The sequence below is a fragment of the Synchiropus splendidus genome, chromosome 4 (assembly GCF_027744825.2).
Source record: "Synchiropus splendidus isolate RoL2022-P1 chromosome 4, RoL_Sspl_1.0, whole genome shotgun sequence".
NCBI classification, from domain to species: Eukaryota; Metazoa; Chordata; class Actinopteri; order Syngnathiformes; family Callionymidae; genus Synchiropus; species Synchiropus splendidus.
The window spans coordinates 19,406,322-19,519,049 of NC_071337.1; the positions used below are offsets into that span (position 1 = coordinate 19,406,322).

Consider the following 112,728-nt stretch of genomic DNA (forward strand, 5'->3'; position numbering starts at 1 on the left):
CATCCTGACAGCCAGCTCTCAGCCACGCAGGTCGACGTCACTAGAAGGCTGCAGTGCGTCAGCCTGCTGAGTTGCACGTCAAATGTCATACAGTTAGCAGCATTGGCTTTCCTCACACCCCAGACCTCCACTGCAGCACAGAGACCTTTCAAACCCTGAAGTTCTCAAGTGACTCCTTTATCATCGGCGGCACCTCTGAAGGAAGAATATGGGAACTGGTTGACACCTGTCATCATCAAGACGGAGGCTGTGGAGATGGAGATGGTTATCATGTCCTTTCTATAAAATGGTCTGGGAAATCCTGGACGACAATAGTAATAATAATAATAATAATCATAATATATATATATTTTAATCCACGGACAGGAAATTCAGCTGCTGCTTCTGCAATACAACCTCTGACTAAATATATACACAATGTGTAAATAGTAATCACATTCCACTATTATTGGTGTATTTAACAAATGCATTAATAAAATGAAGAAACCTGTAGTGTCTGACAGAACAAACCAACGGACACTCTTCGTCCGTGTTTAAACTTCAAAATAATGCGCTACTACTCATTACTTTGACAGCTTATTTATGCAAAATAATAATAATAATTATTATTATAATAATATAATAATAATAATTAACTCAAGTTAGAGCCGAGCCGTGGCGTAAACACCGTCCGCGGGTGACGCAAAAGGAAAGCGCCGCTATGACTGCTCCGTGGCACTCGTTGGCAAAAAGTTCGCCTATAATTATTTCTGTCAGTGTACCATTTGGCGATCAAGTGCGTCATATTTTCCCTTTTTTTAATACCAAGTGATATTGTAGAGGCCAAAACGCATTTATATTGAGTCACTAGTGGTGGAGTGTAGGTATTCATAATTTTCAAAGGTTAAAGCTTCTCTGTCTGAATTAATTTTAGGCAAAGTTTCCGCCAGGGTTTGTTGACAGGCTAGCAAACATGGCGGCGAACGAAGCCTTGGATGTGACAGTGGACAAGCTGTCAGCCCTTGAATTGAGTTCTCCGGATTCACAGGACCTGTCGACGGGTTCGGAGGAGCTGAACGATGAGGTGGTGGACTTTTTGGTGACGGAGGTGGGGCAGGACCTCAAGTCCCTGAAGATGGTCGGGGACCTCCTGGAGAAATTGCGAGAGGAAAATAGCCTGCTGGAGAAGCAGGTACACGAATAACCTACAATACAGCTACATAGGAGGTTATAGGTCGTAATACTAGAGCAAGCTGCACGTTGGTTAAGGAATGCACGTTGGTGCTGGTCTTTTAAGATGCGAAAATTGTGTTTATACTGCCTGTCAGAAGGCTCTATATAATTTAGTTACTCTAAGTTAAAGGGTAACATTTCCATGCAGATTGAATAAAACCACTTAGTTTGATTTGTGTGTTCCAGGTGGTGACAGAGTCCAGTCAAAGTCCTCCAAAAGTGTCTGCTGCGCTGTCTGCTGCCGAAGACGCCAGATGTTCTGTGGAGGACCTGCTGGAGAGAGAAAAAGTGACGTCTGATACACTGACCAAGGTGAAGGTTAACGTAGATGTTTTGTGTCATCGTTCGCTTCACCTGCATTGATGCGTCTGGTTTTGCTCACCTTCCTCTTCTATGGGATGTTGTTAAGAGGAAGATGGTCATTCCCGTTGACCATATATTTTAGATGTACCTTTACGTGTTAATGATGCCTCTCAGTCCTTATTGTCCCACTCTATGTAGCTTTCCCCGTGAAAACAGTATTTTCCCTCAAAGCTAAACAGCACTATACTGTATGTCTCTCTTGTTTTTTTCAGCACCTACATGATGTTCAACCTTGGATGGACAATCTCAACCAGTCAATCGATCAAGTGGAAACCATTGAGAGACACATCAAATACCTCCGCTGCCTGCAGCACATCGAAGAGCTCAGGTAGTGAAAGTCATAATCCAGTCGCCGCTGTCGTAACTAACCCAACAGTATAATGTGGATCTCTGCAGCGCGGCTGTCCAGCAGTGTCTGATGACCAGCAGTGTTTGGGAGGCCATCAGGGCTGTAGACAGCATGGCTGCGCTGGATGCGGGACTGGAGCAGTCAAAGTGTTCCCACCTACGTGACTTCCTACGAGAAACTCTTAACTTCTGGCACAAGATTATCAAAGATAGACTAACTGGGTAAACTTTCATGTGGGTCTTTTATTTTGTATGTACTCATTTCGTACTCTGTCTTTTCTAGTGATCTAGAAAAAGTGCTGACTCAGCTTCAGTGGGCGGTCATCTCCCCTCCTGCGCAGCCACTGACCCCTGTTGCCAACGGTCAAGAGACCAGCAGCCAGTTGGAGCTGCTGGTGACACAGCTGCTGGCACTACAGACCTCGTATCCCTGATACTTTAGGGCTTAAATCAGTTATTGAATTATCTGTTTCCTTAACCTGCTCCATCAGTGATGACCTCATATCTCAAAAGACATCTGACTCCAGACAATCCCCACCCCCCACGCAGCGGACCTCTTCCTCCTCCCAAACCCCCCCCATCTGCCTTCCCATCAGAATCATGCTGGTGCCGCTCAGCAGGAGGTTCAGATATCACTTCTATGGAAACCGTCAGACCAACTCCATCAGTAAAGTCAGTCACACATAAAAGACACACTTTTTTTTTCAGTTCTTTAATGTTCCCTCCACACCATCCAGCCCGAGTGGTACCTGACCCAGGTTCTCAAGTGGATTGGAACCAGCTCCACCTTCTTACTGGAGAGGATCCAGCCCATTCTGGACCGGGCGGGAGCCAAAATCAATGCCAGAGTAGGTTATTGTGAACAGCTCATCTCATCTCTAAATTAAAAAAAAAATTAGATGTGGCTGAATGATGGCGGTGAAACCCGTATGTTTGCAGGTGGAGCTCTGTCGTGGCTTGCTGTCCTTAGTCCAGGAGAAGGTTGCCAGCGATGCTTCCAAGCTGCTCTACGATGACACCCTCTTCTGCCACCTGGTGGAGGAGGTGCTACAGTTCGAGAAGGAGCTGCGCAGCAATCATGCGTACCCGCAGTCACAGCCGGGGCTGCTTCACCTGCTGCTGGAAGAAGCGGTGTTGCAGAAGTGGCTCACGGTGGAGAAGAAGAGTATGTGCAGCTCTCACGCTGCGGATGGAGTCACGTGCAGGTGCATGATTCTTACTTTGTGTTGGTCAGTGGCAGTGGAGAAAGTGGACGCCATGTTGGCAGCAGAGGGAGCGTGGAACTGTCAGTACAAAGACATGAGAGACATGGACGAGTTGAAGGCTCCGGACTGTGCTGAGACCTTCATGACCCTGCTGCAGGTCATAACAGGTGAGAGAGGCTGGATTTATTGATTTGCTTGTGAAGATTTGCTGCATCCAGAGTTCCTGAGGAGTAATGTATTACTGTCTACAGGTTGTAGTTAATTACAGAAATGTAGCTGCAGTCAATACACATGCATACACTTTACATATGAGACATTACTGTTAAGTCAAACAATTTCACACACCTGTAAAGTAAGTAAATACTTGTCTTTCTCTTAGGATTAACTTTTCACTGAAAAATTCTGATACAATGAAGTGCACATTAGAACATACTGTATGTGTGTGACAACAAATGCTTCAGACTTGTTTTAATATATATAATATATATAAATATTTAAGAGTCCTTCCTCCCCTTTTCAGATCGATACCGACCTTTGCCCTGTCCGGCTGCACAGCTGAAGTTTCTGGAGCTGCAGAGAGAACTGGTGGATGATTTTCGTATCCGACTGACTCAGGTAGTGATGGTTTCCCTGTACAAGTAACATCCAACTTACGACCTGCTCGACTTACGTCCACCCGTACTTAAGACCACGGCCAGCAGATGCCAGCAATATTCAACATGTACAACAGTTACGGCAGCACAGTATCCCAGCATCTCACTCTCTCGATCTACCACTACAGTAGCACCTAGAACCCTTGCGTCGGCTATTTTGAATGGCATTCGACTTCCAATCTGACTTATGACCGATTGGACGGAACCAATCCCGGTCGTAAGTCAGATGTTACTTGTAGTGTCAAAGTTGTAGATTCAGTCATGTACTGTAGCAGTTGTTAGCGATATAATCAAACTCCTAAAAATGATCATAGTGTTGATGCTGTGTTTGTCTGTGTACACGTTACTGTGAGTTACACTGGTTTCAATGCAGTTTTTGCAATGCAATTTTAATGTTGCATCTCCACAAAACTTCATGATGCATGCGTGTCCTTCCCTCCAGGTGATGAAGGAGGAGTCTCGCTCTCCTCTTGGTCCTCGCTACTGTGCCATCCTGAATGCAGTCAACTACATTTCCACCATCCTGACTGACTGGGGAGACAATGTGGTGTGTAGCTTCACCTTTTCTTTCATTTTCCGTCAGGGGTTGTCTGTACATATCAAGCCTCCTCCACATGTTGATCATCCACCATAGTCACTCTTCCTCAGTGTAGACATATGTGGATCTCAGTCGTTTCCTCTTCCCCCATTTACTTCCACATCCAACATGTTCACTGTCTCTCTGTGTCTGGCCTCCTTGACTTTGTCTCCCAACTTCTCCAATAAAAAGAAAAAAAAAGATATACTCCTCCACCTCACACAAATGCCTGCTGTCCATGTAATATTATGATTTGTATTGACCCATGCTCGCATTTTGAGACTGAACTCTTCTCTGTTAACACTGTATGTCTATGTCAGTTCTTCCTCCAGCTCCAGCAGGCAGCTGTCTCTTTAGGGGACGAAGCAGTCCTGAGGGACCTCGGTGTGATGGAGCTGGGTCGCCTGGCTTCTCTGGAAGGGTCGCTGTTCGAGGGTCTGCTGGCACTACTGGACCGACTGAGGGGAGACATGATGGGGCGACTGCTGGATGGAATCATGAGGCAGATAACGGAAAAAGCAAAACCATACTGTCAAGACAGGTGAGGTTGTGTTTTCTTTTCACCTTGTCAAGGAGTTCTAAGAACCAGTAGCAAAATAAAAAGTACAATAAAACTAATAACATGCCACACCTACTTTAACACCCGCTCTTGTTTTTGGTTTGATTCTTTCAGGTGGTTTTCTCTTCCATCTCAGCAGGAGCTATCCACCATATCTCTGTCCAGCTCGGCGTGCCCCATGCTGCTCTCGATCAGGGACAGTTTGTCAAACCTTCATCAGACTTTGAGTCTCTCTCTGTTCCAAATGGCGTGGCAGGGTCTGGCCGAGAGACTGGACAGTTTCCTCTACCAGGAAGTAAGAGACAAGCACTTGACCTCTGAATAGTGAGACGTGTGCCGTTGTTTGTTAGCACTTTGTTAGTACATTTGGTTGTTCGATATAGTTCAAACTGTCAAATAAGGCTGAGACTTTGTAGTAACTAAGGTCTTTAAGGAATACGAGTACATGTCTCTCAAACGTTCCCTTTTTCATCTTCTAGGAAGATAGTAAACTTTGTGTAGGCTTATTTTTAAAACTAAGTTACTTGTAAATGGATGGACATATGCTGAAGTGAGGTGATGTTTCATCTTGCTACTGGTGATAACGTTTGATATGTGGAAACACATACGACCCTGTTACTTCCACCACTTGTTCCAGGAATAAAAGAAATCAAACTTCTGGTTTTATGTGATTTCATTTTGACAACTACTCTCCTCCTCTGTCAGGTGATCCTCTCCAACCATTTCAGCGAAGGCGGAGCTGCTCAGATTCAGTTCGACATGACCAGAAACCTCTTCTCTCTCTTCGGCCACTACTGCAAGAGACCAGAGAACTTCTTTAAACAGTGAGAACAGTCTTCTTTTCAAACCTGTCTAATCCCATTCAGCACAGGAAATGGGTGGAAAAAGAAGTGGTAGAATGATAAGATCATAATCGTCCATTAAAAGTAAATTTAATGTAAAGAAGAGAGCAGAGGAACTACCTTCGAAGAGATCAAGTCAATATCACATGAAGTAAAGATGCACAACTTCTTTATACCGTTCTCTTGTGTCTCTTTTGTCAGTGTGAAGGAGGCCTGCATCATCCTGTGCCTGAACGTCGGCTCTGCCATCCTGCTCCGAAATCTCATCAAAGAGGCGCAGGGCGACTCCAGAGACGGGACAGTGAGGGACGACCCTCCGCCCAAATCTGCACTCAACGAGCTGGGGGTTTACTACTTGGCACCGTCCGACGTCTTAATTCTACTCAACCTGAGGGCCTCCTGGCCTGGACAGTGAGGGATTGATTCTCAACTGATACGAAATATTGGTAAATAACTGGTGCATTCTGTCAATGTATGTAATACAGGCACTACGTTTGTACAAAATAATGTAGTACAAATAATGGAATTGTGGCTCTTTTCAGAGTCTTACTGGTGAGATCATGTGAAACTCCTGCGACTCTTTATCACATTTTTTCTCATCAGACCCCAGAATTAAAGTTCATTTTTTCCCTCTGACTTCATCTAGGCACATCTCTATGTCTTCTGCTAATGGCTATTGAACAGGGACCTGTGGTGTCTGTGGTCACTTGTTTGGGAACTGGCCATTTAAAGGCCAGTGTGCACCTAGATGTTCTGAGGTGTTCAGGTCGTGCTGTGAGGATGGCCTTCTGTCCATAATGGAGAATCTGTTCATGGTAACACTGAGAGCAGCAGAGTACCATGCAATGATTGAGAGGTTGAGGGTGGAATTGTGGTATTTTTATTACATCATAGCCAACCTGGATTGATGGATTGTTTGAGTCATGGCTGGTCTTCTCCACTGTTATGTTCTTTAGCATTCTCCCTCATCCATTTCCATTTTTCTCATGCCATTCTGAGACGTTTTAGGTGATGTTTGAACCTATTCCTGCCTGGATTCTATTTATATTTCTGCATCGCTTGGATCCTCTTCGTACATGAACTCCAATCTGTTCAATCCCGAAGGACAAACTGTCCGAGGGAGTTGTCCATTGGAATTGTGGGAAACCTTTCAAGTTCCAAACAGTTGCTGAATATCACTGGCAGCCTTTGACATAACTCTGACAGCAGTAATGTGAGAGCTTGTACAGCACGATGGCGTGATCCCAGGAAGGAACAGGTCGTCAGATTCTAGTGTCATCTCATGATAGTGAAAGAGATGTCCAGCTTTGCGTCAGATTGGAGGCTTCTGAGCTGCCAAAGACTGTCGTTTTCGGCATCCTGTTAGGAATCCCCTTTTTGCTCACCTATTGTTATTATGAATTCTTTGTACACTCACTTGACTGGAGACCTCTGGACACATGAAGCAATGGAGAAGACCTGCATTATGGCTGCGCACTGCCACACAATCCTTTTGACCAGGGGACTCTAACTCAGTCACAAGAGAGGCCAAAAATATGAAACAGTCCAAGTTGCGGACCAAACAAAGCAGTCCATAATGCGACAAACTGGCAGTTAACTATCTCTGCCTGCGAGATAACAATTTGTCCAAGACTGAACATGTACTGATAATGGGTCACATGTTACATGTGAGTTACATGAATTGGATCCGGTATTTTGTACTGAATAAATGCAACTTGATGCACACAAAAACATGACTTTCCAGGCCTTGAGTTTGACGTCTGTGCTTTTGGCTGAGCTCGCTGGAGAGGCTATTGATGCACTTGGAAGCACCATGACAACCTTATACTTATGAATATCTGGTTCAGATATTTTCAGCGGTGCAGAGGGTCCACATGTTGGTTCTAATGTGTGTATGTTTACACATAAACAGATCTCTCATGACGCATCAATAGCACACATCTCTTTACTTTGGTGACTGGTCCAGCCAGCCTATGATGAGACTCGGTGTCCGACTATGTTCAAAGCCTTAGAACATCTGGCAAAACTTTGTGATGCCAGTTGAAAGTCGGACCTTGCTGAGGTAGATAAGGCGCCATCAAACCAAGAGCATGTTCACATACTGGAAGAACGCTTGTATGACTTTAACCAGTCTCAGTTCAAGATGCCTGTCAGTAACAAACTGTTGAGAGTTCAAAGGTTTGACTCCAGAGATTTGGCACATTATGTCACTCTGGCAAAGATGAAATACTCCTCGATTTCTAATCTTGATGAAATCACAGAGGACAGCGACATTAGGTGCAGCACTTCCCCATCCCAGTGCTGCAGGTGCCCAGAAGACTTGGGGAAAAAGCGAACCTTTCTTACAGTGTTCCTGGCAAAGCTCTTGGACTGTGTGGCCCTTTCGAACAAGAGTTTCTCAGTCGCAGAGGTGAACTTTGATCTCATCCTGGCAAGGCTGGAGGACACCATTGATGGAGAAACTGGTTTCATCCCACCACATGCTGTTGGTAACCTCCATGTCTGTGTGTTCAAAAAGCTCTGTCGAAAGTTTGGAACCGCTGAGAGACTGTTGGACACAATAACTGCTGGAGATCCTTACTTTGAGGAGATGGTGGCAAAGGTGTTCATGCAGGAGATGGAACGTTCGAAACAAAGCCCTTGCCGTAGAACCAAGCCAGTGACATATACAAACAGAAGCAACCCGAAAATCTTTTTGGGTCCTGCAGGTGATGGAGAACTATTGACGGAGACTGACAATTCCAAACCAATTGGATTCTCCCCTGGAGAGATCAAGGTCTCACTGGCTCATAAAGGGGATGGAGATGGAGGAGACATAGAGTTCATTAAAGGGATACAGAATGGCAAAAGGAGCTCCAAAATGTTCAACAAACCGTTCAGAGTCATTGGGGAAAAAGAGAATTACATCTCTGCATACCAAGTAGGAGAACACAAGCGAGAGGCTGAGAATTCCAATGCAAGCCTGAGACTCCTCTCTAAACCAATGAGATCCATCAGTGAAGAGGAGGCGGTGTTCACGGCTCATAAAGGAAACGGCGATACCATGGAGGTCATGAGGTTCAAACAGAGCGTCTGTCCCAAGCCTATTAAATGCTCTAGTCGGAAGGAGATAAGGGTTTTGCCAGCTCCTGGTCGTGATGGAGACTTCAACCAAGACTTGGAAAATTCCAAGCAAAGCCCCGGGGTGCATCCCAAGCGCATGGCATATATTAGTAGGAAGAGAAACAAGGTCTTTCCAGCTCCCCACGAGGGATCCTCTTCGTCGCTGAGCAAAGGTTTCTTCATGAGAGACCTTTTTAAGCCAGGGCTGGAGAAAGAGCATGGCACCTTGAGGATGCTGTTCACTTGCTGTGCCTATACTGAGTGACCTGGGACTGTTTGTAGGAGGAGTCAAACTTTTACATCATGCTCTTTCAGGTGACCCCATGGTGGAGCGTCAGAGAAGCTTGTCATCCGAGTTGAAATACTGAAGTGTGACCATGTCTCAAACACGATCTAACAATAAAATCTGATTGTCAGCTGCTATTTGAAAACCTTCAATGCTACTTTTCGGTGTCTCATTTGCATCACCAACATGTGACATAGATTGAAGTGGGCCTGAATACTGTAAACCTGGGGTTTCATGTGAAACATTAAAATACTAGTAATGGATTGACCTTTTTGTCAACATGGTGAAGATAGAACTACATACAGTAGCTCAAAAATGTCAAGGTTCCTGAGTGGTGTTCAGGTGACCAAGATGTCAAAAAGAAAATGTACACAGATGCTGCAAGATCTCTCTTCAGACTTCACAGGTCAGTTGTGACTGGCCGTAACTCAAAAATGACTGACCTAAAGTAAAGGACCTCACACAATCAAGCTGCAAATGTTTAGTGAAAAAAGTACAAATTTCATCCTTTACTTGGATGGTTCTTGACTGAAGAGAAGTTGAGTCAGTGAGGATGCAGATTTTCAGAGTTGCTCAGGACAAAATGCTCCAACATGAATGTGACAGTATCATAAGCAGACTGCTGCTGTTCCTCATTTGCACACACCATCTATAACCCTGCAACTCAGAGCCGTTGGTTATCTCTATCCAACAGCTCAGAGTCGGTAGCTTTCACTGGGAAACATCCGGTGATAATCATGAGTCAGTTGCACTGTCACCCTTTCTAAAGCAAAATTATACATGAGAGAGGAACTTTCTGCCACTAGCCGAGACATGACCTCAGGTCATGGGTCAAGAGTCATATCATCATAATCCTATTGTTACCTTGTCCTGACTTAACATTATCAATCAAATCACGATTTTTGGTGCTCAATGACTAGATCTATTCACATTATGCAGGAGCATACCGGAGGAGATTTACAAGGCAGTGTTGACACACTTAGTGCCAAAAGCACTAGGCTGTAGATCAAAAACAAGAGCACTGGAGTCAGAATTGTTTGCAGCTGCCATTATTACCGGAGTAAATCGCCGGGATTGGATTTGAAGGTTCTCGTATGCAGGATACAGAGGGAGCTGGAACAGTGGCAGACGCTGGAGATGCGGAGGACAAGACTGTAGCAGGGTGAGTGGAAATCCACTGCTGCAGAAAGAGTCTGCAGCTGCTTCAGCATACGTTGCCTCGCCCTCTCCAGACTATCAACTCTGGTGCCTTGAGCACCTATAGCCTTCTGTAAGTCCAGTCACCACAGCTGGGTCACGAAAGCCGGAAGTACCAGACCCAAACTCGGACAAGTGAGATTACAATAATAAATATTTATTCACAATAATACAAGCCAAACCAAGACGGATAAGAAGGAGGAACCAAGGCCGACGAACAAACAACCGAGGAGAAAAACCTGAAACAAACACAAACCAGAAGTTAGCAACACCACAAATAAATGAGAACAGAAACCTCAATAAAACATGCTGGTAGAAATAAACAAAAGTAGACAGAGGATAATGTGGTGGTCACAGCTCACGCACGATAGACAAAGAACAGAAAATGCACAGAGTTGAAAAACTCAACAGAGAAAGAGAACTAAAGGTGCATGGAGTTTCAAAAACTCACTCATGGTAATATCTAAGAAAAAGTTCAAGCATCAGAGAAAAACAGACTTATTTTAAAAATACCACTCTCACCTGATATGTGACACAATGGGGGCTTTAAATACATGTTTTACTGTTTTACACGATAACAAGTCATCCCTACAAACCACAGTCACAGTGCCAGTTTAGATCATGTGCGTAACAGCCAATGTTTTTGTCTGGAGAAGTCCCAGCATGCAATGCAGGGCTGAAAGCCTGCACATCTAATTTTACTGTCAAAATCACATTTGGTAAGATTTCTAGTGTTTGGATGACATTCCAAGCATTTCAATAGGTCACCATTATCACCTGTCCAGAGTGCATGGCACAAAGACGGATTAGCTGATAGGCTAGTTTCGATGAGCATTTGTGGCCATTGGAGTCATGAGTAAAATGGCAAAAATGCCAAAAAAAAAAAAAAAAATCTGCAACTTCAGTTTAAGCACACGTTTTAAAGCTTGTTTGTTACCCATAGGAATGACCTAACATTGCAAAAGATGATAAAATTGGACGCCAGGAAAAAGAGAAAAGGAACGAATCAGGAATGTGGGTAAAGAGGGCATGAAGAGGATGACTAGTGATGAAGCTCAAGATAGGATGGTGGAGGAGTCTGACTTGTTTCGGCAACCCGACCAGACGTCTTTTGTGGGGAAATGAAGGAAGCACTTGAGCTGAGAGAGGGTGATTCCTTTGACTTCATTGAATAATCACCTCTATCGCTCCACAAAAAGATGGTGACGAAGAGTTTTGTGGTCGATCCTGCATCCTGCTGCTTTTAACCGACTGTAATTTCCAACCGCAAAATTCAATCTGTCAATCACCAGTAAGCGATAAGATTTCAACATCTAATTGCAATTTCAAAGGTAATACATTCATAACATGTCAGTGCTTTCGTCTTAAAAGGTCCATATTTCATCAGCATGCGTGGTTTTGCGACTGCTTTATGACATCAGGAGGAACATAGTTTATATGTGATCACCAAAGGTATCGGGAGGCAGCAATGCCAGGCCTGTTGCTAGGACCAAGCATATCACTAGTATGAGGAAGTGCAGCTTGCCATTGGCCAATGGGAGACATGTCAGTCAACATAGACTATAAAACAAGGGAGAAAGAGGAAGAAGGGGAGTTCAGGTGCAGCGATTTGGACGTCCCTCTTCTGACAAAGGAGACCTTCAAGGATGTTGTCAAAAAATACCTGTCCAAAATCACATTTGAGTAAGCTCTGGGCTCGAATCTTCACCACATACCATGCATGTACAGTTGTCTATGTGTTCTTGAAAACAGCCAAAGATCTGCCACATACATCCACCCATTTACCTTAACCCATTTCCTCAGTACTCTGTGACTGGTTTGTTGGTTGCATCACTGACTCCCAGTCCTTCACTGGGATGTGTAGAGATGTTCACAAGTCACTATGGAAAAAACCTACAAACTGAGGACTGTAGTAGGATACCTGTACCACGAACATGTACCTCTGTCTTATTAATGCTCATGCCACTACCAGCGCCTATATGTAACCAGACAAGTGTTTGTATTTCAATTCAGCAGCCAGAAAGATCAGAGCTCCACACCATTGAAAATACAAACTGGATTCTGGGTCCCTACTTCTTTTCCTGGCTAATCCTACCAATACTAGACCCCTAGAGAAATCCTTGCCAGTTTACCCTCCATATGTAAACCAGCCCTGGATCTGGATGAAGAGGTCCATATCATCAACATGTACTGAGATGTTATCATTGCACCCCATTTGGTTGCCAAGTCAAGTCAGCTAGTCACACCTATCTTCTGCACGTGCTCTTTTTCCACATCCATTAACCTTTTTTGTCGTCTCCCTTTCTTCCTTACTTGCAGCCAGTGGTCGCTGTTGTCAACAGGCAAGATGGACCAGGCCACGGAGGCAGTGTTGGATCAGCTTGATCGTAAAGTGGTGGAGATGGTGAGCACTGCCATCCTGGACGTCGTTGAGCCTCAGGTTTATGAATGGAGCCGCAACAAGAGAGCCATGGCCGGTGAAAAGGCCTGTGGCTACGACACATGGTAAGTCCTTGCATAGAACTGCATACAATAACCACCACTGACTCAGAATTGTGTTAGGAATCTATACAAGTGTGGTAGATCAGCTTGCACGCAACAAAGTCAGCCTTTAACCTGAGCCAACCTTGCCTTCTATGCACCCCCGGTGGAGCCTGTGCTCCTGAGCTGCCCTGGAAAAGACCGCAAGATTGGTGACCTACTTACTCAGAGAAGGGCAGACGATGCTTTTGACCTACTTTCGCATGGGATACATAATAGTTAGAGCCATATTCCCCATGGCTCTGTGTGGACATTTGATTGGTTGCAACACCAGAGGCTCCATGATCATATTCAACTTAAATGGCTACTACATTTGTATCCATAGACTTTTTAGACTTTAGATGTCTGAGTTCAGATGCTGACATTGCTTGTGGTTGGTTGCTTGTGTTGGCTGGTTTGTTGGGGGCAAAACTGGTGTTGACCTGGACAGTGGCAAACGATCATATGCATTAAAATAAGGTTGTTCCTTTACTATTTCACAGGAAGGAGCTAAAGGCGTTGCCCACAGAGAGCAACTACACCACGGTGACGGTAGAAGATGTGGAGGCTTGCATCGGCGATGCCCTGAACCACTCTCTCTCTGAGGCCGTCGGTGTTCAGGAGTGCTTGAACAACAGTGAGAGCACCAAACAGCTGCGCAAACTGATCGGTGTGGAAGTGACCAAGAGGGTGAACCTGTCTCTGGATTTGATGAAGATGGGTTCGTCTTTGGAGCAGTCCAAAATGGTGGTGAGGTGTAAAGTGGCGGGTCTTGACACCAAGAAGATGGTGGCCTGTACAGCCCAGACCTTGAGCAGTTACACTAAAAAGTCTTCCCACGCCACAGATGAGGAGGAGAAATCCTGCTCCTCAGACTTTTTTGAGACCATTTCAAAAGACAGCAGCACTGATCTGTCAGGGTCTCAGGAGGAAACCTCCAAGGAATTCCAGAAAAAACAACAAACCTTTCTAACCATGTTCCTCGGAAAGCTATTGGACCATGTCGCTCAATCCAGCGAGAGTTTTTCAGTGGCTGATGTAAACTTTGATGAAATTTTGGAGAACTTGAGCGAAATAATTGAGGGAGAGCAAAATTTTATCCCACCCCAGACTGTTGGAAACCTCCACGTGAACATATTCACGAACCTCTGCCAAACGTTTGGTTCTGCAAAGAAGCTGCAAGACACTATTACAGCCAGAGACATGACCTTTGAGGAGGAGGTTGCCCGTGAACTGATGCATGTTATGCTGCAGAACTCCAAAACTAATTCCAAAGTCAGTGGCAAAAGCAGGAACACAGCAGACAAGGAGTTGGACAGCAAAGTCCTTTCAATGGATATCGCCAGACGCCCTCTGACAAAAAAGAAATACAGCATGATGAGGAAGCTGTTGACGTGTTGCACTATCACTGGAAGCAAGGTCATTGATCCACATGTTAAGCAACAATTTCACAACACAGATGTTCTGTCATGACAGAGGCTGCCGGCATTATAATATTCACAACCATGTAAATGATGATTTTCCTGCCTTTTATTTTGACGATGAACATTGTGAATACATTTTGATGATCTCTATCACTGTTGCACTAAATAACAATGTGCATATGTGTTTTCAAGGAACCTGTAAAGCTTTTAATCCTTGTGTCTGAAGGTTTTTCAAAAACATGAGTGTGTGCATAAAGTTGTGGCGTCAGTCTTTGGTGAACCACACTTGTGTATTGTGCATTAGTCACTTTCAAATTGTAATAATCAAAAGTCAAGCATATATATATATATATATATATATATATATATATATATGCTTGATCATATATATGTATATATACGATTTTTTGCTTCTGATTTCGAACGAAAATCCAGAACTCGAATGCCCCCCAAAAAAGCCGAAAAAACATACGACCCGCTTTGTTATTGTGTATAACGGAGCCTCTGTATCCAGACGTGTCCCGTTAGCTACATTTACTGACTGTTTTTTCTTCATATTGAGGTGGAAAACCTTTCCTGTCTCCGCACTGGACCGTGGTAGAGTGTCACAGGGGAGGTGCTCGCTCTCCACACCTCCGAGGCTGGAGCGCACACTCCAGGGTTTCATGTCCTGTTGTGGGCTGGAGCTGGGACAGGGATGAGGCGAGTCTCGGACAGAGCGTTACTTGGTTTATGACTTTGTCACAGCCAAACTGCACAGAAGCGCACATTCAGAGCTGGACACGCACCGGGCACCTCTTCACTTCTGGAGAGACGTCACTCACTCTGCAACCCCTCCCACATGCAGCGGCCACACACATAGAGGAACAGCGCACCTGCAGCAGACACTCTACATTCACTCCTACAAAAGCCTAATTTGGCTTTGGAAGGCATTATTTCTTTTTCCATTCATTGTAATGGGCAAAATCGATTCAGATTTCAAACAAATCTCTTCTCGAACGGCCGTCTGGAACGGATTGTGGTCGAGAACCGAGGTTCCACTGTGTGTCTATATATATATATATTTACATATGGTGAACTGGAATTGGCATTAAAATCATGAAGAAAAGCTTCAGAGAATAGAATGAAAACAATTTTTTGTAGTGCTTTATTTTGAAGGCAGTCGAAGCGGAAGTGGTACTGTTGCGCGTCAGGGCGGATGTGCTCGGCTCACTGTTAGCTTGTTTGTATTGAAGCAGCTGCCAGAGCCGTTGTGTTGACCTCACGACTCTGGTCGACTCATTTACCTCCGGCTTGTGGACCGGTGGCTTCGGCGGTTCTGTCTGCGGCCTCTTTGGTCGGTTCTGACCTGCAGGATGGTGCTCACCACGTCCCAACAGGTCGCGCTGGCGTTCACCGTGGTTCTGTTCACGTTCGTCGTCCTGCCCAGAATGTTCGGGGTCGGTGTCGGCAGTGGGACGAAGGAGACCAGATACGACTCCCGATTCAGCAAAAAAGGTCGGTGTGAAAACCTCGCGTGTGTATTTACATGTTCCAGCTGAGCCCCATACGCTTCACCGGATCTGCAGACATGGCACATGCGGCTGCTAGCGAATCAAAACACCCCAACCCGCCCTTCCTGGGCTTCCTGGGAAACTTAACAGAATCGCTGTTGTTGAACTTATATTGACAATAGTCTACACAACTTCAATAGACCCCCCACTTTAAACTGATCCAACAGTCACCTCGCATAATGTTTGCGATATCACGTTGTGCACCTCCATTGTCAAGTGTTTAGGAATATTTGAAAGAACGCGATTATTTCATCATATTTTTCTTCAGGATACAAAAAAAAAAAACCACAGTCATTTTAAAAATGTTATTCAATTTCCCCTGTGTCAGTAAAATCTGCACACATGGGTAAAAATTAGTGGTATCAGTCAATAAAAAAATTGTAATTACAGGATTTTGTAATTAATTAAACGAATTAATCGCATTTTTATGTCATACCTGCTAAAGGTCTCCTGATAAAGAATTTGAGTACTAGGATATAAAAAAATTGTAGTGCATGACTTATCAATTGAATACAGTATGAAGAAAAGATTTCACATCCAATTTTTTTATTGGTGAACTGTGCTTCATCAATGAAATCCAAAAGTAAAGGTCAAGCACATCCGCAAACCAGTTAGGCCAGGTGCATTATTCAAAAATGTAAAAGAAATACAGCAATACAGTGAAATAAATAAAATAAAGCTGTCTTCAAAAATATAAAACAAACAGCAATACAGTTAAATAAATAAAATAAGACTGTTTTCAAAAATGTAATACAAATACAGTGATTCAGTTAAATAAATAAAATTCCGAAATAAAATAAGGCTGTCTCAAATAGGCACTTAAGCTCAATATAGCAGTTCAAAAATGAATTATAAAATTATAACATGCTTCTAAATGAGGCAAAATGAAGAACCGTTGATACTCATAATTAATCGCGTTATATTGCGGCGTAATTAATGAATCGAATTAACGCGCTAAAATGACAGCACTAGTCAAAATACAACTTACTAAACTAAACTTACAACCTACTAAACATCTTCAATATGAATGCTACTTTTTGTCCAATGTGATTTCCATAATTTGCTGTCTTTGGCAAATTTTTGTCAACTAATGCACCTGGGGTGTCCTTACACAACACAACACAACGACAACAACAAGTTGGAAAATTGGATTTTGGACAGTTAATAAAAGCATGCAGTATAATTGTCATTAATGTTGATAAACTGCAGCACCTGAAGAAATATATGAACCCAAACCTGGTCACTCTGTTGAGGGGCGCCGCCTCTCCTGAACCTCTTACCCATGGGCTTCTACTTCTTCCTGAATACCCATCATGTTGCCATTTCGACCATAACGCTGATTATCAACGTAAATACCTTTTGATTCTCTTCCATGTTTCGGACACACAACAGTCTCTCTTGATACTGTTTTATGATGAAACTTATAAGTGGAATTTGTCTCCAACATCATTTGTTTATGTTTGACAAATTCAGTGTTTCATGTCTCACTCATGTCTGTTCTACCAGTATTATTTAGGGGTTAAATAGAGCCGTCTGCCTGCGGTATCTTATGTCTCTGAACAGTTGACGTTAACTATGGACCAGTCTGGACGCATTTCCTAGATGCCATTGAAGACATATTAGAAATGATCTGAATAAATGATCATTTAGTCATATTCTATTCTAGAAATCTTTATACAAACTGCCCCTTGTCTAGTGTGATGAAAAACCTTTTCACAATTCTCTCTCCTAAAATGTTTGTTTTTCATCGCCTAATTGAAGATTTCACTAGTACTTCGACCGTTTTTGAATTTGTTGATGGTCCCCAACTGATGCCGGGTCGAAGAAATTGGCGCTGCTGAGTGTGTCCGCGATCAGCGAATCCTAATCGGGGAGGCGGAAGAGGACACTGCCGCCAATACCGGAGGGGATTTCCGTCCAATATCCAACTATTTTCACCACGGTGTTTCGCTGAGGCGCCAGCGCAGCGGGAGATCTGCATGTGTTGATATAAATCAAGGCAGACGACCGATCAGAGAATATATGAGGACCACTCCATCTAATAAAATAAACACGGATTCAGAGACTCAGAGTTGACCACTGTCATTATCAAAGGTTCCCTGTATTAAAAATAAGTTTAACACTATGTGAACCAAAGTCCACCACACTCAACTGTCACACGCCGGTGTCAGCTGTCAAACGCTGCAGAGCTGGAGAGCGCAGCGATGAGATGCAGAATTGACATCATGGAGATTGTGTTTGGCGGTATATCGTGTTATCGCCCATCCCTACTGATGAGTAAAACATTTGCTAGAACTCCATGTCTTATTGTGTGTGTAGGTCCTGGTCCAGGTGGGGTCAGAAGCCAGCCAGTCAAGATGAACGCCCCTGGCTCTCCACAGACCCCGGAGAACCTGCAGCAGATGAAGAAACTGATGGAGCAAGAGATGAAGAGTGACAAGTTCAAATCCAACAGCAACAAGGGCTACGTCTTCACACTCATGCCGCTCTACGCTATCGGAGTGGGAGTGTTCGCCGCGTACAAGTTCTTAAAGGTGAGGGAAGAAAGCAGACCTGGCGAGTTGTTACTGGTTAATGAATTGTTGTTCCAGATCAAGTCCGCTGACGACCAGGCGCAGAAGGATAAGTTTGCAAAAGGAGCCAAAAAGTCAGCCGAGGCAGGTGTGTTTTTGCATCCTGATAGTTGATCGGTTATTTGCTTACTGTGGTGAATAAGCTTTGTTTATTCTCTTGCTCTTTTGCTGCAGAGAACCAGCTAAATGAACTGGAACAAAGGCTGGCGCAGACCGAACGGATGCTCAACTCTATTCTCACGCAGCTGGACCCGCTCACCAACTGGTCAGCAATTGTTCTCACTCAGCATTTAAATAACGTGCCGGGCCCTTTTGTGTAAACAAATGCACAGCCTGCACAGGACTGGTTTTAATTTCAAGTCTGTGATGTCATTGCTGCGGCTGAGTCAATATGCCTTTGTGTGTAGATTCTAATCCCGATTCATGGGGGCCGATTCGATACATGTTTAGATTCTCATTTATTAATATGAAAAAAAAAAGCATGGTTTCCCGCGTACATTTGGGTGGTGACTGTGAGTATTTTTCATTCTTCATAAGTACGTGAAGCATTATGAAATGCATATAAATGCAATAACAAAGTGCAAGAACACCTTCTGTCAGTAAAACCTTGTTGGTACATCGAGCCTGCGTTACTTATCACAGACCTTGGAGCAGAATTACACACTAATATCCAACTATTTTCTCTGCAGTTCTACACCTCAGTACGACCATTGGTCACATAGATGGTGTTAATTCTGTGTCTGCAACCTGCCAGGAGCGGTACCGAGTTGCTTTCTGCTGAACCGGCTAATGTCTTAGCACAGGGCTGCAAACCTCGCATGTGATCAGCGTGAGACTCACATGAGTCAAGTGAGGCTTGTATCACGACACACTGCCCATTTGTCTCACATCAAACAAACCTAAATGAATATTGACCCAAGAACAAATATTAAATCGATATTTTTATTAATATATTTTTTATTAATATATTAATAATTTTCATTAAATACCATCTCTAGACACGGATAACATAGTAAGCATTCAACACAACAACAATTTATTCAACATATCAAGAAAAAACAAACGACTATGCACAACGGCAGTGACCTAAGAAGCACTCCAAACCATCGACAGATGAACTGACACAAACTCAATATTCACAACACTGCCCTTAACTTCATTAATTCAAATAATTTTAGCTGATAAATGTAACACATTTTAAACAAAAAAGTCTAGTCAAATTGCACAATTACAGTATTTATCTACTTTAACATGTATAGATGTAACTTGGCCCCTATAAATTACTTCAGACGCATGTTTCTAAACACCAAAATAAAGAGTAGTTTAGAAGCAGAACTGCAACTGCTTTTTTCTTGCTCAGGTTGTGAGACATGCGCCTCCTGCCGGAGAGGTTACTGTTTGGTAGACAGCTCACGTTATCAGGTGCCAGAGATGCCAAACGTGTGTGTGTTTGCTGTGTGTCTGCAGTGTGAAGTCGGTGGCTCAGGAGCAGAAGAACGAGATCATGAGTCAGCTCCAGACCATCCGCTACCTGATGAAGAAGAGAGGGATGGACTGTCCGCCGCTCAACATCAACGGTTGGAAACATGATGACACACTTATGACTGATGAAGATATGAAACCGATGATATTAACTATGACTACATTTTATTTCCTGGACATAGCTTTTAGTGTAGCATTGCTAATGGATACACAAACAAAATTGTCCTAAGTGTGTTCAAATATGCCTTTAGGAAGAGAAGTGCCAGACTTCTGAGTGTTTGTTCATTGTAAAAAAGAAAGTTTGAACTACCAGCTGCAGTGTAGCTGCTACACTGTGTTATGAGAGTTCTGCCACTCTGTGAGTTGCTTTCACATGTAGTGACATTTCTGTCCACCAGAGGACTCCCCTACTCTGAGAATAATCACGGAGTGTCCTCAGACCACTGATGTATTACAGTGTAGCTTCACATATTCAAGTGAATTTATCAGCTGTGGCTTTAGTGTGTGGCGCGGACTGAACTACTCACATCAGTGATTCCATGAGACTGAAGCACTGGGACTTGGTGTTTTGTGCGGCGTAATTACAAGATGTCTTCTCTGTTCCAGAAGCTTCGTGTGAACGTAATCTGGACGACTTGATCGAGTCCCTTGGGGCCAGCGACTCTGCAGCAGCCAGTGAAACTCCTCAGGTAGACTCTCAGGTCTCTGAAGGGAACTTGTCTGCTGGAGAACATATCCATCAGGAAACAGAGCAGCCGGAAACTACAGATGAAGACATGAAGGAACTCGTCCCGGAGCACTCCAAGGTTGAAGCGTTAGAAGAAGAAGAAGAAGAAGAGGAGGAGGAGGAGGGAGAGGACGGACCTGAGGATGTGATGCCATTATTGGAGGACACAAACGTGGAGGAGGTGGGAGCAGAGGAGCCAACCTCAGGCCTGAGGCGGCGCGTTAGGCCTGAATGAACTGGCTGCTTGCACTGTACAGATGTGATAAAAAATATTTATTATTTTTAATACCAATCCTGCTTCACCTCCACACGACCTTCTGAACCTGCTCACCTGGGTTCTGTTACAGAGCATATTTATGTGTTTTACCAAGTCATAACTTATAGTTTTCTTTATGAAATCTCACAGAATCACTACATTTGATCAGACTGTTCCTTAGAGACGAGGTGAGAACCCCGGTCGTCCGGGAGAGACTCGAAGCCGTGAAGCTAATCCTCCGCATCAGGAGCAGCCAGTTGAAGTGGCACAGCCATCTTGTCAACAAGTCTCCTAATTTACCAAATGTTAGGAGAGAAAAAGTGTCTTGAATTTATAGTCAAGAGCTTAGACCCTTCACAGGATTCTGAGATGTTTCAGTGGAGATCTAATGGAGATGTAACACGCCTCTAACTGAGCACAGAGAAGCCAGTGGTCATTCCCCCTGTATCTGTGATGGTAACTACAGTGAAACTGGAGACTTTGTATTCTGGCTCAGACCTCCACCTCTGATCAGTGGCAGAAAATGGATTGATTTTCTATTTATTACTTATTTTAGCTTTGAGCATGTTGCCCGGTCATGATCTTTGTGCTTTCCCTTTTTCTGAGGAATTCAGTTTATATTTGAACAATATAAACTGCGATGTATCCTCTGAATATGAAAAAAACAAAACGTTTTCAAATCGGCTTCCATCATCTTTAACTCGCAGATGAATGTCTTGGATGGATTCTTAAAGGTTTTATATGATGGGATTACAGCTACATTCACAACCAAAGTGCATGTTTTTGAAGATTTATTATTATTATTATTATTTTTTTAATATCTCTGTTGCATTGTGAAGTCGTTCATGGAAGTGTAAACCCATATCAAAGCACATGAAAACAGAAATAAAGTCACTAATATGCAATTCCATGACCTGGAAACAAATCTGTGCTCAACTGCGCCGTGTACTATGATTGACTTGAAAAAATTCCTCAAGTGACACGGAATTCAATTTCAATGTGCTTGCACTCATACCATGCTACGCTAATGACCGGTGCTGGAATAAAGACCTTACACATCATCTGTCATGCCACTTTTTGCCAGAGGACGCAGTAGCAGGCTGTAGGTCTGACATACAGTTTACACACTTGCATTCAACTAGACAATTCTTTCCAGCTTGAGGCAACAGTGGAGTGAACCTGGGTCGCCACTGGTAGTGCGTTGCCGTTATTCCTTGTCTCCTGCAGATGGCGCCAGAGACTCGCTGACGCAGACAGCAGCGGTCACATGAGGGTCAAACAAGCGATGACATGACTTCAGGTGCTAGAACCACAGTTTAGGATTCATCCTCTTTAACTCAGTGCGGTGAGTAAATCACAGAGTGTGATCAAACGCCAGACTTTATTAAGCACTTCTGCAGAGCTGGAAAAAAAAAATCAAGATCAGGGATTCATCGCAAATTAGCTCGGTTGCCTCAATTAGCAAGGCGGTATTTAATCGGCTCCCCGCTCTTCCAGTGGGATTTCCTGCTTAATTCCTTCCGAGGGTCCGCAGTTCGAAGTGTAATTTGCTTCTTGTTACACGGTGAAGTTGCGATTTCCGAGTGGCGGCACACAGAGCTGAAGGCCGCCATGCAATTCCAGGTTTATCCAGTCAGTCTCTCGGATTTAGATGGGTTTATAAAGAGCATGGATTAAGGGGTTTTTGTCAACCTCAGCTAATGCACTGGAGTATTTATGATCAGACATGTAAAACACCTGATGGTGAATCTTGAAGTTGAATAGTCAGAAAATGTTTCAGCCTTGTCATAGTGAGTTGAACAGAAAAGCAATACTAGGGGCTTTTCGAACATGGGTGGGAATTCAACTGTCACATCACATGGGGCGTCGCCACGGTGCGTGAGCACGAGCAACAAAACCTGTGATCACGACACGTCTCCCCTCCTCGCCCCAAAATGATTCCTGACATAAGCAGTGAAAAGATTAAGCCTGGGATGAAAGGAAACTCTCTCCTTCCTCCTGCCTCACTCTCTCTCATGCACATATTCTGTCATTCTTTAGCTGACTTTCATCCCCCTATCTCTCCAGCCTCTGCATCCACCTGTCCATCTCCTTACTCTCACAGCAAACTGCTTCAGGTAGCATTTTTTTCAGCGTTTACAGACCCATTACATGTTGAACAACACTTTGATGGCAGCACAAAAAGAAGGATTTGCCTTCTCTTCTTATTCTGTACATTTTATTCTGATCTTTTTGCTCCAGTACTTTTAACTTGGCCATTTATCCACCAAAAATGTGCCACCTGAGTTGCTGTAAGAGGTGGGTGTCACCTGACCAGCTGCTTCTTTCTTCTTCATTAGTGATGTCCCGTCCTCCGGCAGGTGTGTGTGTGTTTCAGACTCTCTCGGAGTGTGTTTCTCTGACGCTGCTGACATCCTTGTATGAATGGGCCAGCGAGCGCTGGGTGAAATAATCGTCTCTCAAATCGATATAATCCGGTCACCCAGTTGACTACGACGCGTGTCCAGACTTCAGCCCCTCCCGTCAAGAAAAAGAGGACAAAGTGAAGACCTTGACGTCTCACTCCATTCCTCCTCCTCCTCCTCTCTCCTCACCCCCTGATAGCGATCGACACTCTATTTTTAGTGAAGATATTACCGAGTGGGACAAACAGACTCCGGCGAAAGTTTCCTGCTACAGTCTCCTCCAGTTCCTCTCAGGTGATAAATAGCCTCATTAGCAAAACACTGGGACCCCAATTCTCCAACTTCCCCAAGTACTTCCTGTAAAAATGAGGAGGGCGTCAAGCTAGATGACTAATGTTAGCTCTAAATGTGTTTTTTTCAAATGAGGTAGGATATGTACTTGTGTGCCAGGTGGAGTGATGACGCCCCCACACTCTGGCTCAAGAACCCTGGATTGCCACAGGAGGAGGTTCCTGCATTGCTAAATGGAAGAGAATCTCAAAGCACTGCGCAACATTTTGCAACTTAAGGCAGGACTTTAAATTTGTATGATAAATACTGTTTCAGATTAAAACCCGACTTCTATTTGTCTTTTGGAAGTTTTTATGAATCCACTGGGTAGCACTTACACTGGAGAACCAGGATTATCAGAGAGAGGAGAGGAAGGGGGGGGAACATGTTTGTAATTTAAAGACATTCTTCTTCATATTTCTGGTAGCAATTATAAAAGAAGAATCACCCTGGGGAAAAAGACTGGAAAAAAGTTTAATTTCACTGAAAAAAAAACACTTAAAAGGAAAAATAGCCCTTTTTAGTCCTTTTTCACCACAGCTGTTTTATATTCAGCTTCATTAATGTCCATTTAATGCCCACCCTGGTGATTTTTCTGATACTTATACAAGCCGTTGGAGTAAAGCATTGCACTGTGCTAGCCTCACTTAGCCAGAGCAGCCACCTCCCTCTGCCACTGATGTGGCTGAATAATGAATATGCGTGAAAAGTGATAAAAAGTGACACCTTTTTCTGAACAATCTATAACTGGAACTTCAGCTAACGTTGAGTTCTATGCTGGAAACACTGCAGTAATTCTTAGTTTTTAGAAGAAATGTTTTTCAGTTAAATGGCAACTGCATCTCTTTCTTCTCCTCAAGTGACTCTGGTTTCCTCCCACAGTCCGAAGGCAGTAAGTACATGCAGAGAGGGACTTCTGCCAGGCATCACTCCAACTCAGTGGACTATTGGTCTACTGCAGTCTGTTTGTGTTACTTGTTCTTGCCCAGCACTTGTCTCTCTGCCTCAGCTAGAGCCAAAAGCTCCTCAGGCTCCTCTGCCAGCTCTTTGGTTGCCTACTTTGGGATCCATCCAGTTGCTCAGGAGGAGCACTGACAGCGTCACATATCCTCAATATTCCACTTACGATGGGTAGATGGTAGTTTTTCATCCAGCCATCCGGCACCCAGTCAGGGGACTGGACAGTTTCCATCCATTCTACGTGTGATAGACATCCGTCCTTTTCAGTGGCTGCAATCCAGTACTTTCCTGGAAGTTGTAGTTGAGCTTTGCCAGGTCTTCTGGGAGCCCTTCATCACGATCTGTCAGCTCTGCTGTGCAGCGCCTCCTCAGGCTGGTGGAATGACTCTAGAGCAGATGGTCGACAGGTGTGAATTCAATGTCCGTCAATACAGTATTTCCTGTGTTGGACTGGTGACGTGTCTAACAAGCCTTTCACCCAAAGTAGCCGCGATAGACTCCTGCTCCCACTTCCTCATTTAACATGGGATAAACTATTTCAGCGATCAGCATTCACACTTAGACCAAGACCTATGTGAGCAGTTTCGTCTTGTGTTTAACGCCCTTTACAAGCTCCATACCCAATATGTCAACAAACTCTTCAGGTTTGACCCACCTCCTGATCTCTCCGATCTTCTTCTGCTTCCCTTATTGCCGCTCCTTCTTCTGACCATGATGGAATTCAGATCCTTTAGCTGCTTGAAATAACTCGCTCAGTAACTGAACTTACAGAACTTCTCCACTTTTGCACAGAATCCAGAGCTGAGATCAGTTTTAATGCGATGCTTTGAAAAGAAGCAGATGCAGCTGAGAGGTCAGCAATTTGTCCTCGCCAGCGTCAAAACCAGTAACACTTCCTTCCTTCAGTGATTAAATCAGCGGCAGTAATGAGTAATTGGGTTACTCGCAGGCTGCGGCGTTACAAAGCAGCCTCACATCAGGGAATAATGATGCATGTAATTAAAGGCGAGCTGCCCGCCTCGTCCGCTCCGTGATAGAGCTGTGCTGAGATTCCCCGCAGATGTCACTCTTGCCTCCTCCTCGATGAGTCTGATAGCAGCGGCTTCTCTCTGCTTCCTTTCAGGAGTGTGGAGAGTTCAGAGCAAGTCACCAGCGGATGATAAATAAGTGATGCCATGATGCTGGGGCTGTAGTCGGGAGGAGTTTATGTAAGCACGCCCAGATTCTATCAGGAGACCTTCTTCAGGGTTGGGTTTTGTTGGCTCTAAAATTTCACCGAAGACACCATTTCAGTATTCCGTAATCGTACTTTGCAACCAAAACTTCGGTATGACCAAACAGGCAGAGAAGCTCCTGAGAGACGATGCACTCAGGCAATGTCAGAAAGTTGGTGCAAGATTTTAAAATGCATGAAGGTGAGTTCAGGAGCTCAAGAGCCTGGTCAACTCTTAATCCGTCAGGTTTTGGATTCTGGTTCCGATGAGTGATTCTTTAGTGTTATGTGTCAGTACTGATGTGTGATGAACGTAGTTCACCAGTCAACCCAGAGGAAGTCTCCCGGGATTTAAGAGGCAGACTGACACCACTCCCTGCTTTGACTGTTTTTCTGTGAATGAAGTGCCGGTGACTGACTGTTCAACACACCAACATGCCATTCGGCTGGAAAACGTCCAGTGTGACTCAGATGAAGAGCCCTGGTTTAGGCCAACACTGGTACTAGAATCGACCTCGTCACCGGGTCCCCCTGCAGCGCTGACCTTGGTCCTGAAAAGTCTGACCAGAGATAGGGCCAATTGTTTTTGCGGAGGACTGTGAGCTGGCTTTTATTTTATACATTTCTGTCTGTTCACCATGAGAACTGAGCATGGCCAATACACAGCACTCTATATCGCCGTAAAAGGGATTTTACAAGACCTCCAATTACCATGGTCTGCTCCTGCCTTATGTTTGAGTTAAGGTGGAATTTGGAATAAAAGTCAGGCGGATTTCTTTAAACTAGGTTTTGGTCCATTTTATACGGTTTTGTATAGACTTAGCTGATTTATCTCCATCTTTTCAATGGTACAATGTCATTTCTGAATAAATGGCTTTAGAAAAGGAATAATATTTAAACCTTTATTTTACTGTTAGGAATGTGAATATATAAGTTTAAATTCTCTTTTAACCACAGAGCTATCTCGCTTTTAATTGCAAATTAATCACACTTTTTTTTAATCTATTCTAAATATCACTTAAAGGAAGATTTGCTCTTAAACGCTGCCTATCCCTGCTTTAGCGCAAGTAAACCAGACATTTTTTTTAATCTATCGACAGCCCTACTTTCTGATCATGACCAGCATGTACTGCTTATAGATCGCAATTCGATCCAGTGAACTATTTGAACTACTTAAAACATATCATTTGTATCTTCTTGTGAGACGTCAAGACGTATTTTTACGCGTGAGGTCATTATGAAGTGGATTTTGCTCCATTGAGAGGTGCGCGCCTTCAACGAGCCTCGCACATTTCAGAGGAACAAGGCTGGCGCTGACGAGAGTCGTGCGTCTTGGAGAGGGCAGGGACGCGCAGCATCACTTCTCTCTCCGAGGATCCACCGCGCGCGCACACTCTGTGGATGTGGACCCGGAGTCCTCCACCTCTTCCACATCGCCCTCCGCTCACACGATGGACGACTCTCCCGGCCAAAACCGCGGACACGTCGGATGATAAGACGCGCTCGGAGACGCTCCGGCGCCGCTGATGGGCTCCGTCTGTGGACTCGCCGCTTCCTTCGGACCGCACTCGCCGAACTTCCACTCGCTTGCATCGAGTCATGTCTGATACAGAGCGATGGGCAAGTTTGACGACAACGAGAGGATAATCCTCAACGTCGGGGGCACCAGGCACGAGACCTACAAGACCACCCTGAAGACGCTGCCGGGGACGCGACTGGCGCTGCTCGCCTCCGACTCGGACATCGACTCGGTGCTGGACCAGCTGCAACAAGTCCCCGGCTTCATCGAGTACAACGCGCGGACCAACGAGTACTTCTTCGACCGCCACCCGGGCGTCTTCGCCTACGTGCTCAACTACTACCGCACCGGGAAGCTGCACTGCCCGGCGGATGTGTGCGGACCGCTGTTCGAGGAGGAGCTCTCCTTCTGGGGCATCGATGAGACCGACGTGGAGCCCTGCTGCTGGATGACCTACCGCCAGCACCGGGACGCCGAGGAGGCGCTGGACGTCTTCGAGCTCAACGTGGACAACGGGGACGAGGACGACGAGGTGGCCAAGAGGCTGGGCATCGAGGACGTGAGCGCGGACGGGAATGTCAGCCTGTGGAGGAAGTGGCAGCCGGTGATCTGGAATCTATTCGAGGACCCCTACTCTTCCCGGGCAGCGAGGGTAAGGACGCGCCACCGCGCTGCACCGCCTCAAAAACTTCCATTTCAAGTTAGACGAATTCACACTTGAAAAGCCAGGAGCGAGCAAAGTGTTAACTCTGCCAGCCTGGATATTCATAGCCGAGTGTTTCTCCAGTGTGTAGGCTGTTTATTTTAGCCAGCGTCCTACAGAACCCTGGCGGTTTTATTTGCTCGCTGCTCCACAAGTACAGCTTGAATCACATTCTGCATTCATTCTGCTGCTCCCTTATTAAGAAAAAACAAGACAAAACAAACCAAACACATTATTTTCACTGATCAACTTTCATTCAGACGCAGCTCCGCTGCACAACATTGGGATATCAGTATGTTTATTTAGGCAGCAGATATAGCTTGTAACGGCCTACAGTGGGGGATCACTTATTCATCACATCTCCACTGGTTTTCATGAACAGCTACTGCAAAGGTGGCGCTTCTTAAGATAAGAAAATATATAACATTCCCACTTTGCTTCTGAATTGTCACAACTTGAGTGGAAACTATTTAAATTTAGACACCGTGAGAATATAGTGAGGAAAAAATGCAAGGACTTTAGTCAACTTGGCTACAAAAATCTAACACAACCAAGGAACAAAACAAAGTTTACAGTTGACATTTGGTTGTTTGTATATTTTTTTCAACTAGTAAACCTGGAAACCATTGAACTTGAGGCGGTTGTTTTTAGGATGCAGGTACTAGTGACGTCAGTGACTTCATTATCCAAAGCATCTAAACATCAGAATGTGTCAAAATAAACTGGAACGTTTCAGTGGGTTTGGAGTGTTTAAAAAAATCTGAATTGGTTCCTGTGCCTGGCTGATATCGATTCATAAATACACAAGCCGATGATCTTTCTACTGTGTGTGGCACGGCCCATCGTTTGAGCCAGACACTGATATATTTGAATAATTTACTGCTCTGTGATAATCTCTTATGTGTTCAAGCACTGCGACTGAACTATCCATAACCAAATGGAAATCATATTGAATTGCGAGTCCAATTGACTCACTGGAATGAGGACATCTGAATCAGCTTATCTAGTTTTGAGCTGCATTTGATATGCAGTGACACTGTGAATGTGATCTGTGTGAGTTGTAGCAAACCATTCGGACTCAACCTCATAATGAAAATCCCCACAACTCAGCCGCAATGTGTGTGTTTTTAAAATAGTCCAACTTCACACCCTTTCTTTAACAAGGGTCGGATGACGTTAAGACATTAAAGCCGACTAAGCAAACCAAACTCTTTAAATGCCATTCATTTATTGTCATGGGTTGACGATAAGAAGTTGACTCAGCGTTGAAGTGAGATAATAAGCGTTGCTAGGTGATGATATCAGGGTGATCTAAACAAGCAGATGCTGTGAAGTCGCCTAATTCAGAATTAGTTGGATAAAGGCTTGTTGGCATAGCTGTGGTATATAGTGCTCTCACCTGTCGACCAAAAGGATACACTTTAAAACTGATGTCCTCTTGACCGTGGAGGTCTCCCCTCTAGCGCAGCCAGCAGGTTCATATGTCGTCAGTTCATCACAAGTTGTGCGTTTAATGGGCATCAGCGGATTGAAAACCGCAGCGTTTGCAACAGTTGTCTCCGAGGGGGGCCTCGGTAGCCTTTTGGTGCATGCTGGGTAATTGACAGCGAATCATTCCCGGGCGGCAGGTTGTGTGGCTCGGAGCGGCGGCTGGCTGTGAAGCCACACGAGTGGCCCGAGCAAGCAACGTAATGATGTCACAGTGTAGTCGTGTACTATCCTTCTGCCTATGTGTTTGAGCAAGAGAACAGCAAAAAAAATGTATTGTGCAAATTTCTTGACGTTGAGCTGTTGCCAGGGTGTGTGACGTCAAAGTAGAGTGAAGTGATAAACAGTAATAATGTAAGGTTAAACAGAACATGTGGAAAAGAACACAAGGCTGTGGCTATAACTGACATCAGGCGTAATGATGTGTGTTTAATGTGCGACAGTGGCGGCAGGAAGAGTGAATAGGTGAGCAGTTGGATGTGGAGGTCAGACAGATAAGAGTGCGAAAAGGAGGAGTTTGCCATCGATTATTTACCTCTGGTTGGAGTTACGTAATGGTAGGAGGTGGTTCTGGTTGTGATCTGGGCAGCAGATGTATGGAGATGTTTGTGGAGCAGTTTTCGAGTTTTAGGAGATGCAGTGCTCTATGGGGAGTGATGGTGATAGTGAGGGAGGGGCGGAGTGTGTCTTTCAGACCAGGTGATGTCACCAACTTGGATTTGAAAATGATGTGTGTTGCAGGATATAAGGAGATACTTTTGGAATGAGATTGGATGGATGAGATTGAGATGACGTTTTCTGTTCCAATGCTTCATGTGTCTGTGTCCACAGGGATCTTAGATCAAGTGTTTAGGACTGTTGTGACAACTGACGACATAGAAACTCACTAACAACATGAACAATGAACGACCACCAGAGAGACTGCCGCTGTCTTTTATTGGTTTGGACCGGCGTTTTCATTCTCACCTAAGATAACATGCGAACACATGGCAGCGCAACAGTAAATCACGCCGGGAGCCCAGGCACATTTGTTGTGTTGATTCCTTTCATCTTCTGTCACTGACACAGTCAGACAGGGTCATATCTTCTTTATTCTTGCAATACTTTCCGTACCGTGGTGCGGCTGTAACATGTGAGTTATAAAGGTGGAGGGTGCCTGTGTGTGTCTGTGAGAGAGAGAACATTAATAAAGAGTCTGAGGGAAAGTGTGTCTGAAGAAGACCCTTGGGGGCACTAATCCTCCTCCGACAAGAAGTGAGGAACGAGTAATGTGGAATTATCCACCGTGGAAACGAAAGGTGAGATTCCTGCCATGGAAGCTCGCTGTTGTAACGTCACCTTTCGCCCCAACAGCCCTGAGTGTTAATATAAAGTGTTTTTTCACAGCCAATTATGTTCCAGAAGGTGAAGAGGTGGACTGTAATACATATTGGCAGTGTCATTACCACCAGGACGACACACACACACTGCGACATGGTTTAATATTGAGTTTAATATATAATGGCTCCCCAAGATTATTAAACTCTGGTCGGATACCTGAAATGCAAAATTCTGCAAAGTGATAGTAAATCTGACGACTCAAGCCAACACAATGTTTCAGGTGAGATCACTCTTAAGAAGACAGGGGGCGCTATCTAAACCCCATTAGGGTTAAAAGTGCAACCCAACCAGTACATCGCTTTTGGCATGGATAACACATGTATGTGGTGCCCCTCTAAAAAGACTGACGTGTTGTTTTTCAAGCCCAGAATTTACTTTCCCGCCACCATTCAGAGATCATTGGCATTTTTCCCGCTCCAGCTGTAATCCCAAAAGTGCAGCTCAGCTCCTTTAATGAAGTTGCTTGTGCCCGTGCCAGCGGTCAGTGGTAGCAGGCGTGCTACTCTGGACTCCCCACGCTGTTTCTATTGTTGTATCATCCCATTTTCTCTTCACACCAGAGCCTTGTTTATCTGCACGCGCTGTGTCTAAACGTACTGTATGTGATAGGAGCTGTGACAAATTCCACCCGTCCTTTCTGTTCCATGTTTGCACCCCAAAGGTGGAGATGTGATGTATTTCCTTTGTGTTTCCTGTGTGTTAATCTGTTGTGTTTGTCCTTCTCATATCTCTGTAGTTGGCCCTTGCCGGATTGTGATGGTAACAAAAAAAAAAGATAACACCCACCACCTATTTCATCTCTCATGTCTGCTCTATGAGGCAGAGGTTTAGCTGCCTGCGGTCCCCTTAGCCAGCAGCACTTCACATACACACACACCTCACCCTTACCCACGCACACACGCCCCATCTTCCTCTGATCCCATCTGAGACTGCAGCTTGCTTTCTGCCACTTAAAAGGTTAAAAACCCAACCCGTCTGGGTGCCGCCTGCTGCACGCCTGAAGATACCAAAGCCAGGCTGCACGCTCAGCCTGCCTGTTGTCATGGCAACATCATTGCTCATCACCACGGCCTGTTTTCATTGAGATCCGTCCGGTCTGTGAGACTGACTTCAGAAACCTGCTCGACCGTGAACCCCTACTCCAAGTAACTCTTTGAGTGCTAGCTTGTTACTCTTGAGGCATCAATGAAAAAAGAAAGAAATGTGCTTGGGAAGTGACCCACATGTGCATGCCCCTTTAACTGCCTTGTTGATGTCAAACGCTCTGCTCTAGTTTGTTCCTCTTCAAGTGAATCCACAGGTGAATCGAGGCCCGCCTCCTGGAAAACGCTGTTGAATGTAAATGTAAGGTAAAGCGCAAAACTGGAGCAAGTTCCACTTCACAGAAGGTTGCGTCAGCTTTTCCCCTGCATGAACAAAGAGGAGATCTCGGTCAAGTATTCAAACCAAATGAATTAGTGGGGCACCTGGAACCATCTTATAAGGCAGAGGTGGGCAATTAAATTTCCCAAGGGGCCGGGTTATATATTGTGACCGTTGAGAAGGGCCGTCAAACACAAAGAGAGGAGGACAAGAGAAAATAGAAAATAAAAATCATGTGTGATTATGAATCTACACTGTAAAAATGCATAGAAACTGTTGGTTTGTTGTGTTTTATTTAATTTAAACCACATTCCATTTAAAGATTGTCAATGTGGCTCATACATTTCAAAATTTACTTAAGGGACAAGAAATGCTCCTAAAATAGCCACGAGAGAAGATTTAGAAAAAATAATTAAACAAGAAGGTTATGTTTCAGTTACATCATAATAAACAAAAAACAATCCATAAGACAAAATGTCAGAGACAACAACAATGTCAGTTTTATACTTTTGCTCTGACTCCAGGAGGGCCACATAAATACAGTCAAAGGGCCGCATTTGGCCCCCGGGCCGCACTTTGCCCAGGTCTGTTGTAAGGCCTTTCTTGTGAAGGATTGCTCGGCTGAATGGCAGCGAAAGTAACGTTTAACAGCTAACAGAGTTCTAACGTAGCCGTCGGAAGTATTAAGTTTACAGCGGTAGCTCAGTTCTCGACCACAATCCATTCCAGAAGGCCGTTCAGGAAGCGAATTGTTGGAAAACTGAATCGATTTTGCCCATTACAATGAATGGAAAAAGAAATAATGTGTTCCAAGCCTTAAAATAGGCTTTTGTAGGAGTGAATGTAGAGTGTCTGCTGCAGGTGCGCTGTTCCTCTATGTGTGTGGCCGCTGCATGTGGGAGGGGTTGCCGAGTGAGTGACGTCTCTCCAGAAGTGAAGAGGTGCCCGGTGCGTGTCCAGCTCTGAATGTGCGCTTCTGTGCAGTTTGGCTGTGACAAAGTCATAAACCAAGTAACGCTCTGTCCCAGACTCGCCTCATCCCTGTCCCAGCTCTAGCCCACAACAGGACATCAAACCCTGGAGTGTGCGCTCCAGCCTCGGAGGTGTGGAGAGCGAGCACCTCCCCTGTGACACTCTACCACGGTCCAGTGCGGAGACAGGAAAGGTTTTCCACCTCAATATGAAGAAAAAACAGTCAGTAAATGTAGCTAACGGGACACGTCTGCATACAGAGGCGGCATTATACACAATACCAAAGCGCGTCATGGGTCAGCTGATCGGTCCGTGCATGTTATGTTTTTTCCGGCTTTTGTCGGGGCGTTTGAGTTCTGGATTTTCCTTCGAAATCCGAGGAAAAAAATCTCTAAATTTTTGTTCGAACTCCGATTTGTTTGAATTCTGGGATGTTCGAAAACCAAGGTTCCACTGTATATTCACCCACTTCTATATAGTATAGAAGTGGGTGAATAGTTCATGAAGTTATACAGCTGTTTAACCAAAACCAAAACACTGTGTAGTAGGAATTTAAATCCGACTGTGAGGAGAACTGTGGCAGGCAGCAAACACTTCTACATCAACTCATACAGGCTGTGTGTACAGAAGAAAAGGATTCTTAAACATCAAGGCCTCATGGAGTCAGTAAGGGTGTAGTTGACGGCAGATGGCGGAGGCTGTGGCGTGTGGGTGCTGACAGCTCACTGCTGGGCATGTTTGTAGCGGCTGCTAGTCACCTTAATTTGCCCTGCCAATTATCATTAATGCTGCTTTGGTAGACTGTCAGTGCAGTGGGAAGGACCAGGGCCGCCCAAGCAATCGGCAGCAAGGCTGGTAAAGCCTCTCCCACGGTCATAATACTGGGCCACGACTTACAGAGGCTTTTGACTTGTGCATTTTTAGAGTGCACTGACTTAAAGGAAAAAAAGAAAATAAATATAAAATGCTGTTTTTGGCACTTTGTAATTGATGGCCGGCCTCCAAAGTCTGCCCAGTTTTGTCCAAATAAAATGTTTCACTGCCACATCAGTATCGCTAAATACAAGGATGGCACGTTTCCGCTATGTTCTGTCATTTTGTTTTGGACCTTTTATCTTGTACCTGTAAAGGCACAACTGTTAAGCTCAATTTGGCTTTGAAGAACAAGTGGCTCACTGTCCCTCAGTGAGAGCATAGGAGGAGGGTGCTGAAGAAAAGAAGGCGTGGTGCAGCCACTTCCTTGAATTTACGTAGACATGTTTAAATAAATCCACCTTCTTGCTCAGTGCTTTGATGGCCGGGAGGCCTTTTCTCTGTTGTAGAAAGTAATTGGAGGAAGACGAGAGCACATGAATCAGAATCAGAATCAGAATCAGAATCAAATTTATTGCCACTAACTAGGAAAGTGTTTTGGAATAATGTGCAGTAAAAAAATAAAAATAAAAATAAAAATAAAAATAAAAATAAAAATAAAAATAAAAATAAAAATAAAAATAAAAATAAAAATAAAATAACAACAAAGCTGTTCACGAATTCAACAGTCTGACGGCCGAGGGGAAGAAGCTGTTCCTGTGACGGGAGGTTCTGGTCTGGATGGACCGTAGCCTCCTGCCAGAGAGAAGAGGAACAAACAGTCAATGTCCAGGATGAGAAGGGTCGGCTCTGATCCGACCTGCACGTCTCTGGGTCCTAGAGGCATACAGGTCCTGAAGAGGTGGCAGGCTGTAACCGATCACCTTCTCAGAAGAACGTATGATGCGCTTCAGTCTGCTCTTGTCCCTGGAGGTGGCGCTGTTGTACCAGACACTGATAGAGGAGGTGAGGATGGACTTTCCGTAGCTGCCTCAGGAAGAACATTCTTTGCTGGGCCTTCCTGATGAGGGACCTGATGGTTAGCTCCCATGTCGTGAGAGCGCTTGTGTAGCTGCTGCCGGATTTCTGTTGGTGACCGTTCAGTTGGGCTGTGGTCCTTTCAGAGGCCCACTTGCCTAAAACTGCCTACCTGGTCAGTCTAATGGGTTTGAGCCAGGCGGATGTGAGCGGTGTTATCCTGATCCATATCGATTTGTTCTTCAAAATTAGACTAACCATGAAGCAATTGACAACCGACCTTTGGCACAACACCTCCACTGAAATACAATCTATCTCAAGGTGGTTGCTACACGGTCAGATACTACCAACTTATTTGCTTCATTCGTCAACCCTTCAAATTCCATCTTTTTGATAGCAGGTTTGAAAATGCTTGTTTCCTGTCTTCGTATGGATGAACCGCACTGTGCCTCAAAAAACTACCATTCACAGGAATTACCGCCCAAACTCCAGAGTAATGCTCATCTGTTGAACTAAATGTAAATGCAAAATTTTCATCCATTTCATTGTAAAAATTGTACACGATTAGCACATGCTCCCCATAGAATCCAGTCACAGAGTTTGACTGAAGATGAAACATATTCCTAACCAGAATCAAGAAATAATTCCTCTGTCTTTGTCAACTTGTTGTCAAGCATAACAGCTCGACTTCATTGTTGGTTTCCACCAACGTCTCCATGTTTGTGCTGTGCCGTTTACTGTTGCGCATTTCTATGCAACGTTGCAATGCCTCCCATGTGTACCACATGATTGTCTTCCAGTGTCCATGTGGTCACCTGAAACAGCTCCATTTTAAGCATTTTTATCATGAGGACAACCTTAAAAACAACACCAAATCAGAGCTACCTTCCTTCAAAAGAGACAAATTGGAATGTTTTTATTTCCGGACGCCAAAGAAAGGGGCAAAGCTGCTGTATAGTTAATGAAAGGCTCCTCAGTATGCATGACTGAGTCCTTTCCTTTCCTCAGTGAAACGCGCTACCAAAGTGAAGAGCCTGCTCCCATCCTGCAAAAAGACTCTTGAATTATTACTTAGCGAGTTTAACTGGCACATTTGGTTCTTACTCATAATTGTGCTCAAACCCTTGTTGTTGGAACTTGAATAATGCATCCATGTGTGAAGGAGCAGGGATGATGTCATGCCACTTTCAGAAGAGGGTGGTGGGTCGTGGGAAAACATCTCCATGGTGATAGCTTTCATCCTTGGCGGGGTTGCAAGTGTTTCCTTTTTGAAAGTTCTTCTACTGTGTCCTAGCGCTGTCTGGAAGCGCCGTTCTGCATGACATGCATATGACCGTGAATGAAGCATTTTGGTGCATGGAACAAGACGTGCATGTTTAATTTGCCTCGTCCCGGAGTTGCTCCGACAAACACAACAACGTATGACTGTGCTAGAAATGCATGAAATGCATCAAGTTGTTCATTTGCAAGTAAGTCTAAGAATATGTTTTGGTCTCTAATGCAGGGTTCAGCAATCCAGGCTTAATCACAAGTGAAAGTACGTCTTCATAAGTCACAATTTATGTGTTCTTACTTGTCTATACAAAATGATATGTTAGACTCCCAGATGAAATCAGCTGACAAATCGTTGCAGAGACTTCAGTCAGGAGGGCTGAGCCATGACTGGTCGACGTTCCTACCCTGACTTGTGATCACAAGTTCTGTGCAAAAAAACAAAAAATACTAGCAGTAACAACACACCAGTGAAGTGTTCCAGGCAAGCGAATTATGCCCCCGAGTTGATCAGGGAACACCTCCATATCCCCCCAGAAGAGCAGGAGGAGGCTAGAGCTGGGCCCCTATTGAAATGGTCAAACGTCTAACTTGTCGTTCTCCTCTGGTCAAAATAGTCTCCCAAAATATTTAAGGTCTATGTCCAGTCCTTGACTTTATTTTCTGTGTGAGAGAGTGTTTTCTAATATTTGAGGACATTTTGTTTTCACTTCATTCGACTGTCCTCACCGCCGGTACTTCATGCTGGATAATGGCTCTCTGGTCTGAGATGTTCCACAGGAACTCCCAGAAGAACGCCGGATTATACAGTTTCCCGATATAGTGGAGAGTCAGAGGAGCACTTAGGACAGCTTCAAATGCTATCACTCATTTATGGATCTGATGGTGGCATGCAAAAGGTGCCTCTCTCCTCTGACGGCGAGAAGTGGCTCTGACTGTCCTCTTGCTGCCTAAATCCTTTCGCTTTGACCGATTGGCTGTTCGTTTTGGGCCGAATACTGAATAATTAATGCACATCCATTCACTGTAAAAGATTGAGTGCCTTACAAGGACAATAGATTCGCTCAAAGATCTTTTTGGCTGCACAATTTGCTCAACCCCAAAGCTTAAAAATTTAAAGCGCAGATTAATAAGTCAGACTCTGAAGCTCCTTACTAATGGGTGAGACGACTGCTGCCAAAATGGTTCCTGCACTTCCGTCGTCTCTAGATGTTTGCTTCCTGTACAGCAGTTTGGGAGAATGCAGGACAATCACAGATGTTAATGTTCTTGTGTTGTTTGCTTAAAATGATTTGTTCACAACACGGGATCTAGTCTTCCAGCCATTGACTATGAGATTGACAAAGGTGTGACTTCCAGTTCCACCAGTTATTGTCGCAAAAGCCCTGACCTTTTCTCAGAACACAGAGCGGTCTCATTCAATGAATCTATTGCCCCTGAAATGCCAGTGGCACCCACCTGCCTTGATGCTTTACTATCGCAGAGAGGCCAACAAGTAATCTAAAAAGTGCCAATTGAGGGTGTTGAAGTAGCTGAGCACCTCCTGCATCCTACTTGTCTAGCGGGCGTACTTTCTTATGACAGAACCAGAGGTGGTGTTGTGGTCAAACAGTCCATTCTTTGACTTAATGTTGTCCCCATGGATCAGTTGGCTGCCCACTCCAGCTGTACCCTCAAGTCCAAACGTCACTAAACCTTCCATTCATGAAACTGTCCAAATGGTGATGGTGGAAGAGATGCTTCTAGTAAGTTCATCTGCCTCGAGAGTGTTAGGACCAGGGTTTGGTCTGCTTTGCTGGAAGGAGCTGCTGTACTATGATGCCAGTGGTGGTGGTTGAGAAGGACTAATTCTTCTGCTCCCAAACCCACTGGTCAAATGCCCATGTTCTTCTTTTAAATGCTGGACACAAGTTTATGTAGCTATGTAGCTACATAAACTTGTGGAAGTACAGAGGGCTCCACCACCGTTTTACGCTGAGACCCAAACTTTTGCAGTGCTCAAGGCTGACAAGAAAGCAGAGAACCCCATCACCCGAAACACTCATTTACAGCAGTTTTTTTCCCCTCTGTAATTTAAAGTAAGTCCATTCCAACCATTCAGTTAATTTTGTGGCAATGATTCAACAAACAAACACATGACATAATTAAAAGTGAGTACCTTGAGTCATTCAGCCATTATGTTGTTTCAGTTTGTGCACACAATAATAGTAGTAGTCACTATCTTGAATGAATTGTCTGAGAGCTCCAGATACCCTCAACCACCGGGCTCCATTTATTGGAAAGCCAGGTGGCAGATTAAATACATATTCCTTTTTTTTCCAAGCGGAAACAAGCCGGTTGTTCATCAGGCCAGGTCCACTGTTCAGGTCATGGTCTGTGATTGGTTTAATTCCTTTGTGGATTACATGCTGTGTCCGGAATGAGTAGCTTTCCGAAGCCCCCTGCAGGCAGTGACAGTGAGGACTCTTCTGTAATTGTTAAAATCTGGGCAACAGTTCCATCAAATATTCATCCAGACACTTAAAAGAGTGAATTGGTCGACTCTTGCCCTTGTTTGGAATTAAACTCACAGCAACAAGTTTTGCTCGGAGTCCAACTGTTCCTCTGCACATTTGACTTCCTCATCACAAATGATTCTGTTTGTTTTTCTACATGTTTAAAGTCAACTTTAAGCTTTGGTTTGTTCTAGAGAAGTGAACTCTGTATATAGATAATCTTTAGTTTACTACTAAAATTACACCTGCATTGATTCAAAATACATATGTTGGCCACGAAGGAATGGACAACATCCAAGACTTGTGGGTCTTTTTCTTATGGATCCAAAAGGATCTTTTTATTATTGAAAAATACAAAATGATTTTCCACAAAACAGAACACCACATTACCATTACATACACGTTGCTAACTCATCCAGACTGACACCTACTGGAACTCCTCAGAACGGCTCACCACACCTGTTCCCAAGCACACACATAGTTCTATAGTAAAGCAATGCACTTGTAGACACAGCGTTTGACAGAACTAATGACTACAGATGTACACACAAAACACTTGAATGTATACAGGGGAAACATAGAAGTCAACATTTATAATTCATTCACGTGTGTCTGACGACCAACGAACACCGAGAGCTAAACCCCTGCGTGACACCAGTATCTACAATGCACAACATAAAACAAGAGCATCACATACAGATTGCACTTACATGGATATTTCAGGTTTTGCGAAACTTTAATGTGGATTCCCATCGACATGACATTCCCTCGGGCACCAAACCAAAAAGAGACAGTCACATTGACATTAGACTGACAAGAAAATTATATTCTTTTCCCACATGACACTGGTTTCCTTGTTTCTTTGTTGATGTTCAAACCACACATTTTGGGAATTGGATGCACCAGTTGACTGGACTCACTGAGTGTCGTGGGTCCTCGAGTAATTCGTTTTCCTGCTCAAATCTCTGCTTTGTTCAACGCATCAGTGATGGAGAGACAAATGTTTTTTTCTTTCTGAATTAAATAATCTCATCCCTTTTCATTGGAAGCAAGATTCTGCCATATTTGTTGTCACCCACAGCTGTCACCCTGTCACAGACTTGGTGACTGTAGCATGACAACAAGTCAGCCAGACATAGCTGAGCTTCCTTCACCCACGCTTCTTTTTCATCGGGTGAAAAATACCAGGTTGTCGGTGATGGTGTTGCTAACTGTGAGAGCTCTTGGGTTAATAAGAACTAACTAGTGTCAACACCGCTTTGCTCAGACTCCAACATTGTTGTTTCTTCTTCAGGTCTGCTCGTGTTTCTGCTTGTCATGAATGATTCACAACATTAACCCAAATCTGTGCTGTAGTTAGACTTGAGCTGCCTGCTATACTGCAGAAAATGTGTAGTGAGCGGGGCCCTTTAAGGATATTGCGCTTTAAACATTCTCGCTGAACCGAACAGTAAACTGCTCAACTGATCTACCATCAGAACGTCCAGCAGCCACACAGCCACAGGTCAGGTCTCATATTTGAGGAGGAGCTGATGCTCTGACCAAATATATGAATCTGTCACATGTATAGCCCGTACGCCTCTCTCTCTCTCTCTCGGGGCAGCCTGTCGTCGCTCAGCTTCACAGCTATGAATTTAATAAACTGCCATAAACCAGGTGGGGAAACTTGTGGTGGCAGAATCACTCTGACCCTGTTAACGCTTCATCACCATCAAATCTGTTACAACGTTCTGTTCCTCAGAGGTGCTAATTAACTGGGTGTCCCCATGTTTTTCTTCCGCTGGTTACTTTGTCCAAAGCTCATTGGTCGGAAAATCACGCTGGAGGATCATGGAAACCCACTGATCAGTCACGAAGTTTCAAAAGCCCAACGTTTGAAGAGGCCTCCTTTGTTAACCAGTCCCAGGGTTTCTGGGGAGTTTTTCATTTTCAAAGTTGTGATGTCTATTATTATTGTGACTTTGCTTTTTTCAATTATTGCCAATTCATTAAAAAATAGCTACAAAGGAGGCTCCAGCTTTGAAAGGAGGGGGGGGTATTACGAAAAGATTAGTTGGTACTCTTGCAAGGAAATTCAGTTGTCAATGAGCAATACTGCACAGAAAGTGCCGGTGATACAAGAGGCATTTTCATTGTCGACTCCTCTATTCATTATTTCTTCGATTAGTCGACAATCACGATGACCTTTGTTTGGACCTATTTTGCATTTCTCTTTAACTTAAAGTTGCTTAAATCACCTCACTGTGATACTCAGACATCATCCATTATTAAAATATTGACACATAATCCAGGAACATGTATTAACCCTGTGAAGCATGAAGCATAAAACAGTTGACAGAGAGCTCCAGTTCTTTAAAACGGAGGTCTTTATTGGTCCTTGAGAAGAGTTTAAAATCATCACTATAAACATATATATCCCATATATCAAAAGGTCTCATTTGAATAATAATCTAAAACGATGGTTATTAGGAGGAGAGACACTGAGGACACTTCACTACATCACTGTAAAATAAAAAAGAAAGTCACTCCAGTATGGCAGATGTGACGTGTGTGATATCATAACAAGTTAGCTCTGTGCTAACCGACATGCTAGCTGTTAGCTCGAGAGTGCATGGTGTCACAGACCAAACATGGAACACTCTGTTATCATTCTACCATGGTGTCGAAGGGGTCTGCTCATCCTTGAGATGCGTTCTCTTCGCAAACAAAACGAAGCCACACTTAGAACATGACGACCTGTCGCCGCTCGAACTCCTCCGTAACTGAGGCGGTCAGTCGGAGGTGGTGACGCGAAGCCTGCGGCGCGCAGCGATGGTGGCCAGTTGGAGTCGGACCTCAGTTAGGAACCTATTACAGGAACAGAAATGAACATATCTTAATGATTCCAGAGAATGTGATATTTTCTCACTGCTACTGAATAAAAACCAGGTCTCGATGCCCAGTCGTTTACACCAACAGCAACACGACACATCGACGCACAGATTTTGACATCAAGGGATTTTCGTTGTCTACGTTGATGGGTCGATGACGTCAACTAAGCGTTGCAGCCTTACATATAATGTTTTAATAGTACACTTCAGATGTGATACTGTGGTTGCGCTGTAAGTGTTGTTCCAAACAACCCGACCCATCAAGACTTCATGTTCACACTGGTGTTTACACTGAGCTACAAACTGGTTAGTAGTCACTATTGATACAGTTGAAAATCAAACATGTTCAGTGCTGTTCTGGAGGGTGATAAGTGTCTGACTGATTGTTGGCCCTGGTCCTCGCCTCCTGTTCCCTTCAATGATCAGCTTGTGCAGGCCACATGACCCTACCGCACCACGCCACTGTGAGGCAGTATGAGGAGTATGTTGACCAAGTGGTAGCACCTGGATACTTTCTCACTCTTATACATGCACACGTTACGTTCAGCAACAGTGAGAGTGAGGTCATAAGATAAGCATAGGAAGCTAAGATACCCATGGATTCATCGGGGAGGAAGGTCGGTTTCCACATTGTCAGGGTGCAAACCCTTGAATTTCTTCAGGAGTTGGACTGACCCCTTACTCCAAATGGCACGAGACCCAGAATCAAACCAATTGCCAGGCCTTTTTCTTGATATATTCTGCCATATTTTCCATCTTTATCTTGTCGCTAATCGCCAAACTTCCTAATCTGCTACTGTCTGTTCGCTGAAGGACACAGCAAAACACCGAGGGGCTTAGATCTAAAGTCTCTTCGAAAATCCCGTGGAGACTTCTTGATGTACAGTTAGTACGTCTTCAAATAGCTACTTGCTTTTCCCATATTCATGAACTGTTGCCCGGACCCAACAGACAATTAGACAACACAACTCTGTGGTATTTTCAGTTGCGATGTTGTATGAGATCTCCCTGTGGCTGTTTTCAGATAGAATAAAGGCACAGCTTTACCTTCCAGTAAAGCGTATCACCACTGCCCCCTCTACAATCCATTTCTATTCATGACGTCTATCGACTGCACATCAAACTTTGAGTGGCTCACTGAAAACATTAGGACTGGAAAGCTCTCCATAGTGACACACACAACGGTTCAGCAGGAGCGACCGTAAATAATGTCAGCCCCACTTCTTCCATGACTGTTGGGGGGGCTCTCTGGAAGACAATGAGGATGACGTATGGTAATGCATGCTCCGCCGGCGTGTTTCGACTTCACTCAGTAACACAAGCCTCCCGGGGGGCCTTGACTCCTGGGAAAAGGACTGTAGTGTTAACTGGACATGTTTCTCAGCTGACTGTGAACACGCTGATTCTAAAGGATCAAATGTGTCACATGTTCAGTTTATGACGTTCCATTTTTTCTGGGTCTTTAAAAAAGCGTAGGTGAGGGACAGTGTTTTGTTGGTATAAATAATGGAGTATGCATTTTGTGTTAATTTAGTCCTGAACAGTCCAGTTGTCTCTTTGGCTTTGTAAGTATTGCGTCATTGAAGCACACACCACTTTACCCAGCCTCTTTCCACAAGAAAGGAAGGTGTGTGATGGTCCTGGTGGCACGTTAGGCCGGTCACGAAGCTAGTCTTCACTGGAGTTTAATCTGGGCTGAAGGATTTTCTACTGTAACGCTTCTGAATGTGCATCTGAGGAGAGATGAATTCTTAATGTCACATCAGTGCTTATGGACTGAGACAGTCTGTGCAGTACATGTCAAATAAAGAATATATCAGTGATTTATTTTTAACTTCACTGAGGCCCCTGGCACTTGAAAGTGGAACTTTTCCAAATCCCAAACCAATGCGAGACACAAACACTCTGTGAAAGCTAGCAAATGAGTTCTGTGGTTTTAATTCAATCTGAGAGTTGCAGTTTGTACCCGTCGATGCGGTCTTCAAAGTTGCTATTGACTGTGTCCTAGAGAGAAAATAGCTGGAGCCAAACACAAAGTTCCAACTCTCTAGCGACAAGCTTTGGGTCATGAGTGTAGGAACCAGATTTCTGAGGGAAATTAGTTTTCCCTTTGGGCTGCATGGACAGTCCATTGAAGGGGAGATCCTGTCATCCAGGAGAGACTCAGTGTACAACAGCTTCTCCACATGGAGAGAAGCCAGATAAAGTATCTTATCCTTATCGTTCCAGGATGATGCCTTAGTTTGGTGGTGAGGGTATTTGGGAGGAGGTGACTTTAGTATTCCTCCAGAAGAGCCGTAAGAGGTTTCAGGGCAGTGGGAAATGTGATCACCTATGTGGGAAAAATGGATGAAAAACACACAAAAGCCCTATTATTAATCAAAAACCACACTTGTGTGACCATAATTTCCTGTTCAATGGAGTCAGTTTGACAGGCTACAGGGGCCGCCGACGACCCGACAGTGTGGCACAAGACTCTTTGTCTGTCTCGGCTTTCTTTTGTGGTTCACTGACACCGGCCGGGCAGAACCAATCCTATTAGTAATTCTCCATTGGATCCGGACTCCCTGGGACCCGCACCGCTCTCCTCACTCCTCCTCATCAGGCTTACAGACGGAGGAGGTTCACGCCTGAGTGCATCCGCTCTTCAGCGGGAACTGCAAGGGCTTTACAGGAACAGAGATGGAGTCCCATCGCTGCAAGACGAGGTGAAGGTGCACACACGTGAGATGACTCCTGTGCTTCTGATGTGCGTTTCAGACTTCTTGTTCCGTTATGTTTAAGGTGGCTGAACAGTGACCTTTATGAAGCAAGAAGAACTAGAGATTCTGCCTAGTCATTTTTTTTTGCAAGTCCAAGTCAAGTCTCAGCCACTGTGTCGTAATATCTGAGGAAATCCAAGCATGAACTGTGACATTATCATCAGTGGCAGCACTGATATGATGACTTTTAGGGAGACAGCCGTGACTGAAAATGCTGCATTCATCCGGATCAAAGGCTGATCCTTGCAGAACCTGTGCAGATATGACTGACTCTGTATCTGTGCGAACGGTCCACTTGAGCTAATGTTGACGAATTGTTAACGTGACTGAATTATCAGGATGCATTTTGAGATGTCTAATGAAATGTGTTGGGGTCGATCCACCATCTTTGACCAGTCAAATTTACAGTTGGCCCTGAAACACAACAGCAGCCAGTGACGCAGCCATTGATGTTATTGTCGGGTGGCCACTGGCCGCAGGGTGATAACGTCACATCAAGCAGTTCAGATTTTTGTAAACTTTTTAATGATAAGTGAATATTGAATATGAAGGATTCGATGGCACTTTAATTTATATTGGCACTACATGATCTTGGTCAAGCAGGTCGTTCGTCATGTGTGTTCTACTTCCTGGTCTGACAACAAACGTATCACGATTGGCTGACATGTACAGGTGAATACTTTTGTTTATCGTGGCACAAAGGTCATTATCAACTTTTCTTCAAGGTGAAAAGGTTGTTCATTGATGCACATTTTTAAAATAAATGAATAAGTGTATTTTCCGTGGTGTGTAATTGTCCACAAAGAAGTTGATTTTGATTTTTATGCGATGGCAAGTAGAAGCCCATAATAAACCCATATGTCAGCCAATCACGATGTGTTCAGACCAGGAACACTAGGAAGTAGGACAAACATGCAGGTCAATACCTGCTTGACATATACAAGTAACATCCGACTTACGAACTGCTCGACTTACGTCCACCTGTTCTTATGACTACGGCCAGCAGATGCTTTTTTTTTTAATTCAATGTCTGGCACGTAGCAGCCCGGCAACGCGTACGACAATTATGGCAGCCAGCCAGCATTGCGTACGACAGTTACAGCTTGGTAGTATTTAATACAAAAAGTTGCTTAAAAACGCAACAGATTGGCATTGTGTATCCTATATCGTAGTACCTATAACCCTCGCGTCTGCCATATTGAATGGCATTCAACTTACATCCAAACTGACTTTCGATCGGTTGGTCGGAACCCATCCCGGTCATTACTTGTATTGTCTTTTGCGAACACGCATGTTTCGCGTGTGGTAGTTGGAAGTTTCATTTAGTCAAGAGTTAAGAAAAACTCAACACTGCTGGATGTAATGTAAAAAGTAGCAGACACATTTCGCATTTTAATAACGTTCCTGTTCTTTCAAGAATTCATTTTGACCTGAATAACACTAAGAAAGTAAGTAATGTTGTTCACGCATTGTTACCCCTCATGATGGAGATTTAGGAAGTCTTGTGAGGAAAGTACATCCTGGACATCCGCCCGTCACAAATGATTCCTTCGCTTTGACCAACATTGTTTCAGGAATATAGATGTATTGTACTTTCCGGTAGTTGTGACAAACCAATATTGACATCCTTCTGTTTCAAATTCTGGCTTTTCGTTACTCACTTACCAGACTGCTTCTTATGGCAAGTGAGCCAGGTGTAAAATTAATGCTTCAAGGCAGTGAACTTCGCAAATGTTCCCTGTCGTGGCAAATGTTTTACCCAAGGAGGCTTTCACCTACTCCCCTGAAAGTACACTCACACTAGAGATTTAAGTTAAGTAATATAAAGTGGTGTTGAATAGATCCATGACGTGGGGAAGATGTCGAGAAAAGGTGGTAATAGAAAGGCTCTAACTCTATGAGCATCTCCAATCAAACCCACAGCTTGTGCAACAGACTTTTAACTGCTGAGCACAGCCGAGAAGTGAACTTCAAACAAACCCCAGAGGTCCTCCAGAAACATAAACCTTTACCTGTAGCTGACTCTAAGCTGTTCCACGGGAACATTATTTCAGATCCTACAGGATTATTTCTTGATGTCCATCATCTTCAGCTCATTTTCTTGACAGTATTGTGGGACTCGCTACTGTCCCAGCTACTTGGAGTCAAAGGCAGAGAGACCCTATAGCACACTAGTCCCTCACAGGACACGTATAAACACCAACACACACCTGTATTCAATTCAAACCCACCAACGAAGTGCTGTATTTATTTTTCTTGGTCTGCAGGTGAAAACCAAGAATTAGTCCCAGTAGGAACCTCCCTGAAACGCCCCAAATAATTAAAACCTGTGATATTAATGTTGGTTTGTGTCGACAGTGGAAGGGAAGACAGCCTCGGTATGTTTTTTTTCCCCAACTCTCCTGGTGTAATTTTGAGTGCCAGCTTGTCAGGCGTACTTTCTGCTTGAAATTATTCACTGCTGTGGAATATTAGGGTCAGCAAAGGTTCAACAAAGGGAAGTGCATGCAAATGTTTCCACAAGTCACATTCATTTACTCTGATATGCTTTAACCAATTCCCAAATCTCGTGGCATATTTGTTGGGGACAAATCCTGCCCTGATTTCAGCGTTTGACAGGTGGGTAATGGGATTTGAGGAATGCCTTCGGAATATCTCACAATTTTGACTCGTGACACTGTTAAACTCAACTGTTAGGACAGTAAAAAACTAGAACCACTGGAAGTATTCTGGAAAAAAATATTCTTGGTGTACAAGTTCAGGCTTTAAGGGTCAACTTGCTTGGGGAACAGAGCAGATGGCTCCCTGCTTCACTGGTAGACGCAACATGGTTTCAGTGTTTTTAAAGCATGTGGAAGGGCCTTCAGGCGGTCAATTGTAAAACATAACAGTCACACTTCTGAATCCTCTTGCTATCTTTATTACCAGGGCTGTCGAATGCAAGGACTGATTCGGAAAAGTTCCCATTCTTTCATAATGAATATTAGCTTGAGTTCTGAGTATTTCATGGAGAGAGCAGAACTATTAAGAACCATTTATGCGTGCCAACTAAGTGCCACTGTACTTGCTGAGATTTTGGCTCCTGTGGCGCCAGCAGCTATTTTTGAGTGAACATTTGCGTCCCCGGAGTCACACCAAACTCGCGTGCTTCTACTTTTTTCGGTGGTGACACCGTGCTCTTAGCAAACACCTACAGTAATTTACCAAGAACTACGAATCCCACGTGGCTGAAAGTTTGTAAAAACCTTTACAGCTAAATGCTAGCGTTGCTCCCATGGAATTCAGTCGGCACCGTTAAAAGTACCAAATTCAGTACCCATCCTGACTAGTAGTCAGTGTGTGGTGCCTTATGATTAAGCAGAATGCAAGGTGAGTCATCGCTAAGTGAGACTTCCAAGAAAATAATGCGAGCTGAAAGTCACACTGAAACTGAACTTTACAAACTTCCTCTCCATTGGGCGAGAAAACTAAGCAGTTTATTTTGATGCTGCATGCAAAACAGTTCTCTGGCGGGTGTGTTTGTATCGTGAGCGCCAACATTTTCTCGCTGGACAACTCGCACAGTTCAGGCTGACCGTCCAAAATAACAAAAAGATGCCAGGGGTTGGTAAAAGTGAACAGCAAGGTCGCTGGTGTGACATTAAGCAACCTCCGTGACCTGCATGAAGACAGAACATTAAGAAAAGCCCAGTCCGTCTCCGCTGATCCAAGCCACCCACTCTAGCAACATTCTGTGCCGCTTCCCTCTGGCTCCAGATATGTGCGGCCGTAATGCAGGATGAGCAGGTTCAACTATTCATTCGCTCCTACGGCTATTGTCCCGTAGAACAAGTCAGTGTAATTTGGGCTGTTTATGCATGGAATACATATTTGTTTGATACAACACATACCTGTATATACAGTATACCACAGCCTGTAAAACCAGTTGTGTCTCAGTTACATTAAAGCTCATGGTCTGTGGAGGAACCATCAAGTTGATCAGTGTGTAGGTTATGATGAAGCGCTTCAACAGGTCACAACACTGCATCGTCTGGTGACTCTCAAATCACAGGGGCTGGTTCAGGTGCGTGTCATCCTGCAGTGACTGACTTGGTCTTATTCTTGGCCCCTGCACAAGTCAGCACTACTTCTGGTCAAATCACCGGAGATGTAATTCTCTTTAAACCCTTGATCCTCACTGGTGTTATTTGTAACAGACTGCGACCTCCTGAGAACTGAAATAATTTCCTCTTTAGCAAAGGCAGGTAAAATCTCAATACCACCTTGTTTGTTTTTTCTCTCTCAAAAAGGCTTTTTCTGCTGATCTAATGTGACCAACTGAATATCGAAGGGGATTCGCTTGGCAATCGCTAGTTAGAAAAAGTGATCCCGACTGTGATGCAGGACGCTATCATTTAAGCTGGAAGTCAGTTGTTGAAAAATAAAGTGGTCAATTTTCAAAATCAAATGCTATGTATAATTGTCAGAATTACTCCAAGGGTTCAATGTTGTGAGATAAGTGCCTGCAACCGCAGGTGAAAGACAGTCGCACTTCACACTTGGCAACATGAACGAACAAAAGAAAGAGCAAGCACATGAGACCTGGGTTGGGCTGGACAAACAACATCAACCATTTGCAGGTTTTTCGTTCCATTTGAATGCCCATAGTGCACCACTTGTCGTCTGATGTTGCAAGTGAACCAGAGAATCCATCCACAGCTGAGACGCTGTGCTCCACCATGCTTGACATCAACTGGATCGGGCACCAATTTGTCAATACTGGACAGAGTGATGTGATAGATAATAGAGAACCGCTTCACGACATGTGGGTGTTTCCTCTTGTCTTCCCCCACGTGACGTGAAAATATGCCTGGTTCACAGTCAGTTAACCTACGAAATCCTCAGCTGCAAAGTGAAGATCTGATTATGAGAACAAGAAAGGAAAACCAGAATAGTGAAATGAAAATAAAAAAAAAAGAAAGACTTTGTTTTGTTTCTTGTAGTCGCACCAGGCGTAAAACCTCGTCCCTGAGAGGAAGCGAGAAGTGACATCGCTTGAATGACTTTATTTCTGCGCGCAGCCAGTGTACCTCAGTCTTTGTGTAAATATTTTCAGGGGAGCGTGTGCGTGTCAGAGTACAAGCTGATTCACTCCTACTCTGGCAATTTTGTCATTGACTCACAATTCTTCACCAAAGATCGGATGAGAACATTACCCCAGGCTTTTTTCTCTTCTCCTGGAAATGACTGTAAAATGAATCCCATCCGGCTGCGGATGGCACTTTAAAAGCCATTTGGTGTGTAAAGGCTTTAATTTTTGCTTGATGACGCCTGATCCTGTGTCGCTGCTGCAGGTGATTTCCACGATCGTTCCCTGTGGATTGATGCGTATCAGCCTAAGTGAAGGCTGTTTTGTTGTTGGTAGTATTGTAATTAGACCCCAGTCATTAGGAACCGCAGGAACAAAAGACAGCATGTTAAAGTGTATAAACTTGACGTGAGGTTTCCCCCTTTTACCTAGAAGGTTGAAATGATGTGCGTGTTGTTATGGATCGAAACACTAGTTGAGCAGGTTTTAGTTTTCAGTAAGGGAACTGACAACTGGATTATAAAATCTGTAACAAGACTGCATGAAATGTAACAAACTTATTTAAGAAAAATGCAGAGTGACGTCTTAAATGGGTCTCAGACTTGACGATATTTCCCTTCAGTTTACAGTTACTTTTATTCCTACAGGTCCTCCTTAAGATGGTGACATGAAGGTCTCTTGAGCAAGAGTAGTACATTATTCTAGTGAGTTTTGGTCAGTACATTCACTTCTTATCCAAGGTCAGGTCATCTTTCACTCCGGCATGGCTCCAAACTGGTTCCGGTTCTTCAGACACCATAGTTGTGTTTGGGTATCTACTTGATTATTTGCAACAAAAACCCACCGTGACCTGTTCAGTTTGAGACCATGATAAATGTAAACAAAAAAAAAGGCCAGCAACCTTTTTGGCTTATTATGCTTACCAATTATCACAGTATTCTCCGCTAGTCTCGACAGGTCTTGAATAGAAATCCCGAATCCGTCCAGTCCAAGACTGAGTGAAAATGCATTTGAGACCTAGACCCTAAAAATAAGCTCTGGATACCGGCCTCAAAACCAAGACAGACCTGGAGTATTACAACACTAGTCATTTGAACTGGCTGCATGCTCCAACTGGGAAAATCTTGTTTGGTACCTGAAAAGTTCTTCCTTTTTGGAACACTAAAAAGTCAGCTTGAACCGTCACATCATTGATGGACCTCTTACATTCAACAGTCACATCTGCAAAATACACATTGGCCAAACAAACTGTAAAGTAACAAACACTTTCAGAGTACCGGTATGATTCGTCATTTTAATTTACTTCCACCTGAGTGATGCGTTATATCGCCCTCCCACTTTAATTCAGCTTAAACTTGCATGAAAGCGAGCTGACTGGTCCTGAAAATCCAGCTCGGCACTGTTTCCAGAACCAGAACTGTGCCAGTTTGTAAGGCCTCAGACTACCTTCTGATGTGAACCCAGAGACTCTTTCTGTACCCAAGTGTTCGACAGAAGAGGTTGATGGTTAAAAAGATGAGTGAAGGGATCGATACAATCATGTCAGGATATTGCTGCAGTTTCTCACCTCACCTCAGAATCTTTAACGTCACCTGCCGTGCCTTCATCCCCATAAGGCCATGACTAGTCAAAGAGCTGAGCTCCAAACCATTCAAATATCGTGCCTATTAAACCATTCACTCCACTGGCGATTTAAATAGAAACAGTCCCATTCTCATTCAGACCCAGCGCATTCACTGGGTGGGATCCAGAATCACAGCAGGTGCAGAAAAGAGGTTGAGATTTACTACTTTATTTTCCAGAGACGGACGAAAGCAGTTTCCAAGCTGGAGTGAGCTGAAATGTGAAGCTAGCGCGTAGATTAAAAAGCCATTTAGCCAACACATGGCCTGACTTTCCTCCTGACAGCCAGCATCAGCAGCAGTTTAAGATATATCTCATGCCAGAAGGCGTTTTTGCCTGGCACGCACCAGCAAAGCGTCTGTTGAGATTCCCACTGTCGCACGGCACAGTTTCCTGCCTCCGAGATATTCATGTCCTTGGTTAAACAGCAGGCAGGCCACTGAGAGGCTGCGCTTCTCGTGCCTGGGCAAAGTCCAGCTCTTAAAATGGCTCCAGGTGCCCGCAGCTGCTCGGTTGCCCTCGACGACAAGAGAACTGATTTTCCCTCACAATTCAGGTTAACTGTCACAGTGCTCATCCAGCCAGGCGGTGTTTTGTGATGAAACACTCCATTGTCTCTTCAACTGAAGCTGTGTGCTTGTCTCTGATAGCCCATACTGAACTGGCACTATCACACAAAATTGACCTAAATAGGCAGACAGATGATGAATTTCTAACTTTTTAATGGATTTTTTGCTGGGTTGTTGGGTGGTCTTCTTCTTGATCTGATTTCCGATCATGTTCTACTCCCATCTGCTTTGCGAGGCAGAATGACAAATGAAGGCATAAAAGTGTCTTTTTTATTTACATGTATCGAGTTTTAAACTGAAATGTTGCAACTGTTACACAAACCAATAGTCTACCTTAATTAAGTAAAAAAATATAAAAGTCCTTCTTTATTAAAGAAAATGTAAAAAAAAAAAAAAATCAATTAAATATCTTGCCTTTTAAATTCTGAAGAAAGTGCCATTACTGGGGACCGCTGTGTTAGTCTCTTGGTAAAGCTGTGGCACAGCTGTGTCAGTGATGCACAGCAGTGGATCTGACTGCTCCGTGCTCGTGTTGTCCGGGTTATGCCTCGCAATATGAGCCCCTCATTTGTTGTGTTGAAGTGCTTGATCTTAGTGATGCATGCACTCTGCCTCGGCCAGCTCAGTCTTTCTGGCATTCGGTAAAACCCAAAAAGATGCCAAACTTTGGCCTTTAGGCTAGTAGGATCTCTTTCCATAACGTATTTGTTTGAGCATTTTCATTGTATGCGTCGAGATCAGGCTGCGCAGAGATGTCAGGATGTCGCGTGTAGATATGAAATGATGGAACGCCAGCGGATTTTTAATTTAAAAATAAAATTGTGACATTTAAAATCGATACTGAATCGTAGAAAACAAGAATCATGATTCTTATGGGAATATTTTTTTTGGCGCACCCCTAATTAATATGCATGCTCAGGCAGTGCATCATGGGAAAATGTTTTCCACTTTCAGAGACTGTTTCCGTAAGCTTTTCCGATGTTCAGCAGTTTGGGCGGAGCTACAGAAGTGCTCAGTCTGCAGGTACAGGATTGCCAATAAACAATGACAGTGCGACTTCAGATGACACAATTGAACAAAGTAACAAAGTACTAAACAATGACATACAGAGGCAGAATTTGAGTCAATCTCAAATATTAGTCATGTGTAAAGTGAGGTAAACATAACTGAGGTTCATTTACCACCATGTTTGTAGTTAAGTAATATGGTAAATATCAGAGTGAAAGGCACAAAAAAAACAACTTGATGTAAAAAAAAAAACGAAAACAAAAAGCTACAGTCTTGATGTCTTGTAGCCAGTGGTCATCAATCAACCAAAATCTGAGAGTGAGCATCGATGTTCTGATAGGACTGAAGTGAAGGGATGTCAGCTGACTAACCTGAGTGTTCGACTTTGTCTGGGGTAATTACACAGATGATATCATCTGGGAACATTGACACAGGTGAGCTGTGATGATTCTGTCAGATGCCTGCTGCAGTCATTCGTCACCCAGACATGTCGCCTTTTTATTCGGAACATATTTCAAACACGGTGTCAATCCGAGCTGCGGTGAGTTTTATAAAGCCACCTCCTAAAATAAACTGCGGTCTCTGGGCTGTTTTATGGGCCTTGACAAGTAGAAGAAAGAGAGAGGATGATGGAGGAGACAGCAAACAAACAGAGAGAAAAAAAACAGCAAAGTCACTACACTTCTTATCTGATGACCTGAGATATCACGTTCACCCAGATGCGGAGGTATTTTAGGTAGATGACTTGACTTTGGGAGGGTCACGCTTTCAGGCTCAGCAGGAGGGAGACTCAGGTGTCGCTGAGACCGGAGCTCAAGGGCGGCTGGGTATTTAAAGAAAAATCAAATTGAACATTCCGCCTCACGAAGACGACTTCGGGTCAGAGGGTTCGTGTTTTGGCTTCAGATCCATTTACGGATGCATTTGTAGAACCTGTCTCAGCTCAAGGTTCTCGTCTTTGCGAAGGATATCGAATGTCTGTCATCTCTCCGTGGCTAATTAAAGAATTTGATGCTGTGAATCGCTGCAGCTGCCACCGACTTCGTTCCTCTGTGGGCTCGAGGAAGACTTGAGATGTATTTTTTTCTGACCAGTCTTTACTGAAGAAGACCGGTTTGATGTTCTGATTCAAAGTCAGAAAGTAGGGTCTTGTCCAGGGTTGAGATGAGATGCTCCCCGTGGTGGAGAACCCATTGGTCTTGTTCATGAGTGAGGGAAGGATGGAGCCTGAGATGCATCTGTGCGGTGTCTTCATTCATGAGCGCTCACTTCCCTCAGCTCCAGCCTCCTAACCTGCCGCCTCTGCGTGAAATATCATTCCACTATTTATGCAGCAGACGTTTATGCCAGCAAAAACAATCGGCGCACATTTACCCCTGGCTGCAGTATCACATTTAAATGCGGCGGTGTGTGTACCGGCTCTCACAACCTCAGCATGTAAATATAACCCTCTCCTCTGTAGTACCCTCGTACTCCACTCTCCCTCGCACATGGCAATTATACTATTCACTCTGCGGCACGATCCATGACTCTCCTTCCATTATAAGTCACTTAAACAGCGAGCCAGAGGAGGCGGCTGTCGTCGTGGACGCACACACGAACTGAGCTACACTTAGTGTAAGTGGATTTCTAAGAATGCCAATGGCAGAAGGACGTTGTCGCTCATTCAATTCCGTCTGCAGCGTTGGTTGAAATTGCTCTCAGATCAACACGGCGCTGAAGCTTGATTGTCTTTTAGTGAGATAAACTGCCCAACAGAGCATGATGACTGGAAAAATGATTGTGTTGGTGCAGAAATGACTCAACTGTTTCTCAAAGTTTTAACGGAAAAGAAACATAAAAGCTTTCACAAACCTCTTTATTTGTTGCATTCGTCTGTTGAATGACTTCTGGACGACACAAATATCAGAAACAGCACGACTATTGGCGCGGTACACATGCTAGTCAAGCTAGAAGACACAACAATGGACGACTTTGTCGGAACCAAGAGAGTGTTTTTGCAGACGCCGATTTCTTCACTTGACGTGGAGAGAAAATCAGAAGTGTGAGAAATATGGCTGGAGTCAAACTGCAACTTGTTTTGCTGATCTAAGTAGCAGGCAGATTCACAGTCTTAGTCGTCTTTATCTGCCGTTTGATCTGAAGCTCCAGACGACGCTGCAGGAGCTCCGCCTTGTTGCCATCTGTGCGGCTCCAGCTCTCCACGCTTGCTATCACGATGCCTCCGTCGTGATCCCTGCTGCGGCAGACAGGCGTGCTCGTAAACAGAGACTGAAGAATAGGGTGCTTTTGATATTAGACAGGTCTCTTCTGTAGGCTAACTTTCTTTCAGAAACAATGCTGATAAAACCATAAGGTCGGGTCAAATGAAGACACAAGGAAGATGATTCAGGTGGTTGACCAGCAGAGCAAAGAAACACTGGTGGTTTTTAAAAATTCAATAATAATAATAAAGTTATTTTTTGATATTGCAGTATGGTTTGTGGTCATACCTCATCCAACCATTCATTCATTGTCCCATTTTCTGAAGTCCTTTCCTCTCCTTGAATTGCCGCCTCACCATGAAATCTTGAGAAGAAACCAGGTAGAAAAGAAAAGCGTGACAACCAATGAGGTTTATGGATATGGTAAATGAGGACATGAAGAGACACGCTGTGACATCCATGCATGACTTGGAACGAATGACATAAGTTATGATCTATGTATATTTCAGTGAGTTCAGCGTAGCTGTTAGCGCTTCAATGCTAAATGTAGTTATAGAGGACGTTTTGCCCAATAGATACAGTAAAGCTCTCCTGGTTGGTATTGAATCTGGGTTCTTTTCAGTGGTTTCAAAATTGAAACCACTGAAGTTTTAATTGAATGGCTATATGTGTGCCACTGTGTCCCTTACATGGAAGATATATAACCAAATGTCCCATTTGTCCCACTAAGTCAGAGGTCAAATAAGCTTCAGGGCAAACGTCTTCATGTCCTTCATCGTGTCATGATGCTGAAAAGGTCGTCTACTCCTCCACGACTTGCACCCGTACTTCCTCAGGGAACCTGTAAACCTGTCCTATCCTCAACAGAGCGTGTCCTGCTTGCCGTGGTGCCATTATGGGTCACTTTTTATGAGCTACTGTCTTAACCCCAGTAAAGAGAGGTCATTACGGAGCAGGGCACAAATCCAGCAAGCTCCTGTTGTGTCTCTCGTCCCCACATAGACCTCTGTGCTGCCATTCTAACTGCTGCTACACTCACATTGTGGATCAGGTCCTAGTCGAACACCTGTGAGACCTATTTTGGGCAGCCACATACAAAATGGTTGCGACTGTTATCAGGCTTGAGGTCACGTTGCTGTCACTCTTGAGTTGTCTATACAGCCGTGTCCAGCAGGTCATCAAGAGCAGTTGTCAAATGTTAGCTAGAGTTTGATTCAATTTAGACCGTCTTTTGACAAAAGCTGCATTTTAAACTCTGTCATACACTGTCATCATGCTGCAGGTTGCGACTGTCTGTCGTTACCTGAATGAACCAAAATGGGAAAATTTCACTTTTCCTCTGGCTGCAGGTAATCGTAACAAAACCCTTTCTTTCCTCTCCTCTGTCTGTCTGTTCCGAGTTCGATTTTTCTATTTCCAGAAGGTCGGCGTGTTTTGATCGCACTTTGCTCCCTGGAAGAGAACAGAAAACGAACCTGAGTCACTGTGAACTTTTGCCAAGTCCTAAGTGCAAATGCTGAATAGCTGCTCTCTCCTCACCCCCTTGTCAGAATCTCTGTCGGCCCACTGCAGGTACACTGGCTCCATGAACTTTAGGATGATGTTATGCTACCTAAAAGTTTTCCTTAAAGTGAGTCCACACTGTCACAAAAATGGTCAAGATTATTTTTTGCTGTGAATAAAACCAATGTAAATTAGCTTTGACCACAGCCCAGTGTCCCAGCATCTCACTCTCACACAGCCATCTACCACTACAGTAGCACCTATAACACTCGCGTCGGCTATTTTGAATGGCATTTGACTTACGTCCAATCCCACTTACGACCGGTTGGTTGGAACCGATCCCAGTTATAAGTCAGATGTTACTTGTAAAAAACTGGCAACAGATATCTGTTGTAACGACTGTTACAGCAACAACACAAAACATCAGCGCTGAAACTGTTAGTGTTGTCGTCAAGACCACACCAATGTTATCGAGACTGGAGAGTATAGAGACCGAGACAAGACCAAGATATTTTGAGATCAAGTCCATGGTATGTTTGAGACACGGAGTGGACCCCAATTGCAGTAATGCAAGAGTCACCGGAGGCTGACAGCAGGTCAAATACAATAGTGCTCTACGAATATATAACAATATATTATATATAATATAACAATACAAAAATCACTGGTCCGGGAGAAATAAACAAAAATCCAAACCCAAAGCGTCACAGAACCAGGATGAGTTCACAACGGAATAAGTCCAACAAAAGGCCTCACCGAACTGGGAGAAATGCAAGCAGAGTCTATAAAAAGAGAGGACAAACACAGTGAGAAATAAAACACAAAGTTTACTACAGTGGTCGTCAGAACGAAGAAAGGCAGAACATAAAACTCACACCAAAGCACCAGGGTCGAGAAAGTGTGAACAAAAGATAAGTCAACAGACGGAACAAGAGCAAGCCTACTAGAGCCAATTTACCATTGATAGAATTGAAGTCGATCTGGCACAGGTTGCTGGAGTCCAAGGGTTCTTATGCTCAGGTGATTGGTGGATAACTGACTCCAGACATTTGCCACAAAACAGGAAGGAAGGAGGGAGACACAAAACGGGAATCATGGGACAAATAAAATATAATAATAAAAAGGACATCCAAGACAACATTTGGAGGTTGTAACAGAGACAAGACCAAGACAGTATATGTGAGGAGTCTCAAACTGATCCACAAATGGGCAGCAGTGAGTGCAGAGAACCTGATCAACCTATCAGGTGAAACAAGCAGAATTCTCCTTTCACCAGTAAGTGAGTCTAAGACAAGGCCTAGTTAAAATGTATTCAAGGCCAAGACAAGACCAAAACGCTAAAAAATTGGTTGGAGATAGGACTAAAGACCAAGACCAATGTTCGAGCACTACAACACTAGAAACTGTCCAGTCAGTTTTAGAGATTTTATCGCTCAGAAATGGAAACAGGGCGAACCATCTTCCACCAGTGTCATGCTTGCAAGATCACCACGTTGCTCTGTCATGTGTGCTCATCTGCACAAAAGCTTTGCCAAACACTATTTTAATATAAGTTGGATGATCCTACTCTTATTCCGGTCTCCTCTGCCCCCTTCGGCTCCTGGATATTATTAGCTCAGTCTGTCCGCTCGACATCACTCTTGGGAGAGATGATCAAGGTGCTTAGCTGTACGTGCTCCTGCTGGCATCCCATCACAGAATGCTTGACTAATGAGAACCTTGGATGCCAAAAGACTCCTGAATATTTGCACAGTAAATTGGTGAATCATTGCTATTAGAGCTTATGTGGTGTAATGACACGTCTCCTTCTGCAGCTGCTTTATAAAACTCCTCAGACGGGTGCGTAAGCCGAATATGTGCTGTGGTAAACTTATATTGAACTCTATTTTTGGCAAGATTTGAATATATTTGCTCTCCACCGCCCATCATTGCCATTATTCTTTCTTTGTCGTCTAATCTGCCTGAAATAATCCCTCCCTGCCAGGAGGCGACGTGGCTCTGATCCTGCCGAATGCTTCAGCTCACACTTTTTAGCTGCTTACGGCAAACACATCAGATATCTGTGCTTTGAATGCTGCTTCCCCAGAGGACCGCCTGAGAGGCTGTGGTGTTGGGATAAGCTCGACACTGTCACAACTCCAGCCATTCATTTGGTTGTACGTGCACATGCATATTTAAAACATGGTACTGTGATAAGAGAGCGAAGTTGCAGTTTTATTTCATAAGCATCTCTTCTGAAATTTCCTCGGAAATAACTCCCCCAGTTTCTCATCATATCTAAATTAACCTCCACTACAAAACAAAAAGGAAGGTTCTTCGAATACTTACCTGAAATGTAAAGCTGTATGGCCATAATATCAAAGGGTTTTAACCATGGGTTTATGATAGCATTCTATTCATAATCCTATGTATGTGTTTTGTAAAATATTAACTTACTATTATTTAAATTTTTTTCACCCAAAAAATCCTTTTTAAGTTTTCTACAATAATTCATTTTATAAATTCTGAGAAAATCATTGATATAAATGCATGAAAATACTGAAGAAAATATACATATAATATATAATATATAAATAAGAAAAAATAATATTATTATTAATTAAATCATCATGTCAACTTGTAATGATCATGTTAAATTTCAAAATAAATATAATTGTGAGGGTGTCATTTATATATGGGGAAAATACATTTAAAAAAGTGTTCAATATTATGAAATAAAGCTACTCAGAGTCATCCAGCATCTCCTCACACAGCAGCCAGTGTGCTGTCTGAATATAGTTTCTTTTTTAAGTTGCGGTGGAAAATGTATGAAGTGAAAACATGTTTAGATTAGTTGTCATATCAACGTATCTACCTGTTGACCTGGTCAGATGCAGGAAAGTCTTGTAAAGGTTCATGCCGTTCTTCATCATAGTGTGTGTATCTGTGTTCGTGTTTGTATGAAAGTGTGTGTTTATGAACCTACTGCTCTATCTCTGTGTGTCCACTTCTCTTTGTTTTCCTGCTCGGGTCACGACAAATGAGGAATCGGCTGTGTGGTTCCCTAAAGGTGTGCTATAAAGAACAAAGATTGAAGGAGGTGGTGGAGGGAGCAGTGGGGTGGAGGGGGGTGGTGATGGCTGAGGTGTTTTTGAACTGCATGTGCAGTGAAGCGGAGCGACCACTGCTCTCCAGCAGATGCAGGTTTACACTGGGGGAAACAGATTCCTCTCCAAAGGCAGTGTTGACTGCTGTTCTCATTAATGTACAGAAAACAGTGGACATTTCTGCAGAAATTTGTGGTCAGGTCGCTGGCGCTACCAAGTTCACGAGGGAGGTGTTCAGGAGACATCCTGACTAGATTCCCGACTCACTTCAACTGGCTTGAGTATTGATGAATATTGCTTGAAGTCAGTAGCTTCTGACTCCCTTGGAGCACTTTCAAATGAACCTTGGGCCTCTGCAACTGTCACAGTTAGCTGCAGTTTTGACACTTTTCTTTATTGTTTAGGTGGTCATAATGTTATGGATTATGGCTGCTGTAGCAAGTTATTTTGATTCAGTCATGTCCATTACAGAAGTGGGTGTCAGGAATGGGCGTTTAAGACACACACACACACACACACACACACACACACACACTCTTCTCTCTCTCTAACTGATGATGGCAGTGACCTTGTGGCAGCGGAGAATTTGGAAATCACAAACCGGGAGAAGAGTCGAGGGAGGGTTGAATGTCGATGGCAGGCCTCATTTAGAATGTCGAGGACTGTGAGCGAGGCCAGTTCCCAAGTTGATACACACTTACAGTGGAAGGACCACTTCCCCATCTCGCACTTGTGAGCCCGACTGACCCCTGATCGCTGAAGTTTGCATTAGTAGGTAAACTCTGTAAACCACTTTACTGTTTGAACAAATGAAAACATCTCAGGCCTGTTTATATTTCTATCCACTATCAAGTGTGTCCCTCTCTCACCGAGGCCTGCTCTGGGCTCATCCACGCACGTCGCTGACACACGCCTGCGCCCCTCATCTGATCTCTTATCCCACAACACAATAGAGTCTCCCTGCTGGCAGCCTTTCATTTGATGTTAACACAACATCAATCTGCAGGGCTGCCCTCTCGTGCCGCACAGCCATCCATCCTTATCTGCGTCACCTTCTGATGTTTCCATCTCAGCTGCTCACATCACCTCACCATCGTCTCCTCACACAGCATGATGTGCTGCTGTTTGGATGATGCTTTTCTGAGCGACCCATCCATCTCTTTCCTCCCACTTAGTCGAGTTTGTGGGGGCAGCAGCTGAAGTAAAGAGGCCTACACCTCCATCGCCCCGTAAAACTTATTTAGCTCATCTGAGGTGGGATCAGGTGAACTGGGGATCATAATCTCTGGTCAGTTGTTCTTCACTGGTTGAAGCTCATTATTTTCTTCACACAACTTTCTCATGATTCGGTTTTGCTTTGCGCAGAGCCTTGCAAAATGCATGTACAATTGAGTCCGTGGAATCTGTTATTGCAAGCTATATTTAGCGGCAGTAATCCAGAGGAGACGAGTTTTCAGTGTGGTTATGGTAAAGGAGAGTGTTTTAATCACCGCCACAGGGTTTTCTTCACGCCACTCTTGTGGCGACTCCACATGCGACGCCTTCTCTCGCTGCCCGCCGGCTAATTGTCTTTAACTGGATCTGAGACGCAAGATAATATTCAGCGTTGATATTTGTTCTCTCGGGGCTTCTCTTCTGTGTTCAGCTTCAGTGCGTGTGTGTGTGTGAGACAGTGAGTGTCAGCATGGAAATGAACACCAGTCTGTCTGTGAAACCAGGACGCTGGCTGCTCCCTAACTTGTGCTCTGCAGGGGAGCGGCAGGTTCCATTCCCACATGAGGTGACTCTGGGTTTGCTTGCTCGCGTAGGTATCCTCTATGCACTCTGGTTTCCTCCCACAGTTCAAAAACATGCAGAGATTAAATGTCCTTGACATTTAAATTGTCCTTTGGTGTAAGTGGCTGCTTCCTTGTCTATATATGTACTGGAGATACTGGAGACCTGACCAGGGTGCCCCATGCCTCTCACCCCAAGTAGCTGGTAGAGGCTCCAGTCTCTTGAGACTGCATTAAGGGAAAAAGCAGAAGGATATGAACAACAACAAAATATAAAATAAAATACAATAACAATTACTATTATAACTAAAATGTTCAACAAACCATATTGGGCAAAAGTACAGTTTTAGTTGAATAATGTATAATAGATCTATAAAATATATTAGATATATAGAATAAAATATAGATATAAATGTTGTGAGATCAATTTGATTTGAAAGAAACATATAACACATAAAGATATAGTTTTGAATTAAATTGGAAAAAAGGTAGCAAATATAATAACTGCAACAATAACATTATGATGTTTGCAGATTTTCAATAGAGTTATATCTAATAGCAAAACACATTTAATACCTGCAAAATATGCAAAATGAACTCATGGAAAATGGAAAACAAACTAAATGAATAAAAGAGTATTATTAGAGTACTATTCACAAACAATATTATCTCTGATTGGATAGTCTGCTAGTCTCGGGGGCTTGACAGGGTCAGCCAGAGGTCAAACTTTGACACTGTAGAATATGGATATTTGAGTGTGTCACACACCTGGAATAAAACATCTTGATGGTCTTCACAAGTGCATTTCCAGCTCGACCTGCCGCCTGATTAAAAGTCCAGTCCTGCTGCTCGCCTCTCGCCTCACTTCCGTGACAGTCTACGCTTCTTTTATTAATGCGAGTCCTCCCTGTCTGTAGCGCCAGTCCGACTCCTCCTCGATCTCCACTGGGTGCATTTCTCACAGCTGGAAGTTGGCTTGATAGTAATGGGATCTGCTTCATGAATCATTAAGCCCGTTTTTTTTTTCCACAATAAGATTTCTCTAAATGGATGTGGACGATGAGAGCTTTCTCATCTTAGCTGTATTATTTAAGGAAGAAGTGCAGGGCGACGACGGATGGCGAGAATGTGAGCCGCGAGGAGCATCTATTATCATCTGGGGCTGTCCTGGTGTCTGCCTCTCCATCTTCTCCTGGATCATCTATTATCTTGTTTTCCTCTTTCTTCTTCCTCCTTTATTATTCTCCATTAGCATCAGCTGAGCTTCCGTCTAGCACTCAGATGTTGCTTGATCTCTGAGGGCTTTTAAATCTAATCTGCAGACAGGAACGTAATTATCGCACTAATGGCAGATTTTATCACAGAGAGGCTCATTGTGAGTCACATGGGCACACGAGCGCTAACCGAGGGTTGCTGTGTCAAGTCTCCACAGTGTTCCTCTTCTGTGTGAAAGACACCCCAAATGGAAAATAAATAGTCGTCACCCTTAAGAGGATTATCTGTATGAATGAGAGCGGGGTTAAGATGCTCCAATGAGCGATCCAGATAAAGCCATCGTGAGGAGTCCTATCAATGTGAAGCGCTGATCCGATCTTCAAGAAATACCCACTTGTGGATGGTGACTACGATCCGCCACTTGTGGAGTCTTAGAACCTTCACTCTCTTCCATAACAAGGCAGCCTCTACCTCCTTAACCTACCATATCTAGAGTGGACCATACAGTCAGGGTTGACTTGAAAGGAGGTGTTCAGACATGAATATATCGAAGGGACGTATGGCGAAGTGCAGAGAAGTGTGGTTTGTCAAGATGGAGGAGCAACATTTTGGAATAAGTGGGAAATAGAAGAAGAGGAAGGCAACCAAAGAGGATCATGGAAAACAAGGGCTTGAGGAGGACAGGTGTCAGTGGAGGACCCTGAGAAAAGGTTATTTTATAGATGTATTTAGAAAACAAAATGTAATTGTTGATGTTCAGTAATACAATAGGTCATCTTAGGGAAATGTTTTCATTCACAGTCCAGTGCTTCTTCTTGACTAAAGAAAAGTAAAACTGAAGAAACGTCAATGTAAATCCACCAAACTGGATTCTAAGTCTTAAATAAAACACATCAAAAGTCCATCTCCGAAGCTTCAGCACTGTTACCTGACTGATCTGACGGGACTAGAATATACACTGGCTATTAATAAATCGGCTTATGATTCAAAAATAGAGTCGCTTTGGTAGCAACAGGCTGCAGACTTTCATCATTGTCAGAGAATAAACAACTTAAAAGACAAACTCTCCCGCTGGCTTGAACAGACGTTGAATGGTGTGACAGATTAGTGGATCTCATGGGAGGAGGTCATCGCGCCTGTGGAAGTTGTTGTGGTTGTGACACTCTGATGGCTGCTGCCTAAATTAAACCCTTTTTAACGCGGTCTATATTTATCTAAGTAGCGTATGGAAGGTTGAAATCCTGCAGTGCTGAAGAGGAACGCCAGTGAAACATCAAGTGAAAAGCCTCCAGACTTCCACAACAGATGAATAATTGAGCTCACGCCAATTACGCTCCACGCACCCCTCACAGGGAGAGAGGTGCCGAATATTTCCCCGTGACACATGTAACAAGGTGTGTCGGATTGCATCCACGGTGTTTCACATTTTGCCCCGAGCCACTCGCCAGTCAGGAGCCAAGATCCCAGACCAGGAAATGTATACCGCTTTGACCTTGATTTGCATTTACAATAAGACGAGTGCGTATGTGTCTGCGGGAGCCCGAGGCGTCTGGGGGTGAGAGGGAAGTGTGACGAGGGCTACATCAAAAATGAATTTATTCATTATTGAGGTCGCTGGGCTCCAGAGAGCAGCACCGTCAGTGCAGATCTGGAACTGACATCAAATTCCAATTTGGATACAATTTATGGTGTTTTGACAGGACAACGTGGAAACATGCTAATGCTTCTGAATATATTGAAAACACAGAAGATGGTTGGAGCAGGGACAAGAATCCATTGAACCCAAATGTGGACTGGATTGTGTTCCCAAACTACTGGGAAGTGGTCTGTTCAGGGTTATGAGAACTTATCAGGGCGGCAGATTTTTTAACACTATTTTTCACCTCAAACATCAACGAATAAGACATTTTTTTAAAAATCGACTTTACTGTGGTACCTGCGTTTTACTCGCGCCTTAATATCGGTGACCTTTTTTGAGTACGAGTATCTGAGTAGCCCGCTGTTGGACAGATACCGGTATCTGTGCCTCCCTATTTGTTACAAGACCAATACTTTCATGCTGACATCAATACTGAAACTCAACACACTATGACCCGCCTCTGTACATTCCGTCTGACCTTCAAATGGGTCAACGGTGAATCCCGCGAGGAATTGTGTCCCTGGCTGGACAACTTTATGTGGCATGCTGCTCTGCTTGCCCTCGGCTCACCTGTGGGTGTTCATCTTGCTGAGCGTAATGGCCAAGTGGGGCCTGCAATTCCACTTGGCCTGAAGGCAGGGAAAGTGTTGACAGACATGCTGGTGCAGTCCTCTATCAGGCGGCTGCAGAAACCACGCTGCTGTCCGGCGGTGGGGAGGCACTGATGAGACGGTGTGTGGAGAGTGTCGACACCAGTTATTGAGTTGTGGTTCACTGATGCTCCATGTCGGCATTATCCCAATAACCTGCCAGGCTCCAGTGGACAGTGTTTCACCCGACTGCTGAGGTTCCTGTCAAAACTATCTACGGTAAGGGTAAGGGAATAATATCCAAATCATGTTTGATCAGTGCAGGAGGCTTCAGTGAACCAGGTCCAGTGAGTCACTGTCCGGTCCTGCATTAGTTGGACGTTCTTCTTTGGCTGTTTCCTCACCACAGCTCGCTCACTCAGACAGTTGGATGTTTCTGTGAGAACTTGGACTGTCAGAACACATCACCATTCAGCTCAGGACCCATCAGTCCAGCCGTCGTCGGATCTGTTTCTTTCATTTCTTTTTTCTTTTTTGTCTTTTGTCCCAGCTCCTGAGCCGCCACTTACACGATTCTCATCACCATAGCAACTGCGTTTTTTTTTTTCTTTTTTTTTTTTACCTCAGTGAGCTATGACCATGAAGAAGTTGAATACAGCAGCGAAAGGAGAAAGATGTGAAAATTCACATTTGACGTGATTCATTTCAATTTCATCACTCTTGCTTTTTCATCATATCCAAAACTCAGCTGGTTGAAATCTGATGTGATCCGGCAGGAGTGTGGAGTCAGGTGAGGAACACGCTCTGCTCTCTTTCAACTGTGAATCAACATGTGTCATCAGTTTTTTCAGTTTCAATTTTAGCCTTCAACACATCATGACCATCACTTGAGACTGGGGACAATAAAAAGCTGTTGCAAAAACATGCATCTGTCGTGTCAACAAGATGCCACATATCATACCTGAGTGAGTTAGGAAGCGTGTTGCCACCAGGGCTGAAGACCGTCACATCCAGATCCTGCACCTGTGCGACATCCGTTACCAGCCACACGCACAGCGGATGAAGTTGGTGGTTTGCAAGACAGGGGAATATCCAATGTCAGAAACCGACCACATACTGATTTGTGTAAAAAAAATGGCCCAGGGGGAATTGGAAGCCATTTTTTCACGTTACAAAATGTATTTTTTCTTTGATGTAAGTCAGAATTGAATCACTTTTTGCTGTAAATTAAGAGGGGTTTAAATTTTTATTCGAAGTGCACAGAGAATTCAAATAAACAGTCATTCTTTCAACTTTGTAGAGCAAGGAATGCATGTTTTACACCAGCGAGTGCTTAAAGTTAGAGTGGATGCACGAAAGGTAATTCATGAAACAAGACACAAAACACATACAGCTTCCAACAATGAAAATGAAGTCATATAGCGCTCAAGAGTCTTGTTTTTCATTAAAGGACTATCTGTTTCAGACGGTTTAATAATCTGGAATGTTTTGGGCCCCTTTGTGTGATCCCAGTCTTTCATAGCAAACCAGTATTTCTCATATTTTTTGGGTGAATTTTTGTTTTATTTTCACTGTCATGATTTCTCCTCTGTTACCGGGGATACCAGCCTTTTCTCAGTAGCTAACTCCACCTCCCCTCATATTGTTTGCCCGAAATTTAAAGACGATTGTTGTAAGTTCCGACCACATGGCAGCCGCAACCCTGAACAGAACCAGACGCTGGTTAACTAACAATGTATGTATGTTCTTAGTTGCTTCTTACATTTAAAGTAAATGCTTCAACCAACTTTTTATTTTCTGCATGTGGAGAACAGGAATTTGGAGGGCTTGTTCCGTGAGGCCATGAGGGAGTGTAAGATCTGATGGATCTGCCTGGGATCTACAGAAACACGGCCTCTTCATGAGTCTCTCATCCACACCTGTCATGAGTTTTGAATAGAAACCACAAGAACAGATTGCACAAAGCAGCGACCAAAATCAGTTTTCTCCTTGGATTGTTTGGACTTGGGGATATGGTTGAGAGGCTTAGAGTAGAACTGCTACTGCATCACATCGAGGGAAGCCATTTGAGGTGTTTGACAACAGACTGGAAGCTGAGTTTGAAGACTTCATGTTTCAACTCATAAGGGAATTGACCTAAAAAAAAAAACGCTTTTGTTAGGATTCCCTCTGGTCACCTTTCTTGTGAAGTGTTTTTCGGGTGTTCCAAACTTGGGGTCAAACAACCTGATCAGCCTTTCCCCTGTGGTCCTCTGACCAACTGAGGCTGGTCCCCGGATTATTGTCTCCGCTCCTGGCAGTGGACGGACGCCATCATTGGCTCCATCCGTGCCCGCACTGGTTATCTGCCTGTAGCAAGCTTGGCGAGGAGTCGTATTGTTATGGCTTTTCAGGTTTAGTTAGAGCCCAAATCTCGCAAACAATTGATCGAACCTTTGAGCAAGACACCATCCAATTGGTTTATCTATCAGAGCCAGGAGGTGAACAATGTCTCCACCCCTGCAGACTATCAATTAGATTTGAATGTTGACTCTGTAAATACCTGCGTCCAGACAATAGAGATGGACTTTTTTGGGTTAGGACCCTTTGAGGCCAGCTTTGTCTGTGACCCACTTCTGTGCAGTTTTTCGGCTAAATTAAGCCTCTAAAATCTGGAGCAGGAAGCTCTGAGCTGAGGGAAAGTCAGCGGCGATAACAGGCTCATTTATTGGAGAAAGTACATTTAGTTTTAACAGGTTATGAATGAGGCTGCAGGGCTGCGGATGTCGTTGAGAGAGTGTGTGTTTTCGGTACGGCACACACACACACAGGCTTGGTTCTCGCTTTTATTTGTACTCTCCATATAATTGCATGTTTGTTTCTTTTAAATGACAATAATGTATTCATGTATTCAGGAAGTCTTGGGAGGGCTGAGCAAACGCCTGCCAACTCGGCTTTTAATCACAACGGAGAACAAACACACAGAGACTCACATCACACCACAGATGAACACGCACACACACACAAATCATATGTTTCTCGGCACTTATCAGCAGATGGATGACAGGAAGAAGGCCACAGTGCTGTGTATCAACCACCAAAGACAACAGTTAGAAAATGTGCCACCAAATCTGACGTACAAGTTCATGATCTGCGGAGTCACAGTGAATCAGTGCTTTCCGGTCTTTTGCTCACAGTGGAATGTATCTGAAGCAAAGCTTATATTTGTTGACTTCAATGAGCCGTCAAATAAAAGAATTCCTCTCTGATATCTTGTGTCTGTCTCTGGCTTGTTTCTGTGTAGTTGTTATTGGTTGATGTCAAATACATACCGGGATGTATTTGACATCAGAATCAGAATCAGAATCCACCTTATTGCCACTAGGAAAGGGCTTTGGAATAAAGTGTTGTCATGAATAAAATGACTTTGGTTCGGGTCTGGATCGACCGTGGCCTCCTGCCAGAGGGAAGGGGGACAAATAGTCCATGTCCTGGATGAGAACGGTCAGCTCTGATCCGACCTGCACGTCTCTGGGTCCTGGAGACATACGGGTCATGAAGAGGTGGCAGGCTGCAACCGATCACCTTCTCAGCAGCATCTTTGTATATGTACGATGATACACACCATATTGTGTTTGCCACCTTCTTGTGAGGACATTTTGCTTTGTGAGGACATTTTGGCCTGTCCTTACAGGGTTTAGAGGGTTAAAACCTGAGTAAAAATAGTTTATTATAACTATGTTTAAGTTTGGTTCAGAGTCCTGGTTAAGGTTAACCATTTATTTTGGATGGTTACGTTAGGGTGAGAGGCTGGGGAAAGCTAAATATAAAAAATAGCAAAACAAATATGTGTGCATGTGTATATAAAACACAATCATTCCCTCATTATCTTATTGCTCCGTAGGGTGGAGTTCATCGTCTGGACAGGTCACTAATCCATCACAGGGCACACAGACAGACAAGAAAAGGTTCCTTGTTCGCTTTATTTATCACTGCTCATTTTCGCGGCCATCACTGGAGCTCAAGAAGAATTGAATTGATCAAGATTGAATACAAATTAGGTGGTAAACATCTTCGCCTGCCAGCTCAGTGAACTTGGTGCTCCAGTTGTCAGTCATTTTTGTTTGGCACAAAACTAACTGCTGATCATATCAGTATTGTGTTCAAGACTCGTGCTCTTAGACTTCCATTATTCAGCACAGCTGTTATTGTTTCTGCATTCAAATCTCATTTACGACCTTGGTTTCCAAGACAGGGTTCACCAATTGAAATGTCACGGGGTAGTGATGAATACTGCACGGATCTGTTCAGGAACAAGTTCATTTTAGCTCATTTTTATGGTTAGGCTGACATGAAACAAAGAGATAGTGACAAGAAACGTGAATAAATAAAAATCACTAGGAAGAAATCACTTGGATTGTATTTATGTAATTTCCAAATTGCACTCCTCATATTTGCTATTTTCCATTCCACCTCTGATCTGTTAAGGCTTCACTGTACTGGGCGAGACAGAGCACAACGGAATGATCAGAATGTGTCCAGTGAGTGTCCACAAACTGCAGCACTGCTGACACTCAAAACAGGATGTGTTTAACAAACTGACAAAACCAGGTCTCAACTGTGTGAATAATAGTAATAGTGGAACTAAATGAAACTTTAAATCAAGTCAATGAACATCTACATCAGTAAAAAGATCAAGCAAGTTGTCTGCGAAGTGCATGTTCTACTTCCTGGTCTGACAACAAACGCATCGTGATTGACTGACGTATGGGTTATTGCTTTCAGTTACAGAATCCACATCAGAAAAGGCAATATATATATATATATATATATATATATATATATATATATATATATATATATATATATATATATATGTGTGTGTGTGTGTGTGTGTGTATGTCTGTAAAATCTCTAATTAAACGTATTTTGCGCATGTAAAAGGTGGGCTATTCGAAGTACTTAGGCTCAACTGTCCAGGGCCATGGAGAGTGTGAGAAAGAGGTGAAGAAGCGGGTGCAGACAGGATGGAATCATTGGAGAAAAGTGTCAGGTGTGATGTGTGACAAAAGGTTGTCGGCAAGGATGAAAGGGAAAGTGTACAAAACAGTGGTCAGGCCAGCAATGTTGTATGGTTTGGCACTGAAGAAAAGACAGGAATTTTTTTTAAATTTGTAATTCAATGGTTAAATGTGACTTGGCAGTCATATATCACTGGCTAAAACTAGGTATGTAGAAGGAAAAACAAATTTCACTTTAGGTTTGTTACAGTTGCAGAGTGACTTCTCCTGCTCAAATGTTAATATCACCACAGTTCATTTCATGTCCGGAGGCGCAGCTTTCACAATAAATGTCAAATTCAGTGCTTCGTACACTGTGGTTGCCTTGCTCATGGGATGTGGACTTGCACCGACCCTGCATTTGGAAAACTTCTCTTCTTACCAAAATCTGGGGAAAGGATGCTGCCAGTTTGGAACCAAATTCAAAGAGCAGCTGAGCAGCCGAAAAAAAAACCTGCCAGATCGTTGCTGATGTCCAACACAGACACTCACGTGGGAAAGCATTAACAGTACCATGATCCGCCCACCTCGCCTGTCCAGATCCGGACTTGGCGCCACACGCGCTCGTCACCGCTGCTCCACAGAAGATATTGACAGCGAAGTCAAATGAGGCTGCTGGTCTTCTCCTCCGTCCTCTCTGATCCTCCTCAGTGTCAGATTATCGTGTCGGACCCTCAGATCCACTGCAGCCTTGAAATGTGATTAATGTCATATTTAGCCTCTGAAGATTTGGGGAGCAGGATTTGAATGTGGAATAAATGGATTGTGTCTTTGATTGGTACTATGGTCGGTCGGTGTCCTCCCTGGGAAAAAAAAAAACGGGTGTGTTTTGATATTTAGACCATTTGCGTAACAGCTTTCGGTGGAGTCTGAAGCGGTTTGGGGACACGAATGGATAAAATCAAAGAGGATTGCAAATACCAATGTCTTTATCAATCACACGGAAGACATTTAAATATTTACTGTCACACTAAGTTTGCCCTCCTTTCTCCACAGTTATAACAAGTTACGAACATTTTGTGGGGCGGCTTCTCAAGCCAGAAGAAAAGGACTTTACGAATCACTTAAATGTGTCTAGTGTGACAAACATACCTTGCACACGTCCGTGATAAGCGATGCTCTCCCTCTCTAACTCGTGCCATATTTCTCCCTCTTTCTGCTGTCTTTGATCCTGCTGCCATTGATTGACAGATTTGGGCTCAACTAGCTCAAACCAGCCCCCTCTGACGCCTGCTCCAGGATAGAATGGACTCATTTGGACTCTGCTAGTTTCCCTGCCCCTCTGGAGGCAGAGATGCTAATTTGTGAAGCCCATCCACCCTAAAGCAGCACTTCGCTTGGCTGTTTTGAGACATTGTATCATCCATTGTGGTTTTATTATGTTAAAAATGACAAAATTGTCCTGTTTTTATATCTTGTGATAATAACATGGCACATCTGCTGCTGTGCGCTCACTAACAATGTTAGGTTGGTAATTTAGAATAGGGTTTTCAGGCATGTTGTAATATAAAATTCATCATGGTCGTGGATTAAATACTTTTTTTTCCATTAGAAAAACTCTCCAAAGTCTGTACGGACTTATTGAGAAAAATCATAAGGCACCCACAAGCCTGTCATATATACTAACCTCCATCTCCTGTCAGCCTGATAATGATTTCTCTTTATCAATGGAGTCCCACGACAAGCCATCAGTGCCGTCATCACTAATATTTATGCTGCACCACAGCAGACTCATAAACATGGGCCCATGCTTCCACGAGTCAATAGCATGTCTGAGCTATAGGCGAGCCGCTGAAATATTGATGGGGACACGAACAGATGAGAGAGAGTGGGAGGGCGACGGTGGAGTTATATTTAGTATCACGCTCTCGCTGGGATCTTCTTGGCGGAGTATTTTTGTCTGACTGGAGAAGCTGAACGCAGCTTTTGTTTTATTTTGTCTGATGTGAAAATAATTGATCACACGCCGTTAGCTCGCCTCTCTTTTATCTATTATTCGTTGCCTCCTGCTGATATCTTTGACACCCTCTATACATATAGGTTTACTCAAATTTGTAATATTATGGAACAAAGGAACAGTCTTTCTCAATTGTTGCCAATTCTACAATGGATCAAATGTTTGGCATTGTCTAGTATGAAGCATCTTCTCTCTTTTGTCTAGCACCTTGCGCTCACTCAGCCACTGATGCTCACAGATTTGAGACTTTTGAACATACACTGGGCTCAGTCACCTCACAAATACGATATCTAGTATGTTATCGCTGTCAAACTGTCGTCTGATGTCATGAATGTGGTATGAAGAAGCACTCCCACAACCTCTTTCCCATAATGCACTGCAACAGTTATAGGGCAGTAGTAGCTGGCAAAGTTTAAATGAAATTAATTTTTCTGATCTAATACGGTTAGTATCAGAGAACTCAATTAGTGTCACTGTGACAAATGTGTTCAGCTGTTGGTTGGTGTAATCCTTCAAGTTGTCAGGTTGTCGCTAGCGTTGGCTTAGTCAGTGGAAATAATGATATAATGATGAAATAAATTCAAAGTATCACAGTCATGAGGAAAACAAGGTGCAATAACTTGTGACAATAGCGATACCTAAATATATATAATCCAATGCTGATGACGAATCAAACGAAACAAGAAATAAAAACTATGGTAAAATAAATTTTTGTTGACCAAAACAAGAAGAGACGCCAATTTCATTTTAATTTCCTCAGTCACATCCCACTTCTGGTGCTGCAGACACCCACTGCCACTCTCTACCTGCGACAAATCTTGGGTGTATTGAGGGTGAATTTTCCCTGATTAGTGGCTCCAAAAACTGATGTAATTTTTAAAGATGCTCAGTATTTACAACTAAAAAGCATGGTGTGTGGTGAGATCTGATTGTGCCCGACTTGAGCTGTGACATGGAACGGAATGTAGCCGATCACAACGTGGTCTGACAGAGAAACAACCAGGCCGGCGCCTGACATTTGGTGAATTAATGATGGTTTAAAGGAGTTTTCAATGGTGACATGTAAATCTCACTCCAATCTGCAGCTGTCCTCACAGCAGGTGTGAACTTGCCTAGAGCAGCAGATGTGTTCCTGTCATTTACTTAACTTTCTTTTCTGGATTCTTCAAATCACACAAACCCACCATCAGCCGATGCACTTCGGTTGCTTGTTGTGTCCTGCTCCAGTCGTGATGTTTCCTCCATTTTATTACATGTGATCACATGATGATTTGTAGTTTGGAGGACGAGCTCTACTGTACATGTTTATTTAAGTGGAATATATTTATTATTAGATATTTAGATTTTATTTTCTTGACAGAGAGGAAGAGACTATAGCCAATGAGGACCACGTACAGTTCTGCAGTTACTCATTTTAATCAGAAAAGGGACCTGTTCTTTCTGTTCATGTTTTATTGCTTTTTATTTTTCATTGAAGACAGTAATTTGCCTCATTTATTAATCATTTGCGTTGTTGACCCGTGTTGACATGCTACTCTTTTGAAATAATAAATCTCTGGCAATATATACGCATATGTTTTTCTTATTTTTGTTTTAAAGCAGCAAAATAATGCCTAAATTACTAATCTAAATAAGGAAGCATTTCATATTTATTGCCACATTATCAAAAAGATATTTAACAGTCTGTCTCATTTTACATTTCTATGTGTCGCTCTCTACTCGATTAAGGTTCTTCTCCTGTTTTCGCAGGGTTTAAGACAGTTGCCTCACAAAGAGACAAAAATATCATTTTTGTTGACTGAAATCCTCAAAATTTTGTCGACAAAAACTGGATGAGTCTAAAAAGAGTATGGACATGACTGAAACAGGTGGCCAAAAACAACACTGGTCATGATCATTGGTTTATGTCAAGGATGGTGTTTCCATTTGTGGCGGGTGTAATGCAAAACTTGGACGTGTTTGTTTGGCGCAGTTGCCTTCACAAATACGGCTTCTTCAGCACCATCGTCATCGTTTCTCAGTTATGGGCAAACACACGCTTCATATATCTGCCGTGCCCTGAATGTCATCTCTTATTTTAACCGCTCCTTTCTATTCTTGTCGGCAGAAGATAAGCAAGAATGAATTATTCAAATGGCACTTTTTGATATTGTCTATTTTTAGCCGGTCTGTCTGATTGGTTGCCACCAGCTATGGGTTTAGACGGCTTCCCCGGGTGAGCTGCCTGTCATGTGACAGCAGGCTGTATAATGAGAGAGCGACAGGGGAGATGCGGTGGCGAGAACAAGTGGAACAGCAAATCCTCCCATCACGTGGAAACAGATGAGCAGGAGGATTCTGCTTTTAGCAGCCTCCCGCCAGTTCAGTCCTAAATAATATTCATTGAGAAAGCTCGCAGCGCACGGCTGCTGATAAGTGGCACTGATGCATGTTGTTGTCTTGGTCATCTGAGCTAAAAATAGCTCGAATTAAATTCAGAGAAGAGACGACGTGCGAGGGGAAACCCCTCTCTCTCTCTCTCCATCTCTCTCTCTCACTGCCAAAATCACAAGCCTCTTTACTCCCCTCAGTCGCCTCCTTTTCTTCTCCGTCTGATATTCTATTCGTCTCATTCTCAGAGGCACACTTTCTATTTTCGTCTCACTTTATTTAAAGCATTTCGCTCGGTCTCTGTAGAGTTAATGCTCGGATGGAAATAAATGACTTGGCGGATTAATTAAGCAGCGATCGTCTTTAAATGAGCCGTCGAGATGTCTGAGCCACACCGTGTTGATTTAAGCGCCGTTTCAGTTTAGAATCGGGAGAGCAGGGTCAAACAACGTAGAGTGGCCAGAAATCATTAACAAAGCAAGGGGAACACGGAAGCTAAACGGCTAAAACGGCTATAGCTAACAGAAGATAAGGCTATGTAACTCACCTGTGCCTCTTACCTTACCTTTGTAGGGATGGCTCTCAGTGGTGTGGTGTTATGAAGGCATGGTCCACAGTAAGAATTACTGAAAAAAAAAACTGCAGCTATCGAATAATGGAGTGAGGTAATATATAAGTATATATATATATGTACAGTGGTACCTCGGTTCTCGATCACAATCCGTTCCAGACGGCCGTTCGAGAAGCAAATTGTTCAATTGTTGAATCGATTTTTCCCATTACAATGAATGGAAAAAGAAATAATGCGTTCCAAGCCTTAAAAGAGGCTTTTGTAGGAGTGAATGTAGAGTGTCTGCTGCAGGTGCACTGTTCCTCTATGTGTGTGGCCACTGCATGTGGGAGGGGTTGCCGAGTGAGTGACGCCTCTCCAGAAGTGAAGAGGTGCCCGGTGCGTGTCCAGCTCTGAATGTGCGCTTCTGTGCAGTTTGGCTGTGACAAAGTCATAAACCAAGTAACGCTCTGTCCCAGACTCGCCTCATCCCTGTCCCAGCTCCAGCCCACAACAGGACATCAAACCCTGGAGTGAGCGCTCCAGCCTCGGAGGTGTGGAGAGCGAGCACCTGTGACACTCTTTTTGTTCGAACTCTGATTTCTTCGAATTCCAGGACGTTCATAAACCGAGGTACCACTGTGTATATATATATATATATACTACTTTACACTACTTTACTACTTTACAAACAAAACAAAAATAAAAAAAACAAAATAAATAATAATTAAATAATGAACTATTTATCCTCAGGTTGAAATGATTGGTTGTTTTGTATGTGATAATCATATATAAGAATGCTATTGGTTCGCTTAGCTGCTTGCTCGGGGCCACATGATGGTGTTTGGGAAGTGTGTTCATCCATGTACAGTAAATGTACTGTATGTGCCGGGATGTCCAATTTAACCCCATAAATCCTTCAACTGTAATCTCACACAATGTGTTTGAGGTGTTCCTTTGCAAAAAGCAGTTTACTTACAAGCATTTACAGACTAAATGCTTGTAGTTTACCTGAAAGTATACTGATTTCATACTTAAAAAATACTAAATATACTAAATTGGTACATTGCAAGTTTGTCAAAGTACACTTCCAAGTATATAAAAGTACACTCATCTACACACAACTTGGGTTTTCTACCACTGTTCACCCTCTCCCAGAATCCTTTGCACAGTTTGCTTCTGGACTGCCACAATATTATACTTGAAATACTGTTAGCAAAAAGAAGTATACTTCAATACATACATTGTATACTTGAGTATAAATACAAGTATACTTCAGAGTGCTATTTTAAGAATTTCAAATATAGTATGTTAACCTTAGTATACTGCCTCAGGTTACAGTATAACATTGGTATACTCATAATAATAAACTCATTTTTGCTACTGTGTGTTGGGATGTTGTTCCACGGATCATGGAATGATAGGCAGCGCACTTAACACAAAGTAAGAGGGAGAGTGTTTCTTGGGATTGATGGAGAAGAGCCGAGTCATTGTTGGTGGATCTCCTACTGTAGTGTTCATTTGTTTTCCACTTTTGGGACGTTCAACACTCCGACTGGAAGGGCCCACATCCGGTCTGCTATACAGTTGTTAATGATCTGAAACATAATTTCATGATGTTTATTATTAATGACTGGCTGGCACAGAGTAGCACTTCCACCACTTAGGAACCATCTTAAGTTCCTTAATGCACTGAGTTGAAGCTTCAAGCCTGCGTATGTTGCTTAGCACGTCCAATGGACATCAAAGCATCAGGCAAGATAGTAAACATATTCCAGGGATGACTATGTCAGCAATGGCCTGTGGAATCTCAATGCGTGGAGAGGAGCATCCTTGCTTAGATAAATGCAACCATAATGCTGGAAGACAGTGGGTGGACAGTTTAAAAAGTGTGCTGTTTTGGAGTTTAAAATATTCACAGTCAACCACCTTATAGTCAGAAGATGTCCTCAGTCTTGTTTGGTCAGTTTTACCTATGACCAGAAGAAAATGTTTTCTCTGTCATGAGAGCAACAATCTGAGTTCTCAAATGCCGGAATAGAAGCTACCTCTACACATATTTTCATATACTAATGTTGTTCTCAAAGGACAAGCGAGCAACACCAGACCATCCCACTGTGGGCGACTGTCTGAGCCCTCGACAAAAGAACAGGAGGAAGATTTTCTTGTTGTTTCAAGAACGTGATTAAGATGTTGATCTGCTGAAACAAAGACCAAACTGTGGCGCTGGCATTCATCTCCATCCAGCGCCTTCTCCCTCTGAGCCTCCAAACCGAGGAATCTTCTCTGCCTTTGTGCTTACACATAATGAGCGTTACACTGTGTGTGGAGATAATGGTGTTTCTCCTCACCTGTGATGGAAACGTGCGATTGCGGCATGCTAATGATTTCGTGCAGGTTTCACGACAGTGTGTAAACGCTGGGTGATGTGGGCTGCCCCCGGGAGCACAGGACTATTAATAATATGTGTTTGAGTGGGTGCGTGCAGCTTTCATCATTTCTGCCTGAGAGTCTACGAGGCGTTCAGGTGGCAAATTCAACAGAGGAAGATGCCCGCAACCATCGACGCAGTTCAAAGTTAAGAGTTTTTGGTGAGTCCGTTTGGGGATGGTTGACCTTAAACGGGGCCTGCTGAAAAGGCACGTTTCTCTCATCTAAAGTGAGGTCACAGTTGAAGAACCAAAGAACCAGGTTCCAGTTCCACCACGTCCACTGACAAATATGGTCTCTCTTGTGAGTATGTGGTCTGCAACAGGGCCTCCTCTCAGTCTCCCATGCCCAGGAGGCACCTCACCCGATCTCTAAGGGACCTATGCTGTTGTTACGTCCTTGTTACTCGCCCATGACCCACTATCACATGACTCAGCTGTTGACAGTAGTCAGCTATTTTGGTCAACAAGTGGAAAAGCAACCGGACGACATGACCTTTGTTTCAACAGGAAGACAGGGCTTCAAAATACCAGGAAGGTGATCAATGTGGCTCTCTTGTGTGTTGTCAGCTATGAAGGGAAAATGGATTTGCTACTGAAGGGAGACGGAGTGACAGACAGGAGGCAGCAGACAGGGATTTCTCCACCCGGGGGTTTCTGCTTCCAGCTGGTGTCGAGTTGTGAATCTGTGGGAGACTAGCAGCCAGACAGAGAAACAGTAGGGGACAGTTTGTGAGGGTCCTTATCTCCCCTGATATGTGTCATGCTGTGCTGGTTTCTGAAAGGAAATTAAGAAAGAAAAAAGGTGTCTTGAAATGCTCTTTCATGCTCGGCATCATCCTGAAAATCTATGAATACTCAACTAGAATATTGAGAAGACATGCATTCATGTTAGCATGTTGACACATGCGAGCCAGGGTCCTAGGGAAGTTCATCTAAAGTGCAGTAAATGTATTATGTAATTATTATAACAGAAAAAAACAATAAAATTATGAAAAAATATATAGGTTTTTATTTATTAAAAATGTATAACAAATTAACTATATTGTAATGGCATAAGAATATAAAATATTATTTGGATATCATCTTAATATTACCCAATACAGTAAAATTAGGAATGAAAATTGAATAGAAGCTCATATATGAACTAAACTGTACCTCGTCTGGATTGCTTTCAACTGAGAACTTTGGTCTCATACTCCCATAAACTATTAAACTGTTGTCATACTGCTACTCCATCATTACTTCTCCACTCTCCACTCACAATAAATAATTGCATTTGAATAAGTACAAGCATAATACTACAATATGGCATGAAACATCGCCTATGAAATGCACCACTTGTACACATGAAGTATAGTAATGGAAATCTAGTCTGAGATGGAACATGAATGTTAAAACTGTTGTCGCCGATGCAGATGTTAAATAATGTTGGGCTGCAATTTTTTATGTATCTTGATTTTTTTTTTTTAAGATTGATCAAGGAATCTGATGAGAATTTTATTTCACTTACTTAACATTTATTTGATTTTTCCATAAGATTGAGTCGTGCATTTGTACAGAGGAGAGGCTCAGAGGAGTTGAGATACCGTTTGTGTGTATGTGGCTTGACAGACTGTCAGCACCTAATATTAATGTTTGATTTAAGACCTTTCATTGTGTTGTGACTCTTGAGACGCTGGAGGTGCGTTGACTTAAAGTGGATGCAATCACATAAAGGTGTAATTCCCTCATGCAAGGATCTCTTGAAAAATGAAATAAAAAAAAATGCTGCAGATGTGAAGTCAGAGAATATACTGTGTCCAAGGAGCGTTGCATCTGCTGAGGTCACGAGTGACAGAAGTACTGGACTGGTCCAAGACTGACATGGTAATACTCACTTGTACAGCCGGTGCACTGTTATTGCAGTTCAGGACATGTAAAGGATAAACATGTAAATGATACAGTATCCACAAAATAAACAGACTTCATTAGAAACGATGAACAGCCATTTCAGAACAATTTATAAAACCATGACAATTTAAAATGACATTGTTCTGTTTCCCAGCGGCGTCATGGGGTCTCCGTGCCTGGATTCAGCTAGAGCCGCTGGGGTTCCCTTTAATGATGTCAAAGCATCTTTGTGCAGCAGGGAGGGTGACAGTGGTCTCAGCCAAGTCCTCCGTCCATCTAGTGTCAAACAGATGGTGGCGCGACCAAGGAGGCTCAGGCTCCAAGCTCTCCGATTGGTCGAGCCAGCGGGCGAGTTTGTGGAAGGGACAGCCAGCAGAGCAGTGCTCTGTCTGGCTCCGTGTTTGTGCGAGGGTGGGAGGGTGTCAGCAAAAGGTTTTGCCCGTCCACAGTGTCCACGATGGAGCTATGGACGGAAAAAAACATGCCTGACGTTTGAGGGCCGTTCTGTTTTTAGTCGAGAGCTGGCACAGATGATCATGGGATTAAATCTACATTAAACATTTATACCAGGGAGACGACAAAATAAGTAATTACGTAATCTGCTTGAACATAAAATTCCACGCTATTCTCGGAAAACCAACAACTGTGGTTCATTTTAAGGACACAACTTGAATTGGATCACCCAGAACATTTAATTCAACATGAAGAAGCTGGCATTTTCTGAGTGGCCTGTACCGATCAGAAGCAGGGAACTAGCCATCCTCTATAGTACAAAACAAAGTTTTCCACACAAGTCACGCAAGTTATTTTTAATTGTTCTGATCCACTGATGTCCAAGCAGCCCTTAATTCCGGTCGATCACCAGCGTCTATGCGGCATCGGTGGTGTGCCAACCCCCTGCCCCGGCAGCTGCAGCAGCTCCGGGCTGAGCGCCACTTGTATTCCTCCGGGAGGGTCGTGTTACTGAGGGTGTTTGATGTGGCATTTTCACCTCGATGCTGCTCAACATGTGTGGAAAGAAGTCCCATAAAAGTGAGGTGTTTGTATGATTACTGTCTATTTGTGGGGTATGTTGTGGGGGTGCAGACTTGTTCGGGAGAAGTTCTTTGAATTTTTAAAAGTTTCAGAATATCACCAATCTTCTTCTTTGGTTAAGTAAAGCTGAAAGTCAAGCTGATGGTCACATGACCAAGGCAGCTATGAAAGCTTCCGTGGCTTCATCCTGACCCCACGCGATACTGTTGAACATCAAGAAATCAACCACACAACCACTCATGCGTCGGCATATAGCATTGACTTCGGTGCCAACTCAACAGTGAACAGGTCTACCACATAATAAGGTGTTGCTGAGAGTGTGAAGCTTTTGGCGCAGCTCTTTCTTTGCCACAACAGTCCTCAATGCACCGATCAGTCAGTTGCATACTCTTCCATGAGCAAGTACCTGGGATACTTGAGGAAGGGTATCTAAACAAGACATTCCAGGCTGAGAACCGTGTTCTTGGACTCAAATCTCTTTCAAAGATAGACCAACGATTTGCTGAATATGTCTGAATTAATTGCCAAATATTATAATTCCCTTCATTGAGCATTTATCTCCATGGCTTATGATAGAAAACAAGTCGTGTTCAAGCCTAGGACGGACATGAAGGTCACATAAGTGCTGACGTGACTGTCCTCCTGCATTGTAAGGAGCAAAAAGGAAGGAAAAAAATCCTCAAATGAAATGAAATGGTGTCTGAGTCCTCTGGCTAAATTCGATTTGCATTGTTTGCCGATGGACTCACGGTGTCACCTGGTGCTCGCTGACTCCTCCCTCTCCTCTGGAGGAGCAATTTATGGACGTGCAGCGAGACTCATTTAGCATGCAGAGTGTGTGAGCTGGAAATCAGGATGTAGAGAAGCATGTGCCTGTTGCAATCACACGGAAGAGATGTGCCTTTGCATTTTTAATGTCCATCATAAACAATCGCGAGGCCTGCTGTGTGTCTTAGTCACACCTGAGTGTGTGTTCGCTGCGTACGCCACCTGTCAGACTCCTTTAATATGACGTGATTTGACTGCCACAGACCTGATGTGCACGGACGACGTTGTAAATTGTCGCCCTACAGATGTGAAGTTGTCATTATCAGTAGCGACAGAGAAAACCATTACAGTCATGCCAGTGCCGGTAAGAATGAGCAGGAATATCTTCCCCTCAGACACTGGCTTATCGATGTTAGCCAGAATATGTTACCAGGATACATATTAACATTAGCTTTATATTGTTATTCTTACTATAGTGACTATCTTGGGGCTGCAACCACTAGTTGACGTCATCCATAATGTTGACAAAAGAAATTTGTCGATGTCAAAATCTGTGCGTCGTGTTGCTGTTGGTGTAAACACCCAAGGTTTTTATGGGTTTTTATTCAGAAGCAGTGAGAAATTATCACATTCTCTGGAATCATTAAGATATGTTCATTTCTGTTCCTTTAATTGGTTCTTGACTGAGGTCCGACTCCAACTGACCATCGTCGCTGCGTGCGCAAGTGCCGCGTCACCACCTCCGACTGACCGCCTCAGTCACGCAGGAGTTCGAGCGGCGACGAGTCGTAGTGTTCAGAAGTGTCATTCGTTTTGTTTGCGAAGAGAACATGTCTCAAGGATGAGCAAACGGTAGACACCACGGTAGAAAGATGAATGAGTGTTCCGTGTTTGGTCTGTGACGCCACACACCCTCGAGCTAACTGCTAGCATGTTGGTTAGCACGGTGCTAACTTGTTAAGATGTCAGACACGTCTCATCTGCGCTGCTAGAGTGTGTCCTCAGTGTCCTCAGTGTCTCTCTTCCTCCTAATCATAACCAGAACTGAACTAGGGAGCTACACTGAACACACCGTTTTAGATTATTATTCAAATAAGACCTTTGGATGTAGATGTTGATCAGATATTTTATATGGGATTTATTATATGGGATTATATTTCATATGTTATTAAACTCTTCTCAAGGACCAATAGAGACCTCAGTTTTAAAGAACTCTGCCAACTGTTTTATGCTCCATGCTTCACAGGGTTAATACATGTTCCTGGATTATGTGTCAATATTTTAATAATGGATGATGTCTGAGTATCACAGTGAGGTGATTTAAGCAACCTTAAGATAAGACGGAAATTCAAAATAGGTCCAAACAAAGAAAATCACGATTAGCCGACTAATTGGAAAAATAATGAATAGATTAGTCGACAACGAAAATATTCTTTAGTTGCAGCCATATATCTAACCATAGGACATCTGAGGACATTGTCGTTTTGTTGTGTACGGTGCCCTGGACTGTGAAGGCCCAGGAGGTCCTCAACAAAAATCCAGGCATGTTGACAATCAGAAGCTCGCAATGATGTCTGAAAGCTATTTTCAAGGTCAGCGCACATCAGGGAAATAGGGAGGTACAAGGTAGTAATCTGAGTCAGATGAATAAATATGAGTCTGAACTGAGGAGAAATGGTCTGTCTCATCCTCCTGCTCAGCATGTCTACTTCAATGGTGGTTTTTTAGTATGTTTCTAAGACAGCAGAAGGTCGTAATAACTTGTCATTTAGCTGGTTTGAGCATGAGGAGGATAGAGAGACCGATGTCGGACCATGTACGTTAGTAATAGAAGTGCTGGGAAAAAGAAGAGGATGAAACAATGTGTTTCATGGATGTGACATGAATAGGATACATGTGGCTCAGGAGGCTAAGGTGGTGGAGGCTGACTTGCTGTGGCAGTGCCTGATGGTGAAATATCAAACGACAAAGATATTCAACATTTTTGTTTCTTTTTGACAATGGAATTTTAATAAAAGTCACAATAATGTCAGTGATAAAGTACGAAGGACAGACCAATGTACATTTTCTGTCTTGATTCATTAGTGCTGCTGCAGCTACCTCAAATTTAATTGTCCCGTCGAAATGAAGCAACAAGTGTGTTAAAAATAGGGGCAGGACCCACACCTGCACTCCCAGCACTACAAAGACACATGAATAAAACATGATCAGGGATCGCACCGACACTGAGAATGAAGTCCGTGAGCAGCGTGACCTAAATAGTGGCACTGGTATTTTTGAGTGTGTGACTCATGCAATCGCAAAACAGTAGCAGCGTGTGAAACGACTTCTTCAGTAGGCAGAGCGCAGCGGTGGATGGATCGTGGGAGGACAGTGAAGAATGCAGTAGTAGGTTACATGCGTGTGGAAATGTGCTCCAGTTACCTCACTGCGAGGTTTGTAGATCTGGCAAAAGCTTCTGTAGGAAGGTGGAAGTACCTGACAGGTGGTTGTTGCATACAGTATGTGGACCATTAGGAGGGTAGTCGTGAGGAGCCAAATAACGTGAGAGCCCCTGATTTAAAGTCAAGAGTGACTCTCACACAGACTCACTCTCTGAAAACCACCATTTCCTTTTACATATATATCTGAGAACATGACGTTCGGGTTCAGTGTTCGATCAAAACTGCTTAAATCTCACCACCAAATGCAACTACAACATTAAGGATGTTGTTAAGCTACAACTTTGGATCTGTAGGAGAGAGAAGCACAACGCAACCTCCACAATGAGATGGCGACAAATCTATTTAACATGTTTCTGATTAAAACTTCTCATTTTCTGTCTTCTATACAAAGCAGATCTGGTGACATATCATATCATATCAATTACAGCTCCTGAACTACAGAGGAACCAATCTATAAGAACCTCCAACACATCCGGAGCACCACTGAAGAAGCTTTCCGCCTGTGTCCTAAAGAAAACAAAATAAATCCATGTGTCTTAGGTAAAACTCTTGTAGTATCCAAAGGTCAGACAGCCACAGAACAATAGCAGTGGCACCCACCCAACTGTGATGACAGCCTCCAACTGTGTAAACTCCAACTACCTGAAAAACCACCACAAGGACATGACACCCGGGTATCTATAAAGTCAACTGTCCTACTGTCGAAAGATCCACTCAACCATGTCTGCGAGGCATCAACAAAAAAAGCAAAGCTGTGGAAAAAAATGACTAGGATTGAGTTTGTGTTGAACTGCATCATAGAGATTTCAGATAGCAGCAACCCCTGAACCACAAAAATAACAACAGTTACACATTCAGAGTTGGCACTGGCAACCATAGCCATCTGACCCTTCCATTGTCTAGTCTAGTCATGTCGCTGCACAAAAACCTGTTTTACACGTGCAGAAATTCATCAGTCTTAATTAGCCGCGTATGCAAATGAGAAATAAACAAATACCTGCAGTGGTTTATAATTAAGTCTCGAGTGCACATGTTTGTTAAACCACTTTCTTTCATGCTCAACAGCCAGCTGCTCAACGTAGCAGCCGCTAAATCAACTCTGACTGCATTTGCATTCCCATGCTGCATGTCCACATGAGGGAGGCTGAGCGAGTGTTTATCCGTTGCTCTTGCTAATAGATTGCCCATCTCTCAGGAGCCTGTTTAAATTGATGCAAGTTAATTAAACTTGTCTGAGTTGCCTCCCTTTGTCAAGAGCGAAGCGTTTTAATTCATCATGCGACGCACGTTGAGTCTGCATCGATATTCCAGCGATCTGAAACGGAAGCTCACATTGCTGTTCTCTCTTTTCTCCCGCAGTTCATCGCCTTCGCGTCACTGTTCTTCATCCTGGTTTCCATCACCACCTTCTGCCTGGAGACACATGAGGCGTTCAACACCATCATCAACAAGACCGAGCTGGTGCGGAACAGCAGCATCCCTGACTCAGGACCACAGTACGAGATTGAAACAGACCCGGCACTCACCTATGTGGAGGGCGTTTGTGTCTTCTGGTTCACCATTGAGTTCCTGGTGCGGGTGACGTTCTGCCCCGTGAAGTTGGAATTTGTCAAAAGCGTGCTCAACATCATTGACTTTGTGGCGATCTTACCTTTCTACTTGGAAGTAGGGTTGAGCGGCCTTTCCTCCAAGGCCGCCAAGGATGTGTTGGGGTTCCTCAGGGTGGTGCGCTTTGTTCGGATCCTTCGTATTTTCAAACTAACCCGTCATTTTGTAGGGCTGAGGGTGTTGGGTCACACGCTCCGCGCCAGCACCAATGAATTCCTGCTGCTCATCATCTTCCTGGCGTTGGGAGTGTTGATTTTTGCCACCATGATCTATTATGCTGAACGGATCGGAGCTAAGCCCAATGACCCGACCGCCAGCCTCCACACCAAGTTCAAGAACATCCCGATTGGCTTCTGGTGGGCAGTGGTGACCATGACTACCCTGGGATACGGCGACATGTACCCAGAGACATGGTCTGGCATGGTGGTGGGAGCTCTGTGCGCCTTGGCGGGGGTGCTAACGATAGCCATGCCTGTGCCTGTCATTGTCAATAACTTTGGGATGTACTATTCTTTGGCCATGGCCAAGCAGAAGCTGCCCAAGAAAAGGAAGAAACACATTCCTCAGGTGGTGCAGGGGGGCTCGCCCACCTACTGCAAAGCCGACCTCCACACCACCTGCAACAGCACCCACGGAGACCTGTGCCACGTCAAAGGGAGCAGAGGGCTGGAACGCAACCGCTCAGGTAGGTACATGGCTCAACCACGAGTTGTGAAAGGTCTATTTTATAATATGAGCAATAAACAATACATATGGGCCACAGACGAATGCATTTAGCATTTCCAACATTCATGATTTTTGGAACAGTACTGCCAAACAAAAAAGTAGTTGGAATCCAACTAAACAAGCCTCACGTTGGGTTTGCAGTCCAGAAACAATATGTGTCCAATGAGAGAACTCATGACCTGAATACACAGATTCACCTGGTTATTCCATCATTTGCATGAGGACATGGACATATTGACAATGCCAAGGCTCGTCCTTCTAAAATCATGAAGGAGTGGAGCATGGGACATTATTTTCACACATGGATGCTCACCACAGAATCCAGAGAGGAGCTCCATTCAGAATCTTTGGGGTGTGTTGGAAGAAGGGCTTGGCGAAGACCAAATGCAACATTGCCTCAGCGAATTTGTGCCGTGATTTGAGCCTAAATCTGTTTATTGTTGTTATGATACTGAATTGCCCCCTCTTTGATATTGTGTCATACTTTCATTTATCTATGAAAATGAAATTAATAATTTGTTTATAATTTAAATCATTGAGTTTTTCTTGATACAAACTTTGGATTTTCACCAAGCTACAATTCAGAATTTCAGTCATGCTTTATGTTATAGAAGACAACCATCGCTAAACTAAGCAGCTAATAGTGTCTTGTACAACATGTCCATATTCTGCCTGAATGATAACCAAGTGTTCTCACTGAACAGCACCCAATTAGTATTAACTGTCAACTTACAGTGTGTTCAGCCAGGGTTACATGTAGTGACCCCGGATCTATGAGCCAGTGCCTCGCGCTCTAACCAAGCTTTGGGATGGGTTATATGTAGTAACCCCAGTTCTCTGAATGTGTGCCACACCTTCTAACTGATGGCTGGATGAGCTGAAATACTGAAGTCTAGGCATAGCACTCAGGGCATTCATTGTAAATTCTGTCAGAGGAAAGTGCGGATGAAACGCACCCAAACTGATTCAGCACTCAGCGGAGGATTGAATTATACCTCAGTTAATAGACGTACGTTGCAGACGCTTAATAAACAAAACAGACTGGAGGAGTGTGCCAACGCTAGGGATGTCGGCGCTACAATCTAAAGACGGCTGAGCCTACAGAGGTTGACGCTTACTTCCATCAATATCTGATGTGTCAGAGCAAATTACCAACATGAGCCCGGAGGATGGAAATCAGCCACCTACGATCTAAATACAAATGAGATTTCTGCTGGGAGAGAGACTACAGAACATCACCAGCTGAGATGTTCCATCCGTTATCACTGTGGCAACCGGCTAAAAAGGCTGCCAGGCATTTTGGCTTTCTGCGAGGAAGACTCGGGAATCTCCGGGGGATTTTAAATCTCAGCGAAGAATCTGTCAGATGACCGCTTCCTTCTACCTGAGATGAGGTCCCTCTGGGATTCTCCTCGCTGTCACTGTATGACTAGAGACAGGACTGTAATTATCTATGTCTAATGTTGTTACATGGTGTTTTCTCACGTACACCTCAACATAAGTGTTTCTGAAAAGATTAATTATTGATATGATTGGCTCAATAGCAGCCTGTGATGACGTTATATTTTGATCTCTCAATTTTTCTCATCCAGAGGCAATATGTTATGTGAGCTTGAGTGGGTTTCCGCTTGCTACGGTGGTTTCCTTCAGTCTGAAGGCAAGCAGATGATTCTAATTTGTCTGTAGGTGTGTATGCATGAGTGTGTGTGTGTGTCCTCTAATGGACTGGTGACCTGTTCAGGGTGTGTCCTGCTTTCACCCAGAGTAGCTGGGATAGAGTCCTGCCACAATAATAAGCGCTAGTACATGAATAAGCATGAAAAATATGGCACATTGTGGTTAGCATCTTAAAATGCTACCCATGATCACCCTTTTTGTTACTTGAGCCTTTGAACAAAAAGTGCAAAGCCTCGCCTAGTTTGAGTCTCCAGCCATGTCTGTGCTGATCCCTCATTCCGACAGTCTTTAACTTTTTTTTTTATCATGCAGCACAGCGTGGTTAGTGCTGCAGCTTCACAGCGAGGGGGTAACTTCACTACTCACGGGTTGGAGGTACTCCGGTTTCCTCCCACTGCCAATCAAAAAAAACATACAGATTTGAATTGGTGAAACTAAATTTCCGTATTTCTAAGTACTTCAATGTTTGTATGTGTAGTTCATGTAGATTCAGGCAGGAAGCCAATTGCTTAAGCTTGCAACACTGATATGTCACGTAAGTGAGGACACACTGACCTGTCCACGTTACAACTTGAGTGACAGGGATTCAGAGAGGAATGCACTTCCGTATTCGTATTTTCATTCACACTCCTATCATCTTGACTCTTGGTTGCAGTTTTGTCTGCGGATTGCAGTGGAGGTAGCGACCTGACGATGTCTCCTGAAGAACGGGTCCCCATGCGAAGGTCCAGCACTCGAGACCAGGACCGGCACAGTGCAGGGACGTGTTTTCTGCTTGCTGCTAGCGACTACAACTGCCCCACGGATGGAGGGATGAGGAAAACAGGTAACTTTGAACTCAGCTTTTCATGTCGTCATTGTTCATTTCATAGCTCTTGTGAGTTGGTTCAAGTGAAATCCATTTAAAGAGTCAGAGCAGTATATTAATACACATGTACTCAAATTAAAATCCTTTGAACGATTATTAAACAACAAGATGCTCATCGGTTGATCCGTATCCATAGCAACTGGGACCTCATCATCCCTGGAGAGTGAAAGACTTTTTGTTCAGTCCTAGTCAGCAAAGGTAACGTAACTCCTGAATGGACGCTTCTGCTCGCTACAATAACAAAAGCATTTTAACATTTTTTTTGGCAGTTCTGCTGCTCCAAAACAGTCTCTGCCTCAGAACTGTTGCTTCCCTTCACAATTTATTCATGCTTCGCTGTTGCCTGGAAACGTGTGAATAAATATCTGACCCCGAGTCTCGCTTCTCGGGGTCAGTGACCATGATCAGTGCCTGACCAAACCAAGCCCAGTGTATCAAGTGCATACACTCACAGAGGCAAGCGGAGGAATTAAAATGTCATGAGAAACACATTTTGATTCGTGAATTTAACTTCATTTGAAACACTTTTTTTCAGAAAAAAAGTGTTCATTCCTGATCAACTGACTTGTGAACTAGAAATGTGTTCATATACAAGTCTGCCGCATTAACCTGATATTATTTAATATTTGACAGTAGTACTTTGTGAAGATTGTTATGGTCATTCAAGTCAAGCTTTGGCCCTCAAGACTATTGCTGCAGTGTGGTCTTCGAGATCACTGGGAACCTAAAGTAGTGTTAATACATACTGTACAGTTACAAAGTATTCAGCACCAGGTGTTATTCTGTGCGGGAAAATCTACGTCCCAGATCCGGTGCAATAAATTTAAACAATAAAATAAATGGCGTCTAAATACCATTATAAGTCTGCTAAATATGTAAATAACTTGTTGGACTTGTATTTACATTCTGAGTCCTTGGGTTCCCCAGGCAGTAAATTCAGTTACTGGTTCAAATCCAGGACGAAAGACGCATCCAGCTTCCTGATCGTCCCTGTCGGGGGTTAAGATCACAGTTTTATGGAATCTTGACCACAGGTGGATTTGTCCTCAGGCTCCTCCCACCAGCCCGCTGAAGATGAAAACCGGACGGCACATGCTAAAAGCTAAAGCTAAATCCAAAGAACAACTTAACTTTTAAACTGCATCATCATTCACAAACTCTCCCATTTAAAAATCTGTATTGGAGCCGCTCTTTGGCCCAACATAAAACATTGAACATCGCATCTCCATTAATGAGTGTTTCTGCGAGCTAACTAGCATGCTACATGAACAGGTCTGACTGCTTCGGCTTGCTTGTTGATGTGACGTTCGTGATTTTGGCCACTGTGCATCACATCACATCTGGACTCTTTTAATGAGTATTTGGACACATGTTGCATTCACTTGAGAGAGCATAACAGTGTGTTACAGTCCAGCTGGCGCATTCACACGAAGCCCCAACTTCATTCCAAGTTTTTCCTGCAGGTACTAGGCTCCTACTTACTGTATATAGTGTGCTGTCTCAGTGCCCCAAGCGTTTTAGACAAAGTTCACCCACACAGAGCTACGGTGTCTTGCTCAGGGACACGTCCACAGAAGCATATCTGATGGTGGGAGCGAACCACCAACATTCCAGTCATACGGCGACCACTCTGCAATCTGCAGAAAAAAAAGAAATGATCAATTGCTACTATCAATTTCAGAAAGTAGGAGTTTATTATATATGTTGGATTGTCATCTTGTGTTTCTTGCTGTCAAATGTTCATAAAACCATAAATTGACACAGAGATCATTGATGCAAGGAGCAGCATCGGGAATTATCCAACGTTCAAAATAAACAACGCAGAATTTTTCCATATTTTCAAGTGGATGCAATAGAAAAACAGATTATGTGTCTGATTAAATGGTTCAATGTCATCATCAGTATTTTAAGACTTTGAACGAGACAGCAGATTTTGGATACTGTCCAATTTTCAAAGTACCGGAAATACTAATGATGATGTCATAAGTTGATTGAAAACTATTGTCATTGTTTGTACAAATGCAACCAAAGGTGGAATTGCCTCGCTTGTGTGGAAGTTGAAGCTAGCTCAGTAATATTGTCTATATTTTTCAGCCATCGGAATGTTACAAAGCATTTCTGATTATTAGACATGTCTCGATCAAAAGTGGATATTTGTTTAAAGCAGTTAAATAAATTGTGATCAGAAATGCTACTGAGCAAAAGCACTGGGACAAACTGGCTCAGCCATGCATCTCTGTCTCAGAGTGAAGCAGTTGCTTTTTGGGTTTGCACCATCGCTAAAATTCAGTGCAATCTCCTTCTGTGTATTTCTCACAAATTTGACACCCAAGATGAAGCTTTATTGATTCCCAGTAAAAATATTTAGATGAGCACTTCATTGCGATAAGAGAAACCGTTTCTGGATCATTTTCTGGAGTGAAGATATTGCGCATGCTCTCACTACACAGTTTGTTGCTCTGTTTCACTTCTGTCTCCTGTCTTGGCTCCTCGGCCGGCTCGGACTGGGACGGTTGCCTGCCTGCCTGCCTGCGTGCTGCCTGTGTCTGTTCATGTCCTGCACCACCACCACCACCTCCACTTCCACCTCTGTGTCGCCCACCTCCATCTGAAGGCTATGAGAAATCCCGGAGCTTAAACAACATATCGGGCATGACTGGTAACGCCCTGAGGTTGTCGCCCGGCACCTCGCCCTACGGATCGCCCTGCCCCCTCAGACGCTCACGTTCCCCAATCCCCTCCATCCTGTGAGACCTCCAGCTGTGGGCCTCAGTCCATCTCCTATTATCACCAGAACAGTCGTTGGTATCCAGAGTTTTAGGTATTGTGCTCGGTGGGTAGCTCCGTAGCGAACGTTAGAGGCTTCCCCCAGAAGGCCGACGTGTAGAGAACATCAGTGAGTGGTTCGTGTGAGTTGATGTTGTACATGCAATAAAAAAAATGGTGGCTTCAGAAGTAGCAGCCATCATTGAATAATGATGTTTATGATCAGGGATATTAGATATTGTATATTTAGGTATAAAAGATGTGCTTCCATATAGGAGATGTTGGTGCAAGGGTCACTTATTCCTTCAGCACTTCAGTGAGAATCAAGTGTTTCAGAATGTGGTGCCATTATTCACCAGCTCGCTTGTCTTGAACTCTCTTATGGAATTAGCTGTTGTTTGTAGTTTAGGAATCTGGCTACATTTTGCTTTTATGATGATTCAGATGGACTGTGCAACAGGAGCACGCTCTAGCATCACATCCTCCTCATATTAATATTAAGTATTCAACATCTATTTGACCAGTTTTTTATGCAGATATTTGCAAATGGATACTATCCATCACAAATATCTGTTTTCTTGTACGTACAAGTTTCAAATTGGGTTCATTTAATCTATTCATTTTCAGCGGTCAGAGTGGGGCTATGCCTTGTTTTACCAGAATGATGCTACAGTCACACAAAAGATTTGCAACTTTGATTTACAGTACGGTTACATACTCCTAAAAAAGGCCATTATGTTTTTCTCGCCATTGAATCCAGTCACTTGCTACAGGGAGAGGATATCATGTACTATTGGAAGACAAAAACAGAGGCTCATATATAGCAAATGGACAATTTAATAAGTACTTGTAGGCACCATATTCTGAAACCGTTTATAAACACAGCTGGTTCTCATAGGAATATTGAAGGAACGAATGATTCACAAACCGTCATCACTTCATGTATTTCATACAACTTTTTGGGGGGGTTGAAGTAGTGGAAGATAATTTTATCTTTGAGGACTCTCACAAGTGTCACTCATGATCGTGCATGGATCATCGTGTTCCCATAACCCGCCTGCAAGGAGCCCCGGTCCCTATTCACCAAGTGTGGGGCTTAAACTTGAGCCTGCGGATGGTTCGCTTCTCTCTGCCACCAAAGCTCTTGTGTGTCTGGTTGTTTACTCTTAGAGAACTGCAAAGAGATGGTGTTTACTGGTTTCACACAAGCAGAGAGCAGCGTTCTGTCGTAATGGCATCAAGAAAGGAACAAACAGGTAACGTCTGTCGTGTGGTTCCAGAGTCCCGGGCGTCACTTCTCACAGACAGTTTGGTTCTGTAAGCAGTCCCTCCATGATCTCACGACAGCTAAGAGTGAAGATGAAGTAGACAGCAATATGTATGTTTTAAATATAGCTCTGCCCAGTCATGATATTCTGGAAGGACTGAGTTGTTTAGAGGTGATTCAATAATACGTGTTCTAGCGTTGTTCTGTAACCTCTAACTGAACAACATGAAGTGTAGACTGCCATGTCGAGTGACATTTACTAGTACTAACTTCTTATTTATCACTCAGATGGAAAGAGAAAACAATTGTATTGATGACTGCTGAGTCATGCTACATGAAGACAAAACAATTTGACACAAAGCGATCATGACTCACACTCGCTGCTAACTCGCCACTCTGTTTCCACCAACCCTGCGTTTTCAGTCAACAACATGTCATTTAGCCATGGATAGACATTGGTGATAATAATATACCAATGACCTGGCAACCCACGCAACTAGCTGCAACTAGCTTTGTCCTACCTTTCCAGTTTTGCTTTGAATCAGCCGCCACTTTAAACAGCTGTGTTCACGGTGAGTTGGGGGGCTGGTCTCTAAGATAGTTTGCTCTCACAGTTACCATCAATGGGCATGGCTAGTGTCAAGCAAAGGTAAAATGCTGATCCTTTGTTGGATCAATGTTTGGGAAAAAAAAAAATTCAACGTTTAATTATGTTTATTTGTGGTCAGAATTGGTTGAAATTTCTGGGTAGGCTGTGACACATGTAGGAATAGAAAGGAAAAGCTAGTCGTAGTCTAAAGTGAAGGTGTGTTGATAGTGGACAGCCATTCAATTTGATGGGTCTGTGTCCATCACATCATCCAGTCTTCCACTTTCTGTGGTCATGAGACTGGTTGAATATAGTTCGATGTTAAATTGAGGGGGAATTTTGCCACACCAGGATGTCATGTGTCCAAAGCTCCAGATGAGAACATAGAACCAAAGTCTGTCTTTTGATATCCTCTGACTTCAAGAAACTGGCCAGTATATCTCTGAGTGACAAAAAGAAACTTTCTCAAGTCTCTTTTATTTGCACAACTTTCCTCAGCTCACAGTTGAACAGCCACACACGTGTGTAACTTACACTTTTACGCAGCATATGATCAACTCACAGTCTGCGTTGTTAAGCAGAACATTTTGCTTTTCATCCTTGTTGGAGCAGCGATAAACTCTGCATACAAACCTTCAGCTGTTGAACCTCTTCAGCTGTCAAACAACGACTTGTTTTGTTTCCCGTACCGACAAATAGCTAAAACCCATCTTCATGCACCAACAGGTGTGAGAGAGCCCGCAGACGTCTCTATGCAGCAGTTGAGCCTCGCCCATCTTTGTCTTCACTAGTAGCAGAAGGTTGCCTAGCAACTGGCTCACAGCAAGATACATTTTACACACATGGCTCTGCAAAAGAAGTCCAGTAAATTGAAAGCAGATCATCTTTGTCTTTAGAGCTAAAAAATGGATTATTGAATCACCTCAAATAGACGACAGCAAGTCACAAAATTCTGTACCACAGATTGTTGTCACATATTTACGATATCAGCATGGTGAAAAAAAAGGCAATGTGTTTCTGATATTTAGAGATTTTTATTCAGACAATGCATTTCCTGTTTGAATGACAGTGCGCTAAGAGTGCAACAGCAGAAGGACCCACAATTCGGAGCCACAAGTCCACTCCTGCAGGACAATACAGACTGAACCAAAAGTGGTAGCTGCCCCAGCTCACTCAACACCTGGGAGGACTTTGATAAGCATCTACCTTCCCACATCCTGGTTTTGGACCTATCAGGAAAGGGAACCTTTACAAGAGACTTTGTACTGTAAAAATCTTGCTCCTGTAAATACGACTCAGCACATCTGGAAAAAGGCGGCTTCATTCACACATCTGTCTGTTGACGGCAAGTCAAGTAACTACTGTTGCTAAGTTTCACTCCAGTCACATCTCTGTGGTCCCCCCTCGCAATAAGTGTATTAAGATGTATCAGTCGAGGCACTTTGTGTTGGAAATAAAGTGTATTCATATAAGAAACAGTATAAACACAGTATAGAGAGCCAAAATGTGCTAGATTGAATTAATGTGCTTTTGTTTTCCTTGGTACTTTTGAATAGATTAATTATGTGAGTGTGCGTGTTCAAGTCCGGGGTACGTTTTTTTTCAAAAGGCCAGGTCAGTGGAGACTCAGGGAGTGGCGGCACGCAACCAAGAATTCGGTATATGCCATGTAATTCTTGGATTATTTTTGTTGTGTGGTGAAAAATGAGCAAGAAAAAAATAGCTCTAAAAGTTTTGGACCCTGTATCACACTGTTCTTACTAGATCAAATGGTTTCACTTCCCACCCCAAAAAAAGTTGACCGGTAGAATACATCAGTAGTTTCTCATATTTGTGAATAAACAAATGAATGTTGGTCGCACATTGTTGTTTTGGAAAAAAACTAATGTTTTTGTCTTAATGACAACTAGTCACCAATAATAAGTAGCCCAAAAATAGAACCCTGCTTCACACCAGTTTCTATGATAGAACACTGTTTTCTTCCATAGAACCCAATCTCTAAAAGGTAAGAATCAATGATGTGCTGTAGAGTTGAGCACAAAAGATTGATTCATCAACGAACAGATATCCATTGTCACATCCACTATAGTTCACCACCAAACAATTTTTGTGTGCTCAGTTGTGTAACAATAGATAAGCAAATGATAAAAAATAATCAAAATCAGCCTCTTTATATTGGAAAACATTATATTATCCCAACAAATAATTATTCAAAAACAAGTTTAATTTGACCGGAATTGCACTATAAAAACTATAGCGGCAACCTTAAACATCTAAGTTAAGGGATATGATATTAATAAATAAAAATTGAATAAAGAAGCAACATTATGAGTCAAATATTGCAAAAAAATAATAAATGATTTAGAATCTGTCATTGTGAAGCAATTCAAAATTGGTGATTGGGGGATTGATTCTGTGGCACAGTTCAAGACTCTTTATGAAAATAACGTGTCAGTCACGATAAAAGAAAATATAGGATATAAAAAAAAGATGATTCTTCAAATAGTGGTATGATGTTGTTTACAAACTAGTATTTAGATTAAGATAATTATATATATATAAATAATCTTAATCTTTTTCAAAATATTTAAAAGTATTTTGTTTTTGTCTTGACAACTATATCTCTCTTTAAAATCTGTTGCTAGTTGCAGTTACATAGCAACTGACAGATCAATGCTCAACAAGAATGTCTGAGTGCCGTCACGCCCTGAGTCGACACTGTGGAGTGGACTTTCACTCTTCCAGCTAGTCCGAGCACAAATGTGAAGGAGCCAGTCCCCCTGCGACGCAGTCGCCATTGTAGAAGTCTCTGCTGTGCGATTAGTGCTGCAGGTGTTACAAACCAAATGTTTATCACCAGACTTTTCCTCGTTCGTCCTTAAAACTGCCTGACTTGATTCTTCCGAAACCTCTGCCCTTGTGTGGAGGGTTGGAGCAAAACGTGTAGCAGAGTTTAACCAAGACAAAAAAAAAAAAGTGGGACTTCTAGAATGGCTACGTCTGCACAGTAGCAATCCCCAAAACAATCAGATCGGATTTGCAATAAGCACCCGAGAAGCAGAAAAAGCCGGTCCACACTGTGATTTCAGCAGGAGTCGAGAAAGTAGGCGTGAGAAAGAGAGGGACGATGAGCAAGCGACACGATTCATGCAATCCTGCACTGTTATTGGCTCGCTGTTGTCAACCTCGACCCACTATCCTCCTCGTGTTGTACACATGCTGCTTTACTCTTTGGATCCACAAAGAGAACCGTTCTTTGTGTATTTCTAGGATGGTGTTGTAACTTGAAAAAAAAAGAAGAAGCTGTTTATTTTTTTGAATCCAGAACATGTGAGTTGTGTCTTACTGTTGAGTACATTGCTCTTCTCTGTGACGGTCATGGTAGTCCAACGCTGTGCTTCTCCATCGTGTCCTTAGACGTCCAGCTTTGATCCGGTTGTTCACGTTTCGTATGTTTTACTGTGAGTAAACTCTGGTTTGAAGTCTGTATTTGTGGAGCCTTCTGTTGGCATTCTAAAGTGCATGCTGAAAAGATCCATTAAGTCCAAGTGTAAAAAAAGAGAAAATAAATGGACACTGTATATCACCTTCAGAACCATGTGTATAGAGTAAAGGTGAGACTCACATAAACTATCTATCTTTTAAACTGGTGGTTTCTTCCTTCACTGAGTTTGCTTTGTCCACTGGAAAGCCCAAAAAACATCAGGAGATTTGTGTGTTGTTCATGAATTGTTCAGCACAGTGGCGTAACAAATCGATGCCAGGCCAGGGTGCAGGCATTTGTCCGGGCCTTTGATACCCAGTATGCACCACTTTGATCCACCATGCGAATTGGAATGTAATAAATTTGAGTGAAACAAGGCAGTCGTGTAGGACCACCTTTGTGCTCTTGACAAAATGAGGATTTGAGAAAGTCGACAAACCATGACTCGGCCTGACTGGAGTGGGGCACTCTGTGCAAACTTTGCAGTCAGAGTTTATGTCAGTGCTGTGCATAGAAAACTTCGTCATTGTAGGCCCTTTGTGGGCAGCCACCCGCCCAGCCCTGAAGCTCTGCCATTTGTCATGTGGTTAAGGAGTTGATGTGGTGGTGAACCCACTTACTGAAAACTGAAAAATGCATTCATTTGTGAGGAAAGTATGTCACTTCAATAGAAAAAAGTATATGACCAACACATTCTCACTCTTAAGGTGTAACATATTGACCACCATGAAATGGACTTTTCTGTCCTCGAGTGACGGAGAAGTCTGCCTTAGTGTTGCATGTCTTGTCTTGAATCACATTTCCTTACCTGTGTCTTTTGTTGGCATTTACGAAGAATGGTTGGAGTTAGGATGAGGACCATGTGACCATTGTCCGGAATCACGGTGTAAAAACATGGTGCGTTCATGCGCTCGATATACCTTTCGGAGTTAGAATGTGTTGATGTAACACTATTGCAGCAAACAACTAGGTTTCTGTCTGGACATAGCCGTAACACGCACTTCAGTGCCCCAAGCTCCTGGACTCTGTGAGGATCTGTCCCATTCACAACCTCTACACTCATCCAAGGTGGTGCCTACATGCAGGAAGGATGCACCATCAGCCTTCTCCATCTAGCTGCTTTTCCACTGTGCCAGTAGAACTGGGGTGTCAACACTTCGGTTCTTCTGCGGCCATTCCTTGGACCGATTCTCAGAACCTCCTCCAGCCTGGTTCTACAAGGATTGGCCAAAAGAGTGGGGGCAGCGATTTACCGTGCAGCTCCCTCGAAGGTAAATAAAGAGTTCCTTGCAGCTCCCACACTGAGTAAACAATAACACAATATTTCAAGATGTAGCCATACAACGTTTCTACATGTTGTGACGTAGACCAGGGGGTGACCAATCCAGTCCTCAAAGAGCTGGGGTTTTATTTATAACCAATGAAGCACAAGCTATTTAACCAATGAGGTGTCAGCTGACAATCTACTGATAAAGAGACCTGATTGGTTAAACTGTCTGTGCTAGAAAGGTTGGAACAATCTGGACATCCTTGATGTAGACGCTGCAAAAAATGGTTGATGATGCTCAGATCACCGGTATGACACCACAGCTAGCTGGGGTTGGACATGTGTTCCGGTAGAAGACACCCCAGTTCCGGACACAGAAAATGAACTTTTATAATGAACTATACTGTATTCTGCTTTTTTTGGTTCTGAGCCCAATGAATTTGGGTAAAGTGGCACAAGCAGAAAGTCTGTGTCAATCAGAAACCTTCCCTGGAATATTTCATGGTTTGGACAAATAAAGAAAAGAACCGAAGTCACACAATTCAATAGAGTTTTGCTTTTAACGCAAAAACAACTATAAACACCGGTGTGGCGATTCACCAGCGCCCCCTGCTCCAAGGCTGCCTGCTCATTCTTCAGCTCCCTTCCTGCGATCAGCAGGTTATGGAAACGTCCCAACTAGATCTTTACTCCCGTCACCATGGCAACAGCCTGCTACGTGCCAGAGAGATGTAAACAGAGCTGAAGAGTATTTCTATTTATTTTTTAAGAACCTCCTTCTCCAGCCTCCACCCACACTTCTGTCCTCAGGAGGAGGCCGACGCTCCAGTTGGTGGAAAATCAAATGGATGAGGGTGAGTTTTGAAATGAAATCTGTCCTGGTCATTTCACATTTGTGTTGGGCCACAGAAGTATGTAAACAAAGACATTCTTTATTTCTCATATCATCACTTATAGAACACTTTATTCAAAGAAATGACAATTCAAGCTATATCTCTTTGCATGGCCTCACACTGAAGCATCCAAATATTGGACAAATGAATGTGAGTGGACTTAAACCATCAAGCTTCTGCTTGTCACCACACAGGTTCTTTGCGCAGAACTGGATCAGACTTTCATATAAGTGTGTGGAGTCTTGAGCCTGAGGGAGGGAGAGTGTCACATCCCCACCATGAGAGTCGGAACATCACTAGCTCGCTTCTGCTCTCGTGTCCACTTCACGGCTAAAAGTACGTGGGATCCTAGCGTTCACTCCTCCAGAGTTTTTTACTTCCATCCTTTTTTAGCTGCTGGAGGAAGAGCGACAGTGAGACGTGAGGTGCTGGAGCTTTATAATATTTGCGTGTATGAGAGATTTCTGAGACACTGAGACACAGAGACACGCATACAGAGGTCGGTGGTCAGCCTTGTGGCAGTAACCTTGTAGAGTAACCAGCAGAAAACACTCAAACTCCTGAGGATGTTTTGTGTGTGTGGTCGTGCAGGTGCTTATTTTGGTGTGGGTGAATATTTGTGTTGTGAAGTGGTTGCATCCGAGGCTGTGGGTGTATAGTTTGAGGTGTGTTTTTGTGTGGTTGTATAAGAGTAAGTGTTTTGTGTGAGTGTTTTATCTTATGCGCATGTGCGCCTTGTGTGTGTTTTTGTATTGTTTTGTTGTTTGTATGTGTGAATTGTGGTTATTGGGTATTTGGGTTGGAGTTTCTGCTGATATGCGGTAGTAGGGATGGTCTTTTTGTTGGTGTATGGATTTACGTGTCTGTGTGTGTGTATGCTTACTTGTGGGGACCAATCCTTCACACCTCCATGTGAGGACCTTATGCCTTTGTGGCGACCATTAATCCTAACCCCAAAAATTCAAGCCTCAATTTGAGGATGTGGACATTATAGTTAGGTTTCAGTTTAGTTTGGAGTCCTTGTTAATGTTAGCCATGTGTTTTGGATGGTTAGGTTTGGGGTGAAAGGCTGGGGAAAGGGTGATGAAAATGAACAGACCCCACAAGAATGAAATGTCTTCTCATTCATCTATAACAGGATGTGTTTTTGTCAGAGGTTAAGTGTGTTATCGTGTTGACATTCAATGATGTTCGTGGGACAGACGTCATGCCATGAGGTGGTTGAAAATTAAGAAATGAAATCTCAGACTTGAATCGGCTTCTCATGCGTCTTTATTAGATGCGGATCACCAGACTGCGTGCGCCCAGCAGCGTGTTAATAAGCAAGGCACTTAGGTAAGTGTGTGCTCACCGTTGCATCAGCCGTGATGAGCACCAAAAGGCTAAATTTAGCACTGTTAGATTAGTGATCTCGCTGAGCTGCTGTAATGAAGAGATGTAAGAGTCTCCAGTTCAAGAGGAGCCAGATTACGACGCTCGAGAGGAAACATGGCTGCAGCTGATCAGACTCACATTTATTGGAATGCAACTCTGTTAAAGCCCCTCAACTCTGGCCATTTAGCAGCACACACACACAAGAAAAATGAAGGGCTGATGACAAAATCTATGTGTGCTGTAGGTTTGTGTGAGAAATGTCATGACATGTCAAGACTGTCGTGTCATTTGGCTGGACCCCAAAAGGTTAAGCCTCAATTTTGAGGATGAAGACTTCAAAAGAACTGGGTCATTATAACTGGGTTTCAGTTTGGTTCAGAGTCCTGGTTAAGGTTAGTCATGTGTTTTGGATGGTCAGGTTAAGGTGAGAGGCTGGGGAAAGGGTTATGGCAATGAGAAATACAAGTGTGTTCGATTGTCCTTACTTGTCGGGACAAATTATGGACAAAAGATAGATTATTAATCCCCAAAGAGAAATTCCCATACACCTCCATGTGAGGACCTTAAGCCTCTGGGGGCACCATTTGGCTGTACCCCACAAATCCGAGCCTCAATTTGAGGATGAAGATGTCAAAATAACTTCATACTTAAGTTTCAGTTGGGTTCAGAGTCATAGTTAAGGTAAGCCATTTGTTTGGGATGGTTAGGTTTAGGGTGAGGGGCTGGCATTATGGCAATGAGCGGACCCCACAAAGATAGAGATACAAATGCGTGTGTGTGTGTGTGTGTGTTTGTCTGAATATGGTTTCAAATGAAAGTGCTTTGTGGCTGTGGTTATAAGTGATGCAACTACTGTGTAAGTGCTTGTTTTGATGTGTGGTTTTAAATGGTATGTTGTGCAGTATTGAGATAAGTTTGTGTCGCGTGGGTGTGCATGTGTTTGCATACTAAGAACTGTAACTTTGTGTGTTTTGACGGAGGCGTGGGTGTGGATGTGGATACAATTCGGTTCGAGACAGCATGGAGTCATAGGCCAGGACAGGCGTTTAGACAGGAACTGGTCGTGGTTTTCCACGGTGATGTGTGAGAGTTTTTTGTTGATGAACATGTGGTTATGGTCCATTTCAGTGGTGTGTTCTCTTTGTAAACAAAGAGTTGGTCGGGTAATGTGTATGTTAGATGTAGCCATGTAGTTCTCCATTTTGCATTCAGTTACATATGAAGGGCAGGAGCAATACCTTATACCTCTTCCTCTTGAGTGTGTAGAATGTCGATTCATCATGGATGACGTGTGTGTCAGTGTGGATGACCGTTGTCTGTGATTTTGCATGACTCTGTATTCATGTGTTTGATGTTGGATAGCATGTCGGCTGTGCTCTGACCAGTCGAGTTTGTCAGTTCTGACGTAGCTCGTATCTGACGTCTTGTGGGATTTGAGCTGAGTCACTTAAAAACCACCACCTTTGTTGTTGTTTGTTTGTGCTGTGGTGCGTTCATGCACTTGAAACCAATGAACACAGCACATGGCGACTGCTGGTCAACACGCACAGAGTCAAACCGAAATTTTTCCCGGACTTGATAATGTCTTTCATTTAAAGGGAAGATCCAGAACTATCTCATGCTTCTCATAGACAGAGCATACATTGAAGAGCACCATTTTCATGGGCCTGACCAGTGCCTCGTAGGTTTGTTCTGCACTCTCTGTGCTGCAACCTGTGGGCAAATCCACCATCTGATAATTCTGCTCCAAGTTCTTCTAACACAGGAGTGGGCAACTAAATCTCCTATAGGGCCACAATATGAACTCCGACTGTAGTGAGGGGCCCATCATGCCAGGAGAAAGACGACGATGATGACGACGGCAAACCATGATGGGAAAAATCCAAAATATACTGTATACTTAAGTAACAAGGAAAAATAGACCTAAACAGATGCACTGAAAGTGAGGATGTTAGAAGAGTAAATATAACCTATAACCTGCAACCTAGGTTGTAACAACCTATACAAAATATTTCATTTAATTAAATGCATTTTATTTCACTATAAATCATAATAGAACTATCGACCAGACGTCTAAGAAAGATGCAAATAAAAATATATTTTCCATTTTCTTTCAATGTATTTTGAGAAAAAATACTAAAGACAAAGAACGAGTTGATCTAGTAAATAGAAACAGGACAAAGAAACTATGAAAAAATCAGTTTTAGTCTGCTCTCATGAGGGCCACAAAAATACCGGCAAGGGGCCGCAAATGGCCCCCAGGCCCTTTTTTTTCGCCCTTGGTATCTGTGTTCAATATTAAGTTGATATAAGTTTGAAAATACAAACATTGAACATTTTGTTTTGATGTGAAACTGCTAAATTAGTATGTGATATTTGATCACTCAGGATAAAAATGATCACATATGCTTTTACCATATCATCCCTCACCAGCTCTGACTACTGTTACTCACTGCCAGTGTTAGAACAAACTCTCCAGGAAAAGCTTAAGTCATCGCGGCCTGTGTCTGTAGAGCCAACTGCCTGAGGAGCTGTTCTTTCAAAACTGAAGTCATATGCCTGGTCTCCCTGTCACATGGCTTTATCTTGCTTTGTTTTTTTATGAATAGTTTTGGCAGGGTGAGAAAGACGCAATGTACAGTATTCAATTATTTGATACAGTAATTCACAAAGAGCCCAACAATTGTCCAAAACACAGTCACAAATAACCAGGACTAAACATGTATCTATAGACCAAAGTCCACACAGGACCTGGGAGAAACAACAGACTGTGTGTGAGTTGTTAAATATGTCAGGTGTCACGTTCCGCACTCTGTGCTCTTATTCTTTGCCTTTTCCGCATGCTTTTATTTTGTTAACCCCCTGTAGTTTCCTTTTCCTGTGTCCCATCCAGCTTAATGGCAGCGCAGCTGGAGCTCGTCCCGTCATCAACTCCTCTGTGGATATCTTCTCGTGGGTTCCAGACTGCTGGCTGCTTGATGGTCACTTTGTGTCATTCGGTAAATCTCTCAAGACTTGATCTTCATTGTTGTTGCTCCTGAGCTTTCTAGATTTTTGTGCTTCAATTTCTGTTCACCTGGGTCACTTCTTAGGTAATTATGACATCAGGTCTGTTTTCATCTTAAATGTGTATCACTTTCAGTGGCACATAATAAAAAAAATTACAACACAGTGAAGAGTTACTTACTAATTAGATCAGTAGTTTACAAGAAGAAACATTCCTGAAAACTATTGTAAACAGTGAAGAAAAAAAAACTTCCCAGTAGTTCCTTCTGTCAGCTACAGTGAGAGGGAAGGAAGCGTGTGAGCGAGGCTGTCAGGTGCGCGCACACGCACGCACGCACGCACAGGGAGCGAGGAAAGAAGAGCGAGAAGCAATCACTGGGCAATTTAGCAGTCTTTTAGCCAGCTATTGTTGAACACACCAAAGCCACGGCTGACTGGGCTCTTATCTGATGCCGTGGCAACTATACGGCTGTATTTTCTCCTTTAGAGCTAAAAGGCGACGAACACTTTCCTGGTGGACGAAAATAAATTCACGTAATCTCCTTGGTGAAGTCCTATCTAGTGATAAAGCTATTTTCTGATCCTGTAGCTTTACTTCTTCACATCTGTGCTGTTGCCAAGCAACACAAACTTTAAGTTGTTAACTGCGCCTAATTAAAGATTATCCAGTGAGATTGTGTTGTTGAGAAATAGAAATGCAGATAATGATGCGCCTTTGAAGTGTATTTAACGCAGGGGCCAGATTGTTTTCTCTGAGTGTAATTATGTGATGAAGAAAGATAAAGTGGTAAAATAATTAGATTGAAAAGTCAGATTACTTGGTGGGGTTTTAAAGTGGCCGTTTTACTGTTTTACCCAAATGTTACTGAACCTCACATTCTTATATTGTTGTGAAACTATATTTTCAATGTTTTTACCTGAGGAAATAATGCTGTTTGAGAGACAAGGATTGAGAAAACAGCCCGAGAACTCCCACATTTTTTAGCTAATCTGTAGTGACTACACTCTGGATGCAGCTAATAGAAAATATTAATCATAGAAGTGTTTAAAGAAGCTGAACAAATCTGACTCACTTCTCGTCTCTTTCTTGCTGCATTTTTCAACACATAAACTGTAAACATGTGGCATTGCCCCCGACAGAGATGCAAAGAGTGCTATGTCTCTGTGGAGATGTTGTCTTCCTCCCACAGTTCAAATATTTGTCTTCATTCTTGTTGTGGACAACTTCAGTTTTATTCATTCTAAAAGGTGTTCATTGATGCTTAAGTACAGCACCTCCAGCTGAACATGGATTTATAGATTCAGACATAAAAGTTCTTTTGAAATCTCTTCAAGCACAAATGTTTTTTCTGCAAGACCTGTAATATTTGCACCATTGTGAGAGTTCAGTCTGCTGTGGCTGAGAAACAAAGCAAGTTCTCAAGGAAAATGTTTTTTTCGTTTTGGGTTTTCAGCAAAAAGCAAAGATTCAGCAGAGAAGCCTTTCCATCAAGTTCATCTGCAAGCGGCGGGTTTATAAACACGGTGTCTTGTCACTGACAGACCAGACCATGGAGAGACTGAGAAAAAAACAAAATTGAATACTGCACACTCTCCTGTTTTGTTTCAGCAACAGTGTTTCTGTTGTTTTGGCTTTAGAAAATGCCCATCATTTCTTTTGCAGTGAGAAATAAATGTCTCTACCACTAATAAATTATATACTTTTCTGTATTCATTTGGTATGCTCTGCACTCGACACGATTTTGACAACACTACACTGAACTCATGATCCTCACTGTGTATGTCACAGGTGTGTTTGTACCCCCTGCTGTTAATGAACAATTAAAGTAAAGCAAAGCCTGTTGGGTTTTTAAATTATTTGTAAATGCATTGTTCTGTCACATTCCAGAAAGGGCAGCATTATGATCTTGCTAGTGCTGTTAAACCATGTAAAAGCACATTGGTGCCCCTGAAAATTGGAAAGAAAAATATCATGAACAATAGGAAGTAAATTAGAAATGTGTTAATAATTGTCCAAAAAAATATTCAGCCCCTCAAATACTGATGTTGCCAGCTTACCAATTCCATTTTCAATTTGTATCCGTTATCAGTCAAGATTGAAGATAGAATTGATTCCACATTTCATCGTCATTTAGAACACTCAAGGAACCTTTGACAAACAGCTGATTCCAGTCATTTTTAAGCACATAATTCCAACATCAAGGGTAGATAAAAAAAATTGTTTGTTATGAAATTTGTTTCCAAAAAATCCAAATTCAGAAATAAATATGATAAATATGAAGACAAGATGGAATTATGATTCATGAGGAGGGAAACAAAGTGAAAGAAAAAATAAACTGTCCAATTTACAAGCTCTTCAATAGAAATTGCAAGATCTAAAATATGTATGTAAAATATGTATAAGAATGTTTCTTTTGATAAAATCTATTTGACCAAAAATATGGACATACAAATTCCTTTTATGAAGTAAAATATTCCATTTTGTCATAAACTATGATTAATTTAAAAAATAAAATCTCTCTCTAGCGGTTTAAACGTTTTCATATTCATATTTTCAAGCAACTCAGACGCTGAAAATCTGTGCTTGGTGTCTTAAAGAGTTTGAGTTTTAGTGAATGCTTGAGTACCCTCTATTTTCTGTGGTTAAATCAGAACGATTGACCTGCCTCTGTGACCTCCACAGAAAGTCATTCTAGACACGCTTTCATTTTTGGGCTGTAATAGAGTAGAGGTTCATGTTCCCAAAGCTCCATGTCATTCATCTATGCCAGAAAGCGAATATACATCAGAGCAGTGAGTAAGACGTGGCCCCTCATGCATCCTATCGATGTTTTACAAGAAGTACAACTGTCGTATTCTACACAGGTCGACCTCCTAAAGCATAATAGAGTGTAGTCACCTGATAATGATGCAAGCTTTAGAACAAAATAAATCATTTAGTTTTGTCTAGAGCCAGAACATATAAGAACAACTAATAACCAACAAGCTTATTTAAATTTTTTTTTTATTTACTGTACTACTTACTAGTGATCTTAGATCTCTTTCTGTTTATACCTAGTAAATGATTTTCAATCCATCTCCAATGATCCGAACCTAACTACTTTTCACCGTGGTTTCTTGCACACGTAATAGGTGTATCATCGTTCCAGCTAACTCCCCATCCTTTTCTATCATGGTTCCTACGTTTAACATTCCTTTTGACTCGTCCACGACTCCTTTTCTCACTCTGCTTCCAGCCAAATTTTCATTGGTGACCTGTCAGCCACCAACATCAAAGGCAGACTCTGTGAATGATGTGTATGGTTTTCTTAGTTGTTCATTGCATGTGCTTTGGAAGACACTACGAAAGTATTTTAGGGATCCTGCTCTTAGTTTTCCGTTCATTTTGTCTCAGAAGAATTTGGCTCGACACGTATGTCACCAACAAGATGTAAGGGGTAGCAATGAGATTTCTCAGATAGATGGAAGGGTGTCGGAAGGGTGAGAAGTTCTGTCACTCGGGAGGGACTCAGAGTAGAGCCGCTGCTTCTCCGCGTTGAGGAGTCAGTTGAGGTGAGTCATCCCATGAGGTGTTTCAGGCACTGCCAGCTGGGAGGAGACCAAGGGCGCCACCCAGGAACAGGCCTGAGAGCATCTCCTGGATCCCCTGTCGGAGCTGGTGCAAGTTACCCAGGAGAAGGGAGTTTGGTGTGACCTTCTAAAGCTGCTGCCCATGCGACGGATAAGCGGATGAGGATGGACAGATGGATATGGCCTGTACACTGCATAATCATGAATTCAAATTCAAATGCTTTATTTTAGTGTTAAACCTTCTAAGGTCATTGGCTGCAAGCATGAAAGTATCAGTGCGACCAGGTCTAATTCTGTCTCTCAGAGCTGCAGTCACAGAGAAGGTCAATGAAGGACTTGGCTCCAGGAGGGACGTGGCCTGAGAGAAGAGGATTGAGTCCTGAATTGCGCCGGGATTTCCCTCTCCAAACTCATCGCAGGCCCTTTTGTTTTGAGTGACAAGCAGAGCTAATCAACCGTAGCCCTCAGTTATAGAATCCCAATTGAGGCTCTGTATTGATCCTTGAAGAACAGCAGCAGGTCAGACAAATATTGGCCCAGCTATCGGTCAACTCCTTGTCTGGCTGTGTGACTGTGTAATGGGTAGAGCTCGGCTTGACATTCAGCAGTTCACAAGGTGTTCGTTCAAGCATGCAGCAGGGTCATTTCTTTACCTTTAATGGTGGATGTTCCCAATCTTCAGATGCTGAGAATCAAGTCACTCCCGGGCGGATCAGGAGGAGTAATGACCCCATCAGCTCCTGCTCACCTGTTCAGATAGTCAGGATTCATTAAGCTTATCACTTTATTATTCCACAGGTAATTCAGCAGCCTGGACCTCCTGAGGCCGGCTTGACAAAAGGAATATCACATGTTCCGTTATCAGCGGTCGACATTCGAGAGGGGAACAATCGGGAGCCGTCTGAGCCCTGGAACCAGTGAATGAGACCGTTGGTTGAGTCAGGACACTGTTACACACGTCCTGAGAACTAAAGAACTAATCCAAATCTCTTTCTCACGCAAGATTGCTAAAATAGGCTCTTTTGTTTCAGTCATCTACCCAGATTCATCCACTTTTCGGATGCAACATGAGGAGAGTGACCTTTCCATAAAAACGTTCGCCAGCTCTAAGGGAACGGCCATGTCTCCCCAGTAAAACTGAAAGACAAAGTCTTGGATCTGAACCCGGGCCTCCTTCCAGTTGGACCAGCCAAGAGACATCCTGACACAATTCCCGAGCCTCAGTACTTGCTGTGAACTTTGAAGGTCTATTTACTACCCTGAACACGACTCCATCCAAAACACATGTTGACAGGTTGAAGAGTCGTGCATACTTCCTTTGCTGTCTGAACGGTTCGGCCCCGTAGAGGAAGCTTCAAATCTCAAAGTGCTGTGGGATTAGAACTGCTTCTGTTCATGCTCCGTTTGAACTTCCTGGTTTGTATGACAGAATGCTTCTAAAAATAGCACTAAATTACGTATTTTGAAACTGTTTTTGGTGATTAGCATAGCGACTGGATTACCGTGTCTGGATAAGTGTCCACGGTGGAAACTGAGCCGACGCCAAGTGCCAGGTTTGCCACCTGCAGTCTTACACGTCTCACGGTTGTCAGCTGGTGCTAATCCAGTTTCCTCTGCCGATGTTTTTCCAGCCTCAAAGCTGCAACTGGATTTAACACTCGGATTTCCATTTTGAGCGTTTGAGGTGCTTCTTACCATATATCTTCTTGGTCCTTTCTTCTCCACCGTCAAGTGTGTGAAAACATTTATAGAATAAAATGTCTGCTATATGCATGACTCAAACCATTTTCCGATTAAGAGCCCTGTCATTCAAGACATCTGAAAGAGGTGACTCAGTCTGAGTGAGTCATAATGGAGAGTCTGGTCTGGTCACTCTAGATAAAACTTGATTTGCCTCTTGCATTGATAAGTAATGATAAAAATTCAACGTAAGAATGAATACAAGTCCAGCGACCCACGTGAATGGACATTTCAGCAACAGCACTTCTTGTTTCCAATTGCTTGATCTCTCATTGTTTTCACAATTGCACGAGAATACACGTGGAACTAAGACATCCCAGTCGCACTGTTGAAAAATCCTGCGCTATAGACAGCACGATCCCTCCTGCGGAACAACCTGTCACATCCTCGTCTCGCTGCCGCCTCCTGTTAAGGAGAGAAAGTGCTAATGAGTCACAGACTTTTCGGCTAAATTTAATGGATGGTGACGTTTCCGCCTCCCTTCATTCTCTCACCCCGACTCACCCTTAAGACTTTGTTTAGATACAACAAACTTTCACTCTAATATTCTGTTTACATTCCCTGTGTTTATATTCCCAGCCGTGCGTATTATTGACAAACAGTTTTGGGCTTCCGCTTCAGGCCTGATGCTCATTCAATCGCAGTGTGAGGACTGTACTTGTCTATGTGTGGTCAGGGACATCTTCGATCTTCCCTTCAGGGGTTGCCACAGCACATCCTTCTACACCACAGTATATATCCTTCAGCCTTCAACCCTCTCTCATCATCATGCTGTGATATACTAAACCCCTGAACCTCATTGGTTGCCTTCCTCTTTTCCCTTTTTGTGTGTCTCCATCTCCAACATTCTTCATCATTCATGTCAACTGTCTCTCTTCTCCAAACCATTGCCACTCCAATTTTGTTAGAATATTCTCAGGTGCCCTGTAGTTTTGAGAACCTTTACAAATAAAGTAATTGCAAATACACACTGATGTGTGAGAGCACAATGAATGAAGCGTCCGCGTCACATTTCTGTGGTGAGTTGCGTGAAGCCATCAAAGCTGTTTCACTGCTTCCACGCATCAGTTTAGTTCATTTATGTTCTTATTGGAGGAAACATAGAGGCTAATGCGAGGCCTCAGTCAAGCCCCAGGCGCTCAGAGCTCCTCTGTTTATTAGCGTCTGACTAGCACCACACTCAAAGCGTCTGCATCTGAGTGGGAAGTTAGTGAGTCACACGTATCGCGGGCATGCATCACATCCTGCCTGGCGTCCAGGGAAATCTCCCTTTTGTCCTAAAGGTCAGCTTTAAAGGTGTGAAAAAATATTGTGCTGCAAGTGTGACAGGAGTTGACAGGAACTACATGTGAGTCAATGGGAGAGCAAGAATCAGCTGAAATCTTTTGGATTCCAGGTGGACTCTTTCGGCGACCGTCTACCCACAGTGTGGGGCTCATGGGCATTGAATGAGGACTGACTGCGTGTTCTTGTTAAGACTAGTCCACCCTAACACTCGTGTTTGACCCTAACACTTGTGCGTTCATGAGTAAGTGTAGTGTGTCCCGAATTCTCCTAAGACCGAGGGCATTCGCTGTTCACCACTTGAAATGATCCCTTCAAACTGAGGGAACTCTGGAGCTGACTCAAAACAAAGCGGGAATATGAAGTGTGGATAGATTTCCAGGGCACGGAAGTACTTCATTTAAAAACTATGTTGGACAACAGGGACATTTTAGTAACCAGGACTACTCCTCTGTTTGTTTACTTTCTCTCGTATCGCACATTAGTAACAACATGAACAGTAAAATTTATGTACAGCAGTATGTTTTTATTTCTTCTTAACAAAAAACAGTCGACTAGCATCAATGCCAACGCTAACATTGTCACACTTCTAACAAATCTATTAACGCAACACAGCGGCGAAGCCAGCTTCAGCTCCGCCCATTTCTTCTCCGTTGGCTCAGCAAACCAAGTAAGATTATCAGCGCTGATGCAAGAGGTTGCAAAATTCAACACTCAATATGAAGGAAACAAGACACAGCATGGCAGCCAATGACACCTTGTCACAGGTAAAGCGTAACGTCATGAAGTGTTGTCCCTATTCTTAGGCAAGTCAATTCATTTCACTTGTGCTAGTGTTAGGCGCGAGTGTGAGAAATGGGACACAGCTTAAGCTTCATTCCTAAAACACTGGCATGTAGTGGTTTTGAGTATCCATCCATGTTCAACTGACCAAGTTACTGACACAGAGTCCAATATTAAAGGATATGCTCAATAAAACAGCACAAACATGTCAACACCTGCATGGTCGGACTAAACAGCTCAGGCACACAGGTCACTGACCTCATTGACTCCCACCGCATTACGAATGCATCAAATTATACATCTCTTGTCCACTGTGAGACAGGGACTGCACGTCTTCATTTCTCGGATCAGACAGCCTTTGTTTGGGCACAGAAATCCCAAATTCATTCTGTCAGCTGCACCCTCACCTCTGACACACGACGCTCCCGAGGGCCACGACCTTTTCAGATGTGTTCTTGTCCAAGTGACGCTGAGAGAGGGTGACCCTGGATGTTATTAACTGGATAGCTGACAGCCGTATTTTGGGACCAACCGTGAGATTGCAGTGGGCCCAATCTGAACCATTAAAATTTCAGGTTGCTTTCTATGAATTCACCTGAAAGTCCCGCTGTGTCATTTCCGATGTAAGGCTTTTTTGAGTGCTACAAAGTTCCTCTTGGACATTGAATCATACCTTTATTCATCAGCAACACATGTTAAAATCTTGCTGGGACTCTATTTGACTGAGTATTTTAATGCAATAGATCTAATTTACTGATGTGCTGTTGGACATTGCACCTCCCGTGTATTCCGTGCGTCCGTTTTAATCGTGAGAATATGACTACCAAGAGAATCAAACCAGTTAAATCTATCAAAAGGAATTTAGTCCCTGAAAGAGGAGTCTAATTCATACGCAGAATTCTGGGTCAACAGCTACACCTGACTTAGCCGTAGTTTGAGTCGAGTAGAGAGACAAAAACTATCGGAGGACTTGACTCTTTTGTGTCTAACCAGGCCTCTTCTGGTTGATTCCTTTGTGTTGATGTACAGCAGGTTTTGACCTCTTGACCACTCTGCCGCTGGTGACCTAGTCATGTCCTCCTTCTGCGGTTAGAGTGTCACTGTTCCCCTTTTTGGTCTCCAAGAACTGGTCCAAACTGGTGTTGTGGTCGCTGACTTTCTTCCTCGTGTCCTTTAGATGATCCTTGCATTATGCCTCTCCACCAATCACCGATTAAGTGGTAGATGTCTCATTATCCTGTTTACGAGACATTTGACCTCCAACTGTGGTCGTTCTTTTCGCTCTCTGACACACTCTCTTCCCTCCTCACTCACGCTCCTCTGTAAGAAACTTACTTGCACAAACAATTAAAGATTTATTGAATCATATATTCTCATTAGTGCATCATGAGAACACTTTGAAAGCTGGAGGATTTTGAAGTTCGCCTGAGAAATCTTCAAATATTTGAGCACCTTGACTTCCACCATCCCTTTTCTCCACGCTCTGTGTTCTTCTCGCTGCTCTCCTCTACCTGTGCTGTGGGGGTGTTACTTCCACGCTCAGGAGTCACTACTTGGCCCGCCGCAGCTTCGCTCTGTAAACCACCACTGCCTACGAGCTGCGTGTCGAGCGGCTGTGTTTACCCGCTCTGGCAACTTGATGGATGTAGCCCGGCCAGCCGCCGCTTTAAATACTTCAGCTGTGTCTGCTCGAGAATTCTGCTGGAAAGGATGGACCTGTTCTGTGTGTGCTGAGCCGGAGGTGGACGAGAGTAGCAGCCTCTCTTTTGGTCAGAGACATAGTACGGCTCGCTGGTTCCTCACAAACTTTGAGCTTGGGAATCTCAGTGCTGCAGTGTGTTATTTTTAGGGGAAAATATACTTGTTCTGAGCAAAGCACCACTCTTTTTTTTCATTCATCTAGCATAGCAAGCGTTGAAAAAATCGTAGCCAACAAGCCAGTTGTATGTTATTGTTTCAAAGACGAACATTGAGGAAAAAAAGGCCACAAAAATGGCAGCAGTGAACATCTAAATCATCAATGATGGATGAGAAGACATTATATTCCACCGGTAAAGTAAATAAACTAATTACATCCCAAAACGGATGGCAAAAAAACCAAGATGAAATATGTGTTGCATTTAAGGCTGCTATTGTAAAAGCGAAATTTACATTCATCCCTATTATATATTATATATTTCATTTAATTTATTGTAGATATTACTATCATCATGGGTAAATAAGTTTAAAATTAAAATAATAAAAAAGCTGAATACTATGTATCTATTCTTCTAGAAATTTGACTAACAAACAAATATTTCTGAAGTCAGCTGTAAACACATTCAGAACTGCAGTGTAACAGTAGAACATTCATGCCAGAGTGCAGTTAAGAGGCTGCTAATTTACGCATCAATTCTGGCTTCCCAGAAATGTCATTTTCATTTCAGTTACAGAACAATGTACACAGTTTTTAATCCAAATTTGTTGAACAGACTCATCTTATAATTTACTTAACGTCTTTTTCAGAAGTCATTTAGAAGCAGAAACTAATGACACAACTGTAAATATCTTTCCATAAAGCTGGAGTGTGCTCCGACTCTCCTCTAACATCTAAAAATCTAAAGAAAGTTTTTCAGGTCAAT

The 112,728-nt window shown here is 43.3% G+C and overlaps 4 protein-coding genes across 11 annotated transcripts; all 4 read left to right on the top strand.

Moving 5' to 3' along the window:
• Positions 1-943: 943 nt before the first annotated feature.
• rint1 (RAD50 interactor 1) lies at positions 944-7,392 on the top strand. Its single transcript, XM_053862776.1, has 15 exons — positions 944-1,171; positions 1,399-1,524; positions 1,788-1,903; positions 1,972-2,145; positions 2,207-2,347; positions 2,415-2,595; positions 2,661-2,771; positions 2,863-3,088; positions 3,158-3,295; positions 3,649-3,743; positions 4,224-4,328; positions 4,679-4,899; positions 5,032-5,212; positions 5,623-5,741; positions 5,961-7,392. The coding sequence occupies exons 1-15, from the start codon at positions 953-955 to the stop codon at positions 6,172-6,174; spliced, it is 2,367 nt and encodes a 788-aa protein (XP_053718751.1). The 5' UTR covers positions 944-952; the 3' UTR covers positions 6,175-7,392.
• A 4,450-nt stretch (positions 7,393-11,842) lies between these two features.
• Positions 11,843-14,532, top strand: LOC128757936 (uncharacterized). Its single transcript, XM_053863583.1, has 3 exons — positions 11,843-12,027; positions 12,664-12,849; positions 13,368-14,532. Exons 1-3 carry the CDS (start codon positions 11,879-11,881, stop codon positions 14,335-14,337), a joined length of 1,305 nt encoding a protein of 434 aa, XP_053719558.1. The 5' UTR covers positions 11,843-11,878; the 3' UTR covers positions 14,338-14,532.
• Positions 14,533-15,482: 950 nt separating this feature from the next.
• On the top strand, positions 15,483-21,923 carry ccdc107 (coiled-coil domain containing 107). Of its 2 annotated transcripts, none has more exons than XM_053862858.1 (6): positions 15,483-15,785; positions 18,161-18,375; positions 18,433-18,502; positions 18,589-18,679; positions 19,882-19,991; positions 20,503-21,923. In XM_053862858.1, exons 1-6 carry the CDS (start codon positions 15,644-15,646, stop codon positions 20,856-20,858), a joined length of 984 nt encoding a protein of 327 aa, XP_053718833.1. In that variant the 5' UTR covers positions 15,483-15,643; the 3' UTR covers positions 20,859-21,923. The 2 variants fall into 2 exon arrangements, with proteins under 2 accessions (XP_053718833.1, XP_053718834.1); XM_053862859.1 differs by having other exon boundaries at positions 20,506-21,923.
• A 5,156-nt stretch (positions 21,924-27,079) lies between these two features.
• Positions 27,080-96,356, top strand: kcnc2 (potassium voltage-gated channel, Shaw-related subfamily, member 2). Of its 7 annotated transcripts, none has more exons than XM_053861557.1 (5): positions 27,080-27,958; positions 84,565-85,498; positions 87,872-88,042; positions 88,221-88,282; positions 93,776-96,356. In XM_053861557.1, the coding sequence occupies exons 1-4, from the start codon at positions 27,404-27,406 to the stop codon at positions 88,271-88,273; spliced, it is 1,713 nt and encodes a 570-aa protein (XP_053717532.1). In that variant the 5' UTR covers positions 27,080-27,403; the 3' UTR covers positions 88,274-88,282; positions 93,776-96,356. The 7 variants fall into 7 exon arrangements, with proteins under 7 accessions (XP_053717532.1, XP_053717535.1, XP_053717530.1 ...); XM_053861560.1 differs by lacking the exon at positions 88,221-88,282 and adding an exon at positions 90,699-90,781 and having other exon boundaries at positions 92,020-96,356; XM_053861555.1 differs by lacking the exon at positions 88,221-88,282 and adding an exon at positions 92,021-92,106.
• The last annotated feature ends 16,372 nt before the right edge of the window (positions 96,357-112,728 follow it).

Excerpts from the sequence above, each read along its gene's own strand:
- rint1 (XM_053862776.1), top strand. The coding sequence starts at position 953 with ATGGCGGCGAACGAAGCCTTGGATGTGACAGTGGACAAGCTGTCAGCC. Across the intron at positions 1,904-1,971 it reads CAGCACATCGAAGAGCTCAG|CGCGGCTGTCCAGCAGTGTC; the intron begins GTAGTGAAAGTC and ends GGATCTCTGCAG. Across the intron at positions 3,744-4,223 it reads TTCGTATCCGACTGACTCAG|GTGATGAAGGAGGAGTCTCG; the intron begins GTAGTGATGGTT and ends CCTTCCCTCCAG.
- LOC128757936 (XM_053863583.1), top strand. The coding sequence starts at position 11,879 with ATGGGAGACATGTCAGTCAACATAGACTATAAAACAAGGGAGAAAGAG. Across the intron at positions 12,028-12,663 it reads CTGTCCAAAATCACATTTGA|CCAGTGGTCGCTGTTGTCAA; the intron begins GTAAGCTCTGGG and ends CCTTACTTGCAG. Across the intron at positions 12,850-13,367 it reads GCCTGTGGCTACGACACATG|GAAGGAGCTAAAGGCGTTGC; the intron begins GTAAGTCCTTGC and ends ACTATTTCACAG.
- ccdc107 (XM_053862858.1), top strand. The coding sequence starts at position 15,644 with ATGGTGCTCACCACGTCCCAACAGGTCGCGCTGGCGTTCACCGTGGTT. Across the intron at positions 18,503-18,588 it reads CAAAAAGTCAGCCGAGGCAG|AGAACCAGCTAAATGAACTG; the intron begins GTGTGTTTTTGC and ends CTTTTGCTGCAG. Across the intron at positions 19,992-20,502 it reads TCCGCCGCTCAACATCAACG|AAGCTTCGTGTGAACGTAAT; the intron begins GTTGGAAACATG and ends TCTCTGTTCCAG.
- kcnc2 (XM_053861560.1), top strand. The coding sequence starts at position 27,404 with ATGGGCAAGTTTGACGACAACGAGAGGATAATCCTCAACGTCGGGGGC. Across the intron at positions 27,959-84,564 it reads ACTCTTCCCGGGCAGCGAGG|TTCATCGCCTTCGCGTCACT; the intron begins GTAAGGACGCGC and ends TTTCTCCCGCAG. Across the intron at positions 85,499-87,871 it reads GCTGGAACGCAACCGCTCAG|TTTTGTCTGCGGATTGCAGT; the intron begins GTAGGTACATGG and ends TCTTGGTTGCAG.